The 138,559-nt window shown below is 32.6% G+C and overlaps 1 protein-coding gene across 1 annotated transcript; it reads left to right on the top strand.

Annotated features, from left to right (window-relative positions):
* The first annotated feature begins 9,412 nt into the window (after nucleotides 1-9,412).
* LOC127707892 (neuronal acetylcholine receptor subunit alpha-10-like) lies at nucleotides 9,413-79,247 on the top strand. Its single transcript, XM_052212649.1, has 8 exons — nucleotides 9,413-10,194; nucleotides 18,990-19,048; nucleotides 44,979-45,214; nucleotides 46,902-47,011; nucleotides 58,295-58,749; nucleotides 64,934-65,020; nucleotides 70,809-70,924; nucleotides 73,260-79,247. Exons 1-8 carry the CDS (start codon nucleotides 10,157-10,159, stop codon nucleotides 73,662-73,664), a joined length of 1,506 nt encoding a protein of 501 aa, XP_052068609.1. The 5' UTR covers nucleotides 9,413-10,156; the 3' UTR covers nucleotides 73,665-79,247.
* Nucleotides 79,248-138,559: the final 59,312 nt, after the last annotated feature.

Consider the following 138,559-nt stretch of genomic DNA (forward strand, 5'->3'; position numbering starts at 1 on the left):
ACAATTACTTGTATTGATGTTCCAATACAAAAACAGTCAGTGAATATTTATAACATATTTTTGCTTAATAATACATTACATTTTAGTTAAAAATTCTAGATTCAAACGAATTTCTAACCTCGGTCCAACACGTGTATTAGAGGACATCTTTACACCAAAATAATCTACATTACCTGAAAACCTCCATCTTTTTACCAAAGACAATCTACATTACCTGAAAACCTCGATCTTTTTACCAAAGACAATCTACATTACATGAACACCTCCATCTCGTTACCAAAAACAATCTACATTACCTGAAAACCTCCATCTTTTTACCAAAGACAATCTACATTGCATGAACACATCCATCTCGTTACCAAATACAATCTACATTACACGAAAACCTCTATCTCGTTACCAAAAACAATCTACATTTACATGAAAACCTCCATCTCTTTACCAAAAACAATCTACATTACATGAAAACCTCCATCTCGTTACCAAAAAAATCTACATTACATGAAAACCTCTATCTCGTTACCAAAAACAATCTACATTTACATGAAAACCTCCATCTCTTTACCAAAAACAATCTACATTACATGAAAACCTCCATCTTTTTACCAAAGACAATCTACATTACATGAACACCTCCGTCTCGTTACCAAAAAAATCTACATTACATGAAAACCTCTGTCTCGTTACCAAAAACAATCTACATTTACATGAAAACCTCCATCTCTTTACCAAAAACAATCTACATTTACATGAAAACCTCTATCTCGTTACCAAAGACAGTTGTTTGATCTGTTTAGTGGGTCTACACCGCTTGAGTTTGTCTAGTTGTAAAAGTCAGTCATGTGTTCTGTTTGTTTTATCAATACCAGTTTAGTCTCGTCTAGTTGCCAGTTCAGTCATGTATTGTAAGTAAACTCCGCGTTAACTATAAATCCATCGGGAAAAGTTAACCTGATGTTCAGTAGTTGACATTTGTTGATGTGGTTCATAAGTGTTTCTCGTTTCTCGTTTTTTATATAGATTAGACCGTTGGTTTTTCTGTTTGAATGGTTTGAGGCCCTTTATAGCTTGCTGTTCGGTGTGAGCCAAGGCTCCGTGTTGAAGGCCGTACTTTGACCTATAATGGTTTACTTTTACAAATTGTGACTTGGATGGAGAGTTTTCTCATTGGCACTCATACCACATCTTCTTATATCTATCTTTAGGCTATTCTTTTTAAATCCTTTTTAGTCATTTAGCTCCTCAAGAATTCAAATATGTATACATCCTTGGCTTTTCGGACTTGAGTGTTACTGATGAAGTTTAATCCAGGAAAGTGCTTCAGACGCACCGAATTTATAGCGTTATTTTCTTTTTTTTTATTACGTCCTTAGTCAGTTGTATGTATTGTGTCTACACCGCTTATGTCCCATCATTTTTATATCCGTATAGTGTTCATCATGTTATTTAGTTGAGTCTCGCTTCATCAGGCTAATGTAAGATATCTTCGTTCGTTACGTCTTTCAGCATCGCTTGGCACTTTATTGTAATGATAGGAACTCTTTGCAAATGAATTTTTACCAATTGCACTTTGCTTCATTGCAAATAAATCAGAAAAAAAAACATCAATGTATTCAGTTAGAACATAAAACTTTCCCCCTTCCTATGTTTTTCTTAATAGACTGTCAACTGATGTATCTATAAAATTGAAATAATTTCATTTAAAGGACAGATAACGCTGTTATAGGGATACGATCTAATCTTAATGGACGCTCTTTGATGTAGTACTTATTTTTCAAATCGACGCACGAATGACGTAACTACAAATTACCTATAAATGAAATTGGCATTCCGCGAATTTTAATTATATCAATACTGTAACATTGGTTTCAGATATTTTGTTATTAGAGATTTTGCTGGAAATGACTTCACGAAAAATTAAATAAAGTGAGTAATTTGGTGAAAACTTAATTGTAACTGATGTCTTTTAGATAATCGAAACCGTTTTGTGTGAACGAACACCGGAGAACAAATTTAAATGTATTGAAACCATCTAATTTTCTTAAAATTGTGTTTATATCCTTATAACAAATGAATGCTACCGACATTAACCATGCTAACTGTGTTACGATGTTTCTCTCCTTATTCAAAAGTGTAAAGCCTGTCACATTTTAATTCAATCTTTTTTCGATATATCAAACTAACATTCTATTTTGGTACCGTATAATGGCCGAGTTAAGAATATAAGTGCATTAAAGGTTTAAGTGTTCGGAATCAGCTTTCAAGAAATTAGTAAAACTGCATGATGTGTGCAGTAGTATCACCCGCCATCTTTTGTTTGATAAACGATATTTATTGAATAAAGGCCTTTACGAAAATACTAAAATGTGATTGTAATAGTAGTAAGTACATGTATATGAAAATGTTGAAAAGAATTACTAATACTGGTTGTTCAGGACTATTTCCAGTTAAAGGGCACACACTTGCAATGATAAATATGATTTATGTACACTGTTCATTGTTTTAAAACTTGATAAAACGGACACAAAATTTAAACTGATATTTGAGTATTAGGGTAGGGAAAAAATGTTGCCTAATAACTCCCCTCTCCCTCCCTCCCGTTTTAAAATAAATGTGAATAAAAAAAGATTTTTGACATACGATATTATATGGACTTTTATTTTGTATTTACATTGTATCATAGGTCAAATTTATTTGTTCAGTGTATGTTCACTGGTGTTAATATGTCCTTTGATTGAGTTAAGCCATTTCAGTTGATATTTTATAGTGCGTCTTTCTATGTTGTGATGCTACACTATTGTTCCAGAAAAAGGGTGAAGGTTTGGGGTACCATTAAAACGTTTAAACCCGCTGCAATTGTTTGCACCTGTCCTAAGTCAGGAATCTGATGTTCAGTGGTTGTCGTTTGTTGATGTGGTTCATAAGTGTTTCTCGTTTCTCGTTTTTTATATAGATTAGACCGTTGGTTTTCCCGTTTGAATGGTTTTACACTAGTAATTTTTGGGGCCCTTTATAGCTTGAGCTTTTTCGCAACAAATATAAATCACTGCATGGTTTATAAATTTTGAAATGTCTTGCATTGTTATGGTGTTTTAATTTGTTGTTTGTATACCATGCTTCGAACTGCCTTCTTTCAGAAATGAAGTGTGGACAATTCAGTGTATTTGTCTGAAGGCTTATACTTAATTTTGTCAATATTTGTTCTGACTTGTTACTCGCTTAGACTTTTTGATCTATTACAGCCAGACAGAGATAGGGTATTATTGATTAAAAACACCTTCAACTAAGTAAAATATTGTTAAAACTTTAATGAATGAAGTTTTTTTTTACATTCTTTACAAAACCCCGAAGATTACTTGGATTAAAAAAACGAGTTAAGACAAAGCGAGAAATGTTGACAACATATTGTCTATAATTAGGATATAAGTTATGGCCTGAATGCTTCAGAAACAATAAAAATGTTACAATTTCTCCTTATTTGATCTTGATGTCACCAGATATCGATCGGTACCTCGTATCGTCCGTCATGTGCTGACAGGAAGCATTTATCTGTCGGCTGGTTTACGGTAAATCCAAAACAATATCAGGGGAACAGTTAACAAACGTTTTATCAGTCTTTCGTAGAACAAAATGTGAAAAGTATGGAAAGCCTGTGGGTACGATAAGAGAAAAAAGTCACTCAAACGCTAATATAGCTGTTCTTTCATAGTCTGTATCGATACAATGTCTCAAATTCTGTTAGATGATATAAATCGGACTTATATACTTACACAAATGTATAATTTGGCATTGCACAAGGTCATGCTTTTACCAGACTGCTTACGACGTGTTATACTCAATCTGATGGAGAAGTACTGGTCAATATTTTAATCTGAACATATAGGTCTGTTAAAAAGGAGAGATAGAAGTACTGGTCAACATTTTAATCTGAACATGTGTCTTTTAAAAGGGAGAGAGAAGTACTGGTCAATAGTTTAATCTGAACATGTCGGTCATTTAAAAAAGAGAGAGAAGGACTGGTCAATAGTTTAATCTGAACATGTAGGTCTTTTAAAAAGGAGAGATAGGTACTGGTCAATATTTTAATCTGAACATGTGGGTCTTTCAAAAAGGAGAGAGAAGGACTGGTCAATAGTTTAATCTGAACATGTAGGTCTTTTAAAAAGGAGAGATAGGTACTGGTCAATTTTTTAATCTAAACATGTGGGTCTTTTAAAAAGGAGAGAGAAGTATTGGTCAATATTTTAATCTGAACATGTGGGTCTTTTAAAAAGGAGAGAGAAGCTGACCATGTGGGTCTTTTAAAAAGGAGAGAGAAGTATTGGTCAATATTTTAATCTGACCATGTGGGTCTTTTAAAAAGGAGAGAGAAGTATTGGTCAATATTTTAATCTGACCATGTGGGTCTTTTAAAAAGGAGAGAGAAGTATTGGTCAATATTTTAATCTGACCATGTGGGTCTTTTAAAAAGGAGAGAGAAGTATTGGTCAATATTTTAATCTGAACATGTGGGTCTTTTAAAAAGGAGAGAGAAGGACTGGTCAATATTTTAATCTGACCATGTGGGTCTTTTAAAAAGGAGAGAGAAGTATTGGTCAATATTTTAATCTGAACATGTGGGTCTTTTAAAAAGGAGAGAGAAGGACTGGTCAATATTTTAATCTGAACATGTGGGTCTTTTAAAAAGGAGAGAGAAGTACTGGTCAATATTTTAATCTGAACATGTGGGTCTTTTAAAAAGGAGAGAGAAGGACTGGTCAATATTTTAATCTGAACATGTGGGTCTTTTAAAAAGGAGAGAGAAGTACTGGTCAATATTTTAATCTGAACATGTGGGTCTTTTAAAAAGGAGAGAGAAGGACTGGTCAATATTTTAATCTGAACATGTGGGTCTTTTAAAAAGGAGAGAGAAGTACTGGTCAATATTTTAATCTGACCAATCTGAGAGAGAAGATACCAAGGTGACTGTTGACAATCATAGGTCTGATAAAAACAGAAAACACCATGGCCTAAGTAAAAACAACACTAACAAAACATTATACAGAAATCTAAAGACCAAGCAACATGAACATATATGTTCGTGTCAAAACAAATATATAATTGCAAAATTTATGAGAAAATATAATAAAAATCTTTAAAAAAAAAAAAAAAGTTTTTAAAAATGTCGATGACATTAAAAAAAATTACCCAAAATACGGAAAAGTTCTACTACATTGTATTTTAGGTGTTTTATATTTTTTATTTGTCTTCTGATACATTCGAACAAAATATATGGTGGTACGGGGTATACCACAATGAAACTAATAACCGAAAGACATGAAAAAGGTCAATTTACGATCTCAACAGTAGACTGGCGTCTTAACAAACTGTCAAGACGTAAATCGCGCCGAGTTAAAATAAATTGTGTATCTTCTGGTACCGGTCACGCTTTAGTTAAATGCTTAAAATTCACTTATACCACTTGAATAGTGTTCTACAAAAACAAGCAATCTTAAAAAAAAAAAGAAGCGAACTTTACGATTTTGTGTTAAAACTTTAATCGAAAATAAGATGTCAAAATGCACTACGAGTATAGTCCTGAAATTGTATGTCCAAAATCTTGTTGGACCAAACGCACATTACTTGGTTTGATCTTTTAGAAAAAAAACTACCCTTTGAATTAATGCATTACGAAAGTTGCAACTGTAATCGGAATCCATATGTTTCGTTCTTTCATAAACTTTTTCACCAGAGCTATATAGCACTCGATGATGACGGACGGTGAGTTGAAATAATAGATAAAAGGAAAGAGATTCAGTCTTAAGTACAAGTCAACAGTATGCATTCTAAGAAAATATTGTTATATTTACTTGATCTTAACGTCTGATGTTTCCTTGTCGCCAAGTCAATTTTGACTAGTAAACTAAATGTTTATATAAAATGAATGATAAGGACCAGTGGGAGTTAGCCTACATCATATCTGACTTGTGTAAATATACAATTTTTATCTAATTTTCTTTTTTCTCTTAATCAAGATATAACTTAAAGTATATTACTTAGGCTTTAAATACGGTCGTCTTCATGCATGGAGTAAACACATCTATTATGTCTACAGCATTCTATGATATGTTGAAATTGATAAATCTTCCAGATTGCTTTTGATTGTATTGTCGGTTATTCGTAGATTTGATTGCCCCGCTTAGTGTCAATTCCCTTTTTTATGTTTACAAAAACTTTGTCGAATCTTTAAATATCTCTTCTCTTAATTCATTTGTCAATACAAAACAGTTTGCTGTATTTTGCAAACAATGGTTTTCTATTTCAATGTGTGAATTTTATTGATAAAGAGGTAGGGATCAGAAAAATATTTTAGGATGACATCGTACTAGTGCAGACTTTTGAGCGGTATATTGATTAAAATAAACACTTTCTAACAAAAAGTATAATATTAAAAATACCGAAATCCAAGGAAAATTCAAAACGGAAAGTCCCTTATCAAATGGCAAAACCAAAAGCTCAAACACATCAAACGAATGGAAAACAACTGTCATATTGCTGACTGGCACAACAAATGTGAAAACAAAACTACAAACTTGCTAAACTAATTCATTCAACAATAAAATAAAAGGCATACCGGATTTCTAAAAACACATAACTGATGAATGTGTTGTTCAACTGATAAACAATGAACAAAATTGTAGACGTTTCAGATTGTCAATAATACTTATAGCAGACAACTGTTGAAACTCTGATATCGGTAACTGTGTTTGTGTTTTGACGTCTGTAATTAATATACACATGTGTAAGATTCGTTTATTTTGCCAGAGTTGTTTTCTTTAAACAAAGTATTTCTCAAGTGTTGTTTTCCTCAAGGTGAGTATTACCCCAGAGTTGTACCTCTAAAGGTATGTATTCCCCTAGAATTATATTTCTCATGGCAGGTATTTCCCCAGAGTTGTATTCCTCAAAGGATGTATTTCTCCAGAGTTGTATGCCTTAAGGGAGGTATTTCCCAGAGTTTATTCCTCAAGAGATGTTTTTCTCCAGAGGTGTAATCCTCAAAGGAAATGTTTCTCCAGAGTTTAGAATTGTTTTCCTTAAACAACGTATTTCCTTAAGTGTTGTTTTCCTCAAGGAGAGTATTAACCCAGAGTTTTATCCCTAAAGGTATGTATTTTCCTCGAATTGTATTCCTCATGGGAGGAATTTTTCCAGAGCTGTATTCCTAGGAAGGTATTTCCCCCGAGGTTATTCCTCAAGGGACAAAATTCTCCAGAGTTGTATTCTTCGAGGTATTTATTTCCCCAGGATAGTAGTCCTCGTAGGTTTTTTTTCCCTACAAGTATATTCATCAAAGGCAAATTCCAGAGTTGTAATCCTCAAAAGAGGTATTTCTCCGGGGTTGTGTTCCTCAAGGGAAGTATTTCTCCAAAGCTGTATACGACTTTATTTATCAAGGGAGATTTCCCCACAGAGTTGTATTCCTCAAGGTATGAATTTCCCCAGAATCGGTTTCTCATAGAAAGTATTTATCCAGAGTTGTATTATTCAAAGGAAGTATTTCTCCAGAGTTTTTCCTTTAGGGAGGTATTTCCCCAGAAATGCATTCCTTTAGGAAAGTTTTTCTCAAGATTTGAATTTCTACATAGTTTTCCTGGGGATGTATTTTTCCAGAGTTGTATATTGCCAGAATCGAAATGTTTAAAAGTTTTTTTAGAGTTGGATATCCCCAGAATTGAATTTATCCGAATTTGTATTTTCTCCAGAATTGTATTTTTCAAGGGAAGTATTTATCCAGAGTTGTATTTCTCCAGAACTGTGTTTCTCAAGAGAAGTATTTCTTCATGGTTTTGCCATTGTTGTATTCCTCGCGAGTTGTATGTCCCAAAATGTGTATTCATCAAAAAAGTTTACAGCTAAACAATTGAAATATTTTCTTTCGGATCTGAATAAATATGGCGTTTTGTTTCTTTAGAACTACGTTCCTCAAAAATTGTTTTCCTATGGGTTTGTTGTATTTCTTTGGAACTGTATTTCGCCTGCTCGTTTCCTTCGTATATATATATCTCCTCTCGATTTGTTTTTTCTGTGAGGCTGTGTAGTCCCTAGATTTGCATTCTTCTTGAGTTGTATCCCTTCAGAGGAGCTTTGATTACTATATATTCCGAGAAGGGATAATGGTCTTTTATTGCTAAGTCTGATCAGGTCTGATGTGAAAAAGAGGAGGATTATATCCAGGGGACAATCGAAACTCACAAGTCGAGAGAAACTGATAACGCCATCGAAAAAATGAAATCTGAAATATTCTAGTTTAAGTGGAGTATGTACCCGTTGTGTATTTTTTCTGGTGTGTCTTTAGTTGTTTTTATTGTGTATCTTTTCTGGTGTGTTTTGAGTTGTTTTAATTGTGTATTTTTTCTAGTGTATCTTCAGTTGTTTTAATTGTGTATTGTTTCCAGAGTGTCTTCAGTTGTTTTAATTGTGTATTTTTTCTAGTGTATCTTCAGTTGTTTTAATTGTGTTTTGTTTCCAGAGTGTCTTCAGTTGTTTTAATTATGTATTTTTTCTGTTTGTCTTCAGTTGTTTAGTGATTGTTTTAATTGTGTATTGTTTCCAGAGTGTCTTCGGTTGTTTTAATTGTGTATCTTTTCTGGTGTCTTCAGTTGTTTTAATTATGTATTTTTTCTTTTTGTCTTCAGTTGTTTAGTGATTGTTTTAATTGTGTATCTTTTCTGGTGTGTCTTTTGTTGTTTTCATTGTATATCGTTTCTTGTGTATCTTAAGTTGTTTTAATTGTGTATTTTTTCTGGTGTGTCTTCAGTTGTTCAGTTGTTTTAATTGTATATATTTTATGGTGTGTCTTCGGTTTTTTTAATTGTTTATCTTTGTGGTGTGTCTTCAGTTGTTTTAATTGTGTATCTTTTGTGGATTGTCTTCGGTTGTTTTAATTTTGTATCTCTTCTGGTGTGTCTTCGTTTGTTTTTACTGTGTATCGTTTCTGGTATGTCTTCACTTGTTTTAATTGTGTATTTTTTCTGGTGTGTCTTCAGTTGTTTTAATCGTGTATTTTTTCTGGTATTTCTTTAGTTGTTTAAGATTGTTTTATGCATCAGGATTTTTTAGAATTTCTGACACGAATCAAATTTGTCTCTAGAATCTCCCAAAATATATTAACGATCTAGATGTATAGAGAATGAATCACGATTGTTTTTTTTTCTGATTAAAGCTATTTGTCTTTTACTTTTTACTACAAACAGAATAGCAAATGACTTTTTCTTATTTCTCATTCACAATCAAGTGTACCTGTAATTATGTTTATTCAATCAGGCGTGACCTTGATGCATACGAGTAATAGAGAACATTACATGTTAGTGTATCATGCGGTTCCTCCCCTGAATTTTCATTTCTCATTATCTATGTATACTTTCTCCAGGCAGTCGATCAGCTCAGTGAATTAGCCGCCAGTTATTTACTAGACTTCTGAATAATAGAAAGCGTAATGCAACTTATAGGCAAATAGATTTTCACTTTCCTATGAAAATGTTGCATAATTTAAAACATAGTGGTGATTTAGTTATAGGATCTATCAATATCCCAATATAGGTTCAATCTTGGTCTTCTGAACCATTAACTCCTATTGAAATAACGGGTTTATCCTTTTACCAGCCATCTCAAATACGCTGTTAATTAATTTTTACGAGATAATGTTTTCTTCACATTAATGAAATATAAAACAAAAGACGGAGAAATTTTCCTTTTAAAATGTTTGGCGATTATGTCTACGGATACACTGTTAGTTTGGCAGAGGAATACGGACGGTTAACTGTCCATTACTAAATATCGATGAGTGATGCAACGGCATGGCAAATTGAATTTAGTATTTCTAGGGAAGTGTACACAATAATTTTACAGACCAATGGACACAGGAACATATAGTTTATTTATCTGGAATCGTGTACAGTGATTTAACAGTCGGATAAACAAAAGACAAACATTTCTGTTTAGATGGCTGTTAGTTATTAACAGTCTTTATATCGTAATGGATTTACTTTCTATGAAGAGATGAGGGTTTGATTTTATATCACTGGATAAAGATAATTTCCAATTGGCTTTGTTCTTAATTAATACAATGGATTGGGACAAAGTATATTTTTGTTCTTATCAATATTCTGGATAAATGTTAGAAATACTACACACGCCCTTATTAACTAAAAGGTATGTACTTAATGTTCATTTAAACGCATAATATATATTTATACAATTTTCAAACAATTCGTATCATTTTTTCCCCTATTAACATTATACATACGTATTATTTTTTCTTTACGATATTAAAACTGTATATAAGTATAAGCGTTAATCAACTATCCACATGTTAATAAAGTAAATATAATATATAGCAGTGAAACATAGTTGTCTAAATGTTTCCGTATTTCATAATGACATTGTCAGGCAAATATGGCAATATGTGTTGGACCTACTTTTGCTCTATGAGTTACCCCGCTTCATTATGTGGTCTTTAATGCATTGATATAGATCTGTGGTGGTCTTGAAATTGTACAACTGCGTTGGTTTGCTTTTGGGCATTATTGCGAGAATTTAGAGATTTTGTGACATGAATTAGTTCACCATATTACTTCTTTTCCAATATACGTAAATGGAAAAATACATTTGAATGGTAGTCTTGAGGTTTGATGCCAAATCTTAATATATATATATATATAATATATAACCAAGTCTAAATTGAAAATAACGTTCAAACCTATGATTGCGTTGGATAAAAACTGCAATTTGTATACGTGTGCATGCAAAACATATTTCTTTCTCTTATATGTAATATACACATTCATTTCTTTGAATCAAATTGAAGATATATAAAATGAATTGTTTTACGAATTTGTGTTTATTTCAACAAGTATGTCTCTATGTGGCTGTATCCCTTTGTATTATATTGCATGTACTCATTGAAACCTGTTTTTATACAAAAAAAAATATAATATATAAAATGTGTCCCTAACCGATAACCTTAGGAGAAACTGTAACATAATATGTATAATACATAAACTGTCACTTTATACGAATACCCCTTTAGAAGTAACCGTAGCAATTTTAAAATTTTTAAAATAAAATTTGCAATTATCGTCTTTTCAGTGAGTAGGAATTAATTTAGTTGAAAGTCGTAAATTGAATTGCACATAATATTATTTAATACTGTAAAAAAGTATTAACAAAATAACAAACTCCAAGGTAAATCCATAAAGGGGAAGGTCCATAAATATAAACAAAATCAAAAGCTCGACTATATCAATCAACGGAACTAATGGAAAACAAATGTCATATTCCTGACTTGGCCTTATATGGCCGACCATACTGCATGGGTTTTTCTCATTGTTGAAGGCCGTACGGTTGCCTATAATTGCTTACATCCACTTCATTTAAACTTTTGTGGATAGTTGTCTCATTGGCAATCATACCACATCTCCTTATTTTTATATTGGTACAGACATTTTCTGAAGAAAATGCTGGGTCACATTTGGGTTTATAGCTAGAATCTGTACCTGTCTTCATTTTTAAAATGTAAAATACACATAGAAAGTTCAATAAAGTAATTTTGGGAATTAAAAATAACATAATTATATCACTTGAAAAAACAAAGTCAGCCTACTTGTTTTATTTGATTAAATCTTACATCACTGATATCAGTTTGCCATTTTCATCAGTAAAAATGATCTGCAATGAATAAAAATAATGTGAAGATGAAGCAATAAAAGAAAGTTTGGTATTTTTGTAAGATGTAAGAACCTCATTACCCGCATATCTCTCCTTAATCATGAACTATGTCTTTTTTATATTCACCTGTTAAAAAGCTTATTATTACAAAACCATACAATTCCAATGTTGTAATGTCTTGAATTACTTTTACATGAATTTATTTTACAGAAAATATTATTTTCCAGCATTCTATAAATACACATATATGTCTAAATGAAAATTTGGTTTAAATTCAGTTAGCAACCCATGTAAATATAAAACGTATCTACTTCATTTTAACCCCAAAGGTGTTTCAATTATTCTTTACTGGTGTGCCTGTAGACTGTAAATCAGTGGTTGTCATTGGTTGCTGTCTGTCATGGTTGTTTTTCGTTAATTGTATTGTCATAATAAATCTGACCGTTTCGTTTTCATGTTTGAATTGTTTCACATTTTGTCATGTCGGGCCCTTTATAACTGACTATACAGTTTGTATGGGCTTTGCTCATAGTTGGAAGCCGTACTTTGACCTATATTTGAATACCGTGATCCACGTCTCCCTATTTTTATATAAATACGTTTACTGAACAAGTTTTTTTTAAATTTTGTTCTACTATAGACTATATTGATTATTTTGTCCTTATTATTGTCAAATTTGGTGTTAGTTTCTTCTAAAATAATTACATACACGTACGGCTATCTGACTTTTTAAATATTAATATTGTTCCGTGTTATATTAATCACGTGACTTTGGATTATACCCAATATTTATAGCAAGTTTCTCCTGACATATGCATTATTAATATATTGGGTTAAAGTACTGTTCGTCACTATCACCGTCATAGAGAAGCTTTCCCAAACTGTATCTTTGAAATGCTGATATCAAATTTGATCAGCACACAATTATGCACAAGTACTCCCAATAAAAGTTTGATATGAAATATTGATAAAGTTACATCAGATATAGAAACGATAAATATTAAACGATACAAAAGTTGTGGGGATGTTTACAAAATGCACTTCATCTTATCAGCTGGATCGAATGCGATAAGATGACGTCATGGGTTGAAAGTTAACATTACGTGCAATGGTTTATGATCTAAGAAATATAAAACCATGAAGTCAGTCCCGTAATTACACAGTGGGTTCGAAGAAGATCAATACAAAGACGCCGAAAGTAAAACTATATGCGATACGTATTCCAGACACTCTCTCTAAATCAAATGTCCCTAGATAATAGTTTAATAATCTATTTATATTTTTTCGTGGCAATCAATATCTTCAACAACTTAAGCTAAAACATATATCTTGTCACATTACCTAACACCAAGAGACAACTCAAAATTGATTTTTGATTACTTACTTGACAGACTCTCATTTGAGGGAAATAATTGAGTAAAAAGTACCTTAGGTATTTCAGTTGTCAAGTATTTTGTTAAATTGTTTAAAAATCGAGTCCAAAACTTTTTCTATTAAAACCTAGGTGTTTTTTAATCCATAGCATGTAGTACTTGAAGTTCGATATAGTTACCGTTATTCCCTGTTCCTAAGTATTATTGCGGAAGATTCCATTTGTCCTGGTTCCCTAATCCACGCTCATTTAAAGTCAAGTTCCACTTTGCACTGTAACCGGTAACTTAATGAAGAGAAATGTAAATATATTTGATTGTTACACGGTGAAGTGATATAAATTATCATTGACATATCTCAATGATGTGACTTTGATAGAGTTTTATGTTTGTCAGTTTAGGGACTATCAATACCAATATATAGATAATAACGTTAGCCTAATCAAGTATTTATTCGTCTAATCCAATGATTCTGGTCCCTTCTTTTTGGTGCTTTCAGACAGGTCACAGTGTAGCTGTGAAAAAAAGGGAGGGGGTCTTTTAGTCTTGGATGCATGATTTTTTATTAGTTGTTATTGGCTATGCACTAGCTGTCAGTAACTGCGAGTACTCTCAGATCTGTACTTAGTGTCTTTTTTTTGTGGGGATGTACCCTGCCACGTCCACTCTGTGTTTTTGTTACTTGTTTTTGCTTTATATCTATCTGATCAGTTTAGCCTTTTTCAACTAATTTTTATCGTTTGTTCATATGTTGTACTGTTACACCACTGTCTCAGGTAAGGGGGATTGGGCGCCCACTAACATGTTTAACCCTGCCACATTCTCTATGTGCCTGTCCCAAGTCAGGAGCCTGTAATTTAGTAATTGTCGTTTGTTGCTGTATATCATATAATAATTAATTTCTGTGTCATTTTGGTCTCTTGTGGAGAGATGTCTCATTGGCAATCATACCACATCTTCTTAATTTTATATTTAATGTAAATTACTGGACAAGAATATAGCAAAAACAAGAAATAAAACTATGCATTATCAAATTAATCGCACAGAAACAACCCAATGACAATTTGTAATGTTCTCAAGTTCGCTTAAGCTTTCCCAAGCAAATATATGGACTATTTCTCCTTATCATATATTTTGTACGACAGTTCCAAAGCCTCCATTTTACAGAGAGTGGAGCTCATTTCTTATATTAATGTTACATCTCATCAAGCGTAATGAATTTTGTAAAATTAAAAAAATTAATTAAATTAAGCAAATCCTATATAATGAGTATTAAATTATTGGTACTCAAATGTTTGGCAAGATTTTGGCATCACCTGCATAAAGTTTTTACATCTCACAGATAATTCACCACTAAAGAAATCCACGTGATACCGCACTTTACGTGGTGAACCTATATTGAAATTTTCACTACACAAGAATTGTCCGATCTTTATGACGCAATTTTTTTTAGTAATTACTGTAGTCATATTTTCTTGATTATAATATAAATACAGTGAGGTACATGGTATGCTTCAGTGAGACAGCAACCCAAAACACACATAATCCAAATGACATCTAGATACAAGTTATTTTTAACTTTTCAATTTCCGCCGAATCTAGTACAATACCTGCACATTGCTATTTGCCTGGTTTTGTGTGTTAGACAGAATAAGTTTTCCCCAGGTTAGGGTTTTGAATCTTCGCCTTTCGTTTTCTTGTCATATGAATACTCGATGTAAGGACAACAATGCAAACGAGCGACACATATTATCTGTTTCGTCACCTCGTATAATAATAATAATAATAGTAATGATAAAATGATAATCTTTTTTTTTTTTCATTATTTTATTTATTTATGCTTTTTCTCTCTCCGGCTCTCGGCATGTCAATTGTGGTAATAGCATAGCTTTTAAATGAAGGCTTTAGTAGGTAAATTTGTTCTCCAGTGCTCTTATAATTGATGAAAATTCAAGACGGTTAAACGATATCTAGTTCTGTTGTGCATTTATTTAACCCGTATTCAAAGAACACTTTAGTTTCTAAAGTTAAAAAAGGAAGGAAGAAATACAGAATCAATTTAAGGTTTAAATAGACAACAAATGAAGAAAATGCATTAATGGAGCCGTTATCATGTAAAGTAGTAAAAGGGTGCATCAAAATGGCATCATCTGCATAAGAGAAATTGATCCTATCGATCGTAGTGAAATAGAATCACATAGATCTAAAAGCAAGACTTTAAATCGTTTGTTTCTGAGCATATATTCAATAGAATCACATAGATCTAAAAGCTATGCTTTAACAGGTTTAATTGAAGGATACTAGAAGTTAATTAAAGTAATAATATTTGAAAAGATGAAATAAGACAAAGTTGGAAACAATAAGAGAACGAAGCACTGGTAATGTGTTATCATTTGTCTTTATCCTCGTTTACATATTTATATAAAGTATTGATATCTTATCTCGTCATCTCGTTCGAAATAATCAAGCATAGCATCGCTTTATGCAAATATTTAGCAGTATATTTATAAAATATAAAACATAATTGATTTGTGTGAATCAAAAGACTTTTTGTAAAATCCTTTTATAAATGAAAACATTTATAAATTATCCAATATTGAATGTATAACAATGTAAATGGTGAGAGTTTTTTCACTTTATATAATTGATTGTACTTTTAGGGAGCTACCATTTGATTTTTATGGGGGGCTAGGATGAAATTTGAAAAAAATAGGCAGGACAGGAGTTTTGAGTAAAAAAAAAAAGTCAGGATGACAATTTAGGTAAAAAAAAGTCAGGATAAACTAAAAAAAAAAAAAAAGGCAGGACCGAATACAGTGGAAAATAAAAAGGCAGGATAGAGATTACAACAAAAAAAAAAAATGCAGGACAAAATTTTTCATCCTAGCCCCCCCCCCCCCCCCCATAAAAATCAAATGGTAGCTCCCTTAACATTGGATGTAATTCTTTTTTTTTTTGCAGCATTGGTCGTTTCCGTAAATATTTCAATAGTTCATTGTCCCACGGTTGGTTGATGTTTAATATGACATTACTTTGTACTTAGATATCAGATAATAATTATTAACGGATCATAACTTTTAATGGCGTCGAATATTTTAGTTTTCTGCTTATACAGTTTTCGTTCATCATTTGCATAATTTCAGTATATTTTCTAAACTATTGTTGCAATATAGATTTTTTAAATTTTAATTCTAAATTAATTTTATATTTACTGTTGCACATATATTAATCACCATATACTAAGGGAGCTACCATTTGATTTTTATGGGGGAGGGGGGCTAGGATGAAACTTGAGAAAAAGGCAGGACAGGAGTTTCGAGTAAAAAAAGGCAGGATGAGCAACTTGGCAACAACAAAAATGCAATAAAAATGCAGGACAGAGATTACAACTTAAAAAAAAAATGCAGGACAAAATTTTTCATCCTAGCCCCCCCCCCCCCCCCCCCCCATAAAAATTAAATGGTGGCTCCCTAAAGGTCTGTTAAATTCCATTTTTTTTCATTATACATATTAAACGGTTAAAGCACACATATCATTCGGCATTCTACAATCTTGGTGAATACAATGGTGCTATAAATACAGTTCACCAAATGGCCCGTTAAATTCATTATTTTTCATCATTCATAGTATAAGGTTAGAGTCAATATTTTACGAATCTTGCAAGTGGTGAATACAACGATGCTATACATACATAGCTTCATGTTGAAAGCATATGACTGTAAGACGAAGAATAGCAATAGAAGCACTGATACTTTGCTATGATTTTGTGTAGTGTATATAGGGATTTCGGATCATAGATTAATATGCTAGACCAATTTTGTTTCATGATAACAATTGTACATTAAAATAATGTATTCCTAGTTAGCTAGATCTTCTTGTTCAATATCAAGAAAAAGGAGATGTGGTTTGATTGCCAACATAGTCCAGATATAGTATAGTCAGCTATAAAATGCCCCGACATGAAAAATGTGAAACAATCCAAATGAGAAAACTAACGACCTATTTATCAACAATATTTACGAAAAGAACCCAAATTGGACAGACATATTTTAGCCAAAGCCGAAAACAATCTATGTTACCAGCCGTGTGTTAATTACAGCTTCGAATGTCGGAGCGCTACCTTTTCTTTAACATACCATATTACATATGTAGAACTACAAACCATTGTGCAAACCATTTGATGATAAAAGAGAGGCGAAAGATACCGAAGGGACATTCAAACTCATAAGTCGAAAATAAACTGACAAAGCCATGGCAAAAAAAAAGGGAAAAAGACCAGAAGACAAGCAAAAGTACACAAAACACAACATAGAAAATTAAAGACTGAGCAAAACGAAACCCACCAAAAAACTGGGGGTGATCTCAGGTGCTCCGGAAGGGTTAGCAGATTATGCCCCACATGTGATAAATGGTTTTTGGTCATTTGTATCCTTATTTTGGTTTCTCGTTGAATTATACCTTGCATCTTCTTTTTTTTACGTTTATATTTAGCTCGTTACGTTTTAGTGTCGATAGGGATACACACAAAACAATAGGAAAATACAACTAAAAAACATACATCAGAAAACATTTATGAACCAATCAATAATTATAATCATAAAAGTAACGATGTTTATAGTAATGACGATGATGATATTACAAACTATTGTAAGCTTCTGAATATTAAGTATTTTAGTATAGATTCTAGGTACTGACGCTGTTTATCATCTTAATTACTTTTTATGATGTTCTTTTTATTTGTCTTTGTATATTTTTAACCTTAACTGCTTAGTCCATTTTGGTTATATACTTTTGGCGTGGCTCGGTATTTATATATCCCGCCATTGTGTTAAAGTGCTATGGTCATTTTTATATTCTTGTCTTTCATTTGTGCTCATGTACTTTGTCTATGGAGTGTCTATATGCCATTTTTATTTTTACTTGTCGAAATAGTTATTTGTTTTTATAGTGATTAAAATTATAACATAATGTTGACTGCTGTATCCCAAGTTTTGACATTTTTACCTATTATGTCTGTTTGTTTTGCTCACACATTGTTGTCAATATAATGGAATTCTATGTGACTGTCATACAAGTGAGAGGTTTAGCTAGCAACAAATAAGGTTTAATCCACCATTTTCTACATAAGGAAATGCCTGTACCAAGTCAGGAATATGACAGTTGTTTCCATTCGTTTGGTGTGTTTGAGTTTTTAATTTTGCCATTTGATAAAGGACTTTTCGTTTTGAATTTTCCTTGGAGTTCGTTTTTTTTTGTTATTTTACTTTTTAGTTTCATTCAGTCAAGTTATATGTAACTTGTTTTACAAAATCGAAAGCAACTCTTTGTCGTGTAAAACCCACTGTAATATCTAGTTCATTACATCTTACTTATAGGGAAGTTTTATTTCAAAATTTTGAAATGTGCTTTATCTTGTCCGAAATAGCAATATCTTTCATATATAAAAACGAGCAGTTAATGCATTAATAGATTTGTCTCAGAAGATTCAATGTTTCAAAAACAGATACATGCCTTTCGATGTTAAGTACAAATTGTATGATAAAATTTGACATTAATTGAAATTCCCATAAAATAGGCATTTGGTTTCCCTGGTGGATATGATCTTGATTTTAAAGTAATGTTGGCTTCCTTTAATCAATATTGGATATATGACTATTGTATGGCACTGAAGCACGAGGTAAGCTCCCCTGGAGGAATGAAGTATAATGATCCAATAACACCCTACAAAATCTTCAAAACTTCACGCAACTCGTATCCATGCATGTGATTGACAGTGTGTATATACCTGTGTATTGTGAACGTTCTTTGGGTTGTTGTTGTCATGTAACATCTTTAAATCAGTACAGCAATGATGTTTATTACTCTATTACAGAAAAAAACATATGACTATGTTTTGAATTGATTTTTCAGTATGAAGATGATGATGTATCGAGCAGTATTTCTATTATTTACAGCCCCATGGTGTGTGGGTAAGTTCTCTTCTCTTTATTATTGCCTAATTGCACGTTCAATTTTTATCTGTTATCCACTTTAGAACAACAGGTCGACCACTTGAGAGTTTTGAAGTGATATAAACTTAACTCGTTTCTCTTAAACCTTTAACTGGACGACATACTCGCTTCTCTTAAACTTATAAGGGACGACAACATGACTCGTGCCACCCACGAACAACACATCTTCTCTGATATTGAATTCCTTTCTACTGCTTGATACTACTACTGAAGGAAATTAATTTTTCTTCTTATATATGATATAGCTTACAGCAGGACGACAGTTTTGCAAGTGGCTATTCGTATGTAATGAATTCATCTAATACAGGATATCTATCATAAATATGCCCCACCCCGCTGATAGTATATGAAAACGGAGAAGCCTATTTGTACGACAAATCCTTCCTTTACCGGCGAAAATAAGAAGCATGTTAAATTGCGATTAACGAGTATAACAAAAATAGGAGGAAATGCTCAAGAAAATGTCATTGGACAAAAGAAGAATATTTTCAATTCAAAAGAACACCTGTTTTTAGGTTGTAAGGCTTTATTGAAAAAACAGTTTGCTGTATTAAATTTCGACTGTTTATTTATTCCTTCTACTCAGGAAACAGGTGCGTTTTTTTTCGAAGAAATCATTTAGTTATAATCCTAGGATACAACCAATTGTGCACCTTTAATAGCAGACTAGTTCCTTTACTGTTATGGCCAAACTCAGTAAAGAACCGTCGAAATTCCATTTAATTGATAAATTCAACAACACTTACCGTTATCTTGATGATATATTTTTTCGTTAAATAATCAAGAATTCTCTAATTATACTGCTGAAACTTACCCAAAGGAACTTACTTTAAATTAATCAAATATTAACAGCAATAATTGTCCTTTCCTAGATTTAGATATTTCAGTATTACACCAGAAACTCTACACAAAAATTTACGACAAAAGGGACGATTTTTCTTTCGCTATGTATATGTTAATTTTCCTTTTTTGGACGGTGATGTTCCTTTGGCACCGTCTTACGGTGTTTATATATTCCAACTCGTTCGCTATGCTCGTGTCTGTAGTGACGTTTTGGATTTCAATGAGCGTAATCTATGCATTACTAGTAAATTATTAAGTCAGGGATTTCGTTACCACAAATTACTTAAAACCTTTACTAAATTCTTCCATAGATACAAAGATTTGGTCTGCAAGTTTGGCTCTACCTGTAGAAAACTTATTTCAAACGTAATAGCACATCCTAAATTTTACATTGAGTTGAGCGCTTGCAAACATGTTTAACCCCGCCACATTCTCTATGTGCCTGTCCATAGTCAGGAGCCTGTAGTTTAGTTGTTGTCGTTGGTTTATGTCTGTCCTATTTGTTTTTCGTAAATTGTTTTGTTATAAATTAGGCCGTTAGTTTTCTCAATTGAATTGTTTCATATTTTTCATGTCGGGGCCTTTTATATCCGACCATACGGTATGGGTTTTTCTTATTGTTGAAGGCCGTACGGTTGCCTATAATTGCTTACATCCACTTCATTTGAACTTTGGTGGATAGTTGTCTCATTGGCAATCATACCACATCTCCTTATTTTTATAATCATAAAACACACATAAAAAACAAATTTTATAATGTATATTCTTCGTGTGAAGATTAGAAAAAAAGAGCAACAAATATACGACCGGTATGTAATTACTGAATCCACAGGTTAAATATATGTTTTAAATTCGAACACCTGTATACATAGGTATTCCCATTGAATGATCCTATCAGTTGGATAAAGGCTTCACTTGTCAGTCCGCACACAAACCTCTTGAAAAAAAGACGCAGTGTACCGATCTAAGAGTAGTTGATTAATTCTTATTTGCTTAACGTCCAGTGGTAAATATTTCACGCCTAATCATTACGAGAACAACATGGTTCAACTTGGATGAGGGTAGAAAAATTTAGACTGTCTCTGGGGCAAGTTGGATAGGGGCAGAGATTTGTCTCTACTGATTTTCGGTTTACTAAACAGATATATCATGTTCTGGAGGGGTGTTTCTGAAAATACCAGTCTTGAGAAGAAATGTTCTTCGCTTTTCTACTCAGGAAAGTTTATCTTGCTTTTCTAATCAGGAAAGTTTATTTTTCTCTTTTGGAATTTTAGTCTAATATTTGTCCTGTATATTTTTCAATTTTCACCGTCCAGAACGTAGCGTACCATAGTGTTTAAGTGTAAATTTTACACATCATTACCCAGAATGCTTTGAATTTTAAACATTGATTTGACTAAAACGGATGGCAAAATTTGTGAATATGTTGGAGTCACACAATGTATCATATTATATGGAATTTCATATTAAAATGGAAACGTAAAGCCCACAAATTATCATGAAAAGTGAGTTAGAAATATAATAAAACACATATACCACAAATAAACAAGTTTTATTTGTCGATTGCAAGATAGAATAATTCCTCATCGACTGGCTATAGAAACCCTGCTTGTACATCAAAAGTAAATTACCAATTGTCCATTTCAGGATAAAGGTTTCCGATATCAAAAGTCCAGACACAGGGTTACCATTATATTCCTATCACTCGAATCTGTTCTCTCTCTATAGTATACATGTTTCATAACCTTGAATATCAATAGAAATGAGATCGCTGGGGGAAAGTGGATAAAATAATGTCGATGATGTCATGTCACTAACTTGAACAAGTATAATTGGTGGATAGATAAAGAATAAATAAAAACTAACGCCTACAGGAAAGAACGTGTAAATGATAAGGAGAAACTCCCGACAAAATACATTAATATATAATGTGTAATATGGAATATTGAATTGAATCCTTGTTGATATCACACTTATCCGTCCCTATCGGCGAAACAGTCGGATCGTGACCTTTGTAGCAGTGAAACTTAGGATAAAAAATGTGAATGAAGTGAATAAAAGGCAATTGATCCAATTGTTTTTAATGATAAACTTGATGACTATGAATGAGGAGATAACTGGGATATACCTCAGTGAGACAGTAAACCAACGACACAAATCATCAAAAAACATCTAGTCGAGGTTATGGTACAGCAAGTATTTAACAACTGACAGGTGTCTATAAAATATATCAAGGACTAAAACATTAACCTGTTTTTTTTTGCGTCTTTGTCAGATTTATTTGTATGTTTGTTTGAATTGTTTTCAGTTGTGTTGTATATCCGTGATAAACGTTTACACAATTGATGTTGGTTGCTGGATCCCGATTATTGTCATATCAACAAATTAGGTCTGTTTAGGTTGCTCACCCAATATAACGGAACTATAAACAACTGTCATACACGTGGGAGGTATAGCTAGCTATAAAACCAGATTAAACCAACCATATTTCTTCGGAAAATGCTTGTAACAAGTTAGGAATAAGTCAGTTGTGCTCCATTCGTTTCGTTGATTGATATAGTCCAAGTTTGATTTTTTCAGACTTCCCACCTTTTTAATTTACCATAGTGTTTTGTTTTTGCCCATTGCCAAATGAAGTTTTGAATTAATTAAATAAATCGTGTCAAAGAACTGTCTTCAACACCAACCTTTTCAACTGGCAATATTTCACGAGTTGACTGATTAAATTCTCATTATTTTGAACTGCATTTGTACGTAATTGGTACAAAAGTCAACCAAAAATGACGTACGTATCAGTAAATTTTACTTTTTAGCGGTCCTCATCTTTGACCTTTACGATTCTAATGAGTTTTGTCTAGAAATAAACACACAGCAACGGCACAAAAATGATTTAATTCGATCCGAAGAACAGACATGTCAGGTAATATTACCAAATTGTAAACCATAATAGGAGAAAAAACAATAGTATAAAAAATGATCAATAACTATAGCTCTTAGATAGAGCTCAATTCGGTGAGCATGCGTATCATCTTTACATTGTATTGGAAAAAGTGACAAAAACAAAATAAAACAAAAACACCGTTTGCTTTTGGCCATTATAAATATATATATATTTTTCGTTTTTACTGCGCAGTTATTTCATTTGAAATATATAGCAAATGATTAGGACCACAATACCATGCTGACATCCATAGAAATAATATAACCCGTATGAAAAAACGGAGGCTTCTTGGCCATTGACAACCATCGCTTTTGAAGGTCATTTTTCATTTTTACTAAAATTGTAGTAAGTAAGTTATAGATATAATAATAATCTGTTGAATATCAGGTTCTAGCGAGGTCTTCAACACGGCTTCATGCATCAGTTTGGTCTGAATTCTTCACTAGATGTCTATAAAGCTATCTACAACACGGCTCCTAGCATCGGTTTGTCTGAATTCTTCACTAGATGCCTATAAAGCTACATATTTGCATATGACTTTACGTTCATAACAAACACAGAAACTCGACAGACATATAGACATAGATAACATGAATAGAAACATTATTTCTTGCCAAGTTATTAAGAGAATACCATGCTATATCCCATTGTGTTCTGCATGTTGGTATCACTTTTGTATTATACATGTACCTTACTATGGGGTACATTGTGACGGTATTTGTATTATACCTTACTATGGGGTACATTGTGACGGTATTTGTAGTATACCTGACTACGGGGTACATTGTGACGGTATTTGTAGTATACCTGACTACGGGGTACATTGTGACGGTATTTGTAGTATACCTGACTACGGGGTACATTGTGACGGTATTTGTAGTATACCTGACTGTGGGGTACATTGTGACGATATTTGTAGTATACCTGACTGTGGGGTACATTGTGACGGTATTTGTAGTATACCTGACTACGGTGTACATTGTGACGGTATTTGTAGTATACCTGACTACGGGGTACATTGTGACGGTATTTGTAGTATACCTGACTACGGGGTACATTGTGACAGTATTTGTAGTATACCTGACTACGGGGTACATTGTGACGGTATTTGTAGTATACCTGACTACGGGGTACATTGTGACGGTATTTGTAGTATACCTGACTGTGGGGTACATTGTGACGGTATTTGTATTATACATGTACCTTACTATGGGGTACATTGTGACGGTATTTGTATTATACCTTACTATGGGGTACATTGTGACGGTATTTGTAGTATACCTGACTACGGGGTACATTGTGACGATATTTGTAGTATACCTGACTGTGGGGTACATTGTGACGGTATTTGTAGTATACCTGACTGTGGGGTACATTGTGACGGTATTTGTATTATACATGTACCTTACTATGGGGTACATTGTGACGGTATTTGTATTATACCTTACTATGGGGTACATTGTGACGGTATTTGTAGTATACCTGACTACGGGGTACATTGTGACGATATTTGTAGTATACCTGACTACGGGGTACATTGTGACGGTATTTGTAGTATACCTGACTACGGGGTACATTGTGACGGTATTTGTAGTATACCTTACTATGGGGTACATTGTGACGGTATTTGTATGATACCTCACTATGGGGTACATTGTGACGGTATTTGTATTATACCTTACTATGGGGTACATTGTGACGGTATTTGTAGTATACCTGACTACGGGGTACATTGTGACGATATTTGTAGTATACCTGACTGTGGGGTACATTGTGACGGTATTTGTAGTATACCTGACTACGGGGTACATTGTGACGGTATTTGTAGTATACCTGACTACGGGGTACATTGTGACGGTATTTGTAGTATACCTTACTATGGGGTACATTGTGACGGTATTTGTACTATACCTTACTATGGGGTACATTGTGACGGTATTTGTATTATATCTTACTATGGGGTACATTGTGACGGTATTTGTATTATATCTTACTATGGGGTACATTGTGACGGTATTTGTATTATACCTTACTATGCGGTACATTGTGACGGTATTTGTCAGATTTCATCGTCTGTTGTTGATAGTAATTTGATGATATTACATAAGATGTTAGTTCTGTATCTGTCTGTCTGTCGGGTTTCTGTGTTTGTTATGACGGTATAGGCATGTTGAATCAGAAGTTATATGATTGCTAAATGATAACCATGTTTGTTATGACGGTATAGGCGTGTTGAATCAGAAGTTGTATGATTGATAAATGATAACCATCAATAAAGATCGTTAACTATAACGATAACTACAACAGAATAACTGACCATGACGTAATGAAGTCTGTAAGGATCATGGGGCCATGACGTAATGAAAGCTGTAGGAACCATAAAGTAAACGGTCACGACCTAAAACAATAAATGAGAAAATCAAATATTTTTTGTTTTTGGTATTGTCGATTGAGGAATATCAAAACATAAATGGGATTGAGATTTACCATAGGTTTTACTGTACTCTAAACCCTTTTAATATAAAAGACAGAGGATTGGTTTGGGACGTTACTGCGCTATAATAAATATTTATATAAATTGCTTCATTAACAATTTTACGACGGAACATGCAATTTGTGTTTTAATGTTGAAAATGATTGTCTATACACAAGAAAATATTAGTACATCAAAAGACCTAACATTAATATACAATACTGCTATTAAATCCAACGTAATAGAGTAAAATTATCTCCGTAACATGGTTTTAATAGCTTTAATTGATTGAGAACATGATTGTTACAGCTATTTAAATATTACATAAGCATTCCAGCCTTTTGCATTGGATGAACCAAGATATAAAATTAAAAGCTGATAGTTACATGCTAACATTATAATGTACTGTTGGCACACAATATAGAAAATCATCAAGATATTTAATGACTTTCACCGTTTGGTATTTCCAAATCTCGCCAACAAATAGCGCTTTAAAAAATAACGTGAAAATCATTTACAAACTTTTTTATGATGATTCAAACAAATATTTGCATAAAGAGAACATGTACTGTTTTGAAGGAGAACTTGACAAACTTTTCTTTATCAGTATTGTCAACATAGAAGAACGGTCTAAATGTCTTTTGCAAAGAAACCAAAATAAAGGACAAGGTTCTCATGTGGAGCAGGATCTGCTTACCCTTCCGAAGCACCTGATATCACTACCAGTTTTTGGTTGGATTCGCGTTGCCCAGTCTTTGGTTTTCTATGTTGTTTGTGTACTGTTATTTGTCTGTTTGTTTTTTTTTTCTTTTTTAGCCATAGCGTTGTCAGTTTATTTTCGACTTTTGAGTTTGAATGTCCCTTTGGTATCGTTCGCCTCCCTTTCACTAATGGCAAAATATGGCCTTGAATTTCAACTTTATCATTATATACATGTATCATTAAAGCCACAGTTTGGCTTTAAATGGATCCTTTTCAAACGCGTAAATGCCAGGTAAAACAAACTTCTTCATTATATGACATCATAGGCTCCAACGTCAGCATATGTTGGCGATATAATTGTGAAAGTACGATGATTTTGTGCATTTTTCGGTTAAAAGCGTTAGGAAAACATTGACCGCAACCTACGATCAAAAATAATCTGTAACCAAAAGGTGCCAAAATTAATATTGAATCCCTAGATCAAAACATTTTCTGGATCGTTGCCAAAGTAAATTATGGAAATCACTGTTATGAATTATGGAAGATTGGACCGAAACTGACGTTCAAACAAAAATAATGCATTTTCAACGGGTCATAACTGGTTATTTATAATGTTAGGTGCAAAATGAAATTATTTTGTATTAATAAAATTGAGAATGGAAATGGGGAATGTGTCAAAGAGACAACAACCCGACCATAGATCAGACAACAATGGTTATAATGGTTATATCACAACTATTTGTATGTGCAATTTGTAGCATTTTGACCTGATTTTGAAAATATTAAAATAAACAGGGCCAATATAAGCCCTTCATGAACCTTCGTTTGACGAATATTTTCACTTTGGTCGTAAGGAGACTTTCATTTTCTTCCCTAAGAGTATTGTCAGTTTGATGACCTTTATTGTTTTATATTAGAGACCTTCCATAAGGGTATTTGCAACGTTTATTGTTACGTCTAGGATGATTAGTGTGATATTTGTCTTTCCTGCTGCATTTAGGGGAACATAGTACTTATTGTCATTAACATATACCCTTTGTTTGCATAACATGACGATGAAACTATTTTTCGTTCATTTTGTCGTCTTTCTGGATCAGTTCAAGAAATCTACTGTCGCCCATTTTTTAAGTCTTTCTTTGTAGTTAGATATATTGTGGAAACACATTGCAGTCTGTGCTGTACAACAGAACGGATTGATTAGTCAATGTTTTTATATAATTGCTACAAGAAGACTTCAGCAAGTCTGCAATAATCTTATTACTAGCGCAAAAACAATAAATAACTTCAGGCTCTCCTTTTAATTACCTGTTTGGTAAAGATAATAGTAGTTTTCTAAATGTGAAGTCAGATGAAAATTGGATCATTTAAAATTTTCAATAGTACTGTTGTTTGTCTAGTTTATATTTGTTCTTTCCCTAAGCTCCTCTTACTTTTAAAAAGTGACAAAAATGCGTGGCACGGAGTGCTATGTGACGGTTTAGTGACCGGGCGGAATGCCCTTGGAATCAAGTATACCGGACAAGGCGAAGCTATCTATAACGAACGCGTGATAAATAGACACGAAACATAATACAACACATTATTTAATGATGGACAAAGCCAAATGAATTCATTTAAAGACATTTTTTATTAAGATATTTATGTAAATGTTTTTTTTTTGTAATTTGTTGAAAATAGCTTAATCAATTTAAATGTACATAATACGTAACCTTTCAAGAGCTTTAATGTTCTACCACTTTTTAAAAGATAATATCAAATGTTATATAATAAATAGAATAATCGTTATTCAATTTAAGAACAATTTATATTTTTTTTGAGTGCTTTCAATTTTAACAGCATTCTTGTTTGTCATTGTTTCCATTTTGATTTGAAGCATATTCAAAATTACTTTTACGTTTATATGTTTCTACCTTATCAGTTAACCAAGTATAACTTTAATTACAACCTCAGTATACAAGTTCGTCAGTTTAATCTCGAAGATAGTGTTGTCTATGTTTTTTATCAACAGGAAGCAGAATTCAATAGAACAAATATTTTTCATCCGCAATAATTGAAAGAACTGCAATAAAAAAAAAAAAAAAAAAAAATAATCACAAAGTCATGAAAGGTACCAAGTTTATAGTATCTACAGTTCATGTAGACCAATCAACTTCTCAAATGTGTATAACTAAACTGAGAGTTTATTAATCAAACAGGTCTAGCAAAAACAATCGTTAAAGATCAATTTCGGACAATGGAAACTTATTTACTGTTGTGTTTGTTCCTTATGTTGGTATTCAATATAAAAGTATTTGACAGATGTCAGTCCTAATCAAGTAATAAAAGATTCTTTAACCTTAAATGACGAAGCTGCACAAGATATATGAAGGAATTACTTTCACTGATAGAGTCTAATGGAGGTACAAAGATAATCCGACGTACTATACCGTATTTCATATGCCATCTGCAGCAATATGGTTTCTTTGTCTGGATTACTTGCTAGTAGAATAAAATATTAGTTTCTTCTGTCAACGAATCACCCAGAGGTTTATGTGTTATTGTTTAAGCTCAAAAGACAAGAATATTGATGACTTGAAGCCTTTCTGGAACAGACGTATTCCTGGTTTAACTATGCTGACACTATTTTGTGTTAAAAAGCAGTCCTGAGCGGTCACTGGGTTTAGTAAATGAAACCAAGATGATATAGGGATCTTCCGCCATCCTGTAAAATTGGATAGAGAAATAGACTTTAATGAAATAATCAAAATTAAGACTTTTCATTTAAATTAAGAAATTATATGATTTCATCTTAATACTATTACGACTGCTTCTACAAATACAGAATATTTTCGATTGATTCATTTTTAAAACTTAGCCTCATAAGGGAAGATAACTCAGATAATCTAATTTTATAAAAGAATGTACAGTATTTTTTTCTGTTTAGATATATAGCAAGAAAAAATACGGTGACTACTTTTTTCTTTTAATTATCTAAAAACATTATGTACTAACTATCTTATATTCTATTTTTTAAATTCTGTCATTTCTATATAATCCTAACACAATGTGTAAATGTTTTGTAACCAATACATTGAAAACAAGCGTGGTGACATTGAATATTTATCATATTTATAAAAAGAAGTAGTATATATGAACAACCTTTTGCATGGTGTACGGTGACTACTTTTTTCTTTTAATTATCTAAAAACATTTTCTACCAACTATCTTATATTCTATTTTTTAAAATTCTGTCATTTCTATATAATCCTTACACAATGTGTAAATGTTTTGTAACCAATATATTAAAAACAAGCAGATGAAAACAAGCGTGGTGACCGTTGAATATTTATCATATTTATAAACAGAAGTAGTATATGAACAACCTTTTGCATGGCACAGTATGAAAAAATGTCTTTTTGATCTATACCCAACACTTCCTGAAGTACACTTTTGTATTGCATTTGAGGTTTTGGTCGAATACATGTACAACTGTTGTTTTGTATAGTTGAATGTCTTAGTTTTTACTGAACAAAAAAAGTCTGAATAACACATCACATTCGAACGATGTAATAAAAATCAACTTATTTCACTGAAAAGACATTAATTGTCGAAATGCGCATCTGGTGCAGTAAGATTGATTATTACAGTTAATGGTACTATATACTGGGTTACTTATACAACAGTGTGATCACGCACCACATTCTTATGATGTGATACATGTATAAGACAAAACATACGTGGGCAAGGAATGATTCTGTATCAGACATAATTTTGTAATGAACAACAGTTTCAAATTTTTTTTATTATATGCTAATATTGCAATCATATGAAATGATGTAATAAATCAGGTCGTTGGTTTACCCGTTGAATTGTTTCACTATAGTTGCACGTTATTTGGACTCTGTTGGATAGTTGTCTGATTGGCAATCATGCCAAATTTTCTTATTTTATATAACATGTATTATATTAGTTACACACATAAGAAATAATCAAAATGTGTAAACACTGTTCGTCAATATGTAATGAATACAACCTTTGTTAGATTTCTTGAGGTACTATCATTAATCTTAGTAAAACTATCGATTAAATACCTCTTAAAATACATTTGTTCAGCTTATTTCAACTGATTCAGAGATAGGAAGTTAAAGCTTTGGTCCTTTTTAAAATGTAAACGTCCACTTACTCGATTGAAACAAGACAGTTATAACAGTAACCATTCTTATACATGCTAGTGTGTTTATCTATCGTTTTCTTATTTATATGGTTTTCTCATTAGTAACAATCCTATTGCTTGGATTTTAAACTAATAAAATTCTTATTCTTATTCTTTAACATTATCGATATACTATCGCCATATCTAATTCTTTAACATAATCGATATACTATCGCCATATCTAATTCTTTAACATTATCGATATACTATCGCCATATCTAATTCTTTAACATTATCGATATACTATCGCCATATCTAATTTTGTAATAATGTTTGTCTTCACTTTGTAATATGCAGAAAAAAGGTCAATAACAAAAATACCGAACTCCAAGGAAAATTCAAAACGGAAAGTCTCTTATCAAATGGCAAAATCAAAAGGTCGAACAAATCAAACGAATGGAAAACAACTGTCACATTCCTGATTTGGTACAGGCTTTTCCTTATGTAGAAAATGGTGGGTAATGCTCTATTAAAGGCCCATTGATTGTACTGAATATAGTATATCTGCATTTGTCCTCATCAAGCTGACAATCACTTGCCCAACGTCTTCCAAGGTCGTTTAAAAGTTTCTAGAATGAATATGTTAATCAAATAAACAACTAATTACATTCTGATTTAGGATGGTTTTGTTTGAATAAAATACAAAGGATATGTGGGGTATACATACGTCAATAAAAGGGTATATTTGTTTCTTGAAGCTTCATAGAAAAGAAGTGGTGCCGTTTCAGCTAATTTTTACAAAAGTTTATTTGTTTTATATTTGACTTACTTTAAATCTCTCACCCAGTTTAAAACAATACATTAAACACAAAAAAGATTAACCTTGAAATGCCAAATTGTTTGAAACTGGGGAAATTAAACTTTTTTTCCACAGTTCATACCTTGTTTTACTTGACTATAATATATTCTTCTATCAATTACAAAAACATTTTTGTTGGCGTCTTTGGTAGACTTATACGCAGTCCTTGACGATTGTTGTTGTTTCTTGTTTTTATTATTCAATTTAGTTATGATATTTTGACTGCTGGATCTCAATTATTGTCTCGTTAACCAATTACGTCTTTTCTCACACCATTTTTGTCAATATAACGAAAATATATTCAATTGTCATACAATAATGAGCTGTAACTTGCTTGACACCAGACTTTATCTCATTGATATTTACTCCACATATCCTTTTATTCACTTTTATACAAATGTGTTTTTGTGTATTATTTTATTTAAAAGTCACATTAGAAATGATGTACATTTCTTTCTTGTATATACACGTTTAATTTTCATGCACTTTGAATCGTTGATATATATTTTTTCTTCAAACAACCCATTGATTCCTGATGTTGGATAATTTAACCAAGCAGACAATATTATCTTTTTTTTTTCAATTTAGTTTTTACAAAGAGGGCAATAGTTTGTATGCACAATGAGATAAAGTCTAGTCTAGGCATGTATGTTCCATGTAAAATATACCTCTCCTCTCTTGGGTAGACTAGATAGATATAACTGTCATATAGTCAGTCTTATTTATTACAATTGATTATCCCATAACGTGTACAATGCTTTTTTTAGTGATTACAATCGGAGTTTTCATGCGACGACATCAATTTACTTAACCACTTAATGGTAAACAATACGTAAACCTTTGCATATAAATTGTTTCTTTGGTATTAATCATTAATATCGGATTGTATTCAGGCTTAAAATGGATAAATGAAAAATTACACAACGAGATTACACAAGATTACAAAGATAAAGTAACATTAGAACACTTCAAATACTAAAGGGAAATCATAGACTTCTTCGGTCACAATCTTTGCTCATTTAAAAACGTTTCACGTGACATGCAGAATGTATTTGTTATTAAAATTAAAATTAAAGCTTCTGTTTTTATTATGTCGGTTAAATCTTTAAAAGACTGCATTGTGATATAACAACAAATATTTCCTGTAGAATGTCTTTACTGGGTCGATGCCACTGCTGGTGGACGTTTCCGTCCCCGAGGGTATCACCAGCCCAGTAGTCAGCACTTCGGTGTTGACATGAATATCAATTATATGGTCATTTTTATAAATTTCCTGTTACAAAACTTTGAATATTTCGAAAAACTAAAGATTTTATTATCCCAGGAATAGATTACCTTAGCCGTATTTGGCACGACTTGTTGGAATTTTGGGTCCTCAATGCTCTTCAACTTTGTACTTGTTTGGCTTTATAACCATTTTGATCTGAGCGTCACTGATGAGTCTTATATAGACGAAACGCGCGTCTGGCGTATTAAATTATAATCCTGGTACCTTTGATAACTATTTAAGAAATATATATTTAATATTCATTCTTAGAAAGAATTTTATGGATACTAAGCATTGTGTTTCAAACTTCTCGGATATTCGTTTGAGTTTATTAGATGTTAGGGCTTACATTAAAGGCAATTTAAGCCTGGAAATAGTGTAAGTGTGCGATACTTCAATAACGCGTGTCTTTGTTTCCGTTGATTTGAAGTTTTTGTCCTTTTAATACATTATTTTGTCAAGACTGAGGTTGAAAGTTCGCCCACTCATGGGAGGTGTGTTCGACTCTAATCTCACTGACAAGGATTGTCAGTTTTACTTCCTAAGATCGGCGGTTCCTTTCTGGGTATTCATAAACGCCAAACAAACATACCATACATTATCTTCCACAAAGTTTTCAAACAAACTAGATATGCCCGTGTTTGTATACATGTTTGTACTGTATCAACTATGCAATAATTGGGCAAATTATACTCCTGGTTTTTTTTAAGTTATCGTAGTGCTTTAAATCATTTTGTAATTTGTACTCCTCATCTGTGTCAATCGGTAATGCTCGGGTGAAGCATATCCCCAGCTAACAAAGATTTTTTCTGGAGTCTGGTGCTAGGAGCTTTCGAAAATGCATGTAGGATTTAATGTCATAAATTAATACATCAAATGCTTCTCTGATATAAGCTTACATGACGGGATCATCGTGTACAGTGGAAAATTACAATCTACGCCGACACATTGTCCTGAATCATCTATGTCAACCCTTCTTAATCAGAAAGCCTGTGTAGTAAACACGGTCCGGTATAGAACCCATGACCTCAGGTACTTCAGGGGACCATGAGTCCATGCAGGAAGTAAATTAACGTTCGCAGAAATTGGTCCTAATGCAGCAAAGATAGCTGACAGATAAGAGAACCAATATAAGATGTAAATTATCTCTATAATTCAATAAAAATAAAACGGTATTATCCTGTGTGGTTCTTTTCAACTGTATGTGTCGATTAGAAGCAGAAAGTCATAGATTTCCGGAGGCTAATGTTCTAATAAAAGTGCAATGAAACTGCGGGTATCTAAGTATAGATAGTACATAGACTAATTACACCATTACTCCGTTACCATAGGGATAACGTTTCTGTGGTTTTATTTAATTAACAACGTAACTTGGTCACACTTAATATATTGTCCATTATTTTAATGACTGACGAAATTGCTGCATGTTCTATTGTTGTGTCAATTTAGAATGTAAATGCAGACACAACAGAAGCTACCGATCTCAGTCGAATAAAGACTGGAAATTAAAAAACGTTTACAATATTTATTATGAAGAAGTTATTATGGTATTAACAATGAATATCTGAAAACATTTTATTTACATCTTTTACTTCATGGAAATCAAACGTACAATATCATACCATATTTGTGAAAAACAAATATATTGTGACGATTTCAAGATACGATTATAAGTAAATAATAAAAGGAAATTGAGGTATTGATTTGCCATTAATTGCCCTATTGTTTTTGACATTGAGCAGACGGACATTTACGTTGGTAGTTTCAGACAGTCCAGCACTGTTTTTCTTCCGATGCTGTCTATTATCTGCATGTCAATTAAATCCTTAATATTGGATTATTTGCTCAAAGTATCTAAAATAATTAATCATTTAAAAGACAAAATTGAATTAGCAATATTGATTCTAATGTTTTAGCGTTCAGTGAAGTTTGTTTATTTCTTTGGATGTTCATCGTTTACACCAGCATAATAGAAACAGAAGAAGCACAATCACGAATATAATAAATGGCTTACAGAAGGTGGAAAATGTATCGACTTGGAACCAGTAAAATGGTATTATGGACAAAAATAAACACTCAGTAGACTAATGTCCTAACAACCCAACTCAATAATTCGATTACAAACTTTAACAAAAAGTTATAAAATTTCATTATGCGTATACTTGTATATAAAGTCTTGTCATAATGGATAAACAAAGTAAACCAAGAAATTGCTGATGAACATTAGTCGAATAGAATTTTTCTAAACTTATGTAACGCAGAAACTATCCAATATATTGTAGTATAGATAATTACTTTGAACAGGGGAGCAATAAAATTAATAGAGACTATGCATTTCCTTGTAAATAGTCCATGCCACTAACACTCTGGTGGATTTTGTAGACTTTTTAAAACACACAATTACCTATGTATAGATACATTTTTCAAATTATTCCTGCTCAAAACTTTATATTGCTTCATTTAATTTTACATTAATGAAAGTTTTGGAGAATTGATAAAAAAAAGTTTGTAAATAATTTGAGGGAATACCAAAACCCGAGGCATTATTCCGTCAGATATCAATAATTATATACATGTATACAGCACAAACAACATTTTCCAAAAGACAAAAAAAAAGTGAAACAGTATATTTTAACAAAACGCATTTGACTAGCAGGTCGAACAACTGATGTTCTTAATCCCTGCTGACTGCCATTGGCGATTGCCAAATAAACGGATCACAAGATGTAACAAAATGGATCTTATAATTAATTTATTAACAAACAGAAAACAATAAACTTGCGGAAAAGATGGTATACTGCAAACATGAGGTGCAAAATTTTGTACACCATATCCGGATTTCGACAATTAATGTCTCTTAAGTGATGTTGGGAATCGAAACGGTATTTGGAAGGCCATATAATTTACCGCAATTTAGGATAGACTCTTGAATTTTGAAAAAGTCGAAAAAGGTTGAACGTATCATATAAACCCGAAGGCAAATATAATACAAGCTCAAACGAAAAAATATACTCAAGTCTAAATTGAAAACAATGTAAAAACCCTTGATTGCGTTGGATATAAACCGCATTTTTATGCTTGTGCATGCAAAACAAATTTCTTGGTAAAGAGGTCTAAATACAGCACAAACAACATTTTCCAAAAGACCAAAAAAAGTGAAAAAGTATATTTAAACAAAACGCATTTGACTAACAGGTCGAACAACGGATGTTCTTAAACCCTGCTGACTGCCATTGGCGATTGCCAAATATATATATATATATATAAGTACGTCTAAACAAGTGACAACTCTTCGGCAGCTTCATTCATTGGATCACCAGTGAAGGTGATACACGGCTGAAAACACATATTATATTCATAATTACTCTAAATATCAGCACAACAATGTTAAATCTGCAAATTTGCGGAGCAAATTTTTGTTCTTCCCTCGACGGGATTCGAACTCATGCTATTTAGATATCGAGACAACAACACTTGCACTGTGTCCAGCGCTCTAGACCACACGGCCACCTAGACTGAACAAAAAATTCAGCTTTCGTTGGTCTAGTGTTACCTTTCCTCGTCAGTAGAATCTGTAGTTGTAACACAGTACATGATATATTAGGCATGAAGATGGAATTGATTGCAGATTAGCTAAATTGTTCAAGATGATATCTAGGAGTCAAGTGTTGCATTTTCAATATGTCTTTACATAAATAATTTTCCTTTAAGACCTCGAGATGTGCGTCAGGCAACCCACACCCAACATTTCCCCTTAAAATAAAAGATAAACATTTGGCTGGAAAGACATCAAATGTGTTTTTTTTGCCTCGCTCTGCTCGGCTCATAGTTTAGAAAAAAAATCCTAAGTTTCAACATGTTCTTCCAGGAAAGTATTTTTCCAAGTTATTTTACTAACTTCTTTGATTAAGGATAGTAACAATGTGTTAAAATTGATCTAAATAAAGTTCCCGGAAGTCACAAAAAAACTCCATCACTTAAAGCTTTATTTCCACTGATGATGCACTATTTTATTGAATAATTATAATATGAATAGAAACTGTATTTACATATATTTTGTTGTAAATAATAACGATATTGAAAAGTGTGTGTGTGTATGTGTGTGTGTGTGTGAGAGAGGGGGAAATTTAAACGTCTTTGGATAAGGGGGGGGGTCTTGAATTTATTTTTCTTCTTCATAGTTGGGAATTGAAAAAAATAATAGAAATTCAGATCTTTCCTCCCATCCCTCTCAATGAAAGAAAATGACCAGTCCCTAAGCTACTAGCAAGTAATGAAAAACTGCAAAAGCTACAAATTTCGTTATGATTTAGATCTTCACACTATCATTGAGATTATAACATCCAAAATAAGACAAGACAACTCTTTTATTTAATTGTATTTATGCAGATAAATGAAATATAGACATAAAAAACAGAGTATTTTATAAACCACAAGCAAAAATATCATCATCGAATACGTGTATTATCATCCTTATAAAACATAAAGATACAGTTCTCATCATTAGACATTTTCATGAATTATCGTTAATAAGACCATGGAAGTATTATATTGACTTTCATTTTACTCCCATGATAAGACTGACAAGATTTTAACAAAATATTACGTAAAGTGCATGCAGTTTGTCGTAAGATATCTTACACAAAAACGTTAATACGAGTCGCATAACTTTTGTAGTATATGCACTACAGTGACCTCATTGCATCGTCAAACCCATCAATTGAAATATAAACGTTGGAATATTCAGTAGTTAGTCACCACTTCGGTGTTAACATGTATATCAATTATATGGTCATTTTTATATTTTATAAATTTACTGTTTACAAAAATATGAATTTTTCTAAATACTAAATATTTTCTTATCCCAGGCAGATAACCTAGCCGTATTTGGCTAAACTTTTTGGAATTTTGGGTCATCAATGCTCTTCATATTTAGGCCTGGCACCTTTGATAACTATTAGCTTGTCGTAATATTCTATTCTATTGTATTGATTAGTTGTGTGTTTCTCTGTCCTGTATGTTCTTCCATTTATTTGTATTGTAGTCCTGTCATGTAATGTTGTCATTTTAGTGTTATATTTAACATTGCCATTAAAGCGGGAGGTTTGGCTAGCCACAATCCAGGTTCAACCCACAATTTTATCTTAAAATGTCCTGTACCAAGTCAGGAAAATGGCTATTGTTATCTTATAGTTCCTTTCTGTGTGTGTTGCATTTTAGTGTTTCTGTTGTGTCTTTGTTCTCCTCTTATATTTGATGTGTTTCCCTCAGTTTTAATTTGTAACCCGGATTTGTTTTTTCTCAATCGACTTATGAATTTCGGACAGCGGTATACTACTGTTGCCTTTATATATAACTAATAATATAACATAATAACTCCTAGATAAAGTAAAGAAATTATGGTGACATTCTGAGCATTTTTTAAGATAATGTTAGGAATACTTTAACTGTTTATCAATCACAGATGCCATAATAACGGCTCTCACTAGCTCCTTTAATGCAACGTACTCACAATCTTTGTACAGCACACATCATTAACTTACTTTTGAATATAATTAACCTCGAGAAATAGTGATGGAATGTAACTGACATATTGTAAAAGTCTTTCTAGGGTCTCAATTCTCGTATGCCATTTGCATAAACATGTTGTGATATGATTCATTTGAACCATTGCATTTATATAATCTTTCAAACATAATATCTACTAGATAAACTAAAGAAATTATGCAATTGTGAAAATATCTTTTAATAATCAAAATAATCAGAAAAATAAGTTTTACTTTCTTAATATCACATTACAGGTTCAAAAGTATTTGTTACGGAGTGAATACAATGATAACTCTCCTAGGAATTTTGTTTTTGATAGGTTATCACATGATTGATAATTAATTAAAATAAATCAATGGTTGTATTTTGTTTGATCTGAATAAAAGATTCAAATCTACTTTTGAATAGTTATTATTGCAACTGAAATACAGTATTGACACAAATTGATTACTTTTGAAAATAAACAGATAATGGCAAACCTCAAATGTATTATTAAATTTCTAATATTCTGCTATCTCGCGTATTATTTGTAAAAAATGATTAACGTATAAGAAGAGCAGCTACTTTATTAAGTGAATTAAGAAACATGCTGCTAAAACGATTAAATAAACCAAATTATACCATTAATAAAGGAAAATTAACTGTGAATGGCCAAATGTTAGAGTGTTTAATGTCCAGTGGGATACTATGTAAACTTCATTTGGAACGAGACCATATCACTGTTATATTATTAGTATTATAAATAATTACTCATCTGTGTAACGCGCAGACAAATTAGGTTTTTAAGCATCTAACAAATGTAACCTAATTCAACGTTTATATTTCATCTTTTGAGAAATAGATCAATATTGCTTATAATACATTTCTATATAACTAGATGAATACAAATGTATTTTACGTATTTTCAATGATATGATTAATTAACAAACGCGTAATTTTTAAAATCAAATATTATAGATACAATAGATAAGTCCGGGCTCATGGTTTGTTTTTCACGAATCAACGCTTATCCATTGTGTCTCTAACTTAAACTATTGTGTAATGTCTTTTCCAAATTAAAGCCTTTTCTTAATTAGAAGGTATTGTAAATGAGTTTAAATAACCATGTTATCATGTTCAACGATGCAATACCAAATATAAGATCACAACTAATTGGTTAGAAAAATACAAATATAACATAACACGTCTGTCTTTAAATTATTATGCATCTGAATATTATCGTTATTTACAAAATAAGACATGTTCGAACTTATTTCTAAGTGAATATAATAAAATTGAAAAAGGAAAAGGGGAACGTGTCAAAGAGACAACAACCCGACCAAAGAGCAGAATACAGCCGAAGTCCACCAATGGGTCTTCAACACAGCGAGAAAATCCCGCACCCGGAGGCGTGCTTCAGCTGGCCCCTAAACACAAATGTGTACTAGTTCAGTGATAATGGACGTCATACTTAACTCTAAAACATATAAATGAACTAAAATTAAAAATCATACAAGACTTACAAAGGCCACAGGCTCCTGACTTGGGACAGGCGCAAAAATGCGGCGGGGTTAAACATGTTTTGTGATATCTCAACACTCCCCTTATACCTCTAGCCAATGTAGAAAAAAACAAACACACAGCAATACGCACAGTAAAACTCAATTTAAAAGAAGTCCGAGTCCAATGTCAGAATAATTAGATATAAGAAGATGTCGTATGAGTGCCAATGAGACAACTCTCCACCCAAGTCACAATTTGTAAAAGTAAACCATTATAGGTCAAAGTACGGTCTTCAACACGGAGCCTTGGCTCACACCGAACAGCAAGCTATAAAGGGCCCCAAAAATGACTAGTGTAAAACCATTTAAACGGGAAAAACAACGGTCTAATCTATATAAAAACGAGAAACACTTATGAACCACATCAACAAACGACAACTACTGAACATCAGATTCCTGACTTAGGACAGGTGCAAACAAATGCAGCGGGTTTAAGTATGTTACCGTTTCTTAGCACGACACATACCTCTAGGCACATCACCATTCACTCGCATAGGGATTTGTAAATGAACATTTGTAAACATGGTAAAGATATGTAGTAAAACAGATGAAATCATACTACATTTATAATATAAAAATGGACATATTGAATGTGATCATTTTCTTTTCAAATTCGTGAAATAGCCAATAATAAGCCAAAATTAAACGGGAAACCCCGCTATTATCACAAAAATATCCACAATAACATACAAAATAGGAAAAACAGAAAAACTAAAGAATAGTGACAGCAAAGAAAAAACTGGGATTCGAACCTAAACCGACACGTTTCTACTTCTAACTTGACTCTATAACTGATTGATCTTAACCTCGCGGCTACCAATTTATACAATACGATTGTTTATTATGTATATATAAAGATACGAGCCCTGTGTTACCGTTGTACCGATGTGTATCGTATGCTTATTTATATATATAATATACATCTAAATTGTAACCCATTGATTGGCGAGAGGTTTCGTCCATGTGTTGATGTCAGTCACACATTACAGATTTCAAGGAGGGATTCGATTCCCAGTGATGGCATATAAGAATTACAAAACTTAAAGTTAAGTGTTTAAATTAAGTCCATTAGTGAACAGAAATCAGTAAATTAGCCAATTCAAAATTAATGAAATTAGGCACACAAATGAAACAATTGAATATAATTTGGTGAGTTCATTTCAGCGACAAATTTAGGAAGCGTTGATTCCAGAAAAAGAAACCACGGTAAATGAATAGGCTGACGCCACGGCAATAGTTACATTTCATTTCTTTATTTCTATTCAATTTTTTTTACAAAAAATTTCTTCCTTTACCTAAGATTGTTTGTTCGCTAAGAGACATGATGTGTGCAACTTTTCTGCGAGATAAATGGTTCAAATAGGATAACCTAAAGAAAGCTTTCATAAATATGAAAGATTAACAATAAGAAAAACACTCCAGACAGTTAGATATTGATGTAACTAATATCCAGTATCCAATATATTTCGGGAAACGATAAAACACCACGTGAAAACACAGCGGCCGATTTAACTTCCTTATAGTAAATATCTAACACCTCTAAATTTCCCAGGAATCTTGGAAGTAGTGTGGTTATAGTCAAATGAAGCCTAACAATTATTATAAGGAAGTGTTCTCTTTGCGAAGCCTCAGATGATTAAAAAGACTTACTGAAAGTCTTTGAATAGTTTGCAACCACAAATATAAAACAAATCAAATAATTTTATTGGTGTAAATTCCAATACATGATTGCTACCAGCTGACATTCACAAAATTCTAGTACAATAGTACAAAAAAAAACCCCAAAAACCAAGACTCATATACAGAGACACATATCTCATTGATAAGAGAAACGTGTTTTGTATCTACATTGCGTGGAGGTATTATTCATACTTTACGCCAAGATTTCGATAAATGAAATTGGATACCCATATGGTCAAATCGCAGAAAGACCTCCCTCCTAAATTATTGAAAAATATCATTCTGCATTGATAATGATATCTTGATGTAAATCTAAACAACATTATGTTTGCTTTAAATGAATGTTCGTATCATACATATCGGTTATTCCAGCTCCACATACAGTACAAATGTCAGCATCTTTAATTTTCAAAATTAAACTAAATTTATCTTGTTCAGACATATTTACAAAGGATGGAACTATATCATTTAAATAACAAAAGACTATATTTCTGTTAAACTCTAAAACTTTACATTTAATGAGGAAATGGAATTCATCTTCAATTCCATTCTTACAAAGTTGACATTTTTTTTTGTTCTAAAGGCGTTCTAGTAAATCTACCAGCTTCTATTAGTAATTTGCTATTACCAATTTTAGATTTTACCATTTTAGAAATAACACTTTTGTTAAGGTCCGGGTTTGAGATATATTTCCAATTCGAAATTATTTTCAACCTTGCGATACGTTCTAAGTTTATTACCATGACTATATTTATTAGAGTCACAAAAAGAGCTTGTTTCCATGGTTTTATAAATTCCTCCTCTGTTTTCCTTTAAAATGAACAAAAAAAATAGTTTTGTTTTTGACATGGTATTTTGATTTTCCAAACCCGGCTGAAAGCCAAGTTTTCATAATAACTCTTTTATTTTACTACAAAAAAATCTGATGGTGAGTAGTTGTCGTTTTTGTGATAATAGCGGGGTTTCCCGTTTAATTTTGGCTTATTATTGGCTATTTCAAGAATTTGAAAAGAAAATGATCACATTCAATATGTCCATTTTTATATTATAAATGTAGTATGATTTCATCTGTTTTACTACATATCTTTACCATGTTTACAAATGTTCATTTACAAATCCCTATGCGAGTGAATCGTGATGTGCCTAGAGGTATGTGTCGTGCTAAGAAACGGTAACATGCTTAAACCCGCTGCATTTGTTTGCACCTGTCCTAAGTCAGGAATCTGATGTTCAGTAGTTGTCGTTTGTTGATGTGGTTCATAAGTGTTTCTCGTTTCTCGTTTTATATATAGATTAGACCGTTGTTTTTCCCGTTTGCATGGTTTTACACTAGTAATTTTTGGGGCCCTTTATAGCTTGCTGTTCGGCGTGAGCCAAGGCTCCGTGTTGAAGACCGTACTTTGACCTATAATGGTTTACTTTTATAAATTTTGACTTGAATTGAGAGTTGTCTCATTGGCACTCGTACCACATCTTCTTATATCTATATAAAGTTTTCACTATATGCTTTCTTTACATTATTGTCACTATTGGTAATTGGAAGCCAGAAATTAATTGTATTTTTAAGGGCTGACAATGAAAGTGGAAATATGTCAAAATGTCGAATTGTATACATCTAAAACTATAATTTCACATTCTAAATGAAATTTTTTTTAGAATTATTATCACAAAACAGATTTTCTTTTTTACGAATGGAAAAACACGTTTTCTCTTTGAGAATGGAAAAACATCTTTTCTTTTATACGAATGGAAACACAGTTTCTTCTATTCGAATGGAAAACACATTTTCTTTTGTACGAATGGAAAACCCAATGCCATATTTTGTTCTAATTTAAACAAACTAATTCCAATAACATATCCATCGATACAATGTCATAATACTGGACTAATTATGTGTTGTGTTTGGTTGATTAATATTAGTTTTTATTTAAACAAGAACTCATTGTGCAAATCTTTTGAACTTTTAATCCTATAAATCGTAAAGTTCGTAATAAGTATATAAAAGGCAAAGAAAAAACATGTATCAAAACATGTTAATTTCAGAAATTGATCGTGTTCTTGCAAGCAAAACTCTTTTTGAAGTGAATGCTCGCTTCTTATTTAATTTGAATTTACGATACTACAGAAATAAAATGAACAAATGTATGTCTTGATCTTTTCTTTGATATGACGCTGATGGTAAACACAATTATTTAGTTTTCCTGTTGTCAACTTCACATTTGTGAATAGTAACACATGATATGCCAATGCTTTTAGCGTTCACAGATCATACAATATGCGTAAACATTTTCTCACAAAATCACATCACTAATGGTGGTTTACTTTGAAATAAAAGTACTAATACAGCGAGGCAAGGAATAACGAATAGAATTTACGTTTGACATCTCGTATGCGAATAGAAAAAAGTAAAATAACAAAAATACCGAACTCCAAGGAAAATTCAAAACGTAAAGTTCTTTATCAAATGGCAAAATCAAAAGGTCAAATACATCAAACGAATGGAAAACAACTGTCATATTCCTGACTTGGTACAGGCATTTCCTATATGGAAAATGGTGGATTAAACATGATTTTAAGCTGTTTGTTTCTCCACTTATTTGAGACATTTTGACCTTATCATTGATTCTACATTTCCAATATTGCCAATCTGACGTTGTTGCTCTTTGTTTGAAGACAAAAGACGTAGTTCGATGTCACTAAGTGTCCTTACCGAGGGTATTGAAAGCCTAGCACTCATCACTCCTGTATCATTACTACGGACATATACTGTAAATTTAGTGTAAAATGTCGAATTATTTGAAACACTGTTCTCTACTCTCATGCATGGATGAACTTAGCTAGATCAAACACAGCATTTTGTTATTTTTTTATGTTATATGCTCTTCCAACATTGTATTTGATTTGACCTTCCAACTGTGCTGATTGAAGCACCACTGGCGAGTCTCAAGTGGAAGAAATGAACGTATGTCGTACTAAGTTATAAGCCTTGTATCTTTAATGAGTTTTACTATGTCTCCGGATTTGAAATTTGTAACATTATTGGACTTTAAAAACGTGTGAAGAATGATGCATACATGGTAGGGATGTGTATAGAGTTAACACATCTGCATGGTCTGGCATCGCTTGAATTTCATGCCATACAGTTTGTTTTTATTCACGTTTGGTCATTTAAGCCTCGACTTAACTTTTTGGATTTTCAAATATTTTGGACTCGAGCATCACCGAAGAGACATTTATTGTCAAAATGCACATCTAGTTCATTAAAGTTGGTATCGTTAATGTAATTAACGATGTTTCAAGTGATATCGCCGTAATGCCTTCAATTTTTCCTCGATTGATGTCTGTCTTGCTGTCCATTAAATGGAATCGAGTTTGACCAAGTTCCATTATGTGACCAGATCATCGTGTTGCTTTTATCAATGTTATAAATAAAATGAGATGGAGGGTATACGTCAATGAAACAGCAACCCAACGAAAAAAGTAACAAACAAAAAACAGCAACCTTTCTGCATAATTGTGCAAATAAAAAAAAAAGTAAAATCACAAAAATACTGAACTCCGAGGAAAATTCAAAACGGAAAGTCCCTAATCAAATGGGAAAGTCAAAAGCTCAAACACATCAAACGAATGGATAACAACTGTCATATGTTAATTCTTTAGTATTCTAATAACTAATATGTTTGGTTGCCTTTATTCCACATCGTAGGTACGTGTAACTGAATTATTTTCGTTTTAGTGTATGCAGTATTTTGTTTTAGTTTGATAAATTTATGCTTTATTGAAATCGCTATGGCCAGATTTATTTATTTTTCATGATATGCATATCTGTAATTCATTTTATCGTACTTTCATAAATACATGTTTTAACAGTTGCTCTATTATAATAACTTTTTCCATTTATAGGTAGAATGAGACATAGCAGAAACCAGAGATCTTGCTATGATGATATTGTAGAATTAACAGAAGAAGACAGATTAATTCATAAAAAATTAAAACAATATGAATACCGAGGAACCTTAAGTAGACCAGTAGAAAAATTCACCGATATCATTAAAATAGAATTTGGCTTACAGTTGATACAAATAATCGACTTAGATGAGAAGGAACAAGTTTTGACACTGAATGTCTGGGTAGATCATGTAGGTATATATTGCTAAACAAGATATATATTAGAAAGAAGTGGAAACGCAAATTAAAAGATAGAAAACTACCAAATCCAACATGTATACACGTATAAACATACGCAAACAACACATGTTCTACATATCCTGACTAGGTACATGGAAAAAAAAGGGTTGGGGTTAAACTATTTTTACGTGAACACATATCTCTCCTATTGCCTTTCTAGACGTATGTACGTTGTTAAACTAAAAGACACAATAATGCAAAGTATAAATAAAAAAACATGTGACGATAGACTGACGTTTATAGCCTTTACCTTGATTTATTTGTTTTTGGGGCTGATTGTTTAATAGTGTCTTAAAGTACAAGATCAACATCAAAATCTTTATCTGCATTTTTTTGTTAGAAGGCATTGGGTTTCATTGGTATATCTCCTACGGAATCATAATAGATAGACATATTGACGTTAAGATAGGTTGATCTTTGTTGTGTTTTTTGAGATGCTGACTCATTCACGTATACCCATATCTCCTTTTGTTCGTATTAATGATTGAATTATCATGATAGAAGCACAAGCACTTGTCCCTGAAACGAAATGTAATGTTTACCTTATTATGTTATATGAGAGACATATTTACACATTGTATATATGTCTCTGGTTATATTAGGTATATATTGTATGTATACATGTATATATATACAAATTCAGTGTCAAGTGCCTGTTAGTAAATGCATAAAATCTGTTTTGTTCTTTATCGCGAGTCCTAGCTGTATTCACGCTAAAACCGACAGAAGACATGTGTTATATCCGAAAGAAATTTTTAAACAAGACAAAAAAATATGCAAATCCAATAAAATGACATCGGTGGCTGCTTTTGGCATTACGCGAAATTTGGAAAATCGGGTCGAGCAAAGCTACTTGTCTATATCTAATTAGCTATTGGTTGCATATAATAGCTAGCTCTTCTTCCTGTGAACATATTTTGATAAGAAATGAATTTGACACATAATCTTATGTAAAGAGGAAATTCTCAAACAATGCTATTAAAACTAGTCGTACAGTTGTATGGTCAGTGATAAATCACTTGAAAACAATTAACGTTTACAGTCTTGGTAATAGTATGGTACTTTACAAGACAATAAAGTATGAAATTGATTTTATGATAAATTACATCAACCAGGAACAGACTAAATTTTATCGTTGATGGTCTTATGTCTGTTAATATATATTCATTATGTCTCGTATGGTAAAAGGCAGCAAAGGAGCTACATTATATTTAATATATATACAATGTATTTTTTATATGAAAACAGTTTATAATACATGGAAAATCGTACAGAAGCTAAAAACGTAAGCAGTTGTTTTTCAGTTGTTCCGTTGAATGATAGCGTTTGGATTAGTCAGTTTTTATCGACTTCCGGTTTTGAATTTGCCTTCCAGTTCGGTATTTTTGTTATACTTTTTTAATACTTAAACACACATACACGTATAGACACGCTCGAGGCTTGTTATATTATTTCCATGCGCACCATAAATGTTTATGAAACTATACCTCCAACAGGTCCAATCAAGACCAAAAAAAGTTAAATATATAAAAGTTCTAAGTTATCCTTAACTTTTTTCTACCAATATATTTAACGATCGCTTACTGTACAAATGAGTCATTTTATTATTTTAACGATTGGATTTTTTTTAATTTACAGAAATGGCATGACAAATATCTTACATGGAACGTTTCTGAATATAAAGGTGTAACAGAGCTTCACCTGCCGCCTTCAAAAATATGGACCCCCGATATCAAATTGTATAATTAGTGAGTATTTGATATAATATGTACCATTGAATAAAACAAGTTCAAATTCCTAATCACATAACACCTATTATTCAAACAACAAACAATAAAAATAAGTGATAAGTGTTGATTGTCAGTTTAATATAAGTAAAGTATTTGAAAGATAAAAACAGGAAAAATAGAATAAAATCTCTTTAAAGATGAAATAAGGAATTGAAGTAGATGTTTCACCTTTGGTTTCCTTATTATTTTGAGATAATTCGTTTTTGTTTTCTCAATCGGTATAAAATATATTCCAATGCTGTGTTGTGTGACACAACACAGCATTGGAATATATTTTATACTGCCTGTAATCAAAATATTTAATAATTAATAAGTCAGTATTTTTTGTCAACACCAACTATTTGAAATATTATACATACTTTGTACAAACTTTTTAAAAATTAGGATATCATACAAAAAATAAAACACCAACCTGTTTGTTTTGGAAAAACCTAATGGTAACCTCTTGACTAGATGACTTTTTTTTGTATTTGAGTTGCTGTCTCACAGGTATATAACCAATGTTAAATACAACAATTGTGATATCAGTGTAATTGTATAATATTGCCAAATGTGTTTTCTTTTTCTTCTGTTGAATACTTGTTCACTGCTTTGATATATGGACGGAATTTTTACTCACAAACGTACGATCATTGTAAGTGAATTGAAACATAGATTACATTGCTTCTCCTTGGTCATTGTATGACATATTAGATGACATTGTTTTCCTTGGTCAAGTATGACATATTAGATGACATTGTTTTCCTTTTGTCGTCCTCATACCAAGTCCTTTATGAACTTCAAATGTTTAGATTCTAAGTCTACTTTGTTCACTTGTTTGTAAAACGTTTACGTTATAAGACCAATTTCGTTTATAAAAAGCCGTTCAATCAATTTGCTATTTTGACGTACAAAAAGAGAGAACTTGCGCGATGGATGAAAACAAAAGGCTTCACAGTTCGCTTGAGTATCATCTAGAGAAACAGATCCGACTATTGTCTTTCTTAAAATATTAACATCAAGTTTACTTGATTCTGTAAATATTTTGTTCATGCCGTTCACCGAATACGTAAGAACTTCGACCCTCTTTCCACACCAACAAAATGAATAAATGACGCATCTATCAAGAGATCATGTCGCAAATCGTAAATTGAGTGCTCTGCAAAAACCTGGCGTCCGGCAGTGCGTCAGGCTAAATGTAAACAATTTCGTGCTTAAATGTCTTGTAAGATTTTTACGAAATTCCAATCAATGTTTTTTATTAGAAATGTCTCGTACTAGTTTTAAAAATCAGTATTGATTAAATATTTGTAAGGGAGATATTCTCTTTCGAAATTTAAACTCTATTAAAATTTGTTAAGTAATTGCTCTCCATCTAACAATAAGAAGATGTGATATAATTGCTAATAAGACTATTATCCACCAGAGACAATAAGACGTAGATGTAGGCACATATAGGTCACCGTACCACTTTCATTTATGATCAAAACCTATAACGTATAGTAAGCTACAAAAGAACCAGGCATAACAAAATGTATAACAATTTGAACCAAAAAACGAAAGACCTGATTTATGTTTAAAAAATAATTGAAAAACAGAAAGGAAAGACAGTATCAAACGACATCCACTGCACTTCAAGCTCTATACATAATATGGCTGCGTTAAACGAGCGCTCAACCCTCCCACTAACCTAAGACAGTAGTGTGACAGCACAACATAAGAACTAACTTTAAAAATCAGTTGAAAAAGGCTTGACACATCAAGCCTGCATTTCTTATAAGATTTAGATTGCATTTATATTAAGGGTATCAATGACATGTCTTGTCAATTCTACTAGGCTGATGATTTTGAAGATTCCAGTCAGCACGTCTGTTTTGACATGGCATATCATTGAAATGGTCATATTTATAAATTAGCTGATTACAAAACTTGAATTGGATTTTCTAACCCGGGAATTATACTAACTGTATTTGGAATACTAAGGATTTTCTAACCCGGGAAACACCTTAGCTATATTTGGCCAAAACTTTCGTAATTTTCGGTCCTCAATGTTCTTCAACTTCGTACTTAATTTGGCCTTTAACTTTTTTTATTTGAGCGTCACTGATGATGCTTGAGACACAGGAATACTTAAACATATATCAAATGAACAGTCCCAACCTTAACATAACCTTCATCCTAAAAAAATAAGTAGATGTTGTATGATTACCAATGAAACAACTTTCCACCAGAGATCAAATGACGTAGGTTAGCAACAACAGGTCCCCGTTCGGACGGCCTTCAACAATGAGCAAAACCCATACCACATAGCAAGCTATACTTTGCTGCGAAAGGACAAATTAAAATAATGCAAATGGGGAAAACTAACGGTCTGATTTATGTACAAAACAATAAACGAAAAAAAAAAGGATATGCAACAACAAACGACAACCACTAAATTACGGGCTCCTGATTTGGGACAAGCACATACAGAAATGGACAGGTTTAAACATACTTCCTGGCTCGCCAACCCTCAATCTGACCTTGGACATTGGTGTAACACAACAACATAAGAACAATAAAAATCAGTTGAAAAGGGCTTAACTCATCGATAAAAAGGACAAAAAACAACAACAACAAAAAAATGAAAAACAACCAAACGACATAAAGAACAGATCTGAAAGCACTAGCTGAAGATACTGAAAGCAAGTTCAAAGACAAAAACAACGCATACAAAAATCATATATCCAATAAATTAAGTATTTAGTATAGAATTCGTCTTTAACAGTCATTAACAGTGGTCAGAGAAAAAACATGACCTTGTGTAATGCCAAAATATAAGTAACGACATATTGCAGGACCGTGAATGTTTATATTAATACTATTCAGTTGGGTTTTGATTTATTGAGAAAAAAATCAATATTTATTCCAATAAAAACAATATTCAAAGATCTGAAAACAGTGTTGAATTTGTAAGCTTTTAGAATAAGTTTATTTAAAGGATCGACAAGTTTACCCGGATCCTAGGTAAATTTACGGGCTCGTAAAAATTAGGATGTGCTATCCCATTTATATTAAATTTTCCACATGTACAGCCAAACTTTAAAGCTAAATCTTTAGTAAAGGTATGAAGTAAATCGTGGTAACGAAACCATTGACTTAACAAGTTACCAGTAATACATTAATTAAGTTCATTGAAATCCAAAACGTCACCACAGACACGGACATAGCGAACGAGTTGGGACATATCAACACCATAAGACGGTGCCAAAGGAACGTCTCCGTCCAGAAAAAAGAAATTAACAATAGGAGACAACACATTTCCCCTTTTGTGTAGAGTTTCCCGTTTAAAATTAAAATATTTAAATTTAGGAAAGGACAATTATTGCTGTTTGGTTTGATTAATTTAGAATAAGTTCCTTTGCATTTGTTTCGGCAATATATATAGACTATTGTGGATTATTTAACGAAAAATTAATATCAAGACAACACCAACCCCAATAATCTGTTATTGGGAACTACTCAACTTATCTACTTCATCCAACTATCTTTACATGAAAGCAATACTGACCTCAACGATACAGTGAAATAAAACACTCCAATACATATGATTAAAGGATATTTAGGTAATAAGTCAAATAGACAGCAAACCAACGTCACAAATAAAATTATAAATAAAGTTTATCCCAAAGTAAATAGATTATTTTCAATTTCAAACTCCTATAAAATATTTCCTATATAGTAGAGTTCATACATGTATCGCTAGAAAGAGTTGAACAATCTGCAACTATTTCCATTTTAATAACAATGACGTCAATGAATTTGTTTTTCAATATGTTTGTGTTTCTTTTTCTCACATACTTTTTATTATCATAAATGTTTAAATCCCAAAAACAGTGAACAATTAGCTTAGAACCTTGTAATGTTGACCCTACTCTATACAGAAACTTGTAATGATGACCCTACTCTATACAGAATCTTGTAATGTTAAACCTACTCTATACAGAACCTTGTAATGTTGACCCTACTCTATACAGAACCTAGTAATTTTGACTGTACTCTACACAGAACCTTGTAATGTTGACCCTTCTCTATACAGAACCTTGTAATGTAGACCCTACTCTATACAGAACCTTGTAATGTTGACCCTACTCTATACAGAACCTTGTAATGTTGACCCTACTTTTTACAGAACCTTGTAATGTTGACCCTACTCTATACAAAACCTTGTAATGTTGACCCTACTCTATACAGAACCTTGTAATGTTGACCCTACTCTATACAGAACCTTGTAATGTTGACCCTACTGTATACAGAACCTTGTAATGTTGATCCTACTGTATACAGAACCTTGTAATGTAGACCCTACTCTATACAAAACCTTGTAATGTTGACCCTACTTTTTACAGAACCTTGTAATGTTGACCTTACTCTATACAAAACCTTGTAATGTTGACCTTACTCTATACAGAACCTTGTAATGTTGACCCTACTCTATACAGAACCTTGTAATGTTGACCCTACTGTATACAGAACCTTGTAATGTTGACCCTACTCTTTACAGAACCTTGTAATGTTGGCCCTACTCTATACAGAACCCTGTAATGTTGACCTTACTCTATATAGAACCTTGTAATGTTGACCTTACTATATACAGAACCTTGTAATGTTGACCCTACTCTACATAGAACCTTGTAATGTTGACCTTACTATATACAGAACCCTGTAATGTTGACCCTACTCTACATAGAACCTTGTAATGTTGACCTTACTATATACAGAACCTTGTAATGTTGACCCTACTCTACATAGAACCTTGTAATGTTGACCCTACTCTTTACAGAACCTTGTAATGCAATCTCTTTATAACTGACTTTTAAATGTAGTGTTTCCTTTTCTATTATTCGTCTATGTTACCATATATAACAACTTTATCTTTTGTACTTCCTTCGAACTACTGTATTTATTGTCGTGTAAGCATCTTTAAACATTGAATACCGTTTATTGACTAAAAGATCGCTACTTGATTGCCTTGTAAAGCATTTAACGTTAGTCGATATTAACGTCTATATAGAAATATTAGCGTTTCTCGCCTTATCATAGGGAAGAAGAGATTATTGGTAATAATGTTTATGCATAAAGATGACTTTTTCGTTATTTTGGCGACTGAAATAAATGTTTAATCACTTCGGTATTTGATGTAAGAATATGTTAGAACAATGCAATTCTATACTATATGAATCCTTTATCTGCAACCGAATTCATTGCCCATGTCAACTGTATAGTAGTAGTCTCGTAAAATAGTCCAGTAACCTATATTTTTATTGAGATACAGATTTTACGTCAACTTACGAAATGGCTTATACCTCATACTTAACATGTACCTGAGAGGGGAGTAGATTCTAAAAAGTAAAACACAAATTACTGTGTTAGCAAAATTCCCGAGCGATACTGAATTTACCGTATATCATTTAGAAAAAATGGCCGCTTCCTCATAAAGATAATTTTCTACTGATTATCCCCAAAGTTTTCTTTAAATTATGTACAACAAATTTTGTGTAACTTACAATATTTATGTTACATTGTTATATATATATATATATACAAGACTGTAACACTATCTGTAGTTTAATTAGGGACTATGAATCGACACACAGCAATATGATGAAACAAATAAACTGTCTTAAAACACAAAAAATTAACTATCAAAAACATGCCAATAGTATTCGTATGTTCGAATACAAAATATTCATATTTATGATTGTTTGGTAACATATGTGTCTCACGTTTATCAGTTTTATGATGAAATAGTTATAAATATTCTATCAGAATTCATTAACTTTAAAAAGATTAGCATCACGCAACCATCATCATGCTACTTAACAAGATAAAACAGCTTTTTAATTCAATATGTCCTTGCTGAAATTGGCATGCATTTTTAAATGACTATAGGATTCCTAAGGTTCATTATAAACGGTGATAAAAGCGTCAGCCAGACTTCAAGAATAACCAATTTTGACATCAAAGTTAATTAACATTAACGGAAGGAAGATTACTTCCTATTAAGCACAGATCAGACTTAAAATCAATATATATATATTATATATATAGTGGTGTCTATTTGAATATGATCCTAGTTGTATATGTTCACAAAGAAAACTAACAACATTAACCTGCGCTGGTAAAGGTACAAAAATGCGCGAAAGTACTTCCTTAATAGTTTAAAAAATAAAAACAATACTTTGTAAATGTCAGGCGTCCTAAGCGGTTTTAAAGATTAACCTTCATCAGAAATGCTCAAAACCGAAATATTTGACAGCCAGGAAGGTATAAGAAACGTAACATTTTAAGAGCTATATTACCAAAAAAATGATAGCCAAATCCATCTAAGGTCTTAGCCTGAGGGAAACAGTATATCTAAAGAAATGATCATAACAAATATAAAACACACATTCATAACATAATAGAACATGAAGATAAACCTTAGAAGATGTGATTTAATTGCCAAACAGATAACAATTCACAGACGGTAACAGTACGACCTAAATGAAACTTTTCATTGTTCAATGAAGTTAATCGTTTTACCTATAAAGTAGCCATTATCACTGGTAAACCAATTTGATTTTAAACGTCTTTTTTTATGTTAACCAACCAAATAACCACTTTGTATGTTTTGTAAGTTTTGCGCTTGCTGTATTTTTAATCCTGTCAAACACATTTTGCTTTTGTTTGTTATTGTTTGCATTAGGACAACAAAAAAACTGATGGACCTAACTGAGAAAAATTGCATATAAATGATACTCCATTAAAATACACTTAACAGCTGAAAAAAGACTCTTGTTAGTAACCAAAGAAATCGAAAAGATATTTGAGCATCGAGGATGGTAACAAAAGTATTTGATTTATAACAAATTTGTTTCAACAAGTATGCATTGCTGTGATTATTACTATCAAGCATTCATATTGAAATAAAGTTTTAATAATTCAAATACTTCTAGGTCGGAGACTTCAAGTTTGGTGTCCTGTTATTTCTCTAGTGTTCACTTCAATTTCACCAGACTATTCAAGTGTTAATGAATTTCAATCTAGAAATTTAAATATAATTTGTTAAATTTCTGAAACAGAGGACTTAATGATGTTCGAAAATATTTTCTAACTAATTAAGCGAATTATTTATGATCGTTTTAGATGTTGTTAAACTTAACATTTAGAATTGACTATTGGAATAACTCTAACCGCTTCTATTACAAAACATTATAAAAACCGTGAAAGAGCTGTCAGAGAATTGCACATTTTGATTTAAATATGATACGAAAAATTAACACAGTTCTACAATTATCTATAATAACGTACTATGTGGTCAAGCTTTATGGAAGGTTTGAACATCCACTATTCTTCCTTTACAAGATTATGTATAAATGCCCATTCATCGGCCTTTTCTCCAAAGCTTATGTATAAATGCCCATTCATCCACCTTTTCTCCAAAGCTTATGCATAAATGCCCATTCATCGACCTTTTCTCCAAAGCTTATGTATAAATGCCCATTCATCCATCTTTTCTCTAAAGCTTATGTATAAATGCCCATTCATCCGCCTTTTCTCCAAAGCTTATGTATAAATGCCCATTCATCCGCATTTCTCCAAAGCTTATGTATAAATGCCCATTCATCAGCCTTTTTCTCCAAAGCTTATGTATAATCGCCCATTCATCCGCCTTTTTCTCCAAAGCTTATGTATAAATGCCCATTTATCTTCCTTTTTCTCCAAAGCTTATGTATAAATGCCCATTCATCCGCCTTTTTAGCTCACCGGGGCCCGAAGGGCCCCATGTGAGCTTATGCCATCACTTGGCGTCGGTCGTCGTCCGTCGTCTGTCGTCGTCGTCTGTCGTCTGTCGTCGTCGTCGTCTGTCGTCGTCTGTCGTCGTAAACTATTTCAAAAATCTTCTCCTCTCAAACCACTGGGCCAAATAAATTCAGACGTAAACTAAATGTTCCTTAGGGTATATAGTTTATAAATTGTATCCGAAGTTTTGATCCATCGACAAACATGGCCGCCATGGCTAAAAATAGAACATAGGGGTCAAATGCAGTTTTTGGCTTATATCTCCAAAAGTAAAGCTTTTAGAGCAATTCTGACACAGATAAAATTGTTCAATTGGTCAAGATCTATCAGCCCTGAAATTTTCAGACAAATCGTACAACCCATTGTTGGGTTGCTGCCACTAAATTGGTAGTTTTGAGGACATTTTGCAGTTTTTTGTTATTATCTTGAATATTATTATAGATAGATATAAACTGTAAACAGCAATAATGTTCAGCAAAGTAAGATCTACAGAAAAGTTAAATGACCAAATTTGTCAATTGACCCCTTAAAGAGTTATTGCCCTTTAAAGACAATTTTACCCAATGTGTTCATCAAGTTTGCTAACATTTAAAAATCTTTTCTTCTGAAACTATTGTGCCTAATACTTCCTAACTTTGAATGAATGTTCCTATAGGAATCTAGTTTATGAATTGTATCTGAAATTTTGATCAATCAACAAACATGGCCGCCATGGCTAAAAATAGAACATAGGGGTGAAATGCAGTTTTTGTCTTATATCTCAGAAACTAAAGCATTTAGAGCAAATCTGACATGGGGTAAAAATGTTCAAAAGGTCAAGATCTATCAGCCCTGAAATTTTTCAGACACACCGAACAACCCATTGTTTGGTTGTTGCCACTAAATTGGTTGTTTTAAGGAAATTTTGCAGTTTATGGTTATTATTTTGAATATTATTGAAGATAAGGATAAACTGTAAACAGCAAAAATGTTCAGCAAAGTAAGATCTACAAAAACGTTTTATATGACCAAAATTGTCAATTGACCCCTTAAGGAGTTATTGCCCTTTAAGGACAATTTTACACAAGTTGTTTTATGTTTTTTAACTTTAAAAATCTTCTCAAATGAATCTAGTATAAATTTTGTATTTCATTTCCTTGTACGTCAAGAAACTTAGACACTATGGCTAAAATGGAACATATGGGTAAAAAGCAAAAATAATCATTGATGAAAGATTTAAGCAAAAAAAATAACAGGTGAGCGATTCAGGCTCTTGAGAGCCTCTTGTTCTCCAAAGCTTATGTATAAATGCTCATTCATCCGCCCTTTTCTCCAAAGCTTATGTATAAATGCCCATTCATCCACCTTTTCTCTAAAGCTTATGTATAAATACCCATTCATCCGCCTTTTCTCCAAAGCTTATGTATAAATGCCCATTCATCCGCATTTCTCCAAAGCTTATGTATAAATTCCCATTCATCAGCCTTTTTCTCCAAAGCTTATGTATAAATGCCCATGCATCCGCCTTTTTCTCCAAAGCTTATGTATAAATGCCCATTCATCTTCATTTTTCTCAAAAGCTTATGTATAAATGCCCATTTATCCGCCTTTTTCTCCAAAGCTTATGTATAAATGCCCATCCGCCTTTTTCCCCAAAGCTTATGTATAAATGCACAATCATCCGCCTTTTCCAAAGCTTATGTATACATGCCCATTCATCTGACTTTTCTCCAAAGCTAATGTATAAATGCCCATTCATCCACCTTTTCTCCAAAACTTATGAATAAATGCCCATTCATCCGCCTTTTCTCCAAAGCTTATGTATAAATGCCCATTCATTTTCCTTTTTCTCCAAAGCTTATGTATAAATGCCCATTCATCCGCCTCTTTCTCCAAAGCTTATGTATGAATGCCCATTCATGCGCCTTTTCACCAAAGCTTATGTATAAATGCCCATTCATCCGCCTTTTTCTCCAAAGCTTACGTATAAATGCCCATCCGCCTTTTTCTCCAAAGCTAATGTATAAATGCACAATCATCCGCCTTTTCCAAAGCTTATGTATAAATGCCCATTCATCTGCCTTTTCTCCAAAGCTAATGTATAAATGCCCATTCATCCGCCTTTTCTCCAAAACTTATGAATAAATGCCCATTCATCCGCCTTTTCTCCAAAGCTTATGCATAAATGCCCATTCATCCGCCTTTTCTCCAAAGCTTATGTATAAATGCCCATTGATCCGCCTTTTCTCCAAAGCTAGCATTTTAGCTGTCGCAATCAGTGGACAGACATCGGACTTAATTTAAAAGGTAGAATATATAAACGGGACTCCAAACGAAAGCCATAGAAGCTGGACAATACCAAAGATAGTCAATAAACATAAAAGGGATAAAACTAAAAGTTTAGGCAAAAAAATTCCTATCATTAATGTTGATTAAACTCAGGTGCTCTGGAAGGATAGGTTATGCTCACTTATAAATTAATTTTCACATCATCTGAACAGCTCTGAACATAATAAGGTTAAGTCTTGTTAAGGGTTTAAGTTTTTGTTCATATACTTTCTAGTTGTAAATCCATTACTGCTCAGACATTTGGCTTATCGCAATCTGGTACTTATCAGTAGCTTTTCAGACAATATAGTATGTAGTTGTTTTGTTTATAGAAATAACTAAAATATCTTAATTGAATACAGGCAAACAGTACTGTATATACCCCTTTGAATTAGTCTAAAAGTTAAGTGAAAGACTGCTCCTGACCTCAATAATTATTGGTTTAGACTTTGTACAGCTGTTCAGATCAAAATGTCCGTTTGTTTTAGTTCAAAAATGGTTTTCTAGTGGATACCCGTCTATGTGTTAATGGCGATTTAATTTTCAATGTTGCAAGAAATAGAGAATAAAATATATTTTAGTTAACGTTGATCTTTCAACAAGAAGAAATATACGATCTATATAAATTAAATCTTAAATTAACTGGAAAAGACTAATAATGTCTGTGTACCAAGAGTATAATATTTTATCTCTATATGCAGTCACACTATGCAGTGTACGTACACTTTTATGTTATTACACATTTCTGATTTCCTTGACTCTTCCGAATGCTTTAAAGAGAGATCACATTCATTAGACATCACACTGGTATGTATCTAATAAAACGCTCCTATATGTTACATGATACAATTTGAGATTATCCTTTTCCCAAGTATTTTGATACACTTTTATTAGGTAAGCCTACTTCGCAAACCAGTCATTTTTTACGTCTTTTCAGAAACCTTTATGAATAGCACTTACAAGTCATTTATTATATGACATTTCATTTGTTTTCTTTTACGTAATTTGCTTATCCATGGTAGGTGATTGCTTAACACGAAATAATATCGGCTTTGGAACATAGATTCTTTTTTTTTAAATTTATTTGCCAACTAATGTGTGATTAAAATCGTTTCTGATTTTCCATTTTAGTGCTGATAAACGAATATCAGAGTACAGGGATGCATTAAGTATCGTACAACATACTGGAGATATAACATGGCTACCACAGGCTGTATTTAGAAGTCAGTGTAACATAGATGTTGGGACGTTTCCGTTTGATAAACAAACCTGTACGCTTAAGTTTGGATCATGGACTTACAATGGTAATCAGCTCGATTTACAGTTTAAAGGTGGACAAGCAAATTTTACCTTGGCAGACTATACAGAAAGTAATGTGTGGGAAATAATCGAAGCTCCGGCAGTACGCCATGAGATGACTTATGTCTGCTGCGATTATCCGTTCATAGATCTAACCTTTACACTAGTGATACGAAGGAGAGCAACGTTTTATGCAAATATATTGATATTACCCTGTGTGTTATTGACCTCCTTAACGTTAGTTTTGTTTTGGATCCCACCAGAATCTCCGGCAAAAATGATGCTTGGTTTGTATGATAATTGTGGCAAATAATGTTATTTTACTTGATTTTTCATGGACGTCTCCTTTAAACAAAGGCACATTTGTTGTTTATACATTCCATGAAAATGCATAGATATAGTAACGGTGGTCTGTTAACTGTCGTTTGTTAGACACCATCTTTTACAGAAACGTTAAAGAGAGGCAAAATCTACCAAAAGGACATTCAAACATTAAAAAAAAAAAATGAAAAAACGATCAAAAGACAATAAATGGGAATTCGTGCATATTTTCCCATTTTTAAAAGACATTTCGGTATCAACACATGTCATTTCATATCCATCTCAATGATATTGAAAGACAGAATTAGAAACAAACAAAACAACACGCCAAACTATGTAGGCTATGTAACAAAAGCGGAAACTAAATTTCAGTGCGTTTAGAACAATATAACAAAATACTTAGGTCCTTACAATCTCTAAGATACATATAGACTTGATGGTGTAAGGAGTAAGATCGTTTGAGCCCTTACATGGCCCCTTTTTCCAGCTTAAATATCAAATTAGTATTTATTAACTAATTATCGCAATGAATCATTGCTAAAATAATGGCTAGATAGGAAAACTTATCATCTTCAAACAATGGACCTTATATTTGGGGCCACATATAGCGCTTACCGAACTTACTTGCATGTTTTTGTAAACGTTTGGATCGAAGAACTTCGTGACCTCCACCGGCATAATATTAATCTGAAAGACAACTGCTTTTGGTTAGGAATGCCCTTTTTATTTATTTTTATTACAAAGTACTTAAAGTTTATCAAAACCAATCAAAATGCCAGTTTTTAGTCATCGAGTCTTTTTAAGGAAATTAAATCTAGAAAGCCATTTAAACTTGCATATTGCCCTATTATTTATTTTGAATTAGCAAATCCATCCTTGTTTTTCTGTTTTGTGACTCTTTGTGTTTTCTTCATGCATGTTGTTTTGTCCGTTGAATTTCGACTGCTAATTAAGATGTCAATGCAGTTGACTTGGTATATTTTATCATGGGTACCATTAAAACAAGTTAGCCCACTAAAATGTTCAATTAAAAAAAAAGTCGGTTGCATAAAAAAAAAGTAAAATCACAAAAATACTGAACTCCGAGGAAAATTCTAAAAGGAAAGTCCCTAATCAAATGGCAAAATCAAAGGCTCAAACACACCATACGAATGGATAACAACTGTCATATTCCTGACTTGGTACAGGCATTTTCTTGCATAAGATATTACATTAAACCAAACAATATAAAATATGAAGAAAACAAGATGTCGGAAATATGTTAATTAAACAGCAACCCAAAGAAAATAAACAACAAACCTTTCAGCATCTAGAGGTCAATCAACGGTTTTTAACTTGAGTCTAAAATATGTAAATCTCTATATCACCCCGAGTCATATAATTTTTTTACAGGACAATATTTAAGATCTGTGATGAAACAAAATTCCGTAAGAGACATATGATTTTTAGACATAACTTAAAACAAACATTTGATTGGTTCTGGGCTTTTGACAGAAACGTGAACATGTGTCAGGGAAAAAATGTTTGTTTTGTAAGGCATTATAATCTCGATCATTCGAACAGCAGACGATAAAGAAAGGAACCTACAGTTAACTCACTCTATGAAGCCGTTATAAAAGACAACGGAAGCACAACTACATGCAATGCAACAACATCCAACTAAAAACCACTCACAGTCACTTAAAGAGATATAGCATAAAGCCTGCTTAAACGAAACAATGCTGCCCTCTGCCATTAAATCAACTGGTGTATTTCGGAATCTTAGAAGCTATGTACATTTCGTGTGTCCATTGTGCTTTCTCTTTTACTAACTTTCATCATTTCACTAACTTTCATCAGGAACGCCCATGCCCAAACAGTTGAAACCAAGGATGAACAAATAGGAGAAACGTTAGGAGCTATATGGCCATTAGGGACCTAAACAGAATATTGTTGATTCATCATTACTCGTGGGATACCAATTTTAATGGGTTTCGTGGGTACTGGTGAACCACGAATTTAAATGTTCAACGAATTACAAATCTTATATAGGCTTGTATGAAGAAATTGACAAAACCACGAAATCAAATATCCACGAAAAAGGAAGTTTTCCTCAATCCACGATCATTGGTACCCACGGAAATGAATGAATCCACAATAGTCCAGTTCATCAACGACCAGCTTTGCATGAGGCAGTTGGAAAGATATTTTCTTAAACATTTCTTAATCTATCATCGGGGATATTTAGCAAGATATGTAAACAATACGAGAAGACAAATTATTGTGCATTGTCCATAATTAACCTGTACAGAGATAAAACGAAAGAAAAGAAATCGAATTATTTAGTTCTGTCTTCCCTCTAAAGTATTTTGGCGCATTTTTCGAAAGATTGAAGAACAACAGCATTATTATAATTTTTATTAAAAAGTCGATAACGTCATAAAAAGGAATTACCGAACAATTCCCTAAAGCTGTTTACTTTGAAAAAGTTTATCGTTTTAATCAGGATTTTTATTATTTTAATGTATGCATGTAGAATAATACTTCCTCGGTGAATCTCTATGTTAATGATAAACAAAGGAAAAGGTTTGAACATCAGTAAACTATCTTGCTTTCAAGGTATGATATAGTGTATCCTTGTTGTAAAAATATTGGCCATTACGTCCAATGAAATCTGAGACGCCACTTGAATTACACGTCAATTTCTTCACACTTAAACAATAGAGCATCAGTATAAATACATATTTATTTATATTTCAAACAGTTTATTACTAATTTGATACTAGATTGGAATTTTTAATTGTACAATCGTGTTGTCTCACTGAGCATACAAAAGATGGAACATATGATTTCCTAATCTTTTAATCACCAATTTTTCTAATATTGGATTTAAAATAGGGTACAAAAAATAAGTAAATAATGTGTTTAAGAATTAAAATGGAGAATAAAGGTGTCATAGTAATAAAGAGGTCCAAGGAAAGCTTTACTATTTAGAAAGGTTAATAGAAAATTATTCAAATAAGCCAATTAACAATGTAAAGGGGTATACAATACCATAACAGAAATATAAATATACTGCTTCACCTAGGTAATTATTCGGAATTTACAAAAAAGTTCCCGAAATTTTATTTTTGAGGACAAAGCAGAAGTTTTATGCAAAATATATCATTTTACCCTAATGTTGGTACTCAATTAATCTATTTGTTCGGGTTTGACTATACTTCCGGGCCTTACAATTCATATCAGCTCTTCCATTGTCTGTAATACGTAATGTACTTTCAAATATTTTCGTCTCTAGCATCATTGAACATATTAATTGTCGAAATGTACATCTGGTGCAGTACATTTGGTTCTGTTAATATTATTATTACCCTCCTTATGCCTCATATTTTGTTTGCTGTTAATATCTATGAATATCGACGTTTGATAATATTTGTATCGATGCAATGCAAACATGCTTTCGTATCAAGATTCTTTCTTTATATATGACTATTAGATTTTCAAAATATATCGTTTGTTTTTCCCATTCATTGCTAAATGGTACAAAGAGTTTGAGATAGTAATAATGTAAGTTTGATAAACTGACAGTCCAACGGTAATATTATATTGGTATTGACAGTTTTACAGACTGTGTTATTTACTTTGGAAATGAAAGAAATTAGCAAACAGGGGATTTATTCATATTGTTACGTTATTTAGTAAATCAAGCAGTATTAACGATTTTTCTGTCAATTATTCTGAAGATATTACAGTGAACTAACATAACTTTAAAGATGATGAAAAGGTTAACTTTGTGTTAAATCTCGGACAGTAGTAATCGATGGTTGTGTAATTGAGCCTACACTCCACGTATTAAGGATGCAAAGAAATAGTGGAAAAATACAGAAATGATAATTTTTAAAAACGATATTCAGTTATGATTTTCAAAGACAATTTCTAGATAACAAGATTACTTCAGCCGACATTTTAAGGAGTTCAGTAAAATTACTTTGAGCGTGTATATATTGATTTATATACCCTTTTTTCGTGTTATGTTTAATTTCATTCACTTAAAATCTTGTTTAATTATACTGCATGATTTGTTTCATTTCGATATTTTTGTTATATTTTCATTGCATTGTATAGTTCATGTCTCAGATTTTCACAGCGTTTTTTGTAAGTTTTTATCATACCTGATATTTTCGCAATGGTTCGGATCTATAAAGCTTTTAGTTATTCCGAAGTTTGATGTTGACATGAGCATTTCCCTGTCTTCTATTAATTAATTTGTTTATCAATTCATTCATCTATTGAAATGTTTTGGTTTCGATCCTATTTTATATTTTAATTTTTCCATACCTTTGTTAAGTTCATACTGGTAATTTCGATTCTTTTTATATTACTGTATGTATGTTCTTCCTTGCCTTATCCTTTAGTTTTCTTTCTATTATTTCTAGATATAGATACTGATTATATGGCTGATTTGCGTTTGTTTAATTTTACTTTGTCATATCTTATCTTTACTTTCTCGTTGTTGTTTGGTGCGATAATCATTTCGTGTTATGTCTATTTGTAGGGGTCATTGTTTCATTTCTTGAAACGGTTTCGTTTGTTTAATAACCGTCACAATTATTCTTATGGTTTTGATATGTTTCATTTTGGATGCTTTGTGCATGGTATTTTCCCTCATTTCTTGGTTCTATGTCTAGATCCTACTGCATATATTGTCACAACGTTTCGTTTTTATCTCTCAATTCCGGAGTCGTTATATATTAGTTATGAAGTTACAGGTTGGCTACAACAATACATCATTAATGAAAAATCATGTATTAAAAGAAGTTTACAAAACAGCCCAATCAAGGTCAGCATTTTTTCAATGTGATTCGATATTTTATTTGGTCAGAGTTAAGACGTGAGAAAGGACACTAGTGTATTCTATATTGTTAAATGAATACTTAATCGGCGCATTGCAAACAATGTAATTGCAAATATACCAAGCTCCAAGGTATGTTCAAATACAGGAAGTCCATAAAAAAGTCACAAAACTAAACGTTCTCAATACACAACATACCTGTGGTTTAAATCATTACAGGCTAAATTTTGAACTACCTGCAAAAGTAAATGTTCTTTTTTATCTATTTAAATCTATCCCCTCAAAAATCAATCATAATCAAATAGATTGACCGATTGCTGTTTGTTTTGAGTTCAGTTGCAAATATTTCTTGCATACACAGGACAAGAAAATTTTGACGATGTGTTTATTCTATGAAAAGTTTAATATTGGTATCAAACTAAGATCCGGTCTTTCTTAGGTATATGAGGTTTCTATAATCACATTTTAAATTTTCACAGCATTTATGTTAAAACTGGCATATGTTTTTTTCCCCTCCAGTCTATAAATACATAAAAATATACGTTATTTGAAATGCGAATATTTCTATATTCATACATGTACTTCAATGTTGAGTGATTAGATTTATAAAAATGTACATTAAATGTTTATAAAGTAAAAAAGATAAAATAAAGAGTGTTGCATTAAGCCCAATGGAAATGTATTTTATACACCAGGACTCCGTGATATTATGTTTTGCATTCAACAGAAACCGTACTATAATTGTTTTATAAGACCGTATGACTGATTAAACTGTCATTACCATTTAAAAGGGAATACACAGCATCTACAGGTTTAATTCTAATTAATTATCCTTTAATAGTTAAATCTCTCCATAAAGGAATATAAGATTATTTTTTAATAACAATTCATCAAGATAAAAGTATTATATTCAAACATAGATAAGGTATGATTGCCTTATGGCCGAAATCGTCAGGCAACTCCACATTGCCCTTAATGACAACCTTTACTAATTTTAGGCGTGTTTTTAGTGACTTTTATCATGAAAATAACAACATATAGAGAGAAATTTTAAATTGATAATCAGATCTACGAAAAAAAAAATTTCGTATAAGTATAGATCGCAAAAATGGCCAATCGACTCCTTATAAACATATTTCTAAAAGCTCAAAATCGAATAATTTTTCTTTTGTTTTAGGTATGACCCTTTTTATGGCGTTCTTCATATTACTTATTCTGTATAGCGGGAACATGACGCCGACGGAAGGGTCGATTCCGGTATTAGGTAAGCCTGTACGTAGATGCTTTCTCTTAACCATGCTTTTCTATCTTTCCAACAGGGATGAGTATTTTCATGGCGTTCTTCGTTCTTATGTTGTTGTTTGAGGCTAATTTACCACCGGCCGCAGTGCGTGTACCTATCTTAGGTAAGGAAATGTTGTAGTGCTGGTGTTCTAGACAATAGGGTTTTAAAGACTGGTGACCTGAGCACATTTTAACACTTGGCAAAAATTAATAAGCAAAATATACTTTTCTCAAGCTTTTCTTCCAAAGTGCATGATCATAGAAATTATCTGCCTCTCACAAAAACCAGTCAGTTTTGGAACAATTTGTCACGTTTGTTATGCCTGTTATTTAAATCACCTGTCGTTGAGTAGATATAAACTTTTTTTATCACATTACATCCACGATGATTCACTTTTTTATAACGTTTTAGATTTCAAGTAGCGTAGAAATTTTATTACATTGATATAGCATTTGCTTTTCATTTTTGTCTTGTTGTTCACTTAGAATTCATCTTTTTAAAGTTACTCTGGTAGAATACTTCTTTTCTGTGATAATCATTGCTTGCCGAGGTCTATAGATAAAACTTCTTTTCAATCAAAATTATCCTTAGATATTTTCACGATTTAGGTTTTGATAGTTTCATGAAATTCTAATGTTAATAATGTTTTATAGATGTTTGCGGTGTAATTTTTAACTATTAAGCAGATGAATGGACTATTCTTATATTGTTTGGAGCGCCAGGTTATTGATGTTAAAAAAGTATGCAAATCGAGCTTTAATTGCAATATTAAGGGAATAAGAACGTTTTCCATTTTAACTGCAGCATTTTGCGTGTAAGATTTTAATATGTTACTGTAGTTTTAACAGATCAGCTGAGCAAACTTAGTCACTGCTTATTCCTGGTGAAACGATGTTCAAAATATGCAATATCAGATTAACAATACTACGTCAACCTTTTTATATACCAATTTAAATATTAAACATAATTTATGATATTCAGTAAAAAGCAAAACAATAAAATGCCGAACTTCAAGGAAAATGCAAGACGGAAAGTCCCTTAACCCTTAATGTAGTGTTCAAAAATTGCAGCTTGCCGTGTATAGCTTTAGTATACGAATCTTTGATTGGAAATGTTTAATCCTAAGATCATCTGAAATGCCCCATCCTCTGGGTAGGTGTTACCTACTGCCTTACCTCGGAATCCATGGTCCTTTGACTGAAAATAAACATGCCTCCATGACACCGAATAGCACATAGGGGTAGAATGAAAATAATCATCATATATATTGAAAAACTATTATTAAAGAAAGAAATTTTGACGGAAATGAAAAAAATAGACTCTCAAGATTATTAATATAACTGTAACTCAGTTTAATTTGAGTAAAGTGTCAGACGACTCCTTGTTTTTTTTTTGCTCTTAATCTAATATTTCAAAAACAGTAATAGGTAGAGTGAAATTTTAGAAAGCAAAAACGATTAGTATAAAAATCTAAAAATAAATAAATATAATCGAATTTGTCGTTCGACACGATTTAAAAATATTCACATATAATGCCGATTTGTTACCTTCTACTGGTTTGATTCGAGCGTCACTGGCGAGTCTTATGTAGACGAAACGGCTGTCTGACATACAAATAGCCTTATCTGAGTTTTACGTATTAGTGCGAACTTAATTTACATATTAGATAGTGTTAGCATAAAAATGATTAGCTCATTAGATCTTTAAGTAAGTTTACATGGCTGAATTCGTCAGAAAACTCTTTATATGAGTCATTGATCTAAAAGATAACTTTAGGCGTGTTTGACTAAAATCCTGAAAATGATAATAGATAAAGAGAAACTTAAATCATTAACATGGTTAGATGACTTCTTATTGGAAATTTGACCTTAAAATTTGATAGTTGACCAATTTTAGTGCAGATATGATCAGCAACACAAGATCTAAATCCAAGTTAAATGATTACAGTAATTAATGGACTCTCGTACAGGAGATGTTCTCCCTTTCTTCTAATGCTAACAAATGTTCTGATTTGGCCTGTATCTTGAAAATTATAATGGATAAAGAAAAACTTCTTCGAGCAAAATTTATCAGAAGATCATATTTTTTCCTAAACAATTTCTATTCATTACATACTTCTTGTTTCATTATATCACATGTATGCTTAAATGACAGGTGAGCGATGCAGGCTCAATGGAGCCTCTTCATTCAATATTTTTATCTTAAGGTAAATCCAATACTGTTCAGACATTTTTCAGATTTTACTTGGGTTTTGTTTTTGTTTGAAGGTAAATTTAAGTCGACCGTACAGATCCTTTTTGACCGCAAAACATATATTGACAGTACTTGCTATGTTTCTTTTCCAATAACCGTTTCAGTTCATAATTTGCTTTTTCTGTAAGGACACAACATTCAACAAGAACTCATGTTTTTTAAGCTTTACCTACCACCATCAACATTTTGCACTAACTATCCTACACTTATCATTACATTAGATGGAAAAATTCAATTTCATTAAATAAAGAAGTGTTTTATTCCACTTAGTTATCGTTCAAACATCTTTCACTGCCTCTCTATCTATTTGGATTTATTACCCAAATATCTTTCATGTAATATTTTTTTCTTAATCTGCCAGTATTCTGCATTAGTAATCACCTCATTCGGGGTCTTTATTGTAGTGTGAACAATGGTGCACATATTATTTCTGTTGCAGTATTTGCACTTTCATTACCTTTTGTTAGTGTGTGATTGTGCATTTCTATATATATTTTAATTTAAATGTGTGTGTTTTATTCTTATCTATGTAAAACAAATGCATTATATGTATAACCTTTGTGATTTATATGATGAATTCCATGATTAGATGCGTTTTTGTAAAATCAGATATATCTAAAGAAATAATTTCTCATATGTTGAATGCATGTACTATTTGAAAAATCTCAATACCATTTTAATTTTTAACTTTCTTACAGCTTCAATTTTAAAAATGTTTGCACTTATTTTCATATTAAAACGTGTTATTTAAAATCAACATTGATAACTAGTTTCATCTTGTTATTTTGCATTGTTAATTATTACGTCTACATGGTTTCCATACATTTTGACCCGTTACGTGTTTGTAAAAGAATTTCAAATTCAATTTAAAAAATATTTCACCGCATTCAATAGAACCATGCTGAAACATTGTTCTAGTTTCCTGTTTTTAATTGTATGAAAATTACATTTTTAATTTCGCGTTTTCAATTTAAAAACAAAATGCACTGAAATAAAGAAATTTTTACATAAAGAGATTGAAAGGAAACATAATAATGGAAAATCAAAAATGAAACATGCGTCCGCAGCAACTTATAATTAACCTGGTATCTTAAATAACTTTTGCAGCCTCGGTGGTCGAGTGGTCTAAGTAGTCGAGCTATGAGATTGTGAGTTCGAATTCCGCAGGTGCGCTCGACTTAAATCTTAGTTGACTAGGATTGTCGATTTTCCTATCGAAATTCGGTTGTTCTCTACGCGCACTCCGGCTCCCTTCACCAATAAAAACTAATCGTATATTAGCTGATCCTTAAATGTTCGTTTTAGAATTTTTTGTTTCCAAGCTCCTACTTGTGATTTGTATGGAATTACAATTGTTTGATTCGAGCGTCTAAGATTAGTCCTTTAAAGACAAAACACCCGTCTGGCATATTAGCTTATAAGGCCGGGTAAATTTGATAAATTTCTGATCTAAACACGATCTAAAAGGCTGAATCTGGCGCGAAGTATTTAATTAACAAACAAATAAATAAATGAGTCTATTGTAAACTACTGTTGCATTATTGTGTTTAAGAAAACAAAACTAGAAATTAACTTTATCTGAGGCTTAATAATTTCATATATTAATTAAATTTAGTATGGGAAGCGGAAATACGTTTGAACTCTGAAATAACGTTGGTTTGCATAACAGTCTTTATGTTTTTAAGAAATATATGTAAAAACTAATAAAATTTGACTGCTTGTTTAAGATAACGTTTTGAATTGGATAAGAATGTTCGGAACATATCATTATTTTTCATTGAGAACGTATACTTATGGTGTTTTAGCAGAATTGTCACGTTAAATTGTTCTAAATTATAATCTATCATAAAGTTGAAATCTATTGACCACCCAACTCTTTTAAAGCTACATGAAATTTTGTTGTGGATCTGTTGTATAAGGTTTACGATTTTTTTTAAACATAAGCCAAAATTTAATCTTAATAAATGACTAATTACTTTTTACTCTAATTAATCAATAACATTGTTTTATTTGGTATCAACGAACGGTTTATTGATTTGTTTTAACAGAATATTAAAGAATAACAAAACCATATTATTCTAATTATATACAAAATATGTCATAACAGTACATGAGGTGCAAGTCCATGCCTTCGCTTTGCATGTTTTGTTTTCTTTCTTAACTGCATTTATTTTTCATTTTTACAGAATCTAGATTTGCTTAATCTACATTATCTAGACGTTTCAATCTATAGCTAGAACAATTCATTTGAGCTTCAGTTTAAAGCCTTGCCCATCATTGAGGCTGTGTAGATTAGTAATATACATAAAGTTTTAATGACGGTTTTAAAAACGGTGTATTTTTAAGTTTAATTGCTAAGTATCGGTGATTTTTTATATTATAATTCAGGCTTAAAAAAGGAAAAATAACAAAAAATACCGAAAATTTCAAAACGGAAAGTCCCTTATCACATGGCAAAAAAAACATCAAACGAAAATGGTGGTTTAACCTGGTTTTATAGCTAGCTAAACTTCTCACTTGTATGACAGTCGCATAGAATGCGATTATATTGTCATCAATGTACAGATTTGTTGATGAAAAGAATACTCTTTCTTATTTAACCTCTAGTTTTGTTGAATCTGCGGAATATTTCTCTTCAATTATTGTCTTTGTATAAAGTCGATAATTTTGTTTGTCTATTTCAAATAAATATTTTCTAATTACCACCTTCAAAGGTTTTTTTTTATATATATAATTCATTCCATGAGAAATGTTTAAAACCATATTATTCTTTTCTGCGTGTTAACTTCCCGATGCCATTTTGAGTATATGCTCTTGTTTAATAATTTCGGTGTTCCTTTAAAGGTTGAATATATAAATCGCTATCAAATTTACAAAGTCTCCTACTTCTTAAAACCTTCGACAGAGATCTGTTTTTTTATTAGTAATTCTCCTTTCAATAGCTTGAACATTTTAGTACGACGCTTTTGACAATATCCAATCAATTGTCAAGTAACATGTTTCCTATTAAAAATTACCTATTTTACTACAATGAAGTCGTTTCGCGTAAAGAAGCAATGGGAATGTAACTTTGTGAAACTCTGTTATCAAATTGTTATCGTAATGTTATAGCAATCATTGGATAATATGCTCTTTATTCAATGTAATTTATAATATTTAATATATATTTGTTTTGTACACGTCATATTTTTCAGATACATTCACAGATTGAAGTTTTTGGGGAAACCAATTGTCAAAATCCACATACTGTGGATTCATTATTTTTCTTTGGGCACCAGTTTTTGCAGATATCGTTGGTACAGATAAACCACATTTTTAGTGTTCAACGAAGTGCAAATTTCCTATAGGTTTGTTTCCAAACTTTGGCAAAAACACAAAATGAAGTATTTGCAATAATTGGTAGCCACGATAATTAATGAGTCCACAGTAATCTCCTTGGGTTTGATTGACCTCTTTAAGCTTGTTTAATTGCTTTAATTCGCTGACAAGATGTATAAAATATTTCGATTTTTTAAACGTCAATTTGAAATTTAATACACAATTTTAGTAAAACATTTTGTGATGTTTCAACTTAACTACAGAAATGTATATAAACAAAAAGAAACTGTTGGACAAGAAAGATTAGATTTGTTGTTTATTTACATACTATATTGTAGGTACATACTACTGCTTGAACATGGTGTTGATTACACTTTCATCTTTCCTTAATGTTTTTGTTGTTAATATGACTTTCTTTGGAGCCCGCGCACCTGTCCCTTATGCACTGAAAAGGGTAAGTTTCAAATATAAATAAATAAAAGCACACTTCAGCATCACATCATTGCACCTCTGTGTCACCATCAGGGTTCGGAGTACTATCGCGGTTAAGAATCTTAAATACATGTATAAATATATATAACTAGCTATTAGTCGTATTCATTTTGTATCTTGTGACTACATAACTTCGAGGTATTATGGTCTAGTGTAAAATTTAAACTTATCAGATTAAAAGAAATATACATTAAGTTAGTGTGATGTCTCGTAAAAAATCAATCTCGAAGCAGTGGTATATCAGCAAATGTAATTCTCAAGTCAGAACCAATTACGCACATATTTTTACACCAGTTTCAGACAAATATAATATTTAGATAAGCACAAGGGAAATTCAGCAGGATGTATATGACTCGGAAATGGATAGAGTTGCACTTCAACTTCCTTGAGCTTTGACAATGATTAATCTATCTAAACGTTACAAATGTCATTCTGTTCTGGCTTTTTTAATATTTTTTTTATTAAAATGACAGTTTTTTTAATTATCTAAAATAAAGTTATATAGAAAATACTCATTGGTAAATGTAACAATACCGATCTGCAATGCTAACTACAGATCGTAACGAGTGAGAATCAGATATTGCTTGATATTATTTTCTACAATATCAATAATAGAAATAAGGTAAACTTTGTAGGGTTTGTTTTTAAGTCTTCCGAATGAATTTTTGGAAAGTTCAAACCAAGTGTGTTTGCTACATGTAGTTTTTATTATTATCTATATTATTATGTTTATTATCTAATGGCTTTTGCGATTGCTACTTTTTCAAATTTCTTCAAAGACTCTCAGAGCTACAATTGTGGTAATAATTTAACTAGCAATCATAGATTTTTAATCATAATTACCCTAGTATGGAACAATTCTTGGATTTCGAAGGATTGGATTCTAGTAATAGAAATGAATGGAAAAAGGAGTTGAAAGAGCTACCATATTTTTATAAACATTATGACCAACACTTTGGCACAAACAATAGAATTTCAATACATACAGGATGTTATTCTAATTTTGATAAATTTCCCAGAAATCTTACAGAAAGTTTATGATTATGAAAAGCATTTTTCGGCAATTTGTACATTTTCCTTTTGATCATACTAATATACTAATATCTTTAAGATTATGACATACGCGTCAATTTATCAATGAAATGCACGCTACTTCTTTCATACAACCGAATAACTATCCGAACGTTTTAAGCGCGTAAAACCCACCATGTTTTCTTAAATGTCCTGTACCAAGTCAGAAATATGGCAGTTGTTATCAAATAGTTCGTTTCTATGTGTGTTGGCGTTTGTTTTTGTTGCACTTCGGTGTTCATGTTGCTCCTTTGTTTTCCTCTTATAGTTGATGTGTTTCCCTCAATTTTGGTTTGTAACCCGGATTTGTTTTCTCTCAATCGATTTATGAATTTTTGAACACCGGTATACTACTGTTGCCTTTATTTACTAACTATTTCATTTTACCTCATATTCTCAACAAAAAAACATACAGTTAATACAAATTGCCGATAAAAAGAATAATGGCATTTTATTTTTTTTTTATACTGACTCAATCAGCTCTTTTATCTGTTCGCCCTAGCGGGCTCGCTTGATATTCTTGCTGATAAAGTCAGTATCAAAAACAAAAATGCAATTATTCTATATATTTAGCAACCGTCTACTTTTTGAAACGTTTTGAACTAAACTTCTAATGAACATCCAACCCTTTTTAACTCTCCAGGAAATTTTGTTGGGGATCTGTTGTATAACTTCTAAACTTTTAACTTTAAAAAATCAAATTTAAGGTACGTTTTATCATCTTCATTCAATAGCCAATGATCATTCTACAACTTACTCATATGGGTTGGTTATTTTTCGTGATTTGTCAATTTGAAATTCAAACGTTTTGTTTTAATAATCACCTTCCCTGTATACAATTATCTAAAGCTGAAATTTTGAACCACAAATTACGCATCGGTTTCTCCAAAAAAAAAACTTGTGTTAAGCGCTCGAAAATCTTTTCGAAAAATTTTGTCAGTATAACGAAACTATAAACAACTGACATACAAGCAGAAGCTTTTCCTGGGTATAAAACCAGGTTTCAGCCACCAAACATGTCTGTTTGAAGTTAGGAATATGACAGTTGTTTTCAATTCGTTCAGTTGGTCGATATAGTCCAACGTTTGATTTTGTCAGGTTTTATGTAGCTCCATTTTCTTAAATTATCTTGGCGTTCGATATTTTTGTTAATACTTTTTCATACGTTTTTTAATATATTTTGAGGGTAGCGATCAAATCTAACTTTTTATTTTAAATACTTGTAGATAATGTTCACATGGGTAGCCAGGATGTTATGTATGGAAAATCTAGTGTTACCTTTTATGAACGATGGAGAAATGGCGTGTTCTTCAAAACCACATTTTATGGGAGTCAATAGTGAAAATAAATGGTCCAATGATTGGAGGGGATCCAACGAATGTTTATTAACAGTACAAAAAGACATAACAGACAACAGCTCACAACTAGCACAAATACATGCTAAAGTTGCTGAAATACGAAACTTTCTCAAATTATACAAAGAACGACTTGAAGAAAAAGATAGAAAGGAAAAAGTAACGAGAGAATGGAAAGCACTAGCTTTAGTTTTTGACAGAATATTTTTCATAATTTACTTAACGACCATCGTAGTATCATTATCAATTGTTATAGTGTTTATTTTCTCAAGCTGAAGTTTTGTTGTGATAATTCCTAAATTAGTACACTATGGCAGGATGAATATCAATTGACTGATACAATAATATGGGGCGTTATGGTTTCAGGTATCAATTCCTTAAATTATATCAATGTTTCTAAAAGTTTAAGTTGGTTTACGCGATTCTTGTAACTAAAGACATGTTTATTAGTTTTTTTTTTAGACATTTGAATCATGGTGACGGATTTGAAAAAAAAACCTATTATTTTCATTTGACAGTGTGTTTCAATGAATTTCTAAAATCGTTTTCACGTAAAAATCTGTAAAGATATTCGTCAAAAAACAAAATAAATGAAGGTAGGAATTGAATAACTACGTCTTTTATGGTTTGTCAGGGAAAAAGTTACACTCGAAATAAAGAATAAAATATGCTTTAAACAGTAGATATGAGATACAAAGGACATCTTGTTATGTTTAAATAGTGCATCCTTCCATAGTGTACATATCTTTAGGAATACGGGATCAAAACTATGAACCATTCCCAGTTTGTTATTATGCATAATGTTATTGTTAACAGAAGTGTCCTTTACCGACAGAAGTATTTATTATTCATATCACACTACAGTAAAACATTTATTATTCATATCACACTACAGTAAAACAGCCTGACAATTTGTGAAATTTGTATTGTTTCCACTTTAACTGTATATATACACATGCACAACACCATTCCACAACGCCATTAAAATTGCACTGGAAAATTTTAATTTTTCACATTGTAAATATTTCAGGTTTTCAAGGCTGTATTTTATTAGATGTTTTACGATGCACGAAAAGTTGAGAGTAAATTAATTATGAGGTAATCCGAAATCCTGGAATAGTGTTATATTATTTTGTCATAATGTAGATGGAAGATCAATTATTACATTTTAAAAGGTTCAATTATATAAAGAAATTGATCTATTTATAATGAGAAACGCACTAAATAAATGTTTGTATCCCACTTTTTTGTGGTCACGGGATTGAATTATTGGAAGAGTTTTCCTATTTATTTCTTGATATTATATAATATGCTATAACGGTGCAACTCTTTTCTTTAACTTCTAACTAGTGGAAATTTAAACACTATACACACCTTTAAAACTCAAAACAAAAGAATGTTTTTATAGTCACTGATGTATGCCTCAGTTTCATGATTTCTAGATCGTGAATATTATTGTATTTGTATTGTATTATTTTAAAAATGTCTGTTGTAGTTTCAGTTTTGTTTTCACTACAGGATGGCAGGTTCCGGGATAATCAAAAATATAATATTACTATCATGCACAGAATTATCCACTATTAACAAAAAAAGGGGCTTCATTATAAAAGTTTTAAATTACATTTCGTACTTCAAAACAAGATGATAAAAGTGATTAGAAAATATAGAAAAAGTGATTAGAAAGTATAGTAAAAGTGATTAGAGAATATAAATGCATAACATGATTGCATGCTACCTGTTGTTCATTTACATTATTTTAACGAAGGAACAATGTTTGATGTCTAATAATTGTTAGTTAAATTAAATTCTGTACCCAATTAGCCCATAAAATAGAAATTAAGTCTTAGTTTTATATAAGATGCTGCCTACGTCTTCCACATAGGTTACTACCTTTTCAATAATTTATTGACTTTGCATGATGTAACTTCATTAGATCATTTTTGCCTACTTGAATATAAGATATTGTGATGAAAATATAGTGTCGCCATTGACTTTTTGCCTTTAACACTTTGGTTTTTTTTTTATATTATTTTACATCTAAATGGGATATATCTATTTGGTATGCTAAGAGCTATGTAGTAGATTTGACTGGCAGTACAAAAACGTGGATTTAAACAAACATATAAATTGTTAGACATTTGCAGCTTAAAAATAAACAAAATAATCTACATTATTGACCTGTACAAACAATTGAAAAAAAAGTCTAAAATGATTTTTTGAAATTGGAAGACAGGAATTGATATTAAATGAAACCCAACGAAATGAGACGATTTGTTTTACATACAAATATAAAGATTTGTTATGATTGCCAATGTGACAATTATACAACATTAAACAACGAACTAGGATCAAGACAACTACAGGTCAGCGTAGGTCTTTCAATAATAAGTAAAACAACTACAGGTCAGCGTAGGTCTTTCCATAATTAGTAAAACAACTACAGGTCAACGTAGGTCTTTCATTAATAAGTAAAACAACTACAGGTCACCATGGGTCTTTCAATGATAAGCAAAAACATACGATACAGTAAGGTATGCTATAAAAGATTTCACAATAGAACTATCTACCTGATATGAATAAATATCATTAAACATCAAACAACTGACCGCAACCAGTGATCACTACTGGACTACAGGATTCTGCCGTTGAAATGGGACATTGAGAATATAGCCATTGTAATCCTGTTTGAGAGCGCTTTATTTATTTACTTTAGTTAGATTAGCATATCAGGTGCTGCTTGAAGTTATATCATACAATAGGATATGAAGTTTATATTACAGTTAATTGTGAGTCACTAAACTAACTCTTAAGCTAGTATTTTAAAATTATGTAGTGCTTTCTCAATTTCATAGCCAAAACACAACACAATGCAATATCCTGGTGTATAAATATCAATTGTATGAAAGAGTTCTTTGTGTATTATTGGCCAAATGTGTGAATTCTAAGGGTATCAAGTTTCACCGCCATATTGTCGGATAGTATCACGTTTCACCGCTATAATATGGGATAGTATCAAGTTTTACCGCCAAATTATGGAAGATTATCAAATTTTACCACCATATTAGTGGACAGTAAGAAGTTTTTCTACCATATAATGGGATAGTATCAAATGTCACCGCCATATTATGGGAAAGTATCAAGCTGTATCGCCATATTATGCGATAGTATCAAGTTTTACCACCATATCATGGTATTATGGGATAGTATCAATTACCTTTAACTTCATATATTCCAAATTAACGTTCTTATGTTAAAAATTGTTATGTACTCTAGGGCCATATACAGTTCTTTAAGGGCCCCTCCATAAAAAAAAAAGACACAATGCTTTGGCAATATGTATAAGAAGGCTGAACAATTTATCAAATGTCAATGCTATCTGATAAACATTGAATAAGCTATCCCTATCAAACATTTTGGAATAAGAAAATATAAGTAAGAAACAAATGAAGGATTTATGTTTGAATTAAATGAGACGTAATTTTTTGTAGGTGAACTAAATGGGTCGTAAATGAAATCCTATATTTTCTATGATAAACGGAATGAGCCAGATAAATAATCACTAGACTGTTAAAGTTCAACATTGTATATTAACTTTTTCTGTTAACCTATATATATGATTAAAAAAATCTGTGAAACACAACTTTACCAACTAAGAATATTCATATGAAAAGAAGTTTAAACGTCGTGAAAATATTCCTTACTTTTGATAACATAGGCAAACAGTAACAACGAAATGTCAAGCTAACTTTCTTGTATTCTTGTCTTTCATTTTTGCTTATGTACTTTGTCTATATGCCATTTTGTTTTTTCTTTGTTAAAATAGTTATTTGTTTTTATAGTGATTTAGGTTATAACACAATGTTGACTACTGTACCCCAATTTTTTACATTTTTACCTATTATGTCTGTTTGTTTTGCTCACACATTGTTGTCAATATAATGGAATTCTATATGACTGTAATACAAGTGAGAGGTTTAGCTAGATATAAAAGCAGGTTTAATCCACCATTTTCTACATACGAAAATGCCTGTACCAAGTCAGGAATATGACAGTTGTTTTCAATTCGTTTTATGTGTTTGAGCTTTTGAATTTGCCATTTGATAAGGGACTTTCCGTTTCGAATTTTCCTTGGTGTTCGTTATTTGTGTTATTTTACTTTTTTCAAAACTGGAAAACATATCGACTGCTGATCAACTTTTTTCACCATCTCACAACTTAAAATTTCGCATTAATTTATTGTATGAATGGAACAAAAATCTGCACAATGATGGTTTTTAATAGGGCCCATTTAATTTTTACACTTTTTATCTCACCTGGCCCAAAAGGACTAAGTGAGCTTTTCTCATCACTTGGCGTCCGTCGTCCGTCGTTGTTCGTCGTCGTCGTCCGTTAACTTTTACAAAAATCTTCTCCTCTGAAACTACTGGGCCAAATAAAATCAAACTTGGCCTAAATCATCCCTAGGTTATCTAGTTTAAAAAATATATCCAATGACCCCGCCCATCAACCAATATGGCCGCCATAGATAAAAAAAAGAACATGGAGATAAAATGCAGTTTTTGTCTTATATCTCTGAAACTAAAGCATTAAGAGCAAATCTGACATGGAATTAACAATGTTCATCAGGTCAAGATCTATCTGCCCTGAAATTTTCAGACGCATCAGACAACCCGTTGTTGGGTTGCTGCCCCTGAATTGGTAATTTTAAGCACACTTTGCAGTTTTTTGTTATTATCTTGAAAATTATATAGATAGAGATAAACTGTAAACAGCAAAAATGTTCAGCAAAGTACGCTCAACAAATAAGTCAAATGATCAAAATTGTCAATTGACCCATTCAGGAGTTATTGCCCTTTAAAGTCAATTTTTCACAATTTATTTTCGTAAATTTTTGTAATCTTTTACAAAAATCTTCTCGAATTAATCTACTGGGCGAAATAGAATTAGACTAAGCCACAATTTTCAATAGGGTATCTTGATTGAAAAATGTATCCGATGACCCTTACATCCAACCAACATGGCCGCCATGGCTAAAAATAGAACATAGGGGTTTACTATATAAGTCCAAGGGAAAATTGTAAAAGAACAATTTCAAATGGTAACAACTTGAAAACTAATCTAAATAATGATAAGGGGTCTTCAGTAACCATTGTAAGACTACAATGGTATGGCCTGCTTTAAATTTAACTACTGGGCCGAATTAAACCAAACTTGGCCTCAATCATTATAAGGGTATCTAATACTATTTATTATGATTTTAACCTTATTTTACATAATTTCCAAAACCACAGTAGATACAGGTGAGCGACACAGGCTCTTGAGAGCCTCTAGTTTTTAAACTCTGGATTTAAGATCTTGACATATTCTATGGACATCTGTATATTTATGAAGACTGCATATTGATGTCTTTAAGGAACTTTTGTCGTTTTGCTTCAGTCTCATTGATGTACTATGTGTCATGCAACGTGTTTTATTCATATCAATTTATGACACATTTTGTTCCGTATGGACGGAAGACTTTTTGTAAATGGGTGTTTATTTAGCACTGTTCTTACATTTTGTCAATGTAGACCTCAAAAATATCGTTTAAATCAAATCAGTAAAATAAACTATATGAATTGATTCGCAGTTTAAACTTGTCTGTCAAATTGGCGAAAACCTTATTTAAAAAAAACCTCAAATAACCCAATAAGATTGACGTGTATACATTGCGGTAAGAACCTTGATACCTTTTAGAGATTAGTAAAGTGATGATGATGATAACAGTAAACTCTATGCAAATATTAGTGTTATCATTATCCATTGTACAAATGAGGAGTGCAAAAGTTTGAATAAAGTTACAATTTTATGAATAAGTATGTTTTTGTGTTGTTTTTGTATTTTGTTATTCATTATGACTTGTTTAGAAAATGGAATCAAAGTCTGCAATAGTATAAAAGCAATGAACTTCACAATCCTTAACACAGTTTTATCTCATTCTAAGCTGAAAGATGGATTGACATAATAAGTCCAACCTGAGATCATCCCCGGTTTTTGGTGGGGTTCGTGTTGCTCAATCTTTGGGTTTCTATGTTGTATTTTGTAAAATGTTGTTTGTTTGTTTGTTTTTTTTTTTTTTTTTTTTAGAAATTCACGAATTGGTTGATCTATACGATATGTCTGTGTCTAAACTAACTAACGACATTTTTACCACGTCTTAGATTGTGGTTTACCATCTACGTCGTCTGTCTGCTAAGTACCGAACGTGACCTATTCCAGAATATGACTGTTTTGCCAAGTGTGAATTCGCATTGCTTTACGACGTGTCTCGGTATTTATACATCCAACATTCATGTTTTTAGTTATGATGTTTCTTTTGTAAGTTCCGTTCGATATTGTGTTATGTCTTATCTTTTATGGTTTGATTTCTGTATTTTCGGTACATTTCACATAAGTCTTATTTGTCAGTATAGTCGAGTTAATTTCCATTTACCATGGATATTCTGTTAGTTCAAATAATTATGACGTCGTCACAGCATTAATTTGAAATGGCCTTTCAAGACCGCCATAGACATGATAATTATTTGGACTAGTATTATGAAAATAATTGTGAATTTTTGGATCTCGTTCAACATAATTGTATGAATTTCAAGATTATATATACGTCACAAAAATACGTCACTGTTTGAGGTGTCCTGTGCTGTCGTTAATGGGAGATGTCCGTTGTTTTTTTTGCGGTTTACATGTTGCAATGTACTATTATATTATTTATTTATGCATTTCTCTGTGCTGAGTGTTCTTGCGTTTGTTTGGTCTGTATTCCTGTCACGTAGTGTTGTCATTATAGAGATAAATTTTAACATTGTCATACAAGTGGGAGGTTTGGCTAGCCATAAAATCAGGTTTAACCCATCATTTTTTCTTAAAATGTCTTTTACCAAGTCAGGAATATGGCAGTTGTTATCAAATAGTCCGTTTCTATGTATGTTGGCGTTTGTTTTTGTTGAAGTTCAGTGTTTCTGTTGTTCCGTTGTTTTCCTCTTGTACTTGATGTTTTCCCTCGGTTTTAGTTTGTAACCAAGATTTGTTTTCTCTTAATCGATTTATGACTTTTGAACAGCGGCATACTACCGTTGCCTTTATTTAGCCATGGCGTTGTCAGTTTATTTTCGACTTATGAATTTGAATGTCCCTTTGGTATTTTTCGCTTCTCTTTTGCCTTAAGATAAAATGACCAACGTAAATACAGTTACTAGTTTGAGGTTGGGACAAGTCATAACAGCACTATAAATTCAAATAAAGCGTTCTCTTTTTTTTAATCTTTTTTACAAGACGTTGGTCATTTTGTTAGATTAAGGCCACAGTATCACCGATGCTCAAATCGATTTAAAAGAGATAAATCAAAATAACAATTAAAAACCGAGGGAATCACATAAACTCCAAAATGGAGCTAGACCGGGTGTATCGACAGGATGGGTGTCTCCTTGTATGTATGCATAATTCTACTTGCGAATCCACTCAGTCAAAATATCACTATCGGGTATAGGAAACAATCGGTAAAACTGCAGATTGCATACGACTACACTAGTAGATAAACTAATCATAGATACCAGGATTAAAATGTTGTACGCCAAACGGGCGTTTCGTCTTCAAAAGACTCATCAGTGACGCTGGAATAAAAAAAAATAAAAAGACCATATACAGTACGTAGTTGAAGTGCATTGAGGACCCAAAATTGCAAAATATACTAAAAATCTAAGTCTGCGAAAACATTTCGCTAGTGAGTTGAAATGTTGGGAGTTGGTAGACGTGTTTTTCACATATTGTCGATATTCAAATAGAACACACTGCTGACCTTATTCATATAATCTACTCCTCAGCGAAAAAAGACAAATAATGGACTCTTCTGTGAAAAAAGACACAAGACTATCAACATCAAACAACACATGGTCCACATTGCCTGACTTCGTATAAGCAGATAATGAAGTGCTTTGTTTTTCACTTACCAAGACCATTTGTGTTTGCAGTTAAATCAAAACACACAATACAAAATTGAACAGACAGCTACCTATTGTGTTCAAAGGCTGTCGATTTTCAAAGTTCTGTAAAGGTTCAGATTTTGAAGGAATGATTCCATTGGGAAAGGTGATATTTTGAATGGGAGTAGCAATTTTCTGCAACGGCATTTAAGCTATATCTGAAAACATGTTTTTTTTTATAAATTATAGAGGTCATTGCACTCTCTTAACATGGGATAACATGATTTTTGTCCCATTTCCGATCGGACGTTTCTGTGTATTCATACATTTCACAAAGTCAAACTAATGCCTACCTCAACAGGGGTCTTAAAACAGGTAAATGGCAGATGATGAGTAGATAACAACCTTGCTATAACCCAGTCAAATTTCCGGAAATACCACACGTGGCTCTAACACTTATAGTATTACAAGGACTTTCACAATTATTCTTCAAACAGGGCCACATATATTTCAAAACCCATAACTGCCAGAACTGCCAGAAAGAAGACACAAAATAAAAGAATCATAATTTGTTCTGCCAGAATTTCAGATGACAACCGCGATGCAATTGTGAAAAGAAATTCTTATTTTTAAGCAAAACTTCTTTAAAGGGTCCTGATGGTGAAATGTAACTGTAAGTATAGTTTTTCCTGTCTGATGGAGGGATATACTTTTTTGATTGATGATATATTTGTTACATATGGAGGACGTGATTTTCAACAAACAATCGGTATTTCTATGGTAACCAACTGTGCTCCTCTTCTTTTCGACTTTATCCTTTATTCATCAGAAGCTGTCTCCATACAAGGTCTCTGTAGGAATAATGAAAATAAGCTGGCACTGTCCTTTAACTTCACGTTCCGCTATATAGATGATGTCCTTTTCCTTTACGACAAAAGAGATTACTTTGGTTTCTTAATTGTGAAATTTACATTTCTATGTATCAACATTCCAGCAGCGCCTGCATATGGAGTAAATATCTCTCATTTGATACGCTATATACCAGAGCATGTTTTCTTATCACGATTTCTTTGATAGATGCTTGTTGCTTACAAGGAAGCTATTAAACGCGGAGTTCCAACTGGTGAAGTTGAAATCATCCCTTCGAAAATTATACGGACGCTCTTACGAGTTAGTTGACCGTTATGGAATATCTATTTTATGTTCCAATTGTCGTAACCACAATTCCATCCTCCTTTCCTCAAATGTGACTTACCAATGTTAACTTATTACTAAACTATTATGAACTTACATGAGCAACATGACGGGTGCCAAATGTGTTGAGCAGGATCTGTTTACCCTTTCCGAGCATCTTATAACCCGCCCCTCCCCCGTTCGTGTTGCGAAGTCTTTAGCTTGTCATGTTGTGTTTTGTGTACTGTTGTTTGTTTTTTCGTCAATTTCCTTTTTTTTTTTTAGAGATGTACCAGTTCATATTCCACATTACTATTATTGTTAGAAGCATATCTATGCAGTCCCTGTTGTAAATACCTAACCTACGTCATTTTTGAAATTTTAGAATTGTACAAGCTTTGTTGTGTTCGGTTTTAATTGGATAAATTTAAAGATTGTTAGAGTTAAATCAGAATAAATTTATATGATTTATTTTACATCATAATCATACTGATATCTGTTATCCGGAATATTTATAGATAATTACATTTAATGTTTGCTTTTTTTAATATTGGTGTTGTTTTGTACACTTTTTAGGTGTTTATATATATCATTACTCTGAATATCAGCACAACAATGTTAAATCTGCAAATTGCGGGAACAAATTTTTGTTCTTCCCGCGCCGGGATTCGAACTCATGCTATTGCGATATCGTGACAACATCGCATGCACTGTGTTTAGCGCTCTAGGCCACTCGGCTACCTAGACTGAACTAAAAATTCAGATTTCGGTGGCCTAGTGTTACCTTTCCTCGTCAGTAGAATCTAGAGTTGTGACACAGTACATATTAACATGAAGATGGAATTGATTGCCGATTAGCTAAATTATCTGTCGCAAAGGATCGTAAGATGCAGTCACAGAAATAATTACATCTAAACAAGTGACAAATCTACGACAGATCCATCCATTGGATCACCAGTGAAGGTTATACACGGCTGAAAACACATATTATATTCATAATTACTCTAAATATCAGCAAAACAATGTTAAATCTGCAAATTTGCGGAAGAAAATTTATGTTCTTCTCTCGCAGGGATTTGAACTCATGCTATTGGGATATCGTGACAACACCGCCTGCACTGTGTCCAGCGCTCTAGACCTCTCTATATATAAATAAACGTCTAAACATGTGACAACTTTATGACAGACATCCTGCATCGGATAACTCGTGGTTTTACAGAGCTAACACCATAATAATATAATTCGTCTCAAATTTAGCCCAACAATGTTCGATCATCAAATATTTGTTCTTCCGTAAGCGGGATTCGAACCCTTGCTTCTGTGACATCGTGGCAACACCACCTGCATCGTGTTAAACGCCCTAGACCACTCGACCACCTAGGCTACATAAAATATAGCTTTCGGTGGTCGATGTAATACCTTTCCTCGTCGGCTTTATCTAGGATTGTTACACAGTACACGATGTATAGTGGCAAGTAGATGGTATACTTATATAATATATATATACTTGTCAATTGTAAAACACAGAACATAAATGTATATAAGATACTTTTGTAAATCAAATCCTCTGGTTTTATTAGCAGTTAACATCACAGGGAGGAATTGTAGCGTCATTGTTGTAGCGCTGATGGATTTTAGAAAGGGAAGAACAATTTTGCTTTGCAACAGGGCACCAGTGGACACCTCATAGTTAGAGTTATCAAACGAAAACTTAGAAGTTTTACATTAAATTTTCATGCAATATGAATGTCAAATAAAAACTCTTACACGTATACCATTTTAGACAAAGGAATAGTCAGTTTTTATTTATTTGACTATTCACTCGAATAGTTATCTTTTATGTAATCATAAACGTGCAAATATTTTCAATAAGAAGATATGAACCATCAAATACCCATTTCTTTGATAGCTTTTTCATTGCGGTAGATCACCTATGGAACATAATTAAATTTTGTATAAAATCTCACATCTGTATGCACTTAATATACATTTTTTTAAAGATCACTGTTCTATGTTTTAACATTAAATACATTAATTTAATTGCAGTATCAAAAATCTCTCTCCTATAATCAAAATGCATTGTATGTGTTAAAGATGTTCTGAAACTATTACAACTTTAAATGCAACATTAAGAAAAAAACATATACATATTGTGAAATTAGACTTAATTTTTTTAATGTGTCCATTAATCAAATGTTAATTTACAATCCTATCGCCTAACTAGAATTTTTTATCATTCTACTTTCAAATACTAAGAGATATATGTTTGTTTTATTCAAATTGCGAATTAGTACACATTTTATAATTATTACAACTCTCTATTTCTAAGTTGAAATTTGAGGATTTCGGCTGTTCGTCTTTACTCCAAACAGTTGGCTCAAACATGCCTGAAGAAAATAGATCGGGAAACACGTATATTCGTATGTCACAATTATGATATCACCAATATGAACAAAGGTGAATGAACTGAGATACTCACCGTGGGTCTTTCAATGGTGACTAAAACTACTACAGGTCACCGTAGATCTTTAAATGGTGAGACAAACAACTACATGTCACCGTACGTCTTTCAATGATAAATACAATAACTACAGGTCACGTGGGTCTTTCAATGATAAGCAAAACATCTACAGGTCACCGTAGGCCTTTCAATGATAAACAAAACCACTACAGGTCACCGTAGATCCTTAAATGGTGAGCCAAACATCTACATGTCCCCGTAGGTCTTTCAATGATAATCCAAACAACTACAGGACACCATAGGTCTTTCAATGTTAAGCAGAAATTATAGGTCACCAACGGCCTTTCAATGGTAAGCAAAACAACTACAGGTCACCGTAGGGTTTTCAATGGTAAGCAAAACAACTACAGGTCATCGTAGGTCTTTCAATGGTAACAAAAAACTACTACAGGTCACCGTAAATCTTTAAATGGTGAGCAAAACATCTACATGTCACCGTACGTCTTTCAATGGTAAACAAAACAACTACAGGTCACGTGCGTCTTTCAATGATAAGCAAAACATCTACAGATCACTGTAGGCCTTTCAATGATAAACAAAACAACTACAGGTCACCGTAGATCTTTAAATGGTGAGCCAAACATCAACATGTCCCCGTAGGTCTTTAAATGATAAGCAAAACAACTGCAGGTCACCGTAGGTCTTTCAATGGTAACTAAAACTACTACAGGTCACCGTTAATCTTTAAATGGTGAGCCAAACATCTACATGTCACCGTACGTCTTTCAATGGTAAACAAAACAACTACAGGTCACGTGCGTCTTTCAATGATGAGCAAAACATCTACAGGTCACTGTAGGCCTTTCAATGATAAACAAAACAACTACAGGTCTCCGTAGATCTTTAAATGGTGAGCCAAACATCTACATGTCCCCGTAGGTCTTTAAATGATAAGCAAAACAACTACAGGTCACCATAGGTATTTCAATGGTAAGCAAACAAATTACAGGTCACCGTAGGTCTTTCAATGGTAAACACAACTTCTACAGGTCACGTAGGTCTTTCAATGGTATGCAAACCATCTACAGGTCACGTAGGTCTTTCAATGATAAGTGAAACATCTACAGGTCACGTAGGTCTTTCAATGGTAAGCAAACCATCTACAGGTCACGTAGGTCTTTCAATGATAAGTGAAACATCTACAGGTCACGTAGGTCTTTCAATGATAAGTAAAACATCTACAGGTAACTTAGGTCTTTCAATGGTAAGCAAACCATCTACAGGTCACGAAGGTCTTTCAATGATAAGTTAAAGATCTACAGGTCACGTAGGTCTTTCAACTATAAACAAAACAAATACAGGTTACAGTAGGTCTTTCAATGATAAGTAAAACATACCAAATGCTAAGTTATAAAAGGCTTCATATGATCAGAATTATAAACCTCGTGAAATACCCCTTACTTCTGATAACATAGGAAAACAGTAACAACGAAATGTCAAGCTCACTTTTCAAAACTGGATAACACATAGCCTCTGATTAAACTTTTGGACAACTTAAATTTTAGCATTCATTTATTAAAAAAAATCTGTACGATCATGGTTTTTAAAAGAATCTTTTTTGAACTCTAGAATTAAGAATTTGACATATTCTATGGACATCTGTATATCACTGAAGACTGTAAATTGATGACTTTATGGAACTTTTTGTCGTTTGGCTTCCGCATCATTGATGTACCAAGTAGCATGAAACGCGTTTTATTCATATTAATTAATGACACATTTTGGTTCCGTATATGACATGAATAGGGTGGAATATTTTTTTTGATAATTGGTGATGTTTAGTAAACACTGACTTTTTATTATTTCTGTTTTTAAATGTTTTCAATGTACTCATCAGAAATATCGTCTAACACAAAGCAATAAAATAAAACTATATAAATGGATTAGCGGTTAAAACTTGTCTTTCAAATTACCGGAAACCTTATTTTGCTTTTATTTTGAAAGGGTCCTTTATAACATAATTGGACGTGGATAAATTGCGATAAGAACCTTGATACCTTTTAGAGATTGAAAAGTAAAGATGATGACAATGATGATGATAACAGTAAACTCTATGCAAATATTAGTGTTATCATTAACCATTGTAAAATTGAGGAGTGCAAAAGTTTGAATAAAGTTTCAATTTTATGAATAAATATAGTTTTGTGTTGTTTTTGTATTTTATTATCATTATGACTTGTTGAGGACATGGAAACAAAGTCTGCAATAGTATCAAAGCAATGAACTTCACCATCCAAAACACAATTATTTTTTCATTCTAGACTGAAAGATCGATTGACAGCATAAGTCCAACATAAATACTGTTTCTTGTTTTAGGTGGGGACAAGTCATAAAAGCACTATATCGTCAAACAAAGCGTTCTCCTATTTTTTTTATTTAGTTTACAACATAAAATTGAGAATGGAAATAGGGAATGTGTCAAAGAGACAACAACCCGACCATAGAGCAGACAACAGCCGAAGGCCACCAATGGGTCGTCAATGCAGCGAGAAACTCCCGCACCCGGAGGCGTCCTTCAGCTGGCCCCTAAACAAATAAGTATACTAGTTCAGTGATAATGGACGTCATACTAAACTCAAAATTATACACAGGAAACTATAATTAAAAATGATAAAACTAACAAAGGCCAGAGGCTCCTGACTTGGGACAGGCGCAAAGCGGCGGGGTTAGACATGTTTCTTGAGATCTCAACCCTCCCCCTATACATCTAGCCAATGTAGAAAAAACAAACGCACAACAGTTCGCACATGTTTGTCAAGTTGGTAGATTAAAGCCACAGTATCACCGATGTTCAAATCGATTAAAAAGAGATAAATCAAAATAAAAAATAAAAACCGAGGGAATCGCATAAACTCCAAATGAAGGTAGACCGGGTGTATAGACAGTGTAAGTGTCTCCTTGTATGTATGCATCACCCGACTTGCGAATCCACATTCAGTCAAAATATTACAATCGGGAATAAGAATTAATTGGTAAATCGAGATCATACGACTACACTAGTAAATAAACTCATCATAGATACCAGAATTAGAATTACGTACACCAGACGCGCGTTTCGTCACCAAAGACTCATCAGTGACACTGGAATAAAAAAGTTTAAAACGATCAAGAATTCCGAAAGTAGCACAAGATCTCAGATCCCGAAAACATTTCGCTAGTGAGTTGAAATATTCACATATGGTTGTTATTCAAATAGAACACACTGTTGATCTCCTTCATATAATCGACTCTTCAGCGAATAAAGACACATAATCGACTTTTCTGTGAGAAAAGACAAAAGACAAAAGACAATCAACATCGAACAACATACAGCCCACATTACCTGACTTTCTATAAGCAGAAAATGAAATGCTCTCCTTTTTACTTACCACGACCTTTTATGTTTAAACAAAATTACAAAAATACCGAACTCCAAGGAAAATTCAAAACGGAAAGTCCCTTATCAAATGGCAAAATCAAAAGCTCAAACACATCAAACGAATGGAAAATAACTGTCATGTTCTTGGCTTGGTACAGGCATTTCCTTATGTAGAAAATGGTGGATTAAACCTAGTTTTATAGCTAGTTTATAAATTGTACAGTCTAGCTGCCTATTGTGTTCAAATACTATATTTTTTCTAAGTTCTGTAAAATGCAGTTGATATCTGATTTGAGGAAATGATTCCATTCAGAAAGATGTTATTTGGAATAGGAGCAGTCATTCTTGGCAACAGCATTCAAGTTATATCTAAAAATTGTTGAATGGTATTTTATAAATTGTAGAGGTCATTGAACTCAATCAACACGGGATAACATGATTATTGTCCGTTTTCCTATCGGACTTTTCTGTTTATTCATACACTTCACAAAGTCAAAATGATGCCTACCTCAACAAGGCCTTAAAAACTGTGCATGAGAGAAGAAGAGATGATTAAAGCCTTGCTATAGCCTAGTCAACCCCGCTGCATTTTTGCACCTGTCACAAGTCAGGAGCCTCTGGCCTTTGTTAGTCTTGTATCATTTTTAATTTTAGTTTCTTGTGTATAATTTGGAGTTTAGTATGACGTCCATTATCACTGAACTAGTATACATAGTTGTTTAGGGGCCAGCTGCAGGACGCCTCCGGCTGCGGGAGTATCTCGCTGCATTGACGACCCATTGGTGGCCTTCGGCTGTTGTCTGCTCTATGGTCGGGTTGTTGTCTCTTTGACACATTCCCCATTTCCATTCTCAATTTTATTAAATTTCGGAAAATACTACACGTGGCTCTAACACTTATAGTATTACAAGGACTTTCACAATTATTCTTCAACCAAGGCCACACATATGTCAAGACCCACAGCAGCCAGAGCTGCCAGAAGTGAGACACAAAATAAAAGAATCATAACTTGTTCTGCCAAAGTTGCAGATGACAACCGCCATGCAATAGTGAAAACAAAATTCTTATTTTTAAACAAAACTTCTTGAAAGGGTCCTGAAGGGGAAATGTAACTGTGTTTGAGGTATAGGTTAATAAAAAAAAACACTCTTGCAATAGTATTAGAACATTTAACTTTTCCACCCTATACACAAGTAATCCCATTCCAAACTTTTTTAAAAAAATGGCCTTTATAGATTTAAATATTTTTTTTCTTATGGAGGGACGCATCGTACTTTAAAAAAACCACTCCAATTAAAAATGAAATTCTATTAAACTGACATCAAGATACATAATATCCTAATTGACAATATATTTGTTACGTATGGAGGACGAGTTTTTTCAACAAACAATCGGTATTTCTATGGTAACCAACTGTGGTCCTCTTCTTGTCGACTTAATCCTTTATTCATATGAAGCTTACTTCATATCTTGACTAGAAGTAGACAATGAGGGTCAGTTGAGAAAAAAAACTTTGCGACAAAAGAGGGGCGAAAGATACCAGAGGGACATTCAAACTCATGAGTCGAAAAAAAAACTGGGGGTGATCTCAGGTGCTCCGGAAGGGTAAGCAAATCCTGCTCCACATGTGGCACCCGTCGTGTTGCTCATATTAGTACAAAACCCGAAAAAAATGACTTCAGCATTCAATTGTAAACTTTCCATTTTTATGTATCAACATTCCAGAGGCGCCTGCATATAGATTATATATCTCCCAGTTAATACGCTATTCCAGAGCATGTATTTCCTATCATGATTTCCTTGATAGATGTTTGCTGCTTACAAGGAAGCTATTAAATTCGGAGTTCCAAGTGGTGAAGTTGAAATCATCCCTTTGAAAATTTTACGGACGCCATCACGAGTAAATTGGTCGTTATGGAATATCTGTTTTATAGCAGGTATAGCGGTATACTACTGTTGCCTTTATTTACAGATGACGACTGATATGTTCCAAATGTCGGGACCATAATCCCATTCTCTTTTCGTCAAATGTGACCTACCGATTTAGACTTATCACTAAACGTTTATGAACTTATACGAGCAGCACGACTGGTGCCAAATATGGAGCAGGATCTACTTACCCTTTCCGAGCACCTGAGATCCCCCGAATTTCTGGTGGAGGTTCGTGTTGCTAAATCGTTAGATTTTTTGATGTTGTGTGATTGTATACTGTTGTTTGTCTTTTCGTCAATATCCTTTTTATGCCATAGCATTGCAAATATAAAACTAAGAAGATGTGGTATAATAGCCAATGAGACAACTCTCCACTAGAGACCAAAATGACATAGAAGTTAACAACTATAAGTCACCGTACGGCCTTCAATAAGTTCGTCTTCGATTTTTGAGTTTGAATATCCCTTTGGTATCTTTTACCTCTCTTTTAACATATGGTATCTATTGAATTTATGTTCACCTTCATTTGCGGTCAAGAGCATGCCATATTGCATACACATCTGTCTTATGTTCATTGTGTGCTAGACTCGTGACGGTTAAGAGCTTGGCATATTGCGTACACATCTGACTGATGTTTATTGTTTGCTAGACTTGTGACGATAAAGAACTCGTCATTTTGCACAGAAATCTGTATAACGTTCATTGTTTGCTAGACTCATGGAGGTCAAGAGCTTGACACATTGCACAGATATCTTTCTAATGTTCATTGTTGGCTAGACTCACGGCGATTAAGAGCTTGCATATTGCATACAAATCTGTCAAATGTTCATTGGTTGCCAGACTCGTGGCGGTTGACATATTGCACAGATCTGTCTAATGTTCATTGTTTGCTAGACTTGTGACGATTAAAAGCTTTACATATTGCATACACATCTGTCAAATGTTCATGGTTTGCCAGACTCGTGGCGGTTAATATTTTGGCATATTGCACAGACAACTGTCTAATGTTCATTGTTTGCTTGACTCGTGGCGGTTAAGAGCTTGAAATATTGCACAGACAACTGTCTATTGTTCATTGTTTGCTAGACTCGTGGCGGTTAAGAGCTTGACATATTACACAGACAACTGTCTAATCTTAATGTTTGATTGATCGACCAGAAACGAAGAGCATGAAAATTAGACTGCCACTAAAGAAGACGGTGTAAATAAATGCTATAGTTGAAAGATTTCAAGGATGTAATCAATTGATCCTTCTTTGATTTTTTGATATACGTACCTGAATTGGTCAATCATATTTTGTTTTCAAACTGTACACATTTTTTTCGTGTCGGAATTCTTTGAATTATGAGGTATAATTGAAAAGACAATCATAATAATTACTTACCATTTCATGAAATGATTTTTCAAGTCATGAGGTTAGCAATGCTTGCTCGATAAATTCTATTATCAGTTTAGAAACTCGAAATTAAAATAAAAACAGAAGGCGAACAACTATCTGGATTTGTTTCCTTTGATTGTTTAAGTGTCACATCACACATATATATATAAAACGTCTAGATATTAGTCAGTGATCTTTCTTACGAGGGCGCTGGATCCTTATGAGAAACGACTCTGTACACAATAAAAAAAATATGTATACCCCTGAAAAAGCGTACAAAACAACACCAATATTAAAAAAAAGAAACAATAAATGTAAGCATCTATAAATATTTCGGAAAATAGATATCCTTTATCAGTATGGTTATGATGATGTCATAATCATACTGATGAAGGATATCTGTTATCCGAAATATTTATAAATAATATCCTCGTAAAAATACTTTGTAAAATGCAAATTACACGAAACATAAATGTATATAAGATACTTTTTTTGCTTATTAAAGCCATCATTAGCACTTAACATCATAAGTGGGAACCTTAGCGTCATTGTTGTAGCACTAATGGTTTTTAAAAAGGGAAAAACAAGTTTCCTTTAAAATAGGCTAGGGCAAAAGTGGACCCATTATAGTTTTATTAAAAGGTATACAAAGCATATTACCAGCGTTGTCCCTATCCCGAAAAGAGGTTTCAGATTTATCAAACACATTTCGACGTATTTGTGCCTTTATTCATTCCTCACTGTCGACGTGGTTGTGTCTTTATTCATTCCTCACTGTCGACGTGGTTGTGTCTTTTTTCATTCCTCACTGTCGACGTGGTTGTGTCTTTAATCATTCCTCACTGTCGACGTGGTTGTGTCTTTTTTCATTCCTCACTGTCGACGTGGTTGTGTCTTTAATCATTCCTCACTGTCGACGTATTTGTGTCTTTATTCATTCCTCACTGTCGACGTATTTGTGTCTTTTTTCATTCCTCACTGTCGACGTATTTGTGTCTTTATTCGTTCCTCACTGTCGACGTGGTTGTGTCTTTTTTCATTTCTCACTGTCGACGTGGTTGTTTCTTTTTTCATTCCTCACTGTCGACGTGGTTGTGTCTTTATTCATTCCTCACTGTCGACGTGGTTGTGTCTTTTTTCATTCCTCACTGTCGACGTGGTTGTGTCTTTAATCATTCCTCACTGTCGACGTATTTGTGTCTTTATTCATTCCTCACTGTCGACGTATTTGTGTCTTTTTTCATTCCTCACTGTCGACGTATTTGTGTCTTTATTCGTTCCTCACTGTCGACGTGGTTGTGTCTTTTTTCATTTCTCACTGTCGACGTGGTTGTTTCTTTTTTCATTCCTCACTGTCGACGTGGTTGTGTCTTTATTCATTCCTCACTGTCGACGTGGTTGTGTCTTTTTTCATTCCTCACTGTCAACGTGGTTGTGTCTTTTTTCATTCCTCACTGTCGACGTGGTTGTGTCTTTATTCATTCCTCACTGTCGACGTGGTTGTGTTTTTTTTCATTTCTCACTGTCGACGTGGTTGTGTCTTTATTTATTTCTCACTGCCAAAACGGGTGCTTCCCTTTAGCAATTTTGACTCGGAGAGTTCAAATGACCATATTTCCTGTCCCTTTAACCTTGTGTCTTTTTCATTCCTCACTGTCGACGTGGTTGTGTCTTTATTCATTCCTCACTGTCGACGTGGTTGTGTCTTTTTTCATTCCTCACTATCGACGTGGTTGTGTCTTTTTTCATTCCTCACTGTCGACGTGGTTGTGTCTTTATTCATTCCTCACTGTCGACGTGGTTGTGTCTTTTTTCATTCCTCACTGTCGACGTGGTTGTGTCTTTATTCATTCCTCACTGCCAAAACTGTGCTTCCCTTTAGCAATTTTGACTCGGAATGTTCAAATGACCATATTTCCTGTCCCTTTAACCTTTTTGGTCATTGTTGAAGACAATATGATGACAGCTGGATGTCTTTCTATCTTAGTTTTATTTTTGTCGTTGAGTAGCTGTCTCATTGACATATACCTCACATCTCCTTTTTTGATACTTGTACCAAACAAAACCAACATATTGGTAATACCCTTTTATTCACAATATGGTATTATTATGTATTGCATAATACATTTAAGAAAGTTAACATCAAATGTTCATGCAATATGAATTTCAAATAAAATCTCTTACATGTATACCATTTTATACAAAGGAATAGTCTGTATTAAATTTGTATTTGAATGTTTACACGAATAGTTATCTTTTATTTAATCAAAACGTGCAAATATGTTCAATAAGAAGATATGAACTATTCAATACCCATTTCTTTGATAGCTGTTTTATTGCGGTAGATCACCTTTGGAACAAAATTACATTACATTAAAATCTCAAATCTGCATGCACTCAATATACTTTTCATTTTATTAAAGCTCACTGTTTTATGTTTTAACATTTTAAGAATACATTAATTTAATTGAACTATCGAAAATCTTTTTCTTCTATAATCAACAATGCATTCTATGAAGATGTTCTAAAAAGATTATTACTTTGTATTAAGCATTAAGAAAAAACAGATACAAATTTGTGAAATTAGACTTAATTTTTTACTCTGTTTCCATTAACCAAATGTAAATTTACCATCCCATCCCCTAACAAGAATTTTGTATAATTTCAATTTCTTATTCTAAAAGAGATATATTGATTGCTATCAAATTGTGAATTATTGAACATTTTATAATTATAACAACTCACTCTTTCAAAGTTAAACTTTTAGGATTTTGGCTGTTTCTCATTACTCTTAACATTTCGCTCAAGAGAGTCTGATAAAAATAGACAAAGAAACACCAAGATTCGTGTGTCGTAAATAAAAACAACAGTAGTATACCGCTGTTCGAAACTCATAAATCGATAGAGATAAAAACAAATCCGGGTTACAAACTAAAACTGAGGGAAACGCATCAAATATAAGAGGAGAACAACGACACAACAAAAACACAACATTAAAATGTAACACACACAGAAACGAACTATAATATAACAATGGCCATTTTCCTGACTTGGTACAGGACATTTTAAGAAAAAAATGGTGGGTTGAACCTGGTTTAGTGGCATGTCAAACCTCCCGCTTTTATGGCAACGTCAAACACAACATCAAAACGACAACATCACCTGACAGGACCACAATACAAATAAATGGGAGAACATATAGGACAAAGAAACACACGAATAATAGCTAACAAAAGGTACTAGGCTTAAAATTCAATACACCAGACTTGCGTCTCGTCCACACAAGATCAACCAGTGACGCTCAGATGAAAAAATTTTGAAAGCCAAAACAAGTACAAAGCTGAAGAGCACCGAGGACCAAAACTTCCAAAAAGTTGCGCCTAACACGGCCAGGGTTTTCTGCCTGTGACAAGAACATCCTTATTATTTAGAATAATTAATAATTTTGCAAACAGTAAATTTTGTAAAATGACTATATAATAGATATACATGATAAAACCGAAGTGGGGACTAACTACAGAATAAAAACGGATACATTACATAAAACAACTTAATCCAACACATAAAAATACACAGCCGAGTTAGCCAAAGCCTCAAAGCACAAAGTGACGTCACATTTGAAATTCTAAAAAAACACACAAAGTGACGTCACATTTGAATTTGTAAAAATATTTCCCAAAAATAAGATAGGATAAGGATTGATTCAAGATAAGATTTGTAATACTGACATTACATTTATTAATAACAATGAAAATTACAATACTTATTAATATCAAATTGTGGTAGTAATAAGATAATTAATTGTATTATCTAGCTATGTCGGTGTTTCTTGTAAAATTGGTATCAAGGATATAAATAAAAGTAAACTAATATGTGTATATTCGTCTAGAAGACAGCAATCCATGGACACGATTATTAAAAAGACATCTAGAGGTAAGCATATACTTATCGGCAATAAACAGGTGTCTATTGATATGTCAAACTGTCATTTTGATTTCATGCATTTGTATTCACTGAAATGACTATTCAACGTCACTTACCGTTGCGTGAGGACATTTTGTTTTAGATACTGCCGAAATTTACCTTTACTGTAAATAAACCTAATATACCAGCAATAGCTACCTTTCATAGATATTTTGGTATCACAAATTCATATGAATGGATTTTCGACCAAAAGGGACAACATTTCGTTGCCTATAGTTAATTTTCCTCTTTTGGACTGCGATGTTCTTTGGTCCCTCCTTACGGTATTTATCCCAACTCGGTTGTTATACCCATATCTGTAATGACGTCATACATTTCAATGAATGTAATATATGTATCACTGGTTAATAATGAAGTCGGTGATTTCGTTACAACAAGTTACCTAAAACCATTACTAAATTCTTTCATAGATACACCAATTTGATTTGGAAATTTAGTTGTACCTGCCGGAAACTTGTCAAATCCTCATTCGTAGACTGTTTAGACATGTGTTTACTAATTCCATTGGATGTAAAGTGATTATTTGATTTGAATCTGGGAAACATGTGATTTATTTATTAGTCGTTATTGGCGTAACAACTGGTACTCTTAGATCGTTACCTTGTCACTTCAGACGTTTTTGTTAGTGTTTTTTTGTGCTTCTACAGATTTTTACAGATTGTTCTTACACTCAACTTTTTCTCAGCGGTTGCGAAGCACTTTTTCCAAATCAATTTAGTTTTGAATCAAGATAACACAGTCACTATAGTATAGTAAATAGTAAATAGCCTTTTGATGTTCTAAGACAATGTCACAAAACTATGACAATGTAATTTACACTGTTCAAGCATCACCGCACGTCAAACTTTGTACAACAGAAAAGCTGATTGGATATTAATGACAATTTGAATGGGCACCCTATCAACGACCTTCAGTAAGCATTCATTAAAATTATTTCACACGCAAGTAACAGTATTTTGTAAACAACACAAAAATATTAGTATAATTTATTTTGCATTGAAATGTAACGAAGCCACCGATTCATAACCTTAAAAATTGGTTCACTAACAGTTGATAAAATGTAGTAAGTCTGAATAGAAATATAAAAATTATGTCAAATACGCGTTTAAAAACGTGCCCTATTCGGACATTTTGAGATGTTTGAGTGCTGTATTTGTGTTGTGTGTAAAGAATTTTAGAGGTCAATTTGACTTTTAATCAGTTGGATTTTCATAATTAATCAAAGATGTGTTGGGTTTTCTCCTTTTTAAAAAAAATTTATATCAGTATTCTCTTATATTTCCCATTATCTTCTGAAATTTTGTTTTGAAGATGAATGATTGAACATATTTATACCAAGCAATTAAACTTTTACTCTTGGTTCATAAATACCATTGAAAATACAACACCTAACACAAGATAACCATTGCTAGAAGAAAATGAGCCACTCGTTCTCAGGTTGAGATGGAATATGTCCGTCATTTAATTTTATGAGGTAAACGAAAAGTGGCGAAACTGAACTTCCAACACCTAGCGATGATATCTAATCATATAATACTCTTGCAATGGATTTTTAAATACAATGTGACATTTTTCTATCCCGGATTATTTCTTTGTTAAAATTGTAATACATTATTTCATGGTACACCGACTAGAGAAGTAAAGTGAAATATGGTAATTGTTTCATGATATATTTTGGCCATCATTTGTGACTTTCGTATAAATGGAAAAAAGTTGGAAATACAAATTAAGCAGGCCTCAAAGTGTGTCTTTCAGATGAAGAACAGCAATTAAAAGCACTGTTCCTTTGCCTTTAGTATTGCCAATTACATGTAGGGATTTTGTGTTGTGGATTAATTATTTATACACCATGCATGTTCCTTCTTTTCCAGTCAATAATTTATTCAGATTTGGAGAATAAGATACAGGCAAATTGAAGTTTGTTCGTTTTGTTTCACATCGAATAATGCATGTGCCATGGGAGCAGTTTGGGCCATATTATTGATTAATTTAGCCAGTTAAACATACATATTTGCTTTTGATTCCAAAGAGAATGGAGATGGGGTCAGAAGAAAAAAAATTTCCAAGAAACTGAAGAAAAAACCGCACTTTTAATATTTTGTTTTGCTTCAGCTCAAGCTATTTTTCTAATCGTTTTATTTTCACATTGAAGTAATAGAGAATCTAAGATTGAAACTTTCATTTTTATTCTTCATTTATCATGTATTTTCAGGAAACTTTGATTACATTTTGAATAAAAATTGTGTTATTCATTAACTAGTCTTTTTTTATTTGTATTGCTGGTCTACTGCCTCATTTACATATATCTGAAATATCGTGATCATATATAGAGATAGATAATTGCATCAGAGATCGTATTATGTGATAGACTAATTTTACCATTTTATCACTGTTCCCCTTTATTTATCGATGGCATTCAACTCTCTTTTGAAAATACTAAATCGAATATGAAGTACATGCACGAAGAAGTTTGTCTGACTTGAAAATACGTAGTCCAATATCTCACGGCTTCATTTACACACACAGTGCACTGATTCTTTTAAGTTTATAATATTTTACGAAATCATTTGAAATTTTGTTTTTCGAAGAAAAACTTGTATTACAATAAGTATATTTACTAAACTTCAAAGTAGATACGGTAGAATAGGATTTTTAAAAGTAAACTTCACCAGGAACTCTCAAAGCCTAGCCTTATAATGCCAAAAGATAAACTTCAATTTGTCGTATCATAAAAACGTACAGTTGTAAGGTACTATAGATAAGGTCTTTGAACATCAACTTAACTACCGGTTAACCGGTTAATCGGTCAAAAGATTATCCCAGTAACCGGTTAGGCAAAACTGTTCGATTTGGCAACCTGAATAATTAGAGTACGTCGTCATGCCGCTGCACTAGACGTCCTAGTAGTGGACCTCTGCTAGTATCCAATCAACTGTTCTATCGCACATAGATTGACGTAAGGTGATGTTTGAAACAAAGTAATTTCTAAAATGACATTGGCATAGTTTCCTTTAGGACACCGTTGTTATCTGTATATATATATATATATCTGTATCAACATCAAAGAATAAATTACTTCATTGTCGGAGTTGTGGACTACTGATTCAAAATAATGTTGATTTCGACAACGAGCGTTGTAACCGTTGAGAAAACGTTGAGTGTAATATACTGTGCTGATAAACCGAAATCCAATGTCAGTTTGTTTTTCATTTATTATTTTGTACATAAATCAGGTCGTTGATTTTCCGTTTTGATTGTTCTACATTTTGTCATGTCGTGGCCATTTACATCTTACTATACGGTACGAGTTTTGCTCATTGTTAAAGGTTGTACGGGGACCTCTGCGGCATTTGGTCTCAGGTGGAAGATCGTCTCATTTGCAATCATACCACATGTTTTTATTTGTATAATTATTCAGCTATACACAACTGTTATAATACAAAATATATCGTGTATTTAATAAAATGATTAAAAGCTACTATAATAATGGTAAAGAACGAAATCGCCTAATTTTATTTGGCTTTGATTGGCATGTTCCACAGAACAAAATAACCATCCTGTCTGTATTGTCCATGGAACACGTAATTCAGTGGCTGTCGTTGGTTGCTTCCTTTTTTATTTGTTTTTATTATTGGTATGTTATAAATCAGGCGTTTGGTTTTCTCGTTGTAGTTGTTTGAAATCATTTACGTCGAGCCTGTTTGTATAAAGTAAATTAACAAAAATACCGAAATCCATGGAAAATTCAAACCGGAAAGTCCTTTATCAAATGGCAAAATCAAAAGCTCAAACACATCAAACGAATGGAAAACAACTGTCATATTCCTGACTTGGTACAGGCATTTTCTTATGTGGAAACTGGTGGATTGAACCTCTCACTTGTTGGCTCTTTAATAACTATATAATTATGATTATACGGTTTTGGATTTGCTTTTCTTTAATGTCCTTACTGTTACCTATAATGATAGTTGGTTATATTCACGGCATTTGTATAGTTGTTTTATAGACAATCATAAGACTACATCTCCTTATTATGATATGTTTCATAGTGCAGAATCGTTATGGGTAACCAAAAATATTTCACTAGGCAATGCTATAGTCGGGGATACAGTGACAGTTTCATTTATCGAAGGAATGCCATAGGCCGGGATTAAACAGAATTGTTCTTACTTTTACAAAAATAATAATGAAAATAACACTGCTTCATTGTGGTGTTTGTGTGAGGAGATTGCACTTCAAAACGGGTTGAATTGAATGTGTTTAACATAGTACAACAAAACAAATGTACAAAAATAACAAATTATATCATAATTTTGCGTAAGTAATTTTAGTTCATCTATCAAAAACTTAAAAGATATGAATTTAATTGAAATATCTAGTAATTCACCATAAGAATGAATTACAGTAAAAAAATAGAAAAATTAGTCATTTTTCTGGCAGTCACAAGAGAAATTGTTCCATTAAGTTTCTATAGGTTTTTTGTACTTAAGTGTAGATATTTCATTACCTGAAAAATAATTTCATGTGTTTAGCCTGCCATTATTTCGATTGATCATTTTGACATTATTTCTCTTTCTGACGTGGTATGAAACATGCAGTGCATTCATCTTCATATTATCTTTCTTTTAATTAAATCGATAATTCAGATAACAAGTTTTAATCTAAAACATACAGGTGTATTTGAGATCGTGGTTTAAGAAACACTTTAATGGGTTATTTAATCGGATGAATGTTGATTTATTTTCATTATTTCCAAATGTGCAGCTACTTGCATCCTATTCTTAGATGAACAAAGTCATTACATTACATTGGTTAAACTGGTTTTAAAATTTGATAGTTTATTTGACTCTTGAATTCTTATTTCTTTCTGCTTTTGTTTTTGTTTTTCGTTTTGTCTTTTCTTAGTGTGTTTTTGTGTTTCAAGCTTACCCTTCCTGTTTGTTTATTTTAACATGCAATTAGTGTTTATATGTACTACAAGAAAATAGAATGATTTTTTATATCAGATCCATATTTTTTTTGTACTTTCTTCAATATCATATGAAAAATGTTTACTAAATTGCATATAGACATAAGTAAACGCTATATAAAATGTTGTGTATAATATTATGACGGATGTAAAGTACGAATGCATTTCCATACACCATTGTATCACCTCCGCATAACATAATTGCATTTCATGTTTATTATTTGAAGAAAATATAAAGTGGCATTACAGAAAAAGTGACATGTACCCTGGAAATTAACATTGAATTCCGATTTATTATTAATATCTTTTCGTAGTATACTTCATTTGTAATTACCGTGAGAAATATTGGATATTCTAGACACAGACTTTAAATTAACGGTATTGACACCACTCTTTCATACTTACAGAGAAGATCAAACAAATCTATTTACTCTACGTGAGAGGCAACACTAATAATATCACCAATAGCCGCGCTTAATTTAATTTGTTGTCCATGTTAAAGAATGAAATGTTACACCGTACATTGGTAGTTATAGAAGTTATTTTTCATGGGAAGCATTATTGCACAAGTTTGCTTTTGTTTGTTTTGTTTTGCAAATAGTTTTACTCCCAGGAGTCTTAATTTTCATTTTATACAGTTCTACGAAAGTTCCGACTACAATCAGAACCTCTAAATGAAACCAGAACACAAAGATTAGAGAACAAAAAATCAGTAGTATATAGATTCGGAAACATTCATCCGAATTTATTCTAAAACTAGTTGTTGATACGGGTTATGTTCTTCTCATATATTTATGATACTAAACCCCTTACGTGAGGGATTGTGCTTGATTTCCATATTATGAAGACATAATCTTTCAATCATTTTAGTTGAGGTCTGGAGATGGCATATCAGTAGCTGATACATGTAGTAGTCTTTGTTAATTTATGTATCATTTTGCTTAGTTTCTTCTGTTACCTATTCTGACATCGGACTCGGACTTCTTGTAAGCTGAGTTTTTCTGTGCGTATTGCTGTGTGTGTGTTTATTCTACATTCGCTAGAGGTATAGGGGGAGGGTTGATATCTCACAAAACATGTTTAACCCCGCCGCATTTTTATGCTTGTCCCAAGTCAGGAGCCTCTGGCCTTTGTTAGTCTTGTATGTTTTTTATTAAATTTTGGTTCATTTATATGTTCGGAGTTTAGTGTGACGTCCATTTTTGCTGAACTAGTACACAATTTTGTTAAGGGGCAAGCTGAAGCCCGCCTACGGGTACGAGATTTGCTCGCTGTGTTGAAGACCTATTGGTGGCCTTGGGCTGTTTTCTGCTCTTTGGTCGGGTTGTTGTCTCTTTGGCACATTCCCCGTTTCCATTCTCAATTTTTATTATAAAAGGAGGATTTCACATAAAATGCAGCTAAAAATAAAACAAATGTTAATAAGGAGATATGGTAGGATTAGCAATGAGAGAACTATCATTAAAAACCCTAAGCACAAAGATGTGTTCAAATACAGTTCACCAAAATGGCTTGATTTTTACTACAGCAATATACAAAAACAGACAAGAACCTACGACACACATTGAATTAAGGCTACAACAGAACATACGAACACACTTTAAAAATCATTTGAAAAGTGAAGGAGGATGTGACGACCCTTCCAGAGCACCTGGGATAGGCCTCGGATTATTGTGGAGTTCGTGTTGTTCAGTCGTTATTTTTCTATGTTGTGTTTTGTAGACAGTTGTTTGTCTTTTCGATTTTTGTTTCTTGTTTTTTACCATGGCGTATTCAGTTTGTTTTCGACTCACAAGTTTGAACATTCTTTGGGAAAATCTGCCTTTCTTGAGGTACTATATAAGATGAGACGTTATATATTGTCACAAGATCTGTACTTTGTGTCGTTTTTGTTGTTACGGATGAGGAATAGATATATACCCTGCCACGTCCGGTCTGTGTGTTGTTTAATGTTTTTTTTTGTATCGATCTCAACTGATTTTTATAGTTTGTTCTTATGTTGTGCTGTAACACCACTGTCCCGTGTTAGAGGGAGGGTTGAGCGCTCACAAACATGTTTAACCCGCCACATTCTTTATGTGCCTGTAGTTCAGTAGTTGTCGTTGGTTCATGTCTGGCATATTTGTTTTTCGTAAATTGTTTTGTAATAAATTAGGTCGTTAGTTTTCTCAATTGAGTTGTTTCATATTTTCAATGTCGAGGCTTTTTATAGCCGACTCATTGTTGATTGCCGTATGGTTGCCTATAATTGCTTACATCCACTTCATTTGAACTTGAGTGGATAGTTGTCTCATTGGCAATAATAACATCTTCTTTTATTTAAATGCAAAGCGTGGTATATGGTATACATTTACGTACAAAAAATTCAGAACGCGTTATTAACAAAAAAACTTATATGTTATATGTCAAAAACTATACCAAACTTATGATTGTGTACGCCATACGCACGTTTCGTATACATTCGGTGATAATCCTCGATCAGTGATGTCACTATCAATGTAAGGTGGTAAATACAATTATAACTGTCCGTTGTTATCCTGACAACCAACTCGTAATGACGTCTGTAAAACTTTCGAAGGAGTGACGTAAACTTTACATCTTGAAACCATTGCGTCCGTAGCTTCCTATAAGCAGTGGCACACCATGAAATCTATGAAATACACATCGAAATAAAACATAATACGTTTTATTTGAACATATTTTAAATTGACATTGATAACTTCCATATTTATTTCAAGGCTTTCAGCATCGTGTTGATCAGTCTTTAGTTTTCTATGTTGTGTTTTGTATACTGCTGTATGTCTTTTGGTCTTGCTCTTCTATTTTAGCCATTTCGTTGTCAGTTTATTTTCGACTTATTATTTTGAATGTCCCTTTGGTATCTTAATTTCGCCTGTCTTGTAGTAAGTAATGTGTTTTTACAACCATGTTGATGTTAATAGTATTTTAAAACGTCTTTATGTAATAAAAATATTTATCCATTAAATCCCATCTGGTAGAAATTCAAACATAGTCTATTTTCATATTTTTATTTACCTAGTCTTACTTTGATCTATAATTGTTTACTTTTTATACATTGTGACTTGGATGGATAGTTGTCTCATTGGCACTCATACCACATCTTCTTATTTATATTTATTATATCAAAACAAAGTTTCTGGTACATTATTACTATAAACACTTTTGTCCCTCAAATTCGTTATACTTTAAAAACGTTACTCTCAAGAACGCAAACTAATACATACATACTATCCCCAGAACCTTTACATATAGTTTACTTTTAAAACTTAAATTTTCGTGTGTTCTGATTTGCCTGAATTAAGAGGCATATTTTGCAGATATAATCTTTAACGTTCGGAAATGATTACCTATTATGTCTGTTTGTTTTGTTCACACATTGTCAATATAATGGAATTGTAATCTACTATATCATACAAGTGAGAGGTTTAGCTAGCTGTAAAATCAACTATTTTCTACATAAGAAAATGTCGGTACCAAGTCAGGAATATGACAGTTGTTTTTCATTCGTTTGATGTATTTGAGCTTTTGATTTTGCCATTTGATAAGGGACTTTCCGTTTTGAATTTTCCATGGAGTTTGGTAGTTTTGGTTTTTTACTTTTTTCAATGTTTTATAAATATAAACATCCCGCAGGTTCAAGAAAGTTAAATATTAACATCTGTTTCACTTCGAAATACAGTAACATGAATTTCAATTAAATATGTTTAATGTATTAGATTACTAATAAAAACACATTAACGATGATGAAAATAATTTATTGATTGGGAAGAGTTAATTTACAAATCGTTTGAGAAGTACGTAGGCTGAAATCCAGTTGAAATTAAAATAATGGAACTTTTAATCAGAGAAGGTAAAAATTACCAAGTTGTTATACCTGAATTGTATGGCCTATACAAATGTACTGTTGGTGCATAATTTATGATTGTTTGCATCTTATTTGCGTGTTTATACACAAATTATAGCATGAAGCTTAGAGATATTAGTATACTTTTAAAATAAAGAATGTTTTTACAAAGCATACGATTATAGTAGGTACAAATGGATGTTGATCTTTAATCTGAATATTAAGCATAAATTCGAACGAAAAAAAAAATTTGAAAGATAAAAGATTGATCTTTTTAAAGCATTAATGTGCATCACAAAACAGTCGATAATGGTAGGTGCAAATGCATGTGGATCTTTAATGTGTATTTGTATACATTCCATTGCTAAAAATCTAGATTGAGTCTTTTTTATTTATTATTTGCATCTCTGCCCCCCAAGAACAGTTTTTTGGGGGAAATCCAAAAAATTGGCACTATTCTTTTATCGAAAATAGAGTCGGGTACACAATTTTATGTTAAGGCTTGGTTGAGTTGACTCAGTGCATTGTCCTGAAAACATATAAAGCAAAACAAAAAAAACTAAATTTTCATAATTTAAGAAGAAAAAAAAACTGATTTTTTGGCAGGATATTAATCTAATCTAAAATCTAGAAAAAAATCATCGGTGATATTTTCATAAAAAATGGAAAAATAATCTTTAAACATAATCTAGCCAAACTTCATTTATAAAATGAGGGGTCCATATACTTGTTTTCGAGCTAATGATTTGAATCAGTCGAAAACATTTTTTTTTCTATCAGTCGAAAACATTTTCTTTTCTAATATGTCAAAGTTTGACGTCGCGAAAAATAACATTTTACGTTAGCAACGTCTTTACCTCGTATGCTTCAAGCGGAAAACAACTGAGAAGTTCCGAAAACAGTCAAGAGATGTTTCAAAAGGAATGCGATGCTAGGTATGGATACGGATCTGGAGTTTCCATCTTTATCAAATATTCAAAGTCGCAATAACATGTACTAAATATATGATAAATATATAATATATATGGACCTTTTTTTTCTAAATAAAGGTTATCTTAATATCTTACCATAATATCTTATATCTTTATCTTAACGTCATCAATAAAATTAAACACATAGGGAGGGTAGCTAGCTGTTTGAATTCTTACCTTAAAGATATTGCCACAGGACGGACGACTTTGTTACCTTAAAACTCTCCCAATAACCGTGATATGTTGTTCACCATTAATCTGTTTCTTAATAGTATTAGGTAAAGATTTATTTGATAAAAAAAGAAGAGAAAAAAATAATAATTTAATCGAATTAGGCATTGCACTTAAGGCATATTCCTTAAAATTGAGAACGGAAAGACTTGCAATTTTATATATACAACTAGATATATTTTCTTTGGTAGCAAGAGTTCAATTGTCACGACAAATACGCCACCAATAAGAATACAAGTAGATGTGGGGTTTGCGTCACTCAGAAAACTTGATATTGAAAATAAGGATTACATACGCAAGTGGACGAAATTTCTATATAACTCGACCAAATGGAGCTGCATTAACAGAGGATTAAATTAAATATATTTTTAATCCTTCAGAGAAGAAGAGAACTTAAGCATCTGCAAACAGAAGTAAACATGACGAAAAAGTTCAAATATCAAGTAACTCTTACGTTATGGTAATAAATTGACGTCATAGAAAAAGATAAAATATGATGTATATAAAGTCTGTTTTATAGACAAAAAGATCTTCCTTATCCTTTTGCCGAGGTCGAAAAACCTCAAAGCCGGAAATTTAAAAGCTAAGTGTATAAAAACGGAACTAGCTATGTTGCAAAAAAACGTAAAATGTTGTTTTCTATCAAATTTTATCTGTAGCAGACTGGAGTAGTTAGGAATATGAAAAAGACAAAAAAACCTAATTATATAAATTTTAAACGTAGCCATTCATCCAAAAATAAGCCGGACATGTGTAAAAACCATCTTATAATTACTTTTTACATCATTTTATCATTCTTTTCTTTTGAAATATTCAAAGTATATTATAATGATAAAACTATTTTGATACGCCTTTATGAGGATATAAATAAAAATCCATTAACCCCATCTGCTCCATTAACCCCATCTGCTACTATTTCAGACGTTGTCAGTTTCTAATTTTCTATTATATTTTCTTTAATAGAACATAAATTACAATGTAATATGTTCCAAGACAATATTAAATATCAAGTCCAAAATTAATGGTGAAAACGGGAAAAATAATTGAACAAATATTTGTTTTCATATTCCTCACTTGATATGGCTGCTTCCGATACGAGCGTCATTGAACTAGCCGATCCAATGGCGCAAAAAAAGTCTTACATATTAAAAAAAATATTTATTATACACACTTGTCAAAAGTATAACGGGAATCTGTACTAACTTGACATTTCTCAGTTCGAAGTTTACACTTCTCAATTGAAAATTTACACTTTTCAATGATAATGTGTGATTTAAAAAAATATAAAGCCAAAATTATAAAGCGTTTGAGAGAATGATAAAATTGAGAATGGAAATGGGGAATGTGTCAAAGAGACAACAACCCGACCATAGAACAGACAACAGCAGAAGGTCACCAACAGGTCTTCAATGCAGCGAGAAATTCCCGCACCCGGAGGCGTCCTTCAGCTGGCCCCTAAACAAATATATATACTAGTTCAGTGATAATGAACGCCATACTAAACTCCAAATTGTACACAAGAAACTAAAATTAAAATAATACAAGACTAACAAAGGCTAGAGGCTCCTGACTTGGGACAGGCGCAAAAATGCGGCGGGGTTAAACATGTTTATGAGATCTCAACCCTCCCCCTATACCTCTAGCCAATGTAGAAAATTAAAAGCATAACAATACGCACATTAAAATTCAGTTCAAGAGAAGTCCGAGTCTGATGTCAGAAGATGTAACCAAAGAAAATAAACAAAATGACAATAATACATAAATAACAACAGACTACTAGCAGTTAACTGACATGCCAGCTCCAGACTTCAATTAAACTGATTGAAAGATTATGTCTTCATCATATGAATATCAGGAACATTATTTGAACTTTAAAAACAAACAGTTACAATCCACATGAGTTTTAAATGAGCATTAACTGTATGATAGCTCTGCAGTTACAAAGTTTATGAAACTCACATTGTACAAAAAGATGTTTTATTTAACCTTTCATCGACCAAAAACAATGTCTTCAAGGCGGATTGTAACCTCTGCTCGACACCAGTGTCATCTGGTAAGCTATTGACCTGACTTTTAAAGATATTTAACAAACACATATTTTAATAGAAAAAGTATTACTCTGTAAGTTTTTTTTTTTTTGCTAATTTTTCATATGTATTAGACACACATTGAGAGCGTTAGCAAGAATGGGTGTATCTAATTTGGACCAAGACAATATTGTCAATGCAGAATGATAGTTTTCAATTATTTTGGAGGGGATCTTTCAGTAATTTGACCATATGTTTTTGAAAACCACGCTAATTGCATGGTATCCAATTTCATTAAACGACATTTTGGTGTAAATATGTATACAGATAGATATTGCAATGTTTCCATGGTCAATTGTTTGGATTTATTGTAAGCTAATTGCAGTCAGTAGTGAAATGGCACCTACTGTTTGCTTTTGGCTTACACAACTAGATAGAAATAGCGCTTTGAAACCTTTCATTTACAATTAGTGAATTCTAGCCGAATTCCGTGTATAATTTTAGAAAGATAGCCATGTCTGTAGATTATTTAACGCTGTGATATCTTCGTTCATTTAGTGTAAATGTAATATATAATTGATGTGCCGATCAAACTGTCAAATTCAACACCAGATCCAATGTTGATAAACTCACACAGACATCACGTCAATTTACAGAGTTTCTGTTCATTTATTCAAACCATGCAATCATTCTTATTTTATTTTCATAAATTGTGAAATATTTAAAGAAAAACAATGTTAATCATCGGATAAACGTATAAAGTCTAATTTATTTAATTATAAATAAGAATCTATATAATGGAAATGTATCGTTGTAGAATATACAAAGGCGACAATAAGAAAACCAAATAATAGGAAAAAACCAACCATAGCAACAGAAAAACAAACAATTTTAACCGTGATCCAAAACTATACGTTAAATTTAAGATTGAGCAATATGAACTCCGTTAAACGCTGGGAGTTACCTCATGTGTTCCGGTAGAATTAAGCAATTTCGGCTTCTATAGCGACACCCGTCGCGTTGCTAATTTTAAAATGAAAAGAGGAAGTCGATGATAAGGTTTCATATTATGCTGAATGGTAGATTTCAATTTTTTTTTAAGTTTGCGCCATATTATAATTCATATTTAATCAGTGCGTTTGAATGATCTGACATTTGACCGAGTCCGAAAATTTAAAATTAAAATACCAACAGTATCTCAGGACAAACAAGAGATTCAGCAAGCATAGATATAACAAACACAGACAATGCCAAACAAAACATAAAAAATTAAATATAGAACACTTAACCAAAAGATACACAAACCGTACCTAAACCACTATGGGTATTATCAGATTTCAAGGGAAAAAGCAGTTCCTTCTACAAACATTGCTGCCATCATGTTATACATGTTGTACATTGCATAATGAGTCGCATTCGATAACATCATAGACTTGGCAATAAACTCACCATAGATACCAGGACTAAAATTGTGTACGCCAGACGCGCGTTAACAACAGGGTTGTGGATTTGGCAATTAGAATAATTAAAATAATTTGTGACACGGATATTCCATCAAGGCCATCTTAGTTATAACGAAGTTCATTAAAATTTCGAAGAAATATCTTTAAAATAACCATCAAGTAAACTTGCTTGGGTTAACGATGTACACGATGTCAACCGTCGACAATTTAAATTCAAAACAAAGCTTAACAAATCTGTCACTTTGTTTTACTTCTTCTAGATTTTGAGAATATTATGTGTAGTAAATAGCTTAATTTAGCAAAGTCAGACAATTACATGGATATGTCATACCTTTTACATAATAATAATAATATAATAGATATCATATTTGTCTTGAATTAAATCAGCTGCAAATTAAAGCTATTCGAGTATAAGGTTAGTTTAGGCTTAATGGAGAACGAGAGATAACTATAGTTTATATGTCAACATTTTTTATTTTAAAATTATACTCATCAAATAGATATTCCGTATTGTGCTTAACATATATCTTTCGTCACCCTAATATTTATATCATAATGTGATTTATTTCGATTTTATATCTGGTTGTTCAATACATTCCTGCCGGTCCTGCATACTTTGACTTTCCATAAACATTTAAGAGATACTCTCATTTACTTGCGTCTATTAATTGGCTTATTTTAATTGGTTAGATACATTATAAAATAATTTAGTCAATGATTTCATAACCACAATTATCTAAAACGTTTAACTAAATTCTTCCAAAGAAATTAATTGGTTTTAAAGTATGGCTGGACCTGTAAAAGTTTCACCTCAAACGCAAATCATTTCTGACCTTTTACTGTAGTGTTGTTAATAGAGTTCGTTAATTAAATCAGTTGAAGTTGTAATGATGGCCCAGGAGCCAATATAACGGTACTGGCAAATAGTACAGAAATTGTTTTATTGAAAGTTTGAAAATTATTTTAATATATCTTCCTCGTGCAAAATAAAGGCAACAGTAGTATACCGCTGTTCAAAATCGATTATGCGAAAACAAATCCGGGTTACAAACTAAAACTGAGGGAAACACATCAACTATATAAGAAAAACAACAGAACAACAGAAACACTGAACTGCAACAAAACAAACGCCAACATACATAGAAACGGACTATTTGATAACAACTGCCATATTCTTGACTTAGTACAGGACATTTTAAGAAAAAATAGCGGGTTGAACCTGATTTTATGGCTAGCCAAACCTCCCGCTTGTATGACAATGTTAAAAATACCGCTAAAATGACAACACTACGTGACAAGAATACAGTATAAAATATACACAAGAACACTCAGGACATAGAAATACATAAATAAATAATATAATAGTACATTACAACATGTAAACCGCAGAATATCAACGGACACCTCTCATGAATTAACGACAACAAAGCCATGTTTTCTTTTCCGAATTTGGGTACTTTACGTACTTTTACCCGTTTGATCAGCTTTTCAGTGTTTGTATTTGGATATGGATTTTTAAAATATTTTGACCTTGTGGTCTCAAGTGCTCTCAAATACAAAGCATCTTGATGGTGTCAGTTTCAAATATTTTTGTTGTTTGAATCAGAGATGTGTTTACAAATAATGATTTATCTCCTCCTAAAACGACTACGTTTGCCATTCTTTTTTATGAAACAAAAGTTGACCATTTGTTTTTTTTTTTCTTTCTTTCAGTTTGGATTGAGAAATACTAGTGTAAAAAGTAGAATAGTCAAATGTATATACTTTTACAATGAAAGAGTATAAGAGTGTATTAACTTTTACAGATATTTCGAATGATTTAGTATTTGGCACGCTCCGATGTTTGGGAGATGGATTGAGAGCTCACAAACATGTCGAAATTCTTGTTCTTATGTAACGGCAATTTTGATCGAAACATAATCGGAAAGATCTGAAATTTATAATGATAAGTCTTGTCTATAGTTAAAGTGTTCTAATAGATATCATCTGGTTGTAAGTTCAGCACTGTTTAGACCTTTTAATGGCAGGCAATCAAGTACGGTTCAACAGTTTTGAAGATATGTTCTTGTTTCGTACAGGTAAATGTTCTACTAAACAATCGACATTGACTGCCAGCAGATTGTCGGAATAGTACTACATTTGCAGCAGTGAATAAGTCTGGAAATTGACCGGCGACTCAACATGTCTTAATGATTTATTGTTGCGTCTTTTTTTAGCTGTTAAGTTCAAAACTACTTTACAAGTGATGTGCATATGAAAACCCTACTTGTGGAGGAATTCTAAGTTAGACAGTGTAAAAGAGGGACGAAAGATACCAGAGGGACAGTCAAATTCATAGATCGAAAACAAACTGACAACGCCATGGCCAAAAAAAAAGACAAACAGACAAATAATAGTATAGATGACACAACATAGAAAACTAAAGAATTAGCAACACGAACCCCACCAAAAACTGGGGGTGATCTCAGGTGCTCCGAAAGGGTAGGCAGATCCTGCTCCACATGTGGCACCCGTCGTGTTGCTTATGTTATTACAAATCCGGTAAATAGTCTAATTCGGTAGGTCACATTCGTGAAAAGGGAGGGTATTGTAGTTACGACATAAGGAACATATCCGATATCATCTGTGAAACGGTTATTCCATTACGGTCAACCAACTCGTGATGGCGTCCGTAATATTATAAAAAATATATAAATCCCTGTTTGTCATAGCACTAACATAGTAAGAAGTTGGTTGTCTAAGTGTTCCATTTCCAGTGACGTCTCATTATAAAATATTCTACCGTAAGAGGACAAGATTCAAAAATCCATGGTTAATTTGTTGAAAACGTATAATCATAGATGACAAGCCGGTTCACACATATCTGAATTCTTTTTTCTAAATCCAGTATGTGTTGGTGTGTAGGAATCACGTATGATGACATTTTGCTATCCTTTTTTTAATTTTAAGAAATTACAAGAAGCATGTAATCTGACCTTTAGGTATTGTTCTGTCATATCCCGGGGATGACAGTTAGTTTAACCGGTTGAATCCAACAAGCATCGAAAAAGCACACAGTTATCCAATCACATCTTTAATGAATGTCAAAAGGTAAAAACTACAAAAGACAAAATTGAAACAAACTGAAGTATTATTCACAAACATATATGTACTCAATAATACGATTTTCAATACAAGGTCAAAAAATTATTAACAAAAATTTATGACACAAATGGCGTTCCATAGAAAAATTTAACCGGAAAAAGGGACACTTTACAAAGCAAAAAATAGAAATTTTAGAGGGCGACACAGGCCAAATATTTACTCTAGAATGGGATTGGACTACTATAAAACATATTTAACTTGATCAAATGCAAGAACACTGACATAATATAACATAATCAAAATCAGGTGTTTGCAAAGGCTTTTCCGTGCAATTACTTCAAATCTTCACATAAATCATTATGAAACTAACGGTACATATCAAAGCATACATAATAATACAAAAATAGCATAACTTACAGTGTGGTGGACAATAATACGACAGAAATTGATCCAAAGTTCTCAAGCGAGCAAACGTGTGTTGTGTTAATAAAGGGAGATAATCACATAGAAAGAACCTATGGAAAGCATGTTAAAAAATGTACCAGAACAGGTATATTGACGATATTCTCTATATACATGATGTTTACTGACTAATTCAATTTATTTCCTGTATGAATTTATCGACTGCACTGTTGACGGCACCATTTGCTACCTATGTACATCATTATTTGTCGTTGTTAACTCACCTGTATACATGTATCATATTCACGACAATGTGACGAACGGTATACCTGTATCCTCTTGACTGTTGGCGATATTGTGTCTAATCTATATACATGTACATGTCTCCTCTTAACTGTTGTCGACATTGTCACTTAAATATATTCGTGTGTCCTCTTCAATTTTGACGAAATTGTCAATTTCCTGCGTATATGCATATTCTTTACTGTTAAAGACAATGTTACTAACCTGTAGTCCTAGATATATGTGGCTGCGACACTCCTCTAAACATTTTTTTAAACTCATTTTTGCGCTGTTAGGTTTCCTTGTATCGAATAGTCTGCTCCTATCGTCAATAAAACACACAACATACCCTGAAGGGAAACAAATTGAACGCACTTTCTTTCGAATGAATATATACATTTTTATATCTAATACATGCATTACACATTCTTTATAATTATTATTAAGGTTGTATTTTAGATATTAGTATTGATATACTATTGCACAGGAATATCATTATATTAAAAGGACGAAAAGCGTTTAAAGGGCTTTTGGTGTAAATGATTGAAATATGAGTAAAATTTGTGATTAAAAAAATCGGCTAATGAATATCTATCCTTTTGCCTCAATCTGGAAACGTTTAACTCGATTATCTGTGTTATACTTTCTCATCACTTGGCGTCCATCGTCCGTCGTCGTTCTTTAAATTTTATTCTCTTCTGAAACTGCTACGCCAAATTTAACCAAACTTGATCACAATCATCTTTGGGATATCTAAATAAAAAAATGTGTCCGATGACCCGCCTGCCAACCAACATGGCCGATATGGCTAAAAATAGAACATAGGGGTAAAGCAAGTGTTGTCTGCTATCTTGAAAACCGCTTTCAATAGAGAAAATCTGACAAGGACAAACATGTGGGTGCAGTCCTTACCTGTACAAAAGTTAATTAAGAGCAGTCATTATGACTGCTCTCGAAGTTAACTTTAGAAAATCCTAGCAGACCTACAAAATAACCTCTTACTAATCAGACAAGACCTAGGTCTGTTTTTGTATGACTGCTGCATCCGAGACCTAATGACAAGTTAGCCTGACCAGACAAGGCCTGTGGACAGGTCAGCTTGACCATACCAGACCTGTGGAAAGGTCTGCTGTTAACCTGTCCTCTGGACAAGTTTGCTATTTGACAAAACAGTCATCTCAGTCATGGTCACATTTCTGCTTTTTAATCGGTCCTTTGTTTTCTTTGATCCGACGTCGGTACTCAAATGATATTCATCAATCAAAGCGGTCCTGTTTTCTAGTTAACTTTTTACCATGTTAACTTTATCTTTGAGCAGACCAAACCAAAGTTAACTTTTATCAGAACAGGTCTGGTTCGGACAGAGCAGTCCAGATCAATGGCTGCTTTGAAAAGTAGACCTGTTCACAAGTGAACTTGTGTGTAAGGCTGGTTTTGGCAAAGTTAACTTCGTCCTGACTTAATTTCAATGTCGGACCTGCCATAAAGTTAATTTTTCGGGCAGTCATAAAAACAGTCCTAAAACCACGTATGCTTTTTAAGATAACATGTCTTTCCAAGGACCGGTCGGATCAGTCATAAATCCTGTCCAAGTTACCTTCACCAGTCATAAAGTCTGGTCATCAAGTTTACTAGCTGTACAGGTTAGGACTGCACCCAACTGTATTGTCTTACATCAAACTGTCAGACGACTTTGTATAGGAGTTATTGCCCTTAAATGACGAGTTTTACTAATTCTATTAAGTTTTGCCAATTATCTCGAAAACTATAATAGATAGAGATACACTTGAAATAGCATAAATGATTACCAAGACCAGATCAACAATAGTAGTATTCGTCCGACCACTTCTTTTGGAGTAATAGCCCTTTAATGACGATTTTTAACATCTTATTTTGCGTTTTTGCCTAATATCTTAAAACTATAATAGATAGGTAAAACTTGAATGGGCAAAAAATATCAGCAAGACAAGATCTACAAATAATTTGAACAGCCAAAATCGTCAGTGGACTCATTATTGGCGTTATTGCTCTTCAATGACGATGTATATCAATTATTAGTGTTTTGCCTATTATCTTGAAAACTATGTCATGAATGTTTGAGAGTGTCAATTGTTAAAGATGCACATAGACCTAGATGAGCGACAAGAGCCTCTAGTTAACAACTACTTTAGGTTTTTTTTTATAGAATTAGTGGAACATATAGGCATGTTTTGAAGTACTGTTTATTTCCATTGAAAATCAGCTGGTCCAATTAAAACCATTACACAATACATAATTTGTCGCCGTATGATCACTTATTCTATAAACATATTCTGTCACAACACTAGTAAGTATAGAGAGTTATGAGTTACACGTCATTCAGAAAACAAACTGTCTCGCAATTGTTATAAGTTCGTCAAGAAATATATTTATAAAATATTTACTTACAATCAGCCTCTGTATCTTCAACCTGTTATAAGCGTCATGTAATGTTTAAATAAAGAGTATGAACGTCGGTAACATGCAGTAGTTATGTAAAAATTTCCAACATTTGAACAAAAGTGTGTCCTACCTAGATCGTTTTTCATTCCTCAATTTTTCGTTAACATATTCACATGTTGCAGTCCCCGTGCATGTATAAGCATTAGGGGAATGGTAGTATAAACAGTTAGAAGGTACACTTGTAAACAAGTAGGTCTAGACATAATGTTTCACGCTTCAAAAAAAGTAAATTATCTAAATTGTTAGCAAAACTGAAATATATCAATTCCTCTTTCCTTCATTACATAGGAGCAATTAAATACATATCCAATTCAGGGAAAACGGTAGTATGTATTCTTCCATAGGCGACAATACTAACATTTTCTAAATTTACTACTTTTTATAAAAAAAACCTGGACAAAACAGTTATGTGTGGTATTAATACTTTATTATTCTGTTTTAGAAATTAAAGTCAAATAGTATCATGACCATCTTCAAACGGAGCTTGTTTATGGTATCCATGCCCACCGTCATTTTACATCAAATTTATGAAAATTTGGTAGTCTCTTCGAATAATTCTCTAGAAAATATTTCAACGGGTTTCAAAATCTATATTGTAAATGAACACTCTGCAGTTATTCATGAATAAATAAAAAAATATATTATACCCTTACATCCAATCACAGCGCTCCTAAGTTGACTTCCTTCACCTGCATGGGGTACACAAAAGGCCAACCTAAAGCTGGGAAAATGTAATACTACTTTTTTCCCTATACTGTGACATAAAGATATAAAGAATTCTTACGAGACCATCAATGCAATACTGAGTTATTGTGAAAACGTTGGCTATAAGAAATACTTGTATGTCCCCATTTCTTATAGAAACAGGGATCATTTTATGTCCCCACCCCTACATACTGGTTTATCTCTTTCTGTACTTCTTTCAGATAAGGCGTGATAAACTATCTGTATCCAATCACATCTTATCTTATTTAAAAAGAAGATTAAACAATACCATTTAAACAGATAAAAATGACTGTTCTATTTAATTTGTTTTCATTTTATCCAAAATTTACAACATAAACACAAATTCAAGATTTTACATACTAAACTCCATTCCATGCTTAAGTATATGCCAATTTGTGGTCCAAAATTTCAGAGCTTGTTATAAAATCCAGTATTCTGTCTTGAGATGATAAGGACAAAGGTGTTGGACACTCAAAACATTAAATATGAAAAAAACACAGCTGTACATTTGCCTTTGTTGTCTGTATTAATCTATAAAATAACTGAGTGATATCCCTTGGGAGTATTCATTTCCAAAATTAGACTTTTCAAAAAGTAGAAAATGAAAAAATTGTACGGTTTATCTCATTTATAAGATAAACCAATTTAATGAAAGAGATTTGATTAATTTATTTATTTTCCATAAAAGAACTATTGCATCATTCTGATCCCTTTTCTTGTTTCCGGCTAATTAATATCACGTGACTCTTCAGCCTCACATCCAACTAGCCGCTCTTGAAAATTAGTGAAAGTTTCAAAAAGACAATCGTCAAAAATCTACGACATTAGCATTTCACATTCTATTACTTAGATATGAAACCACCGCAGAGGCCTCGTAATGCTCCAAGAAAGGTTTTACATCAGCCAGGTAAAGCCAAAAAACTTAGAAAAGGCAAACAGAGACCACTTGATCTGGTGCCATCAACAAGAGGAGCACTTCCATCTTCATCAGACATGGGTGTGCGAAGATCACAGAACACACAAAGAACTGTAGACAATGTACCAGTTTCTAGAACAGTGACAGCTTCTAATTTGTCAGTGGCTCATGGACCGGTGATCAACATCGTGGCAGACGCAAATGATCAGGAGTCCCAATTCAGGATCCAGGGAGAGACACCTCACGAAAGTCCACGACGCAACGAGGAAAACATACTTGACAGTTCAAGGGGAATTTCGGATCCAATGACTTCACAACCTGGTCCAAGCGGTTTGCAGAGTTCATCAAACAATAACCTTGGTATGTTGAATGTTTCTAATCAATTTGATTCACAAGGGTCGGGAGCTTTTTCTAGTTCTTTTGATACTCGTTTACAAGTGGACCAATTTCCTTCACATATTTCAAGTGTTTTCGATCCTATCTCATCTCATATTCCGCTCAAAATTAAAGAAAAAATATGGAACGGTGAGTTCATTGACCTAAATATTCTTTTAAAATCTACTCGGGACCTTGTAAACGAGCAAACTTTAGAGGTTGACCTAGCAGTAAAAGGGGTGTTTTTGTCCATTGTTAATCAGAAGAGAAGTCCCATTAAAAGTATTTATGTTTGGACCTCCGCATTCATAATTTATGGAAGTGTAATGTTAGAAAAATGGCCTAACAAAGGTCTTGAGTTTTTCAACTACATGCAAACAGTCAGAATGGCAGCCTCAAGGGGTTACTGTGGAGGCTGGGTTCAATATGATGAGCAATTTCGATTACGGAATGCGCGTTCCCCCTTTTCTACATGGGGAGTTATCGATATGGAACTGTTGTTGATATGTTTATCTACTCCTAACGTTAGTCCTTCTTTTAATACAGGACTTTCAAATGGAAGTAACCACGGTGGGAACTCTTCCATAAGTGAGGCGTCGAGTCAAAATTTAGGACAACTTATCGAAAATATATCTAATAATGAATACAAGATACTTTAAAAGTACTCACTGAACAGGTACTATTGATAGTACAGAATTTCGAAATGTTGAAAGAAACGAACTTCGCATATAATTATGCATTTTTAGAATTAAAAACTGTACAATTATCTCTGGCTCAGAATAGAAAACAAGATAAATAATACTTTTATTTTGGCCAAAAATTATTGTACTAGTTCATTTAACAAATAATTTATACATATACATGAAATAGAGTATACAAAATTGCGGGCCCTACACAAATAATTCGCCAAACAAGCCCTCAAAAAACACAAACCAAAACAGATAAAGCAATATTATAGAATAGTAATCAATCAGACCCACAAACTGATATACTTTTGTGTAAGCCTGTAGAGACTCAAGAAATCAATACGATACTTTCTTGTAAATCTCCTACTGAAGATCCAAAGAATATGTTACTTCTTTGTAAATCTTCTGACTCAATGAATAACGAACTTCATTGTAAGCCACCTACTTGAATGGTTATCTAAAAAATATAAACAAAGAAAAAGTTAACAAACTACAACTATATAATTAAACAAATGCAATTTACAAATGCAAAATGACATGAATAAAACACATTTTAAGCTGGAAAACTCCAGCTTCATTTAAATGCAAACCTCCATCTTTAATAGCAAATAAATCCTGTTTTTGGAGAACCCTTTAGTAAAAATCTTCTATACGACTTAATGAAACTTATTTTCTCATCTTTACAAATACCAATTAAGGCTTTATTAATCTCAACAACCTTACTTCCTAACTGAACAAAATCAACTGGTCGCTGTAAAATAGAAGATATCTATATATTATGTCTCTATTTCTTTTTCTTATATTATAGATCAAATTTCTAAATTTACATAAAATAATATCTGGCGTATGATTCTCTACATCATTGGTACCAAAAAGTAAAATAACATGAGAAAAGCTATCAAAATCTTGTAGATACAAATACTCCTTATCAATAATGTATTTAATGTAACCTAAATTAGCTCCACTAAAACTCTGTACTACCGTGTCTTTTATCCAATCTAAATATTTACCGATAGAATCACACAAGATCAACACCCTCTTCTTCATTACTGCAATTAAGGGATAAATTAAGTCATAAACTTAGCAACGGAGACTTTCTCTGATAAAGAAAATTGAAGATACAATTTATAAGCATCACTTGCCCAATCGCCATGAACTTGTATTAACTCCGCAGGCACCTTAGATTCAAAGGCAAACGTAGCACCCCCTCGACGGAAGCTGTGTGTAGAAAATAGTCGTGGATTCCTACCTATCTTAATAATAAACTCCTCAATATACTGCTGAAAATCTATATAAGTCACAGGAACTAACTTGTATTTACTAGGAAATAGAAAAGCCGGGCTATCTTCGTCGGCAGGAATTAATTTACACATATTCCTATACGCTCTCAATGGACATAATGCAGATCTAGTATTTCCAACTAACGGTATCTTCAAAATTCTATTACCCATCTGTATGGTTTTTGACCAATTGAAAATTACAATAGCAATATTATCCTCTAAAATTACTTTATTTCTAGTTAACTGTTTATCTTTGTCAAATGACATTTTAGAATCGGTTACTTAATTTGATTTACGCGCCATTAAGAAAAAGGCAGATAAAAAAAAAACACCATATAGTGCACTGCTTTGGATCGTCGTGATTTATAACTCTATTAATATCTAGTAAAATATCTACAGTAATAGCTAATGCTTGTTGTGGTAAATGCTGTTTCTGTCTAGTAATCCCTTTCAATAATAATTTGACAGAAAATTCATCTAAATGAACAAAAGGTTTGTCTAACATCAAATGCATAGTTTTAACCCCACATACATAATTTTTTATAGAACTTACTGATTTGAACGATCTACAAAAATTGAATGAACAAACAGATCGTTTTTAATGAAACAGGCCATTCCTTTAAATTAACAAAATGTACAAAAAAGCAAAAAGGCTCCCCACTGAACCATTTAATTCTTTTTTGTTCCTACAGCAAAGGCTGATACATGTAGTGTCGATATCTTTACATCCCTTTCTAGTTTTCTAATTTGTCTATCTGAACATGTTATTTACCATTCGTGAATAAACTGAAACAACTCATTTGGCACTGCAAATTCTTCTAAATGTATACATTTTGTCTCCTCAAAAAATGTTTTAGCATAATTACTATGTTAATATCAGCGAGACAACATATCAGCCAAACGATTGTCAACACCTGCAATGTGAACTGCCTTCAACTCAAATTCATTTATAGCGGCTACAAAACAGATTTCACGCAAGCAAGATTGTAAAAATTGATTCCTTGATTTTCCAGTGTTTATTACTGTTACTGTAACCTGATTATCACATCTAATTATAATTCTCTTTCCTTTAAATTTAGTTCCCCACAATTTCAGGCATACCACTACTGTTAACATTTCTAATGCATTAATATGAAGCTGTTCATTTACAATAGAATCTGGGAATTCAACATGAAAAACATTTTATTTGAACATGCCACCACAACCTGTCATGCATGCATCCGAAGAGAATATTTCATCTGGTTTCGACCATTCTTCTATTAACATCATTGATACACCGTTATATAAAGGTAGAAACTTTTTCCACCATATGATGTCTTTTTTAACAAGTTCAGGCACCTCACTCTTTTTAACATCTTGATAGATATACCTTAACCAATTAAATATTCTAGAAATAAACACTCTTCCGGGTCACAACACACAACACCCGACAAAACTCAGTTTTCCAACAGGCGATTGAATTTCACGCTTAGAGGCGAATTCTTTTCCTACCCACTCCAAAAAAATCAAATCTATATCTTTTAATCTTTCAAATGAAATTTCTAAAGTCATTTTAACTGAGTCACAAATAATTCCTAAAAATTCCATTCTTTTTGATGGACCCACAGCTTTATGTTCTGACTCTTCTATTCCACAGAAAGTTAACACATTTTGTAATTCCAAAAAGGCGTTTGAAGACATTGTTGGAATTTCTACCCCGGCATAGTCATCTAAATAGTTAATGATATCAAACCCTGAAGATCTATAAATAAAAGCAAACGTTGACATATTTGTGCAGCTGATCTTAAGCCCATTGACAGCACAATATCAAAAAATATTTGCCAATTCCAAGCATATCCTACTAAAAAGGTATCTCCAATATCAATTGGTATTTGTCTGTAAGCCCGAGCAAGATCCCGTTTGAAAAGATGAGATCCACTTCTCTTTTTCTTTATTAACGAAACTAAATCATCTACTCTTGGGTATGTTAAAGAAACAGGTTCACCTAAATATTCATCTTTATCTATAAATGAATTTACCCGGGTTCCACCAGCCGAACTTAAGTCTAGAATGATCCGTTTTTCCGTTGAATCCTTTTTTGGAACAGTATTCAAAGGAGATAAGATAATACCATGATCAAACGGATTCACATGAAAAGGGCCAATTATTGCCCCCTTAGTAAGCATTTTTACCAAATATTTCTCCATATCATTTGGAAACTCCACTGCCCCACGATGGTTTTTAACTTGTAACACCTCTTTTTGATCCTTAAAATCTCGTAATAAATTCAAAGATTCCTTATTTTGGTGAAAAACAATTGGAAATCCAAATTCTAACAATTTACAAATTTCTCTGTCTGGATAAATACTCAACATCAATTGAAAATAGTCTACATTTATTTTAGATAGTGTCTTAATTTTAGAGTCTTCAAAATTCAATTTTGACGATTTAAAAACTAAATCGTGATCATGTAAAATTTTGTCGGTTTTGAAAACATCATATTTACCTTCAAATACTAACTTACAAAGATCGTTTTCACAAGTTTCTGAACTATCCTTCTCTTTTTTATTAACACTGTTTTTTTTACAAAAATTTCACATTAGAGTTATCTCTCTTCAAGCTATCCTTCATGTATTGTGGATAAAAAATCTCCGCATCAGGATCAAGCTTTTTATTATGATCTAGTTAAACAGGAAAATTATGACAGATATTTGAGCATTCTGAATGATTTAACTTTTTATTATCCTTTTTCCAGCAAACTGCACAAATGTGAAAGACAGTCTTACATTGACCTTTGGAATTAATTTGATGCGGCGTGGATTTTGACGTACAACGGTTTCTGTTATATAATGTACAAAACCAAATTCTTTCTTCCTTTTTTTGTGAAATCTGATTTAAATGACTTACTACCAGACGTGTTCTCCTAGATAAAATGTATGGACTTAAAACCGGAAAGTCAATGCATGTAGGGTCATCTTTCCAAGATTTTTCGCCCAATTCTATTTTACGTAGCAATGCTGCATAAAAGGCAAGAAAACCTTTCCAAGCATAAATATTACTATAATAAGTTATTTTTTTTTAAAGATTTAATCTACCTGATCTCTCTGTTTCTGAAATACTATGACTTGTAATAATTTCAAGCTCACCCGCGGTAAACAATCTAATGTCTAAACTTTTAAAGGAAGTCGATTCGTTTACATACTCATATTGTAGAGCGGAATGAGGCCATAACAACTGATTTGTAACTTTATCAGACGTTTTACTCTGAATACCAGATTTAATTTTTCTTTTGCTGCGTTTATTCTTTTTCTTTTCTCCTTCACAATCGTCTCCCGAATCTGAAGAATCAGACGAACTATCAGAAACAGCTATACATTTCTTTTTATCACAGTTCCCCTTTTTAATTTTTTTTTATTTACCCCATCATCCGAACTACTCTCTGAACTTGTTGAACTAAGTTTATTCTTTAGTTTGCTTTTCTTTTTACTGGCATCTCCTTTTATTTCAGGTTTATCAAATAATCCAATATCTGACAATTTTTTATCAACTTTTAAATTAAGTCTTTTCATCTTTCTAAGATCTGTTCATTTAACTTTCTTATCTATTGAATTATCCTCACCTTTCATTGACTTTAACACTTTTTCTCCTTCTTCTATTTTCTGTCTCAAAACTGCTTTCTCCTTTTCTTTCTTATTCCGTATACTATCTTCAGTGTTCTTCAGCTTTCTACGCAACTGTTCTAATTCTTCGTCTGATCGACTTCCCTCTTCGTCAGAATTCATATCCTCCGCCACCACCTTGTCTAAGATGCTTGCTGTGATGAGTTCTAACTTTTTCCTTGGTGTAGATATCTTCAAAGGATCTGTTATATTCAACGCTGGCAGTCCATATTCATCTAATGACTTGTAATTAATGCCTTTACGGGATCGTAGTTTGCGTAAACTTTCTGCCATTCTCTAACTATTTTCCAACTAAAAATCTTTCTAACTATTTTCCAACTTTACTTATCGAAAATATATCTTATAATGAATACAAAATATTTAGTACTCACTGAACAGGTACTATAGATAGTACAGAATTTCGAAATGTTGAAAGAAACGAACTTTGCATATAATTATTCGTTTTTAGAATTACAAACTGTACAATTTAGGACAACGCCGCACGACGAAGCAGACCTTTTACTTAAATGGCCAATGGCTTCTAACTCCTGGAAAACGTATAAAACAGCAGGAGAATGTTTTTAAAAGTTTCGCATTATTTGTAATTATTTTGATACCTGGCCAGTACCTATCGACGACATTGCTCAATTTATAGCATACCTATCATACAAAGGGTTGTCTGCGTCTACTGTTTCTACTTACATTTCCGAATTGGCCCACACACACAAGATTCTTAACGTAACAGATAACACGAAATCATTCATTATTTGCAAAATGATGGAAGTTATGCGCAGAAAAAATCCGCAAAAACTAGATGTTCGAACGCCGATATCGTTAAATTAGTTAAAACGTTTAATTCGCAGTCTACGCAGCGTTTGTAATTCTCAGTATGAAACTATCTTGTTTTCTTCTGCTTTTTCTCTTGCGTACTTTGCTATATTGCGGGTAAGCGAGATAGCTATAAACAGTCGTACTAACGAATGCGGGCAAGCCTTGAATTGTGAAGACTTTTTCTAAGAGTAATGGTCGAACCGAATTACATGTCAAAATATGCAGTTCAAAAACCGATCAAAAGCATAATTCTGTTTCCCTGATCATTCAGAGACATGCTGACTCGAATATCTGTCCAATTCAGCTATTACAATCTTACTTACAGGTTCGCTTCTCCGGCGAAAATGGTTCAAATAGATTATATACACATTTTAATGGCTTGGCTATGTTCGTATTTAAGTCCCTAACTTTCATTATAGCTCACAAACACAGTTTCTTTTATATTATAATACATATTACCTCCTTTTAGGTTCAAAATCTATTTGGTTCGTTGGATCTTCAATTGTATATTGGGCACAGAAAAATGCAAAAACAAGATACGGGGGCCCAAACATTGGTTTTCAAAGCAGGGGGGGTACATACGCTGGTTTGGAAAAAGGGGTATGTTGTGGAATGAACTTAATGCCACAGTCTCGCATTCAGTTGGCAATTTTTCTCCTCCCGTCATGATAGTTATTCAACTTGGTTCCAACGATCTGACAAAAATTAAAATCATTGAACTAATTCAAAATATTGAAAGGGATATTCTGCGTCTGCAGCTACTATTATCTAACACTCGCATCGTGTGGAACGAAATGTTAATGCGAAGGTATTGGCATGGTGCAAAAGATGGAAAAGCTATCGAAAGATCTCGAAAACGAGTTAACTCTGCTATAAACAATTATATCTTGAAGGTCGGACACTGTAATATTCATCATCATAATATCCGAGCTTGAGAAATGAACTTGTATAGGTTTGACGGAACTCACTTATCCATTATAGGTATGATATATACTTAAACAACATTCAAGGGTAAATTAAAACTTTCCTAACATCGTACAAAATTTGCTGTTTCCCCCACGTATAATTGGGAAAGGAATTTCCTAGGGATTTTTTACGGGGGGGGGGGGAGGTTTTTTAATGAGTGAGTATAGACCCACTAATGTGGCAAGATTAAGGGGTTATGATCCTTTACTGTATTGTTTATCGGATCATATTAGTTATTTTACTTTCCTGCGTTACCGCAAGAAGTTCTGTTGAGACAATCTCATGTATACCATGAGTGGCCGGTTCTGAATTGGTACCAGCTTAACTGTTTAGTGATCTAGAAATTGTTAATCTTCACTCCCCTTACAACCAAGGGGTGATGCGAATATGGGCCGACGTATTTGGGGATCATGGCCCTCGTTCTCTTTAGTATTTAACCTTGAGGAACTTGAGCATCCTTTGTAACCAAAGGTGCACAGACTTGTCAATTAAATCAATTACGTCGGCATTCTGCTATCAGGTCAGATCTCGTCATTCGAAGTGAACTGTGGCCGTTGTTACCACATACACTGGTTGTTTGTTATGCTTTGCCTTAAACTTCATTCTTTAATTAATACGGTTTATCTCATTTATAAGATAAACCAATTTTAATGAAAGAGATTTGATTAATTTATTTATTTTCCATAAAAGAACTATTGCATAATTCGGATCCGTATCTTGTTTCCGGCTAATTAACATCACGTGACTCTTCAGCCTCACATCGAACTAGCCGCTCTTGAAGATTAGTGAAAGTTTCAAAAACCCTCCCACCTCCCTTTGCAATCTACCAACAATTTCTTTTGTCTGCTGCTGTTTTATTAATTTTTCAGGCTGCTCAGAGAAAAGCCGGATTCACAATGTTATTGGACAAAATAAAGACCACAAACTAAGCCGATGGATTTGCTTCTCGAATCATTCTTTTGAAGACTATATGTTATTGTTAATTTAAGTGAGTGGTATGGACTTTTACCGGGATATTCAGCCACCAGCAGAATGAAAATGGAACTATCATTATGATTTATTAATTTGTCCGCCAGGAACGCATTAAACTTTAATTTTTCTTTATTAACTGTCAGCATTTATCTTGAAAATAATTTGTTCATTATATTGTAATAACATTATTAGTCATAGTAAAAATGTTTGGCGGGATCTGGCAAGATTAAGGGGTTATGATCCTTTCCTGTATAGTTCGTCGGATCAAATTAGTTTTTTACTTTTCTGCGTTACCGCAGGAAGTTCTGTTGAGACAATCTCATGTATACCATGAGTGGCCAGTTCTGAATTAGTACCAGTTCGAGCTTAACTGTTTTATGATCTAGAAATTGTTAATCTTCACTCCCCTTACAAACAGGGGGTGATGCGAATATGAGCCGACGTATTTGGGGATCATGGCCCTCGTTCTCTTTAGTATTTAACCTTGAGGAACTTGAGCATCCTTTGTCACCATAGGTGCACAGACTTGTCAATTAAATCAATTACGTCGGCATTGTGCTATCATGTCAGATCTCGTCATTCGAAGTGAACTGTGGCCGTTATTTCCACATAAGTTGGTTGTTTGTTATGCTTTGCCTTAAACTTGACTCTTTAATTAAATATGTTTGATATAATAAAAGATAGAAACTACAAAATGAAGCACTATTGAAGTATTTGCTGCATGAACTGCCAAGAATGTGAAATATTCTTTACACAGGAGAGTATAAATTCTATCTAAATTTAGCCTCTTTTTTTCTTAACTGGACAACTGTAACACTGAAAATGCTTCTATCTTACCAAAATATTGCCTCACTCCATAAACAGTACAAACTAAACCAGACAGTTTCCTATTTTGATAGATTATGTCTTGGGAAATACCCAAGTGATACATTCAGGGCATTACACAGCCAAAAAGGCAAATATTTTAGTAAATGTATCCGTTTTAATCACGCATTAGCGCATTTGGGTTATCTTTCGTTTTACAAATATTTTCCGTTTCTTATCGTGGTCAAGTAAAGTCGCGTAACTTGCTATTAAAAACCTAAATATTAAAGTTATTACCAGCTACAGATACTCCTTTTTTCTAAAGTTTTATATTTGTTTCGATTTGCTTACTCTGAGCCGGGACATCGGATATTAGAATATTATTATAATCATATAACCATTATATTTTATGTGTTTAGAAATACAAGTTTTACTTAATCGATAAAACAATAACCAATCGTTATATATTATGTGTACAGAAACCATTTTAAATGATATGACTAACCCAGTAGTCAGCACTTTTGTGTTGACATAACCCATCATAAATATGTTTGGTTTTTGTAAATGTACTGTTATATAAAATTCTAAATTATTCTAAACACTAAGGCATTTCTACCCCAAGCATATATTTCCTCGGCCATAGTTGGCACTACTTAACGGATTTTTCAGTTTTTAGTGCTCTTTAACTTCGCATTTGATTTGGCCCTTCAACTATTTTGATTCGTGGCCACTGATGAGTATTATTATATGTAAAGGAAACGCGCGTCTGGTGTACTTAATTATAAACCTCGTATCTTTGGTGAGTTTTTGTTTTAAATCAATGATTAATCTTGATATATTCTGTTAAACTTAAAAGATAGTATTTATTTGATAATGATGGTTGTGATTATGTTGATCATTCATGGTACCGAGTTTGTTAGTCCTTGTTACTGGAAAATGATATCGTTTACACTTTTTCTTTTCTGTATGTCATTATCATTATGACTTTCAAATTTTAAGTAACAAACATTAAAAAATGTAACCAATAAGAAAACTAAACCGTATAACTTGTTTACTTATTTGTTGGCGTAATATGTATTCTTAATTAGCGATGGCAATTTAAACAGAATCAATCTAACAGTTTATGTAAAGTAAGTTATGTCGTCAATTGAAGGCCTTCTATAGAGATGAATGATATTTTTCAAGAAGACTACTAGGTGACGACCTAAATGCTAACCTTCCCCGAACATACTGCTATATCATATATTTGGCAGTTTAATTTTTGTACTTTCTCTTTTGCCATGTCGTCAAAAATTCTAATAGATAGTTACATGTATATTTTATATACATATATTATTCAAACTCTACTGATTGCATCTATTCACAACTTTATACAACTTGATCGTTTCGAAATATGAAATTAAATAAAGGTTGTAAAGTGTAACGTCCGGGAGAAAGTCTTTTTCCTAATCCGGGAACTTTTTGATATTTTTTTAATAATGTAAATCCTAAATCAATCCACAAGCTAAGTAAAACTAGTAGATAATTATCCTTTGTAATTTCTGAAAAAAGTTACGAAAGAAGTTTAAGTAAATTAAAATAAATAAGATAAGATTGGAATCAGTTTTGCCCAACGAAATTTATTACCAGTTTCCTAATATTAAGTGCTGTTAAGGGATATTTCGGTCCCGAATTTAATGCAGATATTATTTTAAGTATTTGCCTAATCCGAAATATCTGATGAAAATCAATAGACTTCTTTCAAAAGCGGCATTTCTTCAAAATTGGGCATCGAATTCAGTTCGGGTAGGTTACATAACGCAAAATAGTACGATTTTTCTGTTTAACTTAATTCCCTTTTTCACGAGTGTGACCTACCGAATTAAACTTATCACCGGCTTTGTACTAACATGAGCAACACGACGGGTGCCACATGCGAAGCAGGATCTGCTTACCCTTCCCAAGCACCTGAGATCACCGTCAGTTTTTGGTGGGGTTCGTGTTGCTCAGTCTTTGGTTTTCTATGTTGTGTTTTGTGTACTGTTGTTTGTTTGTCTTTTTCTTTTTAGCCATGGCGTTGTCAGTTTATTTTCGACTTGTGAGTTTGATTGTCCCTTTGGTATCCTTTGCTTCTTTTTTGATTCAATTTTCTTCAATTAATCTTCCTCTACATTTCGAAAAAAACTTAGACTGTACTTGATCACCGTTTAATGTAATGATTTATAATGAACTGATTTTGAAGTAGATCAAACGGAGCTAAGACTGTATGAATAAAAGAAGATGGTGGTATAGGCCAATGAGACAGCAATCAGATGAAAAACAAAAGGACATCTAGAGGGCCAAAAACAGTTTTCAACAAAAGACAGATGTCTGCATAATATGTCAAATTTAATAGATCAAATCGTCCCACATCTATATACAAATTGTGAATAAATCTAACTGAAACAATCAAATAGTTGCCCTGAAAACTTAATCCTCAGAACAACGTGACCATTACAGCAAGGAGAAAGCCTAGAGATAAAAAAAAAATCAAAAATTAAAAGTAACCAACCTTTATCTGCTTAAAGGTGTATTTCCCTTTCTATATACAAGAGATCTTTTACTGGAGCTTTGGACTGACAATGTCGTTTGAATATGAAATAATGTTTGATTTAAGAAAAAATCTCTCCAAAACCTTCATGTAAATTGATGACGTCATTGGCTCAAACAGATATTGACCAATCAAATCGGTATATGTTAGTTATACTGCACAGCTCGGTGATACATTGACCCGAAGTCACAACGCGCATACGCGCTAGAGAAATGAGCAGTGAAAGGCGTGAAAAAATATAATTTGCAATTAAATGTTGATTTGGGTTATTTGTAAAAAAACAAAACAAACACCTATTCCTTTTCGACTTTCATACAAGTGAGAGGTTTAGCTAGCTATAAAACCAGGTTTAATCCACCATTTATTACTCAAGGAAATGCCATTCGTTTGATGTTTTTGAGCTTTTGATTTTGCAATTTGTTAAGGGACTTTCCGTTTTGATTTTCCTTGGAGTTCAGTATTTTCGTTATTTTACTTTTCATTGAGCCGAAGGAAACAAAATTCTGGGTCATTATCAATATGCGTTTTGACGCGGCAGGTATCCATTTGAAATGGGGAAGAGGTTCATGCAAACGTCATTGTATTTACATTGATTATTTTTGCAAGTTTACTCTTGTTCACCTCTGACAACTTAGCACGCCGATGATAAAATACATAAAATGTGTACGAATCGATGATATGGATACTGTTCAAGCAAACAAATAGCGCACACATCCTTTCGTGACATGCATCCCAAGAAAATTGCAAAATGGCGAAAATGTGTCCACGGCGAATATTGGCCTCCCATCTTATATATATATTTGAAAATAAAAACGGAATAACACAAACAAATCACATTAGTTTCACTGTTAGGATGTTCATTTGGCTCTTCGTGCAGTAAACAATAAACTGCTGTCTGAATAGCCGAATGAACGATCGAAAGCGCTAACAGTGAAAATGAACATGTGATTTGTTTGTATTATTTGTTTTTTTTTTTTAAATATTTATAAATGTGCCGAGTACTTCGATTTTATTTCTAATATGTAAATGTATGTTGTTAAATCCTTAACGTGTGACTAGATCTTGTGAATTGGCAGTCGAAATTCATTTATTGTGAATTTTGAACTAGCTGTCGTTGTATTAAAGGAATATAACTTATAAACTAATGACAGCCAAAACTATCCGCCTATCATCAAGTTCAGTTATCGCTAAAAATGCATCTTTTTGATATATTGCAATTGCAGAAAGTGATGTCCAAATATAACTACATGTATGTAAAGTTCACCTCTAGACGTTCGGTATACAAAATAAATTGAAATAAGTATGAAGCCAAAATATAAATTTTACATTTGCCAGTAGACGTTAGATTAACAAATGAAATGTAACAAACACTCGTTAATAGAAGAGGTACAATTATGACAGGTTATCTTTGCTAATGATTTATCTATATGCGTGCAGATAAATATTGCAATGTTGAAGCATGGTCAATTGGAATTTATTCTGGGCTAATTATTCAGCCGTTAAATGGCACTCGCCCGTTTGTTTATGCCTTCTTACAATAAGAATATCTACGTCCTTGTCCTTTTCACGTAGCATTCCTTACAGCATTAGATAGAAATAGCGCACTTTGAAACCTTTCATTGATCAATTGGTGAATTCTCATAAATGAGGAAATAATTGAAAAAAACACAATACAAATCAGCGGTTAAAAGTCTAAAGTTTAATTTTTGTAATTAGGAACTTAAATATATTACAGGATAATGTATCGTTGTATTCAGATGCCACACAATAGAATGTATCAAGGAGGGCAATACATAAAAACTAGAACTATAAAAACACCTTGACAAAAAGAAAAATGTAAATAAGACAAATCGCTACCGTTGTTGTGTACATAACAAAGAAATATTTAGTGATGAGTCGCGCCGTAGGTAAATTCATAAGGACAGGATAGTGGATGGGGCAAATACAGCATATTTAATGTCATCTGTGACACAGATATTCCGTAAGGTTTATCTATTGCACAGATGTTCAATAACGGTCATCTGGGGCATGGATTTTCATAATAATCATCTGTGAAACAGATATTCCTCAACGGTCATCTTAATCATAATAAATTCGTAAAACTCTCTAAGAGATGACTTTAACGTTACCATAAAGAACATTTGTTTCTGTTTACGGTCAACCGTTGACAACTGAACAAAACAATTAAAAATCTCCGTCGATCGATTTTTAGAATATGCAGTCTATCAATATATAAATGAAACAAAATTAAATAATAACTGAGACTTTTTTTAAATTCTCTAAGAATTACCAAAAATATAACAGATAAAACATTTAAACTTTTCCATCATTTGCAATGTTCGTTTTAATCATAATGGAGGACGAGGGGGCAACTCTAATTTATATGTCAACGTTTTGACTTCAAATTTATCTCGATGCCTTACGTATTTTGCGAAAAGATATCCTTAATTCACTAAATAATTTGAAAATGTGATAATTTTGTTTATATCTGGTTGTCCAATGTAAGTGTGATTTGCTGGTTTATATTTCTCTATAATAAGTTTCCCCGTCGTTCCCGCAAACTTTAATTTTCCTAATCATTTTTAAGAGATGGGTTTGTTTACCTGTAAAAATTGATTTACAAAACAAATATCGCATTCTTATTGTTGTTTATAGAGCTCATTTACTGAAATCCTTTAGATTTGTAATGATTGATATAATATATTGTTCTGAAACATGGTTTATAAATTTAGTTGAAGGTTTTAAACGAATTTTGGTGCAGTAAAATTATTACCGTTGATGCTATTTGTTTCGCTCCCTCATTATTTTGCATCAGTTGTGTAGTAAAAAAAGGGAAATATACCAAGTTTAAATGCAAAATTCATCAATCAAGATAAACTGAAAACGCCATGACATAATACAAAAGATGACAAAAAGATAAACAAGTTAACAAAAATACTACATAAAAAAAAAAGACTGAGCAACTCGAACCAAACCAAAAACTGGGGTTTATCTTAGGTGCTCGAGACGGGTTTGCAGATCCTGTTTCACTAGTGGCACCCGTCGTGTTTCTCTCTAAAATAAGTTGATAAATTATCTGAAGTGATATGGCATTTTTTATATAACCCTAAGACAACACCAAATTATTAATCCATCGTATTTTGTAACCGTAAAACTTGACCGAATGCGAAATTTAAATCTGAAACACTTTTTTTCAGGACAAATAATATACAAATTAAGGTAACAGTAGTTTACCGATGTTCAAATCTCGAAAATCTACTACGAAGAGATCAAGGTAACAAACTAAAACTTAGGGAATCGCATGAACTCCAAAAGGAGCGAAACCGGGTGCGTCGACAGGGTAATCATCTAGACTATTGCCTATTGAAAATCTGCCTCATATAAATATGATTGATTGTTGAGAAGCACGTTCCCAAACGTAACAAATATGTTGTCAAAATAAAAAAGCAAGCATCTTGATGATGTCAGTCACAGATAACTTTTGTTTGACTCAGAGTGTTTCTTTCGGACAACAAAACAAGATATGTGTAACTTCGTTGGCTATTAATATCTAATGAAATAACGAAGGACTATTTTTTTCAATCAGCATTAAGTTTAGATTGATTGATGGTTACTTAGTGTCCAGTGGCAAATATTTCATGCATGAGCGACATTAATTTTAGAACGTGGAATACTAGTGTAAAGGGCTGACAATTCAAATGTTTTTTCACTGTTGCAAGAGGAAAGAGATTGTATGTCTCTAACAGATCTTTTGATTTTTTTGTATCAACATCTGATTCCCTCAATAGAGAAGTTAGTTTCACAGTTTCTCTGAAGCCCGGCTTTAATTCTGGTATCAAGTACAGTGAAGCCAGATTCAAATCATTATCTTTGGTTAAAATTTCGATAGGAACAAAAACATACCTATGATTATCAGTATTTCCTGTTTTGTAAGTGTCGTGGGAGTATTTGTTGAGTTTGCAAGTTAAATGTCAATACGTAATACCGTTATCGGGCAGTTAATGTAATGCAATTTATAAACAAAAAAGATGTTGGTCAGTGCTTTATCTGAGGGGAAAACGACATATGTGTCCTGGAGGAAGAATAGGTTCTTAGAAACATTTAAGTCTTTGAAAATAGATGTAGCATAAGTGTTTATAAACACATTCAGTTTTATTTATTCTATTATGAAACAATAACCTTGCATTGTTACCTCTTTCGGAAAGAATTTCCGCGATTATCCCATTACCAGGCATAATCTTCGACTGAATCCATTAACATCTGAAAGTTGTGCTTCTAATTTTTTTTTAAGTTCACGATATGTCCGTCCTCTGGTTCAAATATTTCGTAGAGAAGTGTTGTTGACAATGTTAAGGTCACCAGTAATAATGTGGCCAGCTGGAATATATATGAATGGGGAACTAGTTCAGGTGAAATCATGAGGTTTAGACTTGAAGTAGCAAATAATGAGATTATGAAGAAAAAAAACCTGTTTATTAGTGCAATTTCTTAGTTGCAATAGATGTGGTAAAGGTATAAGATATAATAGGAACAGAGAGAACTATAAAGTAAAGAGGTATTTCCAATTGAACTAGTTTAGGATGCAGGATATTGACTAAATTGATGTCACCAAGATCTTTTTTGGCAAAGGAGAATTTTATGAAAATGAAGTTTCGAAAGAGGTAGTGAACAAAGCGTCGGGCAAATATGATGAAAACCCAACGGATTCTGTATAAATTACAGAAGATCATTAATGGAAATATCATGAAGAGTAGGTAATGTATTATAACGATGACCATACGTCTACGTAGAGGAGCAGAGTTGAAAGACTCACCACATTCACCGAGCTGCAGGAAGGACTAGATATCATACCTGTTCTATCAATTTGTCCTTAAAACTATTGGGTATCCTAGTTCCCGATTCTGGAATCTAGAAGTGTTCCTTTTGTCTATATATATAGCTACCATGCGGTGGTGCAAGATGAGAATTATTAGTCCAATAAGTTGTATATTATGCTTAATACTGATCTGATTATTAAAACCCTTTCTAATTACTGCAGTTTGTTCTTACGTTGTACTTTTACCAAAAAAAATGAGGTGAAGTTACAAAAGGGATAATAAAAATTTAAGAGTCCATGAAAAACTGACAATACCATGGCCAAAAATAAAAACGACGAAAATACAACATTCCTTAAAACACTACACAGAAAACTAAAATTGATCAACATAAACCTCACCAAAAACAACTGCGGGCGATCTCACATTCTCCGGAAGTCTAAGCGGATCCTGCTCCACCGTGGCATCCATCGTGCTTCTCATGGCAAGTACAAATTCGGTGATACGTCCCAGTTGGGTCTGTCTCATATGAATAAATGGAACAAATCGGCATGGAGAGGAAAAAAGTTGATTACCATAAATGCTGATTGTTCGTTGAAAACACGTTCTCAAAATGTAACAAATATATATTCTATCTAGAAATCAAGCATCTTTACAATGTCAGTTTGTTTTAAAGAATTTGTTGTTTGAATCAGAGTGTTTTTTACAAAGAATGATTTATCCCTCTCTAAAACAAAATATTTATATCTACGTTGGTCATTCTTTTTTATGAAACAGTTGGACCAATTCATTTCTCTCCTAGTTTGAAGGAGGGTTGAGCGCCTACAAACATGTTACAATTATTGTCCTTTGGTCCTCTGGTGAATATGTATTTATTTTGCAATCATACCACATCTCCTTATTATATATTTACTCATTAACTTTTTTTAATCATATCTCAAGCCAATGGCGTCCAGAGCAGTAAGTTAGTAATTAAATCAAGCCAGGAGAAATAAGTGCAGTGGTTGTCGTTAGTTACATGCTGTCATTTTGGAGTTTCTCTAATATTATAAGCTTACATCGGTCTGTTAGTTTTCTCTGTTATATTGATTCTTGATTTGTTATCCTAGGGCATGTTATTATACTATATGGGTTTTGCTCATTGCTGTTTGCCATACGGTGACCCTTCGTAGTTTTCATCCTTGTTATTCAGATTTTTGATGAATATTTGTCTCATTGGCAAACATCACATCTCTTACTTTTATATGTATATAGTAATCCTGGTGCTAGAGGAGTCCTCAATTAGATAATACAAACATCGATGTTTTTTTTTCGGTTTTTGCAAATACAACACCCAAGATCAAACATTAATTTTGAGTGTACATTGATTAGTGTGCATTGGAGGTTCATGTTTTGTAATTTTCCATTGATTCAAACGAAAAATCATAAAAGCATGTTTGTATATGAGTTACGAAAAGGATTATAAAACACAAATTTAAAGATCCGACGATTCGTATATTCTGTACAAATGATTATTTTGACCAGGACGTTTGTTAATACGCAGCTGGCATTAGTTATTCAATACATCAATGTGTTTTCAAATGTGCTACTGAATTGAACGATGTATGTTTGTCAATGTTTAGTACAATGTTAGATTAGTACAAGAACGCTCTTCACCTTATGAAAAACAGTAAAATAGGTAACAAACACCAAAGATCAAGCAAATCAATTATGAGCATCTACTGCAGTTTTTGTCCCATTAACTTATTATGGTTGATTGGGTTGCTCACAATTTTATTTAACTCACTATTTTCTTCGGTAAATTGCTATACCAAGTCAGGAATATGACAGTTGTTTTCCATTAGTTCCGTTGGTTGATTACGTCTAATGTCATTTTTTATCGAATTTCCTTTTTGAATTTACCATGGTATGATTAATTAGTCTTATTTATAATTATGTAGATGATAAACTAGAATTTTGAATTTAACGTAGAAAATAATCTCGAAATGTTGATTCTCCATGAGACATCATGAAAATACAAAAAGAATTTACCAATACAATTTGTGATTAAATAGTCGGTTGCATCTGTTTTTATTAATATTCAAAATTAAAATGCTTATTTGCAGTTATAGTAGCAAGTCTGAGTCATACATCTACCATACGATGTCATGTCGAAGCCTTTTAAAGGTGACTATACGGTGTGGAATTTGATCAATGTTGAAGGCCGTACGGTGACCTATGGTCATGATGGTTGCTTACATCTACGTCATGTGGACTCTGGTGGATAGTTGTCTCATTGGCAATCCTATTACATATCCTTACTTTATAATATGTGTTCTTTTCTTGAAAACATAAAGTTTAAATAAAATGGTCTTTATTGGTGTTGTACAATGAATCATCAGTGTTAAGTGTCCAATATAACGATAGTTTAGGAGTGAACAAACTTGTAAATTTGAAATAAAAAAGTTCTTTTCTGTTCCAAGATAAACTTTTACAATAAATCAACTTTAAATGATGTCTTGTTTTAATAAGTTTTGCATTTACAATAAAAGTAATTCAACAGGTGCAGCATATACAGATCTTGAACGGCAGGCTGTTTCTTTATATTTCAAACATTAACTGAAATAATAAATAGTAGGATATAGTACCAAAACGTGATACATAAATTGCCATCTATAGGATAAAATAAAAAGAGATGTATTGCTGTGTAGTAAATGACAATGCAACGTAGTTTTGCTCATTAATAAATGCTAACTGTCATTTTATATAATATTTGCAGTTCAATAGGGAATGTGTCATACCTACCAATAATTATAGCATATGTGTTGCTCTGGAAACATTATTTGGAAAAGCCCGATATTGGGTGATAAAATATTTTGTTTTAAAGGGGTACCTGTTGTTATTGCTTTAGTTTTCAGTGTTCTTTTCGTGATATTACATATTTTTTTCAATGTCTAATTTGTTTCTGTAGTGACAGTCTTGTCTATTTTTGCAGTGTCGAGCCGAAGCGGAAGCGGGAGCGAAACATATCGATCCTACATGCCGTTGTTTTTGTCGTCGTCGGGGTCGTCAATATTTAGGTTCAGTCAGTGGTTAAAGATGTTTTAAGCCATCAATAACTTTGTCGATCGTTGATGGAATTTGAGAAAATTTGGACAGAAGTTTTCCTATGACCAAGACAGTAGCCGCATACATTCTTGAAAATATTTTTTGTTTTCAGTTTTCCGTTATTTTCTTGATAAATGAACTTAGTTTTTTTTACAGTTAACATTTTCTAATTCGTACTTTATTTGGCCTTTTTAACTTTTTTTATTCCAGCGTTTCTGATGAGTCTTTTGTAAACGAAACGCGCGTCTGGCGTTCAAAATTTTAATCCTGAGATCTATGATGAGATTATTAAGATGAAGTTTAAGGTTAAAGTCATCAATAACTTTGTGAAAACCTTATTGAATGTAAAGTAAAAATAAATTGTGATCAAAAGTATCCAGAGCAAAATAATGATTTGTTTTTAAATTTTTCCGTATTTTACTGATCCAAGGACTTGTTTATGTTTAGATGTAAATACTAGAGTATGGTGTTAAAGTTCATCAGTTACTTTGTCAAACCTGCATATGATTTAATGAAACTTTCGCAGAACTTTTTCATGATTAAGAAATAATGTGTGAAGAAAAAAAGATGAAAAAAAACGTTTTTGTGATTCAGTATTTTACTGATAAATGAACTTAGTTTTTATGCATCTAACATTTACAGACAGTCTGATATTTTTTTTACATGATACATTTGTAAAATCTTCATGGATTGTTATGAAACTTGGACAGAGGTTTATCTTCAAGATCAAGAAATAGAATTTAAGATGATCTAGAAAATTTGATTTAAAAAAGCTGTAATTTTCTGATTAAAAGGGCGCCCTTTTTACAGTCCAGTCAACATAATAACTTAACACTGACAACAGCAATTACAGTCGAGACACAGATTGTCGCGGATTGTTTTATCCTGATAGACAGAGTTTTCCTTTCAAATGTTTAGATTCAGTCAAGTTTTTAAATAAGATAATTTACATGTATTAATGCTACGCAAGATACGCTTATCGCGTTCACGCACCCGGATTCGCTCCGTTTTGATTTCAAACGATTCCCTCAGTTTTGTTTGTAACATTGATTTGTTCTTTCAATCGCTTTATGTGATTTGACCATCGATTATCTATTGTTAACTTAATTTTTTAATGTGGTTATTTCAGAGGGAAACAAGAGGGATTCCCAAATCCGCTATTGAATAGTGCGAATCACCTGATATGACTCATTGTGTGGTGCATGCGTATCATGAGACACTTACCCTTTCGGCGCACCCGGTCTGGCTTCCATTGGAGTTGCGAATCTCTCAGTTTTAGTTTTTTTCCTTGATTTATCTTTTCCTAATCTATTTACGAGATTTTAACATCGGTAAACTATTGTCGCCTTAATTCATCAAATTATTTGAACAGAAGTAATACGGCGAGCGTCACTATTTGAACATAAACTGTTAATCTTTCAGAGCACC

Source organism: Mytilus californianus, unplaced genomic scaffold (assembly GCF_021869535.1).
Source record: "Mytilus californianus isolate M0D057914Y unplaced genomic scaffold, xbMytCali1.0.p SCAF_7, whole genome shotgun sequence".
Taxonomy (NCBI): Eukaryota; Metazoa; Mollusca; class Bivalvia; order Mytilida; family Mytilidae; genus Mytilus; species Mytilus californianus.

Bases quoted from the DNA above. Each gene is read 5' to 3' on its own strand.
- LOC127707892 (XM_052212649.1), top strand. From the start codon at position 10,157: ATGTTAGAAATACTACACACGCCCTTATTAACTAAAAG. The intron at 19,049-44,978 runs GTAAGTTCTCTT...TTCCATTTATAG, and splicing joins TACAGCCCCATGGTGTGTGG to GTAGAATGAGACATAGCAGA. The intron at 45,215-46,901 runs GTAGGTATATAT...TTTAATTTACAG, and splicing joins TGAATGTCTGGGTAGATCAT to AAATGGCATGACAAATATCT.